A 144,179-nucleotide genomic window follows, 5' to 3' on the forward strand; every position below is an offset into this window, starting at 1 on the left:
TCATCGTTGTTTCGGTAGTGACAATTTTAGATACTTTAGAGCCTAGCTCAAATATGATAATCAGCACATGGTTACCTAGCACAGTTCTGAACAGTTATACACACATAAAAACTAAATTTTATGGAATAACATAGGTGTTATTGTATACACTGCGTTCCAAATTATTATGCAATTGACATATCAGTAAGATTTCAGTACAATAAACATTCAGATTTTAGTTTTTCTAAGAAAATGTTTGTTTGTTTATTTATCCATGTCTTTTTAGATAACTGGTATCAATCTTAGACAAAATAATTTGCCAGATCTATGGAAACCCTACTTAGAGGTTGTTCCACATTATTAAGCAAGTCACAGTTCTCATGCAATATGGGGAGGAAGAAAGATCTTTCTGAAGATGAAAAGCATGAAATGGTGCAATGTTGTGCAAAAGGCATGAAAACAACTAATATTGTGTGAAACTGAATGGAGATTATCAAATTATCATAAGATTTGTGAGTGATTTAGAGCACAGCAGAACTCGGTCAGATAAAGGCTTATTAATGAAAGTTCCTATTAGAAAAATTAATTGTATTAAAAGGGCAGCTTTAAAAAAAGCCAGTGTCGAGCAGCAAACAGGTATTTGAAGCTGCTGGTGTCTCTGGAGTCTTGAGAACCTCACCATGCAGGCTGGCAGTTGTGCGTAAAGATGCATTTTAGACACCACTAACCAAACCTCACAAAGAGAAACATTTACAGTGGGTGTGGAAATACATTTTTAAACAGTTTTATTGCTGTGGTGTTTTTTTGCAGCATGGGTTAGTGCATAGTGCATTGTACAATAGTGCATTGTACTATGCACTATCCTCCTTTTTATACCATAGCTGAAAATGGCCAGTTATGAGCTCCACATATCTTGCAAAAGTCATTTTAATACCCTCCATCTCACTTCCCAGTATTCCAGCCCAAATCATTACCCACCAGCTCCTTGCTGACATCGCAGTCTTGTTGGAACATGGTGGCCATTCACCAACCATCCAGAAATCCATCCATTTAGACCATCCGTTGTAGTACGGCATTAGTCAGTGAATAAAACTATTTAAAAATGAGTCTTCATGTATTTCTAAACCCACTGTAAATGTTTCTCTTTGTGAGGTTTGGTTTGGAGTGGCTGAAATGCATCTTTACACACAACTCCCAGCCTGCATGCAGAGCTTCTTGAGATTCCAGAGACACCAGGAGCTTCAAATACCTGTTTTCTGCTCAACACTGGCTTTTTTATAGCTGCCCTTTTAATACAATTAATTTTTTTGACAGGAACTTTACTCAATAAGCCTTTATCTGACCGAGTTCTGCTGTGCTCTAAATCACTCACAAATCTTATGATAATTCGATAATCTCCATTCCGTTTCACACAATATTAGTTGTTTTCATGCCTTTTGCACAACATTGCATTTCATGCTTTTCATCTTCAGAAAGATCTTTCTTCCTCCCCATATAGCATGAGAACTGTGACTTGCTTAATAATGTGGAACAACCTCTAAGTAGGGTTTCCATAGATCTGGCAAATAATTTTGTCTGAGATTGATACCAGTTATCTAAAAAGACATGGATAAATAAACGAACAAACATTTTCTTAGAAAAACTAAAATCTGAATGTTTATTGTACTGAAATCTTACTGATTTGTCTCTTGCATAATAATTTGGAACGCAGTGTAAAGGTGAGATGCATAAAATAGGTGTTTGGTAGTGATGTTCCTTAAAGTTACACACAGATATTCAGACTTTTGAACACATTTAGCTCAAAAAGATGTTACTATGAAAGAGAGGCTATGAGAGGGAGGGACACAGGAATATTTCCTGATCAAAATAGATCAACAGATAATAGAATAGATTCAATAGATAAGATATATAAAATTTGAATACTTTAATGCTTTATAAATGTGTTTTTTGGTTGTGGACAGTAGTAGTAATTCTGTGGAATGGCCCATATAACATGTAGTTCATCTGAATAGTTTAATACTTCAATATGTGAAGGGGGTTTCTGCCTCAAAAATATCTTACAGTTGTCTTTTTAGAATAATAAATTATGTCATGCCTCAAAACATCACTTCAGATACTTTTTGTTATTAATTTTGTTCTATAACAATCATTTACTACATTTGTTTTGCATTCAGGCTGTTACTGGACATATAAGAATTAAAAAAAAACAAATAGAATACAAATGGATTAAACTACTTAATTTAGTGAGTATACCATGATTGACAACATGAAGTTTGATACCTTGCAGCAGCCATTTTGTAAAATGCATTTTTCATGAAAATTGTCACTGGTGTCACTGGTGTTACTTTCACTGGTGTCTCCCATTTATAGATACACTTTATTCAAAGCTATTCATTTAGTTCTTTTGCATAAAATAGCACTAAGATTATGTGATTCTAACTTTTCTTTATCCTCCTTTGGTCAGGTATGGCTAAATTGAGGGTATATGGCTAAATTGAGTTCAACTGAGAAGTAGCGACTTTACAGACAGCGTATTTTACAGACATTTTTAAAATGTTGTTTATGATCTTTTACTGACTGTTTTCACTAAGTGTCAATGATAAGTCTTTGATTGTATACCAAATGTAAAAATTTAGTCCCATCTACTTAATTATAGTTGAAGAATAAGGAACTTTGGTCTTATGTATGTGACTGGTAGTTCATTGTATCACTGGTGTTACTGTTTTTTTGTCTTTCACATTAAATAAAATGTGTCATATGTGACAATTTTACATCCATTGAATTCTGCTACACTCAAGAATTAAGATTTAAAGGATTGCATCATTACTTGTTTATAACTGTTCTCTAATATTTTCATTGTTATAGAAAATACATGGTTGTGCAAATGAACTAAGCTCATTCAATCACACTTTTAACTAACCTAATTAAAATAAAAATTAAAAAAAAAAACACAATCTTCTTATTTTTTGCATTATCATTATTTTTCTGTAATTCTGACTGCATGTGCTGGAAAAAAAGAGAAATAATATTTCATAAAAACCTTCAAAATTACCAGAGAAGTAAGGTAACACCAGTGACAAAAAAAAGGTACATGCGGTCTTTAAATAAATGTGCACACACACACACACACACACAAAAATTGTTAAGCTGTAATTTATGTGCATTCATAAAGTCAAAGGGTAATCTAATAATGTGGTCTAAGTTTAAATGTTAGAAAAAGAAATACATTTTAAGACATCTTGCCATACCAAAAGTGGACATTTCTGTAGAATGACCCTTTTATTAGTATAGATTTATAGAAATTCATAATATTAATATTTATAATACCTTCACAGTTAACAGTTTGGAGCTGGGAAATAAGAAATTTACATAAGGTGATGATATGAACAACAAAGCTGTTGAGATATGCTAACATGCAGCCTAGGCTATATCACTTTGAGTGCACTTTGCAGGTAGGCCTACATAGCCTATTTTAGCGTTATGGAGGACAATTAAACAAGACTGTAAGGTTTTGTTATAGCTTGTGATGATTTCGGGATGAACTGCACAGGTTTTAATGATTAGAAATGCAAGAGCCAATAGGGAGAAAGACAAAAAACTGACATAGTGGAAAAAAAGTGAATAAAAGAGGAAGTGGAAAGAGCAGCGAGAGGTAACAGTGACATATTAGTGAGAAGGGCTGAATCCCAAATGGCACACTTCTATGCACTTTCGGTCTTGTGGGCTTAAGGCTGATTTATACTTCTGCATTGTGTTTGTACCACACGTAGCCTACGACGCAGAGATGATCACGAGTCTTTTATCTAGAGTCCAAGTCAAGTCTGAAGTCTTTAAGCTGGAGTCCGAGTCAAGTCTGGAATCTTTATCACTGGAGTCTGAGTCAAGTCTGGAGTCTTTTGTCACAAGTCCAAGTCGAGTCTCGAGTCATTACAAAAAAAATCTCATACTCAAATCCTATTTTTTATCCTAGTTGTAATATATAGACAAAATAATATGATCTTTCTATTTTGTTTGTAATAAAGGTACTATGATGTAAGGGATAATGTACATCTTGTTACTTTATAATCCATTACAATGTACAAACCATTCATCCTGGCAACACAAGTAGTCATTTTCAGTCGCCAAGTGGACACAAGATGGCGACAATGAGTCATGGTTTGTTATACAGCAGTTTGTTTGTTTGTTAAATTACAGCAACTTTGTTATTGACGACAGTCATTTTCAGAAAATATCAAACCTCGGAATGTTTAAGTCAAAAGAAAACTGTACGCATGCTGATTGCAATACATTAAAATATGAGCTTTAAGTAATAAATGGATTAACATATCTTTCTCTCTCGAAGCACTAAGTTTAAAGGTGCCCTAGAACTGAAAATTGAATTTACCTCGGCAGTCGGCATAGTTAAATAATTAGAGTTCTGTACATGGAAATGACATACACTGAGTCTCAAACACCATTGTTTCCTCATTCTTATGTAAATTCAGGGGTGTGATTCTTCCGGAAAAATCCGGAAATCCGGCTTTTCCGACCTGAAAATGATGCTCTCGTAAATCATGCAAAAAAAAAAAAAAAACACAAAGGGGGGGGGGAGGGGGGAGGCGGTTGCGATGGGTCGAGTATTGGTAAACATAATGACCGCTCACTATAAGGTGTCGTTTTGCTATTTACCTTGATAACTAAGCAATCAGTCGTGTCGATCGTCGCGTACCTTGCCGTGAGCAGAAGCCGTAACCAATGACGCGTGATAAGAAGCGTGACACTTTCGTCGCCCCCCTACTCGCCTGAGAAGCCGTGTGAGAAGCTACGTGACGTCTGCGCCGTGACGTCTAAAGTAACTTTTGCCAGTTGTTATTTTGTATATTGTCTGAAGTTCTGTAAATTAGTGTTTTTGCTTTGTTTTGAGCAAAAAGAAAAAAACACATTTAACATTTTAACACCTCAAAATCGCTGAATATTTCTCCATTCCTAATTTTGTTTAAATATGTTGACGAAAACATGGCCTATTAGCCAATCAATTGACATTAAAAGATGTGCTATTGCTTAACTTGAAAATGCTTGGGTTTAATGTCCTACAATGACAACCATAGACAACTAATCAACACATTTCTCCTGTCATAAACACTACAATGATATTTACATTTACATTTACATTTATTCATTTGGCAGACGCTTTTATCCAAAGCGACTTACAAGTGAGGAATACAACAAGCGAGTCGTCATGACGAGGCAAATAGACAAGAAGTGCTCATAATACAAGTTATAGGCAGTGCTCAGATTATCCTAAGATACAATAGAGAGGGATTAGAGGAAGTGAAAGGATAGGAATAAGAAGTTTTTTTTTTTTTTTTTTTTTTAAGATGAGGTTAAGTGCTCACGAAAGAGATGGGTTTTCAGCTGTCTTTTGAATATTGCCAGGGATTCCGCATTCCGGATGGAGGCAGGAATATCATTCCACCAGCAAGGAACAGTGAACGAGAACGTTCTGGAGAGTGATTTTGTGCCTCTCTGTGATGGTACCACAAGCCTTCGCTCCTTTAATGAGCGTAGGTTTCTGGTAGGAGTGTAGACTCGTAAGAGTGAGTGGAAGTAGGAGGGTGCTGAGCCTGTGGCAGATCTGTAAGCAAGCGTCAACGCCTTGAATTTGATGCGAGCAGCAAGTGGTAGCCAGTGAAGAGAGATGAAGAGAGGCGTGACGTGGGCTCTTTTGGGCTCGTTGAAGACGAGACGTGCTGCTGCGTTCTGAATCATTTGTAGAGGCTTGATTGTGCATGATGGCAGTCCAGCCAGAAGAGCATTGCAGTAATCAAGCCTAGAAATGACCAGGGCCTGGACCAGAAGTTGTGTTGCATGTTCTGTTAGAAAGGGCCTGATTTTCCTGATGTTGTATAGTGCAAATCTGCATGACCGAGCTGTCTTTGCAATGTGGTCTTTGAAGGAGAGTTGGTCATCAAGGATTACTCCAAGATTTCTGGCCGAATTTGACGGGGTAATTGAGGATGTACCTAGCTGGATGCTGAAATCGTGATTTAGAGTCGGATTGGCAGGGAAGACGAGAAGCTCAGTCTTAGTCAGGTTGAGCTGTAGATGATGTTCTTTCATCCATGCCGAGATGCCCGCCAGACAGCTTGCGATTCGTGCAGCTACTGTGGGATCATCTGGTTGGAATGAAAGGAAGAGTTGTGTGTCATCAGCATAGCAATGGTAGGAGAAACCATGTGCCTGAATGATGGGACCAAGTGATGTAGTGTAAATACTTGGATAATGCATATTACTGCATTATCCAAGTAAAACATGTTGTTTCAGAGTTTTGTCCCCCATAGAAATCCTTTAGCCTATATATATAAATAAAATGCATGATGCATTAAAGACAGTTAAATTAAAAGACCAAATTCGAAATTAAAAGATTAATCCAGAGAGCAAGCTATGGCCTATTATCAAACACTGTAATCTGTAATATTTTAATAGAAATTTTAATTTAAGCTATAGCCTATAATACTGGAAAAAATAAATATACATGCGGAACAAACTTTCATAGCCTATTAGTTAAGGCAGCATATTAGAATATATTAAAATAATTATTCTTGGGATAAGCATTTCACATATGTCAATGTACAGTAAAACTATATTGTCAGAACATGGTTAAAGAAATTTAATGGTTACATTCAAAAGTATGGAAACAAATAAGCTTAAAAATAAAGAATATAAGCTTAAAATATTCCTTATCCTGTGGCTCCCTCTATTGGACAACATTTTCAGGCGAACCTCTTTCAGATAAAATGCTGATCGTTAAGAAATTGCTGTTAGCTTCCCGAGCATCAATAACTGTATTTGGCTTCGATGAGTCTGAGACTCCCGGCCTGAGATTGTGTCCCAGACGGCAATAAATAGTTCGTGAATATTTGTAAATATTCATGGCTTAAACAGCTGGAAAATTGACTGCAGTTCTGTGGATGTTTTTCCCAGGCAGGGTTATTATACTTAACTAACAAAAACTAAAACTATTAAAACATTTATGCTAATCGAAATAAACCTGAATATAAGAAAAAAAAAATGTTAAAAAACTTAAACTAAATGAAAACTAGAAATGTCGCCTTGTCGATGTCATTTCGTTTTTCCCCCCTGACTTTCAACCGACGAGATCTTTATCTTTTCATTAACCGACAAAGTAAAATAAAATTAGAATTCAACGAAATTACAATGGATACGTGTCTGTGACCCATTAATAAAATCCCAGGGGTTTAATTCGTTTTAGCCTACATGAAGAAATAGCATAATAAACAACAGAACATGAGGATTCATCATCATCATCATCATCATCATCATCATCATCACCGGGCAGCAGCGCTTCTGAATGGAGAAAAACAGGATTAAATCCTAAAGGAATAAATAACCTATGCGCAAATTTATTTGACCTAATAAACATATTAACAAAATGAAATGAACAAAATGCGACAAGTAATAGACTAAGCTATATATGCTGAGTTTCGGTTCATTTTTGAGAAGTCCAGAGAAAGGAAATTCTTTTTGTTTTCTTTATTTTACAGGCAAATTTTTCTTTTTATTGTGAGTGTACAAAAATAATAGGCCTATTTAACCCTTCACAGATTCGAAATGTGTTACATAAATGTGACCATAAATGTCTGAGTATTTTAATTTTTTCCCCGCTTTTATAAGAAAATATAAGTGATCGCGCCGGCGCCTCACACTCACACACATTTTTTTTTATTTATTTTTTTTATGACTGAGCACTGTTCTTAATTCACTTGCCCAGAAACATCACCTAAAATATAACTAAAGCTTAAATATAATAATTCAATTTATTAGAAAAATCGAATGCAAGCACATGAGAACAAATAAATAGTCTTCCAATAATAATTAATGCAACACATCTCAAACGAGCGTGTATAACCATGCAATATATTTGTTTATTTTGTTGTTCTAACCTTAAGGTTGTTTATGCCATTGCGGCACTTTTCCATTATTTTTCCAAGTAGCCTAAACATGCTTAAAAAATAAATAAATAAATAAACACGTTTTGACCGTCGAGCTCGACTCTGTTGTGTTTTATTTGTTTAGCTGCTTCAAGCTAAGCGCGCACTTGCAGTGTTACCATGGCCACTTATATGCATTTTTGGGCTTGTTATTATTATTTTCCATATTAAGAGGTGGAGGCCTTAGTTCAGCTGGAATTCCCCTGTGCCGGTGTGTCCTTTGAACGGAGAAAAGTCAGCCGTTAATTCGGTGCTTGCTCAACAGAGGTGGCCGGAGGAATGGCCAAGCTTCAATCAGGGAGACAGATTTGTAATGCTTCCTCCAACTTATGAACATTTACACCTTAAAGCTTCCTTTGGGCAAAATAGGAATAAAGCTAATATCATTAGTGTTATCCACTATGGAACGCGAACGGGGCCAAATGTCTTTAAACGAAACGCGTGACTTTTGACCGTGTCAACACGCACTGTTTGTTCGCGTTAACGCGGCAATTTTTTTCGTGTTTCTTTTGTGTGTGTAGACATGCACATTCTGGTCGTGTTAAGGCGTCAGTTGTCGTCGCGTTACTTTAGTATATGTAAAGACGCACAGTTTTACCATGTTAAGACGACAAATTTGAACGTGTTTCTTAACGCGCACATTCTGTACATGTCGAAGTGTATATATATATATATATATATATATATATATATATATATATATATATATATATATATATATATATATATATATATACAGTCCAAAAGTTTGGAACCACTAAGATTTTTAATGTTTTGAAAAGAAGTTTCGTCTGCTCACCAAGGCTACATTTATTTAATTAAAAATACAGTAAAAAACAGTAATATTGTGAAATATTATTACAATTTAAAATAACTGTCTTCTATTTGAATATATTTCACAAAGTAATTTATTCCTGTGATGGCAAAGCGGAATTTGTGTGTCACATGATCCTTCAGAAATCAGTGTCACATGATCCTTCAGAAATCATTCTAATATGCTGATCTGCTGCTCAAGAAACATTTAATGTGTACAATTGTACAAAATATTTGTGTACAATATTTTTTTTCAGGATTATTTGATCAATAGAAAGTTCAAAAGAACAGTGTTTATCTGAAATCTAATCTTTTGTAACATTATAAATGTCTTTACTGCCACTTTTGTTTGATTTAATGCATCCTTGCTGAATAAAAGTATTCATTTCTTTAATTTCTTTTCGAAAAAATAAAAATAAAAATTCTTACTGACCCCAAACTTTTGAATGGTAGTGTATAATGCTACAGAAGCTTTGTATTTCAGATAAATGCTGTTCTTTTGAACTTTCTATTCATCAAGGAATCCTGAAAAAAAAAGTACACAACTGTTTTCAACATTGAAAATAATCATAAATGTTTATTGAGCAGCAAATCAGCATATTAGAATGATTTCTGAAGGATCATGTGACACTGAAGACTGGAGTAACGATGCTGAAAATTCAGCTTTGCATCACAGGAATAAATTACTTTGTCAAATATATTTAAATAGTACACAGTTATTTAAAATTGTAATAATATTTCACAATATTACTGTTTTTACTGTATTTTTAATTAAATAAATGTAGCCTTGGTGAGCAGAAAAGCATAGAAACATTAAAAATCTTAGTGGTTCCAAACTTTTGGACTGTACTGTATATTTTTTTTTAAAAAAAGCAGACTTACCTTTAGATGTAGCCTAGGCTACATACATATTAATATAAAATATTAATTAATTGCTTAACTGACTACTGTGCTAGCGTAAAGTAGCCTTATGTTACAATGTATATTAAGTAGGCTAAATTCTCAATATTATACAATTATTATAATTTTTCTATGGGTTATTGTTTGTTTTTTAAAGTTAGGCTATATATAATTTCTAAGTGTATGAAGGCTAATTTACACAGCACATATTTATAACTGAACACACACACACACAGTGAACAAAGTGAACTTTATTCACTTTCACATAGCCTAATAATGTTTTTGTAATTTGGTGTTTAGTTGGTTGTAGTTTGTTTATACTGTTCTGTCTCTGTTTTGTTTCCAGGAACATCATATTGGCAGCTGCAGGCTGATGAGTTCTATAATAAAATGACTTCATTATATTTAAAATATGTTTTGATATTCATTTTATTTGTATTATTAATATTTTATTTACCCATAAACATGTCTTTAGGAATCCATAAGTTATAGAGACAAGAATAACTTTGTGAAGCCTTTGGGGGCAGTTTCCCAGACAGGGTTTAAATTAAGACAGGAGTAGGCCTTAATCTAAGAGCCATGATGGTTTTAGCTGTTGACTTTTGTATCAGAGGACAACTTAAAAGGGCATGACAAATCATGACATAAGGCTGACATCACACACAAAACGTACCAATGTTCCCTCGATGTTTGTATACGTGCATACCAGCATACCATTACGACATCCTTCATGAATAAACATGACATCTGATGTTTGTACAACCAGGCCATACCAGAGCCACAGAGAGAGAGAGTTGCGACAACTCCATAGACTCCAATGGAACGGTTTTTTACAGCAATGGCGGCTCGTGGAGCCTCTCAATAGTTCCCGGAAGTAGCAGCCGCGCCGTAGAGTTACAGCAGAACAGACCGTTTGTGATGTACTTTTAAAAGGTAAGCCGTTTAAATTATAAGATTTTATAGTATCAGTACATCTGAATCAAATTAACTTGTGTATTAAAGCATGCTAGCTGATACTGCTCACTAAATAAATAGTTCCAGGGGATAGTAGATTAGATAATAGATTAAAACAATTTATTCATCGTTGTGTAATTAGAGAAAAAGGATTCTAAACGGGGTTAAATATAACTTTGGGGCTTGTGGTGGGTGAAAGTGGTAAAATGAGAATATCCTTATTCCATATTAAATGTACAACCCAGGTGAAAAAATACTATAGTAAATAGTATAGTGTTTTTGAACCATACTATAGTAAATTGTAGTATACTATATTATAGTATTTACAACACGTTGTTAATGAATGCTACAGCATACTGCAATATAGTGAACTGATAAACTGTAATAAATACTGTAGTATACTTTAGTTTTTTACTGCAGTACTGTTTTACTGTAGTTTTTTATTGTAGTATAATATACCCTAAAGTTGTAGAAAACTTAGTACAGTATTGGGTAACTTAAATTGTTTATATTACTATAGTTGTTCTATTATCACAGCAACTATAGAATTACCACAACAAATTAATTCAAGTACTTTACTATAGTATGGTTCAAAAACACTATGGTATTTACTATAAATTACTATAGTATTTTTTTCACCTGGTAATAAAGAAAAAAAATCCTTATTTTAGAATTTATATTCGAGAATGTATTGTGATTCTGTTGTCTGTCTATTATGTGTCTATTTTTGGATTGATGGGGAGAGGGAAGTTTATAAGTGAGATTAAAAAAAACAATGCTTAAAAGCAGCTAAATAAATAAATAAATAAATATAATAAATAAATAAATATATATATATATATATTACACTAGGCTAAATGGGAAATCATACTAAATACCAAAACTGTATATTATATACTACTACTGTATTTAATTTCTCCCATTTTGTTTCCTTTTATCTTGCTTTCAGTACAAGCACAAAGGGGATTCAGATCCTGAAGACTCCATGCAATGATGCTGTCACCGCCAGTCTCTGCTCCTTGGATTTTGCAAGCTTTTCCTTGCTCCTTATTTTTAATAAACCTTTAATAAACATAAAAGTTCCCAGTGTTGGTTTTTATGAAAAAAGGCAGATACACCTGTATATGATTAACACACAACTTGGCGCACAATCTTTAGTTCTATTTAGATTGTTCCTGCTGACTAGAACATAACTTTCTCCTTTCCGTGTCAGTGGGGAAACCATGCATTCATACTGCTTTCTCTGAGTGACTGGATCATCCTCATGCAACACTGCAAACCATAGCGGGGAGACTACAAGAACATGTAGGAAAGGACAGACGAAATGCTTGACATGCAGTTTATTATAAATGTATAAATCCATTGCACTAAATCAGTGCAAAAGTCAATGTGTGTATAATGTTTTATTTTAGAATTGAATATATTGTGTATGAATGTATATATAATAAGTGAATGGGGTGCATAAGAATTGTTAACATTAAGATTAATTAAATTTCACTTAATTAAATTTTACATTTCACTTATTTGCAATGGGTTTTTTAAGACAACCTGTCACCTGCAGGTCCCCTTTCCCTGTAAAACCATAGTGAACATGACATGATTGCCCTTAACTAACATACAAGTTTAAAAACATAAAAATACTTCAAAACAACTGCAACGCGATCTTTAAACAAGGTAATGTTAGCCAGAAATATGTTAACAAGGCAGGCAACGCTGGTCGACAACACTAATCCTCAAATATTAGCAGGTTTTTATCTTTTAAAAACAACATTGCTGTAACTACAAACCCATGCTACATTCACATGTCGGTGTATTACATAAATATTGTAAACCGATGCATTTATTGACTACAAATTACCAAAAATCACGGTTCTGTCTCTCTAACCCTATCATTTGAATTGCCGCCGAAGCACTTCCTGGAACTATCTGAAGGCTACACGAATCACGTGACGATCAAGCGTTTTGAACTTCCGTTGTCGCAACTCTGTCTCTCTATGGCTCTGGGCCATACGTACCATCGCGTCACATATGCAAATATAGTCTCAAATACAACAATTTCATTGGCTGCTGTGTGTGTTGCCGCGTTAAGGCGAACAAACAGTGCGTGTTGACACGGTCAAAAGTCACGCGTTTCGTTTAAAGACATTTGGCCCCGTTCGCGTTCCATAATCCACACGTACGTTATCCAGACGCAAAGTAAAAAAATATACTTTCTCAACTACGTCGCCGCCATCGCCGCCGCACACTTTGAGCGCAGCTCCAACACGTGACCGTGACGTCTAACGTCTCATATCTTACGTCTGACGCCTGAATACTATGGGATTTTGGCCAGACGGCTGGCGTGCGTATACACGTTAGTTCTCCTCTCAGTTTGCTTAGCAATCATCAAATTTTGTTGAATTCACCCCTCATAGGCTCACCGCTGTCAACGTTTTTTGTGCCTCTGATTCATGTCGTCATGTCACTCCGCAAGTAGTCCAATCATTTGTCACGATTGAAGTTCAAAGTGTACGTGCACCGTTATGAATGCGCATACAGTGAGGAAAAAAAAATCGCGCCGCATGATCTCGCAAAGCAACGCGCAGAGAGACCAGACAGACAGTGTACAGACTAGTGAGTTTTTGTGACAATTGTGAGGGAAATACACAATTTATACCCATAAACTGTGTAGTCAGCCGTTCTCCCTCCCATCTGCACCGTGTGAATTGTGAACGCAGGCAGGTCAGTGAGTTACAGGGCGCTCCGTGACTCCGTCCAGTTTAGGCTAGTAACTAATAGGCCTATGCTGTTATTTAGTTTATAGGGGTGTGACGAGCGAGACTAAATTGTGACGAGACTTCTCGTCGAGGCGAAAAGTAGTCTCATGATGTTGCCATGACAGAGTGTTAGGATGATTAGGAAAGAATATGCCACCGCTACGTTTACATTACGCCTCCACTGTCGTTTTGCTTTGTATTTAAATAAAAAACATTTAATTCAGTTGGATAACGGTCGCCGCCGCTCCACATTCACAGAATACGCGCGATCACGAAAGTGAAAGTAAACGCGAGCGCGCATTCAAACGCGATTTCAATACCCCGCATTTGAAAGCGGCTCCCTGACGAATACAGATATCTCTCAATATGAAAGCTATTTTAGGCTGGGCAGTGTAGTTGTAACCATGTCTTAGCTCTGTATCAAAGAAAAATTTGGTCTTATTTGCACTTTGAATATTGAGAGAGTGCGATTATGGTTGTATTTATTGTAAAGTGTTACCATAAAAATGAATAACAGTTTTCTCTTAATCTTATTAAGCACAAACAGTAAGGTTTCATTTGTTAACATTAGTTAATGCACTGTGAACTATCATGAACTAACAATGAATGACTATTTTTATTAACTAACATAAACAAAGATTAATAAATACTGCAGCAAAGATATTGCTCATTGTTAGTTGATGTTGGTTAATACATTAATGTTAATAAATGAGATCTTATTGTAAAGTGTTACCATTTTTATTTATACAGTTTTTATTTCTATGATCAGTTTGTGGAAAGGAGTTCAGTTAGGAGGTCAAAAGTTGTAGAAGCTCATAACCCTGCTGAAAAAACCAGCTAAAACCAGCTTAAGCTGGTCAAGCTGGTTTTAGCTGGTCTCCCAGCCTGGTCATAGCTGGTTTCTCATGCTGGTTTAAGAGGGGTTTTGACCACTTTTTTAGCTGGTCAGGCTGGTTTTAGCTGGTCAGGCTGGTCTTAGCTGGTTTTAGCTGGTCAGTATGGCTGGTTTTAGCTGGTCAGGCTGGTCTTAGCTGGTTTTAGCTGGTCAGGATGGCTGGTCTTAGCTGGTTTTAGCTGGTCAGGCTGGTCTTAGCTGGTTTTAGCTGGTCAGGCTGGGAGACCAGCTTGACCAGCCTGGCCAGGCTGGTAGACCATTTTGACCAGCTTGGCCAGGCTGGGAGACCAGCTAAAACCAGCTATTTCCAGCTTAAACCAGCTAAAACCAGCCAACCAGCTTAGGCTGGTTTAAGCTGGTTTTTTCAGCAGGGAAATCATGTACAGTAAGGTCTGAAGAGACTGAAATCATACAGAAGAGAAGTCAGTCAGTTGAGTTTGTGGCAAAACCTTTTACAGTATTGTTGTCTTTTACCGCATATGATAATTCATACTCAGAAAGTAGAACTGAAATGACATTCATTACAAGATGATTAGTTAAAACATTTCAAATACACCTGCAGAATATTTTTTCTAGTCGTGTATTTCGCTATCTTGTCTCGTCTCGTGAACTCAATCTCGAGTCTCGTCTCGTGAGATACCTGTCTCGTCACACCCCTAATAGTTTATATAGAATTAAGTTAGCATTAGCAGAGTTGTCTGTTTTGCAGCACTGAGCAGTTATTTTACATAACTTTATCATAAAAAAAACAGTACAAAAACAAGCCTGTCTGTGTCCAAAGTTGGCCTGACACACCAAACCAACGCTAGACAGCTGACGGCCAAGTAACACGTCAGTTCTGCGCCTACGTGACATGAAATGCCTTTCCAAATCAGCAGGTGGCAGTATCTGAACAGCCAATCAGAATGATCAGATGGCCCGACGGACCGACGAGCTCCAACGCCGATTTGAAATGTTGACAAAAAGAGGACCAACTTCAGCCGACGGTGTGTTCCTGCCTTAACACCGACTGTGACGCAACAGTCGGGATCATTAATATGTACGCCCCCAACTTTTGCATATGCCAGCCCATGTTCAAGGCAGTATTAAAGGTGCCCTAGAACTTCTTTTTAAAAGATGTAATATAAGTCTAAGGTGTCCCCTGAATGTGTCTGTGAAGTTTCAGCTCAAAATACCCCATCTATTTTTTTTTTATTCATTTTTTTAACTGCCTATTTTGGGGCATCATTAACTATGCACCATTATATAGGTTGCGGCCCCTTTAATTCTAGTGCTCCCCCGCCCCCGGAGCTTGCGCTTGCCTTGAACAGCATAAACACAGTTCACACAGCTAATATAACCCTCAAAATGGATCTTTACAAGATGTTCGTCATGCATGCTGCATGCATACATCGGATCATGTGAGTATTGTATTTATTTGGATGTTTACATTTGATTCTGAATGAGTTTGATAGTATGCTCCGTGGCTAAAGCTAACATTACACACTGTTGGAGAGATTTATAAAGAATGAAGTTGTGTTTATGAATTATACAGACTGCAAGTGTTTAAAAATGAAAATAGCGGCGGCTCTTGCCTCCGTGAATACAGTAATAAACGATGGTAACTTTAACCACATTTAACAGTACATTAGCAAATGCTAAGTTCTTATACATGTCTTTCTAAATGTTTAAACATTTAGAAAGACAATGCACAAATATCACTAAAAATATCATGATATCATGGATCATGTCAGTTATTATTGCTCCATCTGCCATTTTTCACTATTGTTCTTGCTTGCTTACCTAGTCTGATGATTCAGCTGTGCACATCCAGACGTTCTGCCCTTGTCTAATGCCTTGAACATGAGCTGGCATATGCAAATATTGGGAGCGTACATATTAATGATCCCGACTGTTACGTAACAGTCAGTGTTATGTTGAGATTCGTCTGTTCTTCGGAGGTCTTTTAAACAAATGAGATTTATATAAGAAGGAGGAAACAATGGAGTTTGAGACTCACTGTATGTCATTTCCATGTACTGAACTCTTGTTATTTAACTATGCCAATATAAATTCAATATTTAATTCTAGGGCACCTTTAACATCTCGAGCCGAATCAACAGACTTTATGCAGGTAAGCAAGCAAGGACAATAGCAAAAAATGGCAGATGGAGCAATAATAACTGACATGATCCATGATATCATGATATTTTTAGTGGTATTTGTAAATTGTCTTTCTAAATGTTTCATTAGCATGTTGCTAATGTACTGTTAAATGTGGTTAAAGTTTCTTACTGTATTCACGGAGACCAAAGCCATGTCGTTATTTTTATTATTAAACACTTGCAGTCTGTATAATTCATGAACACAACTTCATTCTTTATAAATCTCTCAAACAGTGTATGTTAGCTTTAGCCCCATTGCCACGGAACACTATCAAACTCATTCAGAATCAAATTTAAACATCCAAATAAATACTATTCTTACATGATCTGATATGCTGCATGACGAACACTTTGTAAAGATCCATTTTGTGGGTTATATTAGCTGTGTGAACTTTGTTTATGCAATGTATTATAGAGTTGCGAGCTTGGGGGCGGGGAGCGCGAGCATTTAAAGGGGACACGCACAGAATCAGCGCATTTCTAATTCTGTTAATCCACGTAATTTCTGTTAAGCCACGTTAAGCGTTTTCTTATAACGGTTTTCTATGGGAGGAAAAGGCTTAATGTGTTATTAACCACTTTTTTTCATAGTATACTTTATTATGATGATGTTTAGTGAGTTTTGTCTGTTAATATCACTGTCTTACTACATTAAGCCACGTTAAGCGTTTTTCACGTTAAGCGTTTTAGAATGTCCCTAAAAGGGGAGACGCGACGTGACAAAATGTTCTACTGTAACCGATGCCTCATTCTATTTTGGATCTTTGAAATATGCGTAGTCTTTTAAGCGTTTGTCACATGTTTTCCATGTAAAAGTAGGAAATATGAATGTGAAGTGAATTTGTGGTCTCGTTTCAAACGCATTGATCAATATGCTTGTGTCGACTTCACTGTAGCCTATATGTGCGCTGCTTCAATCTTTACTGTGTTCTGACCTATGTCCGAATCTCAATCAAACGCAAGCCCATTCATTTAAATGATTAATAATGGGAAATAACAAGCGCTTCCATTTCAGAGTCCCTGTTATCAGATATGTTGAACAGTACAGTTAGGGTGATGTTATATGACTTAACCCGTGATATAAGATTTTGGCCATAATACCCATTCAAATCATTCATCCCAGTATCAACGTCAGTAGGCTACACTTCTTGTATTTCGGGCACACCACAAGGTGTCACTGTGGCCTCAAGGCTTCGCTCTCACCTACTCTGAGCTCGATTGCTATGTCGGAGGTATACCACGCCCTCCTCATTACCCTACGGACAAAGAAATGTAAAAATACATAAATGTAAAAATAAAGAAATGTAGAAATGAATAAATGAGGAAATTAACAAATATGGAAATAAATAAATAAATAAATGTGGAAATAAATAAAAATCGAAATCAATAAATGTATAAATAAATAAAAGAAAAAATAAATAAATGCAGAAAAAAATAAATATATACATAAATAAGGAAATAAATGTATAAATAATTATCTTTTTTTTTTTTTTGCTTTTCTATGTATATTTATTTATATATTTATTTATTTTTAATTTTGGCAGACTTTGGATTCCATATCCTATGTGGTAGGTTTAGAAGTAGGGGGATAGAATGTACAGTTTGTACAGTATAAAAACCATAACGCATATGGAATGTCCTCACAATTCACAAAAACAAACCTGTGTGTGTGTGTGTGTGTGTGTGTGTGTGTGTGTGTGTGTGTGTGTGTGTGTGTGTGTGTGCGCGTTTTTGTGACATATCAGGACACAAATGTGTATAATGACATGGGTATGACATAGGTATTACAAGAAGAGGTGACTTATGAAGACATTACCCCATGTCCCCACTTTTCAAAAGGCTTATAAATCATACAGAATGACTTTTTGTGAGAAAGTAAATATCTGCACAGTTTCCTGTTATGGTTAGGTTTAGGGGTAGTGTAGGGGGATAGAAAAAACGGTTTGTACAGTATAAAAACCATTACGCCTATGGAATGTCCCCACAATTCACAAAAACAAACGTGTGTGTGTATGTGTGTGTGTGTGTGTGTGTGTGTGTGTGTGTGTGTGTTGTTGTTGCTGTTGAGCCTACACTATCATGATGTTGATCTGGAACTGTGTCACAGGAAACTAAGGAAAAGGCCAATTGTTCTACAAGATAAAAAGTGATGACATCACACGAGGTGATTTCTGAACAACATTTTGAAATGAAGATAATATGGAACAAACATCAAAGTTGGTTGATAAAATTTTCTTTAATTTTGAGTCAAAAATTTCTGGATTTAGTCCAGCTTTGTTGTCCTCTGTCTGTTTGTATAAAAGGGAATTTAACTTTCTTTCTTTTTTTCCAGCTCATTCACAAAAGAATGTAGTCTTGCATTTGGATTTAACAACCAAATAATAATAATTAGAATTAATAATAACAATAAAAAAAATAAATAAATAAAAAATAAAGGAGGGTTGACAAATCCAGGATGTGCTTTGTGACAGAAATGGATAGCAGGAAAGCTGCCTGCTCATGCACAGGAAGCGGGCTTAATGTGAGGCATTTGGAGAACGTGTTATAGCCTTTATCTTCTTTAAGTAGAAACAGTTGAAGAAAAGATGATGCCAATAAAAAGCTTTTAAATGTATCATATGTATGTTCGATGTGTATACAGTTTAGGCAGTAACATGTTTTAGCTGATGAAATGGCTATTGCGGCAGTATCATGTTGACAAACTGGAGTGTACTGACTCACAAGGGGAAAGAAAAACCCAATTGTCTTTCCTTCACAATGGTGCAGCACAGACAGAAGGGAAAGAGTGTACGGAGCAGATATTTACATGCTGTCAGCCAGGCTTCCTGTCTTTGTCAAACTTAAAGAATTTTTTTCACTCAGATCCACTCTTTCCTGTGTAGAGCAGGAAAATACCATGTGATTACAGTAGTACCAAAACAGGACAAAAAGGAAGTGTTTAAAATAGGCCCTCAAACTTTGACCCTACGTTTTTATGTATTGTATCGCATTTACTATGACCATTACAACGCTCACCACTGCATTGACGAACATATTCAAAACTACTGTGGCAATGAATTACATTAAAAATGATTTCAAATTAACATTTCACTACAAATGTAAAAAGGACTGACCCAGCCAAATAGTGTGTTCCATTTAGAGCGGTCTTTGTAGTTGCAGTGCAAGAGTGGCAAAAATAACTGGATCATGACTTCAAACTTAATGAGAGGAACTGGGCGTGTGTGTATGTGGCGTCTGTTCGGTCTCTGTGGGGCATCGGGCTGAGAAAAACCCTAGACCATTTCTGAAGAATGCTGTGGATTAGCAGTCGTCCAAATTATTATTTTGAAAAAAACATTTTTGATGTTAAAGGATTCACACAGAATGTTTTTTGTTCCTTTATGAGACAAACACTCTGATTCAAACGGAGAGGTCTAATTTGGTAAGTTTTTCCAAATACGTTTTCTTATCAAAGAACATGAATTTCCTGATGTGTTGGTTCATAACATTGTCTTAATTTAAAAAAAAAATGTTTACATTTTTGAATAAGTGGACTATGAAAATTCTTACAGGATTAGAATTTGGAATCTTCATGTTGTACGTTATTTCTTGTATTTTGGTATACAGTTTAAACATTTGAAGTCAGTAGTATTTTTTCTAAAGAAGATTTTTATGCTCGCTAAGGCTCAATACAGGAAAAAAACAGTAATACTGTGAAAACTTTTTTTATATTTACATATATTTCTAATTTGATTTATACATATTTGTATAAAGAGTGAGTATATAAAGAGAGAGAAAGTAAAGATGATTTATAGTAGACAGGCTGCTACATTTAAGTTCATTGTAGACATGGATTTGGAACAAGTGGAAAAGTATTCTTGTTTGTCTTTGATGTTTATTTATTAGGCATTTGGGGTTTTTACACTACTGGGGACATATAGAATGTTATTTGTAGGTAGAATGTTAAATTGGTCATTTGCATTTCGTTGTATTATTAATCTTGGTTTTCTTTACATTAGAAACAAATCTCCCATATTGTGTGATTTTTTGCTTTATCACAGATTATCTCAAGGATGACAAAAATGATTCTTCCAAAATTGGACACTTGACATTTTGTCTTAAAATGAGAGAGGATGGATAGCACAACCAGCCCCATGTCAGAATCTAGTCTTACCAACGGATTTGTCAATAGTGTATTCAATGTCTCAGTTGACGAAGACACCAAAACTGACATCTCATGGATTCCAGAGTCCAGTTCCTCAGACTCCATTATTCCCTGTCAGACCCTCAGAAGAGAAAAACAGGAACCTAACCGGCGCTCCAGGACCGCGGCCATCTGGAGGATCCTGAACCGCCGCAAGGCCACCTCTGACCTGGACAGGCGACCTCACTCAGTGATCCTCCCAGGTGAAGCGTCCTTTCTCAAACTGTCAATCACAAACAAAGTAAGGTCCTTCAAGAAATTAAAGTCCCCATCTGTTTTTAGAGGGAAAGCTGGTAAGATTTCTGATGCCAATTTCGACATTGACCTGAAAGATGAGGTAGATAATGTTTATATGTGCAAGGACTCTCCTTCTTCAGAGTTCAAGCATGTGTTTAAGAATAAAGTCAAGAGACATTCATTTGCAGGACACACTGCAGATTTCTACTGTTCATTTGAGGACATAGACGCAGCTGCAACCCCAGAGAATGTCCACCAGGAGACCAAGGACACCGCTAGCAACCAAAATGGGTGTAAGTTGTCAGAAAGAGTCATGTATACAAAGAAATCTCATCCCAACTTCTCAAACTGCAACAATTCATCTCTGATGGAACAAGAAGCCTGCTTTGTGAAGCAAAGCCTCAAGATACCTCAAAGAAAACGATGGTCAAAGGGGGGTGATGTTTTGAATTACTTAAGAAGAATTTCCCTCAAAGGAAAAGGAAGTCAGACATTGGCAGAGAGTAGTTTTGAGTCAATGAATACCCTGGACAAAACCATTGATTCCGATTATGGCTCTGTCAGCTTTGAGCTGGTCAAAGATTTGAACTCTGCACCTGAACAAACAGGCCTTGATGGCAAAAGCAGCCATTTTCGAGGCCTCCTCCGATTTTTCAACACTGTGGCCGAGACAGCAATGAAATGGAGAAACTCATCTCGTTCATTCTCCCCCCCTGAAGGACAGCAGTCGCCTCTTAATTTGAGAAAGACAGATGAGTCAGAAGAGCTCATCCACAATATGCCAATCAGGAATGAGCACAAAGCCGATACCTCAGTTCACGGTAAATCTATGTTATCTACTGACATGTGCAAGGTGGTCTCAACTGTCAGTGACAAGGTGGATTGCTCTCCTCCTGTGGTGCTGAAGGCCTGGAGAACATGCCCAGACTCTCCAAGAGATAGCAATTCCCTGTGTAATAACTCGGATGAATCCCAGTCTCAGCTCAGCTCGACTCACATCTCTCTTGCCACCATTGAGAGCCACCCAAAATATGAAGAACCAGAAACACCAAAAGAAAACTCTTTGATCCCACATCAATTATCTAGCAAACCTGTTGATGAAAACCAAGATATTTGCACAGATAGGAAAGAAATAAGAAACTGCCCGGAGGACATATTCAAGGTAATGTAAGCTGGCTTAAACTGTGACTTTTTTGAATAGCCGAAATGACATTCACAACCAATATTATTTTCAGGTGAAAGGGATATTCAACATGAAAATATAGTGCAGCATTTTGTCCATTGATTGCTGACTGGATTGTGAAAGGTGGTCTCTATGACAGGTAGATAGAAGGGAGGGTTTGATAAAACAAGAAGCAATGATGTTGTCAGCTAAAAAGTTATAGAAATCATTACTTTTTAATGAGATATTATGAAAACAAACTTCCATGAATGTTTATTAAGGAAGTAAACAGAAGGTTTCTTTTTGATTTCATAAAAAGAATATTTTAATACTGCTCAATCATGTTGTCATGCCAGACATTCATTTATTACCTTGTGTTCTAGCATGCTGACATTGCTATCAATGCACTACTAACTTGTCTGCACAACTAATTAATTTTGCTGTCAATGAAAAATGTATTTTCAAATGCTGTCATAACAATGGTATGAATCTGGCTATTGAAGCAGTTTCATTTAGAGCAGAAATGGGCAACTTTGGTCCTGGTGGGCCTCTGTCCTGCAGAATTTAGTTCCTTCCTTAATCAAACACCTGCCTGTATACCAAGAAATCCTGTCCTCCAGCGGTTGCATTTGTCAGCCGCTGCTTCATTTCAGTAAAGTGACCACTACATTCCAAACAACAATTTATGCTTCACTAGGAATAATGGTCATTTTTATAATGGTTACTTCTCTGAAATAAAATAAGACATCTTTTATGACATATATGGCTGATAAATGCAACCTCCAGAGGACATGAGACACAATTTTTGATTAGATTTTTCAGTCCTGTCTGATTAATGAAGGAGCTAAACTCTGCAGGACAGTTGCCCATCCTTGATATAGAGTATGTGCGTTAAATTGTAATCCTAATCTAAGTAAAAAATAAAATAAAAAAAAAACTCATGCACGTTGCAACCTGGTCTCATAGGAGAGACGTACCCGTGGGCACGTTTTCGCGAGACACAAAATTACGTACCGACAAGTACATCTCGCTGCAGTTTCCGACAGAAACGAATGCTAGAGGCCGGTAAAACATCGATAAGCGCTTTTGCTCGTTTTCACACATGGTTTCGATGACGGCCGGGGGCGGATTATCGATTCGTAAAGACTCGTTTTGGCGTCTCCTCGTGCAATATCATGTTACGACTTCAAAACGCATCTGACCAGAGTGCCCGATTTGTAAACGACCGTACTTTGGACTTTCCGGCTCTATGCGTTTCGCTTTTTTTGGCCGTAACCAAGCTTGCTCGGTAGCTCAGCCGGATACGGAGTTGGACTTACGGCGAGGAGTCGAGTTTTCGCGAGTCGCAACATATGTACCAACGAGTACATATCGCTGCAGTTTCGCTCTCCACTGAGTGGCGCTAAAAGCGTGTTATTTATTTATTTTTTTTTTTTTTTCCCGGAGCAGATAATAGGGTGAATGCGGTACGTTTTTATGACGTTGCTTTTTAGACGAATTGCCGCGGTTCTCGATTTGACATTTGCGCTCCGTTGCGTTTTAAAATAACTTCCCACCGACACTACGCCTAAACCTACCCAATAGTGTTAACAAAAGCAAACATGACGTAAGAAGCATCCGTTTTTCAGCTCGTTTAAATCTCTCTTTGAGCTCGCTCTTTTTTTCTTTGCCGTCAGTCGCCTTTCACGGGATTCGTAACCAGGCAGGGGGAGTCGACTCCTCGCCGTAAGTCCAACTCCGTATCGGCTGAGCTACCGAACAAGCTTGATTACAGCTAAAAAAAGCGAAACGCATAGATCCGGAAAGTCCAAAGTACGTTCGTTTACAAATTGGGCACTCTGGTCAGATGCGTTTTGAAGTCGTAACATGATATTGCACGAGGAGACGCCAAAACGAGTCTTTACAAATCGATAATCCGACCCCGGCCGTCATCGAAACTGTGTGTGAAAACGAGAAAAAGCGCTTATCGACGTTTTACCAGCCTCTAGCATTCGTTTCTGTCGGAAACTGCAGCGAGACGTACTTGTCGGTACGTAATTTTGTGTCTCGCGAAAACGTGTTACGTGCCCACAGGTACGTCTCTCCTATGAGACCAGGTTGTTTTCGTCATATGTTGGCAAAATCACCTACTTTGTCTTTGTACTCCAAAAGAGAGAGGTAAAAAATGTTTTTTGTTTGTTTGTTTGTTTGTAAGCTGTAACTTTAGATTACTAACTGACTAATGTAAAAGACCTTTAATTTCCAGTCCTGTGTCAATACAGCAGTGTCAGCCTTGTAATGTGTCATCACAGGTCTAATTTGTTCTAGTTGAGTGTTGCATTGCCTTTGGTCACAATTTTGGGGGGGAATCCTTTTTTTTTTCTCTCTCTTAAAATTGACCAACTTTTCAGACCAACTGTTTAAACTGCAAATTACAATTAGACAGATATTTTCCTGTTCAGATTGCAGTCACTTGCTAGCATTTGAACAGTGGTTGTCACAGTAACAAGCTTGAGTAGGTTCATCATGCATGCAACTTTAACAATGGATGTTTATTTTCTCATAAGGGCAGGATGGTTCATGTACATTTTAATAGATTGTTTCTCAATCTGAAATGAGAAAATGATGGTGATTTTTCACATGTGGTTGGACCTTAAATGAAATTTCAGCTTATTTGTCAAAAAAATCTACCAGTGCCATCATCAGTTCTTCAACTGGGTGCAACAGAATAATAGAAAATGTGTGTTTCAATATTACAAAGAGATAGTATCCTGTTATCAGTCAGAGGTGACTGTTTCAAAGACTAAGATGTCATTAGTTAAAGATGTATTCAGTTTAACAGACAACACGATTCTATCCTTAACATTATGTTAAGGCAATGATTACAGCTTGTGATTGTAATGGTTACAATTTATGGATAACATTTGGCTGTTGTGTATGTCCATCAAAAAATGGCATCATCTGAAGTGTGTCTGGATCCAAACTGGAGCTGGCACAATCTCCAGTTACCTTGGGATGGGCCGCCTGAGATAGAAACAGGAAAGCAAAAGGAGAAGGATTAATGTTGCATATTAATTTGTGTAATTCATATATTTTCTTCAACAGCCCAAGCATACCTATAGGCATATGGAATTGTGTATCAAACAAATTCATAAAGAAAAAAGGTAACACATTACAATAAGGTTGTATTAGTTAACATTAGTTAATGCATTAGTTAACGTTAACTAACCATGAACAACACCTCTGTTCAGCATTTGTTAATGTTTGTTAACGTTAACTCACGCATGTATTAATGCATCTATTCATGTTAACAGCGCAAGTATTTAACATTAGTTAATGCATTAGTTAATCATTGTTAACATTAAATCATGCATATATTAATGAATCTATTCATATTAACAGCGCAAGTAGTTAACATTAGTTAATGCATTAGATAACATGAACTAATCATGAACAATGCCTCTTATTTAGCCTTAATGTTTTAAGGTTAACTTACTGTACTGACATTAGTTTATGCAGTTGACACATTTCTAACTCTCCACTCACTTACACTAAAATAAGGTAAAAAATACCATTGTGTACCTTATCAGCATTATTTATTAACAAAGCATTGATTTGGACTGTAAATATAATTACGAAGTGCAAACCATCTGAACATTAACAGATATGTTGTTCATGTTTATATGCATTTTACTATCATTACTTACATTCAACAAAGCATTTATTAATGGAATTTATGAACCTTATTGTAAAGTGTACACTATTTCATCATTAACTGATGTGTTACTGACATTTGTAGATCCTTTATTAACATGACTTACCCTTAACAAAGCATTCATTAATGAAATTAAACGATACTTTGAGCCAATAATCCACACCTACCCATAAACCTACCCATAACCATTTCTTAAATCTCCGTACAGTTATAAATAAAAGAATAAGAGACAAGCGTAATCACAATAATTTATTTTTTTGCAAAAATGTCAAAAGTTGTACCGAAAGTACGTTAGTTCAAATGATGATGAGTTGCAGTCGCATGGCGGTAATAGTTTTAATAGGGTACAGAGCAGAATTTAAGATAATAATCCATGAAAATATGATGAATCCGGCTTCTCTCCGTGAAGGCGCGCACTCAAATGTCAATCCACTGAAACACGGCATGTCGCAATCTGTGACGAAGCAGGTGAGAACCCATTAACCTTTTTATATTAGTGTCGTAAACCATGCCGTAACGGATCTCGTGGGCGCGCGCGACTTTTTAAAATTTGAATCATAGCGAGCGCGGGCTTTGACTATGACGGTCGCTGCTGAGAATGAAGATGAAGAACGACGGAAAAAACGCAGAATTTGGATATGTTCCTTACAAACATATGGATTATAAAGATTTGGAGTACAGCGAACAAATAAAGTTGATGTGATTTGTGAATTTATGTTGTGCTTTGGTGTGTCTTATGCATTGTCAGTCACTGCATAGGAGAAAACGCCTCACAGCAAACAAACTAAATATTACAAAATGGGTAAATAATTACAGACATTTTATTTTTCATTTAAATGCTTTGTTAATGGTAAGTCATGTTAATAAAGGATCTACAAATGTTAGTAACACATCAGTTAATGATGAAATAGTGTACACTTTACAATAAGGTTCACAAATTCCATTAATAAATGCTTTGTTAATGGTAAGTCATGTTAATAAAGAGTCAACAAATGTTAGTAACTCATCAGTTAATGATGAAATAGTGTACACTTTACAATAAGGTTCACAAATTCCATTAATAAATGCTTTGTTAATGGTAAGTCATGTTAATAAAGGGTCAACAAATGTTAGTAACACATCAGTTAATGTTGAAATAGTGTACACTTTACAATAAGGTTCACAAATTCCATTAATAAATGCTTTGTTGAATGTAAGTAATGATAATAAAATGCATATAAACATGAACAACATATCTGTTAATGTTCAGATGGTTTGCACTTCAGAATTATATTTACAGCCCAAATCAATGCCTTGTTAATAAATAATGCTGATAAGGTACACAATGGTATTTTTTAACTTAATTTAGTGTGAGTGAGTGGAGAGTTAGAAATGTGTCAACTGCTACATAAACTAATGTAAGTACAGTAAGTTAACCTTAAAACATTAAGGCTAAATAAGAGGCATTGTTCATGATTAGTTCATGTTATCTAATGCATTAACTAATGTTAACTACTTGTGCTGTTAATATGAATAGACACAATGGCATTTTTACCTTTAGCGTAGATGAGTTAAAAATGATCACTCTTAGTGTGTCAACCGCTACATAAACTAATGTAAATATGCACAGTAAGTTAACCTTAAAACATTAAGGCTATTTACAGGCATTGCCTATTATTTCATATTATCTAATGCATTACCTAATGTTAACTACTTAACACTGTTAACATGAATAGATGCATTAATATATGTGTGAGTTAACGTTAACAATGATTAACTAATGTTGAACAGCTAGGTGTTGTTGGTTAGGTAATGTTAACTAATTGAATTAACTAATACATGCATTAATATATCCGTGAGTTAACGTTAATAAACATTAACTAATGCTGAACAGAGGTGTTGTTAATGTTAATTAATGCATTAACTAATGTTAACGACTTGCACTGTCAACGTGAATACATGCGTTAATATATGCGTGAGTTAACGTTAACAAAGTTTAACTAATGCTGAACAGAGGTGTTGTTCATGGTTAGTTAATGTTAACTAATGTTAACTAATTGCACTGTTAACATGAATAGATGCATTAATACATGCGTGAGTTAACGTTAACAAACATTAACTAATGCTGAACAGAGGTGTTGTTCATGGTTAGTTAACGTTAACTAATGCATTAACTAATGTTAACTAATACAACCTTATTGTAAAGTGTTAACGTAATAACTAATAATGAACTGCTATTATACAGCATTTATTAATCTTTGTTAATTTCAACATTTACTAATACATGCTTAAAATCTTGTTAACATTAATTAATGCACTGTGAACTAACATGAACAAACAATGAACAACTGTATTTTCATTAACTAACGTTAACAAAGATTAGTAAATACAGTAACAGATGTATTGCTCATGGTTAGTTCATGTTAGATAATACATTAACTAATGTTTAACTATGAACCTTATTATAAAGTGTTACCGTTATTACTAATATTAACTAATGAAACTTATTGTAAAGTGTTACCAATGTAAATAATAAATCAGTTCTGTAGTGCCAGTAGTGAGCACTCATGCAACGTAAGCAATGATGTACATCCGAGCCAAAGAGACGGAGGAAGTTAGCAAGGGAAGGGCATAAATAAGTGTAACGCAGCCCAGAAATACAAGGGTCAGACAAGGGAGGTTGGTGTGCCTCCAGGAACAGGGTTGGGAAATGCTGCCCAAATGAAAAGTAAAATTGTGACTGTATTTTTAATAAGTATTATTATAAATTCTAATTATTAAATATTATATTCATAGCAGAGTGACTATTTACATTAACTCCATCCACCATTGTCTGGTCGAATAAAACAAAATTACAAAAGAAATCAAGCCAGTAACTGGGACAGTGGTGTGGAGAGTAAGGACATTTGGTTTAGATTTTGACCCAACGACCCGAGTTCGAATCAGCCTTTCTCCAATCTCACACTTCTTATATCAGCACTGAGAGGCGTTTGTTTTAAATGAAGAAAACATTTGAAACATGGAAATAAACTTCCCAATGTGAATTTAATAGGCATATCATTTAAACTAGAAGCAGTGTCCTCACGTTAATTGGATGGGCTGCACCTTCAAAGAAACCTAAACTGATAAGCAGGTTCAGTATGTTTAAGAATAGGAGTAGGTGTAGGGGTGGGACAAGTAAGGTCCCAATAAGACAGAATCCATTTATGATGGTAAGGTGGCATTAATCCTGCCACCACAGTTAAGAGGAGATATAGAACAGCAACGTAACGTTGAGTGGTGGGAACATGTCGCCCTCTGAATTTTTGGAGAGGATAGTTGGTTTGCAAACCTCAAATTGTTTGCTAAAGGAAACATACTGTGTAGCCTTTTACACACTAACCTTTCCCATGTAGACATGTATTTAATACCTGTATGTGCTGTTCTTGTTGCAGCGTCTGATGTATTAACAACACTTTGCATGATGAATAATGAGAAAAACACATCAAATCCAGTCTTACTGTTCAAACTAAGATGCACTAGGAAACAATCTTATTTTAATCAGATTTCAAACCACCTCCAGAGGGCTAGTACAAAAGGATCTCATGTTTTCCTGTTCAGACTAAACTCAAAAAGACCAAAACACAACAGATTTGAACAGGCCCAAACTTTAGCTATTGTTCTGCCTTTATGAACAAAAGCTAAAAGTAATTCTATTATCGATTTACTGTTGACTGTATTCTCAGTTAGATGTTTTCACATACTGTTCTTCTCTTGATTAACCCCACTCCACCACTTGACATGAAACATTGTATTTGCCAGTTGGTAACTGAGACACTTTGTATGCAGTAGAATGTAATATGTTGCTGTTTAAGGGTTACCTGACTTAATGCAGTGATTTTCAGACCCTCTCACGCCCTCCTGGCCAGTCACCTGCAGATCCTCCACTTAAAGCTCTGCTTCAGCGGTGTTGCTCACTGCCGCTGCCAACCACTCTCTCTGCACTAGAGCCCATTGCCCTGACACATGTGCTTACTCCTCCAGGTACAGTGCATGTCAAAACACATATACAAACATGAGCAGAAATAGATTGTGTTCTACAAGTGAATTAATTTCAAAATGTTTGAGACTATATATATATATATATATATATATATATATATAGCAATATTAATAATATGGAAGCATAAAATTGCATAGGAATACCACCCTTCTCTTAGGTCAGTGTGATGACATTTTTCACAGCAGTTTCATGTGTGGCATGAATTTTAATATCATTTTATAAGGAGCACTTGCACTCATTCTAGTAATCTGTTCTGCAGTTAAGACAGTGGCTAAGTTAGGCATTCTCCGTGTGAGGAACAGCAGCACAGGATCCAACAGACGGAGGCTGTTTAGACCCGGATCTGGACCACTGCATGTCAACATGGTAAGTAAGGTGGGAATGTTCCACCCTCTTTGGCATCATCTAGTGTTTGCTTTATGTTTTTTGGGAATAATGTTTCTGTTTGAGGAAATAATGCAGGACAAATTACTGGTAATACATGAACACTTCAGTTATTACTGTTAAAGGGATGGTTCACCCAAAAATGAAATCACGGAATCATTTACTGAACCTCATGTCATTCCAAACCCATAAGACTTTTGTTCATATTCAAAACAAATATGACAATATTTTTAATCACACCTGAGAGATTTCTGTCTCTTCATTGAAATCCCATGCAACCAAAACTTAGGTGCTTCAAAAAGTTCATAAAGACATTCTAAATGTAATCAGTATGAATCGAGCAGTTTAATCCATGTGTTCTGAAAGAAACATATTCAATTTATACAATGGACTGATTAAATATAAGCTTTTATTCACCTATAAACATACAATCCATTCTATAATTCTTTGTGAAACCCATAATAAGCTTCACCTAATTTCTCAAGTTTTACCTTGTCACTCTACAGCTTTGCGTAAGTTACAACGTAGCCTAGTTTTGACATAAATGGGCAAAAAGTTACAACTTACGTACTAATAAGGATTTTTTGTGTTGCATCATTAAACTTAGTTGAAGCATAACTCTACGTATACACTAAATATTTACAGAAGCCTCCTATCAGGAGTAACAGTTGGAATACAATAGCAGACTGACTGAACTGCATCAATAACTGCTCTTGTTTTACCTGACAGACTTCATTCTTTACACATATATGATGCTGCTGACATCTACACTTTCTTACATTTTTAAGAAAGAGAACATTATGTGAAAAGATTACTTTGTTAGCCACTCTTCAACACAAACCCGTTAAATAGCATGCCGCTGTGTGCATCGGTCCCATCACTCCGTGTTGTGCATGTCAAATGAAATCAGTCATAATCAATAAATGTCATTTCTTTGTATCAGTATTTATTTATTGATCCTTGTTAATTTAATTTCAAATACAGTTTCTGAATGTTATTTACATATAAAAACATTCATGATTAAGTAGTAGGCTATTATATTTAATGGAAACTTATTTTTACTGTTAGCTACATGAGGCAAAATCAGTCAGAATGAAGGATAAACTGAAATTCACGGAATTTCAACTTCTGCTCATGTATTTGAAGGATCACTGAGGGTAAACATCATATTATGCGACTACGCATTACTTTATGGAGACTTTACGAGCTACTAGCTATGTTCTGCCTTAAGAACAAATGGTGCAGCCAAATAAAGTACAGAGTTAGTTACAAACTAGCTAGTAGTTACTAAGCCACTAGTGTGAACTTTACATTCCTGTTTAAGAAAGAACTTACGAACGGCTGGTGCAACCCTACCCTGGACCACAATTTTAAAAGTGAAAGCCCTTGAACACTTTTTTCACATTAAAATAATGGTCAAGATCACTAGTAGTCACTGCAGAGTAATGCCTTGGTTTCTGTTGTAACCCTCATTTCCTGATGAAGGGAACTGAGATATTATGTCAACTGACAAATGGGGTGTCCCTTGGGAGCCCCATCACCTCTGAGTTTTAGAAAAATGGCCAATGGAATTGTCGAGTGGAATTTGCCTGCCGAGACACTCCCCGTACATACGGGTATATAAGATGGCAGCGCACATCTACTCATTCAGGTGTCCATGCCATTCAGCGGGGTGGTTCAAGGTTGTGGCAGGAGGGACATAACATCTATGTTTCCTCCATCAGGGAATGAGGGTTACATCAGTAACCATGATGTTCCCTATTTATCAGTCACTACAATGTTTAGTCGACTGACAAATGGCCACCCTGTGGAAAAAGCCACAACGTAAGCCTAAAATGATAGTCCTCCATGCCGACGGGGTGGAAGGGGCAGGGCTTACTACTGAGATGGTTGTAGCGGGTGTTCCTTTTGTATTTTTACTTCATGGGAAGAGTGCTTCGGTTCTCTATTCCCATTGATTTGTTTTGTTTTATTTTGGGGGTTTTTCAGCCATGACCAGTGTTGTTAACACTGGGGAAGTGTACCTAGTCCAATAAAGCGGGACCTTACGGAGGCCACATCCTACCCGCAGGGAGGAGCATGTGGAAATACACATATGGACTGACCCGTGGGGCAGTGCTACATATGGAAAGATCTCTGCAGTAGGTCCTGCCTAGACAGTGATGGAACTACTACAGTTGGAGAGATGGGGCAGAACAGAATCTGCCCAGGGAAAGACACACGATTACAGACAGGAAAACTGTACCATGGAAAAATACGCATATGGGATTACCAAGGGGGAATCACAACATATGTGGCAGCTAGACCAGTACCAACTAGGCATGCATCTCGAGTGCTGGACCTGGCATCGGACGCCTCTGCCAGGTCTGACTGCCGAAGGATGCTCGGAGAAAACTCAATCCATGTTACATCAAGTTGGGAAGCAAGCAATCAAGCAAATTTTATTTATATAGCACTTTTCTATACAAATTAATGCAATTCAAAGTGCTTTACAGACAAGAAGGAACCAAATAGCTCTCACCTGGAGAGCAAAGAAGGCACTAGTATTAGGTGTCATCCAGTCTGCAGCTCTGCAAATGGCTGCCAAAGAGGTACCGTCCACCAAGGAGGATACAATTCTGAGATGAGTGAGCCCTCACTCCAAGGGGGTACAGCACACCTTGGAAATGGTACGCCAATGTGATGGCATCCTCTATCCACAGCGACGCAAGGGCTGGGTCTGCCTCCTCCGGGAGCAGCACTTGCAAGTTCACCACCTGGTCCCAGAAGGGAGTGTTGGGAACTTTGGGCATGAACTCAAGGCATGATTCATTGACTGAAAATGCTTGAAAGTCCTCCACCCTCTTGATGTAACAACAATGTGCCTGGACACTTGTTCTAAGGGCAATCCAGCCGATAGAAAAGCAAAGTCACAGTGGACCAATCATCCAACCGCGAGTGCTCAGGACAAGGTGGACACTCGAGTCTGATGCCCACGACAGCCCAGGCAAGCATGGCTGTCAACTCTGCATCCAAATCGGCATGAGCGACCATTCCCAAAGGGGGAAGCTCATCCTCATCTTCCTCTCCAAAGGACAATATCCGCTCTCTGATGCAGCTATTGACATCTGATACTCACTCGGAGTGCCAAATGAAATGCTGGGTCCCCTGTGAGAAGGACCCATGCCATCACCCAGCAGCTCTATGGCACACAACACACTAGAGGAGTGGGAGATCCATGAAGACTGACCTGGGGAAAGCGCTCCTACAGTAACCCTCAGGTCTCCCAGAGTGTTAACCATAGTTGTGGATCTGCTTTGTGCAGAGGCAGCGGGCTGGTTAACATCAGAGGGGACTCTAAATACCAAACTGCAAACAAAAAAAAACTATCAGAAAAATCTGACAAAATGTGTGCAGAAATAAATGCATGCAAACCGACCAAAAAAACTGTTCAATTTGTTGCAAAGATCCACAACACAAGTGGAATCAAGGAAAATGTCCAGCAAAAGGCTCTGTCTGCCCATACTGTCACAAACCAAACCACTGGGTGGCAGTATGCCGCAAAAGATCATTAAACACTGTCAGTGTGCAGCTGCAGAAACAGAAGATGAGGAGATGCTGAGCATAAATCTCACACAAACAGACAAGCACAGTGATGATAAGTGGACAGCAGACATTGAAATTCTGTCTCAGAAGGTGCCATTCAGAATTGATACTGGTGCAAAATATAACAAATTGACTTTAAGCAATTATCAAGCACTTCTGCACAATGCTGAGCTAAAAAATGCTCTAATCGAGTCTTACTCTAATCACAAGCTGAAGCCTATACCTGTGGTTGACCTTCTGACTAAATACAAGGATGCTGAGATATCAGCAAAATTTGAGATTGTAGACATTTCTTAAGAAAATGTGCTCAGTAGTGCAACAGCGGAAGCATTAGGCTTAGTTATGCGGCTTGATGCATCAACTTCGACAAATGCCACATCAAGCCATCTTCTGTGCCCTGCGTAGAACACCTGATAACATCAGATGGTCTGAAGGAAGACCAAGTGAAAATAGAGGCTGTCAAGTCCGTGCCAACACCAACAGATAAGGATGGTGTTCGTTGTTTCCTAGGTTTCATCACCTATCTGTCAAAATTCCTGTCAAACCTCAGTGAAGTCAATGCACCTCTAAGACAGCTCCTGAAAACTGATGTTGAATTTGCATGACAACCAACTCAACAGCAAGCCTTTGACAAACTCAAGGACCTATGCACGAAATCCCCTGAGCTACAATTTTTTGATCCGTCCAAGCCTGTCGAGATATTCTGTGATGCCAGCAGCAACGGCCTTGGTGCTGCCTTACTACAGGACAGTCACCCAGTTGCTTTCTCATCCAGGTCACTGACAGATACAGAAATGTGCTATGCGCAAATTGAGAAAGAGATAGTTCATGCATGTGTCAAGTTCCACAATTACATATTTAGAAACCACGTCACAGTGTACAATGACCATAAGCTTTTGGAAGATATTTTCAGAAAGCCACTGCTCTCTACCCCCATGTGCATACAAAGAATGTGCCTCCGTCTGCAGTGGTATGATGGAAAGCATTGGAAAGCACATGGAACTGCCTGACACACTGTCCAGAGTTCAGTTACCCAGAAACAAGCCAGAGAGAGAAGGATTCGAGTGTGTCTCTATGCTCAACTTTGTTTCAGAACTCCAGGACCACACAAAGGAGCTCAGCTGTCTTCAACAAACAATCCAACAAGGCTGGCCAGACCACAGGCATGATGTGCCTAATGCAGTACAGCCATTTTGGGACTCACAAAGCCAACTTACCATTGCCGATGGAGTTGTCTTTAAAGGCCTGCGTATAGTTGTACCACCTTCCATGCGAGAACATGCTAAAGATTATACATCAGTCTCACTTAGAATAGTGAAGAGCAAATAGAGACCTCATGAGGTCCTATACTGTCCAGGTATGAGTTCTGTGAGTTGGTATGAGTATGAGTTCGAGCAAATGGTGAAGAACTGTGGCAAGTGTGCAGACTTTCCGAACCGGTTGCCTAGACAACCATGTAAACCAAAGGAAACACCTGAGCTTCCATTCAAAGAAGTGGCTTCTGACCTGTTTGAGTTTGAAGGAAACCACTATGTTCTGCTAGTGGATTACTACTCAAAATTAATTGAAGTGGATAAGTTGAAAGACTTACATTGTCATGCTGTCATAGAAAAGCTCAAGGCTCAGTTCAGCAGACATCGCATCCCCACCATCCTTCGAACAGACAATGGTCCACAAAATGCAGCAGATGAGTTTAAGGATTCATTTTATGGAATCATTCATAAAACATCATCCCCACACACGCCACACCCCAACAGTGAGGCAGAGCACACAGTCCAGACTGTTAAGAAACTTTGGTGCAAGGCACCAGACAAACACCTTGCACTGATTGACTACAGAATGACACCAATAGTGGCAGTAGACCTTTTACCAGCTCAGCTGCTGATGGGTAGGCGGCCCCACAACAACCTGCTTGCTGCCCGTCTGCTGCTTATGCCAGCAGCGTATGACCCCCTAAAGTTTAACGGCAACTAGACGAAAGCAAAAGCATTCAGAAGTTTTACTACGACCGCAAGAGGGCAAGTGGCCCTCGTGCTGCGCTGAAGCCTGGAGATGAAGTAAGGATGCATCCTCATCCTGGCAGTAACTAATGGTCTCCTGGAGTTGTTTTGAAATCACGCTGTGCCCCAAGATCCTATGTTGTTGACTGTGGAAGTAGAAAGTACCATCACAACATTCAGTATCTTCGCAAAAGCACAGCAGCTGCCAACGAGTCCCGTCACAGGCATAACAATGATCAATGGACAGAGATATCAGAGCCAATGAGTGTCGAGCATCCAAAGTCTGTGGATCATCCTAGTTCATCCCAAGCATCACCTACAGAACTTGGGACTGCTAAGCAGACGTTGTCAACTGGGCAGTACACTACCAGATGAGGCAGAGTTGTGAAGCCTCCTGACAGGCTTTACTTGTAGTCAGGGAAAGGCGTGGTAAAGACGCCTTGTGAAAGCAATGTGCTAGTAACCTCTACTTCCTAGTTAGACATGTTAATGTTCAACAGTTCATTGTTGTGATAGATTGTGTCATTGACTAAGTTGCATAAAAGATGTGCTAACATTTCTTTATTATTTAGATATGCAAGTTGTATGCAAATTCCAGAGCTAAAGAAAAAACAGCAATGTTTAATATTTGTAGTATCTGTATATGTATACAAAGTGATTATGTTAGCATGTTTTTTGTTTCATGCTTAGGAGGGGAGATGTAATGTATTGCCATTTTGACAATGTTTCTTTAAGTGGCGCTCCGGCCTCTGTAGTCGCTGCTATGACTCCTCCTACTTTGTACATGCACTGCAGTACCTAGTAAAACTGAGCATGGCTTGTTACAGAAGCTCTGTGTCAGTCGCATTACTTTACACTGTAGTTAGTTAATAGTTCTTAATGAGGCAAATTTCATTCAATAATTACTGATTACCTATTAAGGAATTATAGCAGTCCTAAATTCAATATCCCTTAATTATTAGTTAATCTTGTTTCCATATTAGTTAATAGTTGTAAATGCAGTGTTACTGTAGCACTACTCAGTTGTCCTGCATTACTTCCTAGTTGCATTTTAAAGGGAAACTTCTGTGATTTTCAGCTAGCTTGTTGCAATGTCAGTAGTATATGTAAATGAACAATGTGTACCTGCACCAAGATCTCCACATTTATTTGTCATCAAAAGTCTGCCCGCATGATGTGTTTTGTTTTTACTTTTGGCAGCTGCTGGGATTTTGTTAAAACTACAGATTAGACTTCTGCATTTTTGTATTTCTATACATGGATTGAGCTCAGTTTATTATGTCCTATATTTTTGGCAAAAGGGAATGCCACAGCCCTTTTTCTTTGTTTTCTCTAGTCATGCAGCACACATTTTTGTTTTAAATATCCTTTCAGAAAGACAGTCCAATTAAATTAAAAGCAAATCTTGCCAGCATTGAATTACCTCTTTAATTATGGACTATTATTCTAAAGTGCTACTGGTTCTCCTTGTGAAATCCTTCAACCCCACTCAAAGACACCTGTGAAAGCTAATCAAGGTCTTTATAGTTACAGGTAGGTCAGTTGCATAATGAAGCAGCCTGAAAACACTGTTCCTGTAATTGTGATTATTATCCATAAAATAAAATAAAATCTCATATCTGTCATATCTAGGATATGTCAATCATCTGTCAATATGTCATATCAAGGATGTAATATAGAGGATTTAGTGGTTTTGTTGTGAAGATATCCCATTGAACATTTTTCACCTAATTTCACCAAGTACAACATGTTCCTGGATCAACATCTTTTTTGATCCTGCAACAACATTCCAATCAACCAATCAAATTTGATGGACGGTTTACAATTTATGTCAAGTTTAGGCTTACAACCTTGCTTTCCCTCTGATTCTAGGGATAATTTATGGGTAAAGTTAGGTTTAGGGCTAGGGATATGGTTAGGATTAAATTTTTGCACAGGAATGTTGTTCCAGGATCAATAAAATATGTTGACCCAGAAACATGTCTAACATGGCAAAATCAGGACGTGCATATCTACTCTTCATGTATTTGAAAGTAAGTCTGAAAGCATCGGAATGGTAAATGAGATTATACAGAGTAAATGAGTAAAGCTCTCTTCCTGAACAGTGGATTAATGTCTAGTGCTGGCTTACTCTCATTTTTAGTAGTTGATGTGTAAATGAGTTACGCACTCAACTTCTAATTAAACTGTTGATGAAGCTACTTTGAGTTTTAGTCTAGTGAAGAGCTCAGATGGTAGAGCTCAGGTCAGCTTAAGCTCATGCTCACAAAGGATATAAATTAGGGAGTGAAATCTCAGCCTCACAGCTAATTTGGGGTTATGATTAAAACTGTTCCCTCGCTTGCATTATGTAATGGTTTTTATTTAAAGAATTGAGTCATCAAGTCAAGCAAAGCATGCTGGGAATCAGAGATTAACTGTGGTGTCGAGTGGCCTCTTTCCTCATCATTCTGGTAAAAGCCCAGTTTCCATTCCACATTCATATTCTATACTCCTTTTTTACACTTATCACACAATATTTGGTTCTTCACTTGCTTTCAAAAAAAAAAAAAAAAAAATTAAATAATGGAATTAGTACTTTGTGCATCACTCTTATTTTGATACATGATAGCTTGTTTATTAACATTTTTTACAAATTTGACTCTAATTTGATTAATTAGTACCACATAGAATGTACACTAGATCCTAAATTTGTCGCTATTTGACAACATTAATGTAAATAAATTTAGAGTTCTGTACCTTCTGTGTTGATCTGTTTTGTTGTTTAATTGTTTCACATCATTTTGTGTCATTTTGTCTTTGCTTAAGAAGTTTCAGAAACTCACAGGCTCAGTAAGACCCATTTTAAAATTTTGTGCCAAGTCAAGGCAATGATGTTATTAAAATGTTTGATACAGAAAAACAGTTAATGGTGACTTAATTGCAATGGCAGGTGCATAACGCATCACCATTGGCTTTCAAAATGATGAAAATATGCATAATTCATGTTCAGTTGTAATTGCAGTGCAATTAGCACAGATTATGTTTACAAGACCACACACTAGCAGGCTTTCTACGACAAGGATTTGTGGCTCCATTTGTGGACTTGGAATTACTCCTTGACCTGCTGTTGTTGAAGAATGTATTCATGCTGTAATGGTGATGGGTTGTTAAAAAGGCAAAATATATTCCTAGTTTCAAGGCTGTGGGAGATGATGGGTCAATTCCTCTGTTTAAACAGGCAGTTTGTCATCCACTAGTGCTGCAATTGCATGAATCTTCCTGTTCGATAGGAACAGAAAGGGTTTATTTATATTCTCATATTGATTTTTTTATAGCCTTTATGAAAAAGAAGTTAATTTTATGTAGTATACTTAAGTAAAGTATATGTTTTTAAGTATACTTTGTCCTGGTTTCACAGACAGGGCTTAGCCTAAGCCAGGATTAGGCCTTAGTTCAATTAGGATATTTAAGTAACTTTTATAAACAAACATTAGAAAAAGTCCCGTTTTCAGTTAAAACAGCTCAAACATGCATTTTAGTCTAGGACTAGCTTAAGTCTTGTCTGTGAAACCAGGGGTTTATGTAGTAAGTATACTAATAACAGAAAACATATGTTTTTGTTTATAAATCAATATTTTCAAACATTGTAAGTTTATAAGACTGTATGTCAAACTATGTGAAAAAAAGCATTTAATAGGCTTCAATCAATAGAGTAAACACAATTACTTTTACAAGCCAAGTATACTTAGGATACTTAATTATACTTTTAAGTATATCTTGATCAAAAGATTGAGTACATGCATAGTCCAAATATACTTAGACCTTTCTGTCAGTATAAGTCAAGTATACTTAAGTGCAATTTTTAGTATATTTAAAAAAAATACATAACATATTTCTGAGAAGTACATAAAAAGTAGATGGTATACTTAATTTTAGTTTAAAAGAAGTATACTATAGCACACTTGAATAAACTTATTTTTCTTAAGGAAGGGCTGATGCTCACTGAGCTCAGTATGACCTTAAACAAAATTCATCAAGGCCAAATGATCTGAGTATCCAAATGTTATCCACATTTCTTTTATAGCTCCATTCTCTCGCTGTGTGTCAACAATTGATGTATTGTGTCTATTTTTATTTCTCCCAAGACATTGTGAGAAACATTGTCTTGGGAGACAAGGATACTTAATGCAACATAACTGAGAACTCCTTTCCTTGGTAGTATCTTTTACTATAGGGCAATGGTGTTGTTGCATATTTATTGGTAAGGTCCACCTCCTTTTCAAAAGTGGATTTGAAGAACTGAGAAGCTTGTGCTGTTACGCACGAGCTCTCAGACAGGAAGTATCATTGTTTTCCTATGTTCATCAACATTTTATCCTGTCTATTGTTGTTTCCTCAGCCAGACTTCTCAAAATGTATGCCTGCATGACTTATGGCGTGTTCACCCCAAGTACAATAAAGATAACTATAATGACTATAATGGTGTTTTGTGTATTATAAGCACGCACTGTCGTCTGCCACTTTAAATGCTCATGGTCTTTAAAGTTGGGTGGGTTCATCATTGTTGTTGATGGTGTGGTAAGAACTTCCATATTCTCATAGAATTAGAATGGATTTCAAAACTTAAGATTAACAAAAGTATAGTCATCATCCATGGTGTGAACTGGCCTTAACAGTACTGTTCCCTTAAGGCTATAGTTTTCAGTGTTTTGTCCAAAAGAACATGAGCTCACAAGTTACAGTACTTCTTCCAGAACATGCAACCACAATACCACAAATACTACTATATCCAACTTCATGGCTAACGTGTTCAGTGCAATATAGTGTTGGTTTTCTCCTTTTGCTGGAATACAGTGAATTAAAGGAAACACTGTACAGAGTTATGTTAAGGAGGCATTAGAAGATAACGTTTTCATTTGTTAATTTTAATCGTTGGAGAAAACTGGTTATTGTTTTGCTTTTTTTTTTCATTTTCATCCTCGGTTTAAATCATGTCAGTGTTACAGGATGTGATGTTTTCTTGCACCTACACTGATGACTCACTGGTGTCTTTTAATTACTTATGAGAGTGCATGTCTTTATCCTATGAAAAGATGCTTCTTTGAATTATTATTCACAACAGCATGTATTATTGCTTTCCAATGACAGATTCTAGAAAGTGAGAGTAGTTGAGAGATGTTTCATTTTCCAGGGACATTCCATTTATTGGTGTCCTGTTGTCGACTAGAAATGTCCCCATTTTACCCTACATATCCACAGCAAAAAAGCCCAACCAACATGCCTGCTAAATTGTGTAGTGATTATTTTCACCAACAGAGGGGGCTGCATACTACACTGATTACTTGATCACACATAGTGATGTCATTTGTGAAAGAATCTGTGCTTTTGTATGAATCTTTTAAGTGAACAAATCACTCTTGCTCACTTTCATACACTGATTTATATTTCTCCTTCACTGAAGAAGTCCATTTTGAAGCCTGTGACCTCTGGCGTCTCCTCCCTGTAAAGACCAGCTATGGCACGATTTTTTAGTGCGGACTGTGAAGGAGCACTTCATTTGGTTTGACCTACTGAACCAATGACGTCCTGTTTCGCTGAATCATTCATCTCATTCTGCTGCTGATCGATATGCCAATAAAACTTTTAGTGAAGGCAGTCTTTTTTTTGAGAGGGCAATCATTCATCCATTCAATATGTAAGTCAGTTTAATTTAACAAGGCAGGAAAGCAGGTGAAATTCAAAGATAGTATAGTACTGCATAAAACATAATTCTAAATATAGGTAAATATAATATAGGAAATATAGGGAAGTAATTTCTGCAAAAACATTTGTATTGTACATTGTACATTTATAAACAAGCAAATTGTGAATCATCATCATTATACTGTAGTTGTTATCTTGGCGTTTTAATGTGAGTGATGACATTGTCACATTTTGTCATTGTTTTGGTTTCATTCTCAAGGACTTTTAGTTTGCTACCAGAATTTCTGGTGTTTTCTTCCTGGTTTCGTTACCTCTGATCCCACGTACAGCTCTACCACAGCCCATCAACCAGTCGTCTCCACTTTGGCGCCTTGCTCCTTTGGCTCCACCTGGCACCATCATCCTTTCAGCTCCACCGGCTCCCTCGTCCTTCTGGCTTCATCTTGGTCAGTCGTCACTCTACATCCACCATGGACTTTTGGGTCTTTGGCTGCGCCTTGTACCTCCGCCCTTACGGCTCCATCAAGTCAAGTCACCTTTATTTATATAGCGTTTTTTACAATGCAAATTGTGTCAAAGCAGCTTTACAGTGATAATTGGTATATAATTTTGGCTGCACAGCAGCTCTAAAAGAATAATGTCAATGCAGGCACTGAAGACTGTGCTGAGCAGTTCTCAGCTGTCATAAGCGGTCAAGAGCTTGCCCCGATGTGCTACCAGAGTCCCTTGTGGGCTTACTCTCAGCCTGCTCATCGCCAAGGACGTCGGCCCCATGTGAAAAAAAAGCACTCTGACACAGTCTGCTCTACTGTGACCACTGCAGGAAGACGACGCTACCCGTCTCAGACGCTGTTTAAGCGGTCAGTGAAACATCACCCCTGAGAAGGGCGACCCGGAGACAGGCTGGGCAGCTCTGTCCCCAGGAAAAGGGCCAGGTGGACAATTTTTTGAGTCAATTTCCATTCTGCCACTGGCATCACAGCCAGCGGTACAGAAATTCTCAGTAAAAGAGGAGCTTCCTCTATCTCTGGGTCCCAAGAGTGTACAGAGAGCAGTGGGTGGCGAAAATCCTCAGCACTCACATCCTCCTCTTCTGTCACCAGTGGGTATCAGTGGGCGGTTCGAGGATGGAACCAAGCATTCTCATGCACCCTCTGCCCAACTGAGGAACCAGGTAAGTGTTGCACCACACACACTTAGACCCCGCTTCGGGCTGCCACGGGCCCTTGTTACGGTTTCTGGGGGCCTGGCTAGCGCTTCCTAACACATCCCACTGGCTCATTCGAACCATCAGACTCAGCTATGCGATTCAGTTCACCTGCTGTCCCCCCAAGATCAGGGGCATCCAGTTCATGTCTCATGTCTTGTGGGCAGAGATCGCAGTCCTACCGGCGAAGGACATAATAGAGTCGGTCCCTCCAGCCAATATTAAGATGGTGTTCTACAGCCCCTACTTCACTGTACCCAAGAAAGGCGGTGGGTTACGGACAATCTCAGGCCAGTTTGGACTCTCTTTGAACCGAGCCCTTCACAAGCTACTGTTCAAATTGTTAACGCAGGGACTAATTCTCGAATGCGTCCGTTCCCCGAGATTGGTTTGCAATGATCAACCAAAAGGATGCGTACTTTCATGTCCCGATTCTCCCTTGACACAGGCCGTTCCTGCACTCAGGGCTGAGCATATCAGTACAAAGTCCTTCTCTTCGGGCTGTCCCTGTCTTTCCGCATCTTCATGAAAGTCATGGAGACGGCCCTTGTTCCCATAAAAGAACACAGCGTTCGCATTCTCAACTATCTTGCCAACTGGCTGATAATAACACAGTCACAAGACGCACAAGTTGTGCGAACACAGGGACTTGGTGCTCAGTCACCTCAGCCAGTTGGCTCTTTGGGTCAACTGGGAAAAGAGCAAACTCTCCCCTGTGCAGAGGATCACTTTTCTCGGGATGGAGCTGGATTCGGTTGAACAGACAGCATGCCTCACAGAGGAATGAGCTCGGTCAATGTTGAACTGAATTTGCTTGAATTTGTTCAAAGGCAGAACAGCAGCCCCACTGAAATTATTTCAGAGGCTCTTGGGGCATATGGCTGCTGCAGCGGCAGTAACACCGCTCGGTTTGCTTCATATGAGGCCGCTTCAGCACTGGCTTTACAGCTGAGTCTTGAGATGGATGTGGCAACCTTCAGCCCATGGGCAGACCCTTCGTTTCTACTGGCAGGAGTGCCCCTAGAACAGGTGGGTGTCTGGGCATGGTGTTGTATCCACAGATGCCTCTGCCACCGGCTAGGGGCCATGTACAACAGGCATGCAGTATCAGGGATTTGGACGGGTCCCCAACTGCACTGGCACATCAACTGCCTTGAGTTCCTAGCAGTATGTTTTGCACTGAGCCGCCTAAAAATGCCATTACAGGGCAAACACGTATTGGTCCATATGTGGTCTACACTCCCGTCATATGTCTCAACTCGCCTGCCATCTCCTCCTCTGTAGTCAGAAGCATCTGAGGTTGCTTCGTGCCATTCACATCCCGGGTATGCTCAATCATGCAGCCAACGAGCTCTCATGAGCTGCACTTCCGGGAAAATGGAGACTCCATCCCCAGGCAGTCCAGTTGATTTGGAGACGCTTCGGAGCCACACAGGTAGACCAGTTTGAATCTTCAGAAACCTCTCACTGCCAGCTGTTTTACTCCCTGACCGAGGGAACACTCTGCACTGATGCACTGGCACACAGCTGGCCTCGGGGCCTGCAGACAAATGCAAATCCCCCAGTGAGCCTACTTGAACAGACACTGTGCAACGTCAGGGTGGACGAGGAGCAGGTCTTGCTAGTTGCACCCTATTGGCCCAACCGGACCTGGTTCCCAGAACTGATGCTCAACTGCTTTGCTCCTGGTTGCATTGGCCTCCATCAAGAGGGTAGGGGACCTGCAGGCATTTTCGGTCAACGAATTGTGCCTAGAGTTCGGGCCAGCTCACTCCCATTTGATCTTGAGACCTTGGTCTGGCTTATGTGCCCAAGGTTTCCACAACTCCCTTCAGTGACCAGGTGGTGAAAGTGCTGCCCCTGGAGGAGGCAGACCCAGCCCTAGCTTTGCTCTGTCCCGTCCGTGATTTGCGACTGTACGTGGACCGAACACAAAGCTTCAGGACCTCAGAGCAGCTCTTTGTCTGTTACGGAGGCCAGCAGAAGGGAAAGGCTGTCTCCAAGCAGAGGATGGCCCACTGGATAGTGGATGCCATCACCTTGGCATACCATGCACAAGGCGTGCACTGCTCATTCTACCAGAAGTTTTGCATTATCCTGGGTGCTGGCATGTTTAATAAATGTATGCTGTAAATAGATCCACTGCACATAGATCCTTGTCATCTTCATCATCAACGTGACAGTCATGCACTTTTTAATTTGTACTCGATTCTCTGTTGCAATGTCTTTATCTTAGCATGAGCCAATAGCACTCTTAAGAGCACATCGATAGTTTGATTCACTGAACAAGTAGGCTTAATCCAATTCACTAAACTAGTCAGTGTTTATTTCCTTCATAATTAAAATAACCCATCCTAAATCAGGCACCTGGACAAGGATCAGCTACTGACTGACTGCACGACAATAGCCATGTCAAAACTAATTCAATCATAAAATCTTCAAACTTCAAGCTTTTCAAACTACTTCAAACCTTTGGCCAGGCTTTCTCATCAACATTAAAGTCTGTCTTGACTCTTGACCAACTTTTTAATCTAGTTCACTTTACACGCTCACATTTGAGTTTTTAATTTTACATGTTAATCTAAAATATTGTGCTGTCAATCAAACCCACCTCAAAATCTTTGGCCATTTATAATGGGAAAATTGTGAAGCCAACTCTAGTATCATGGCAGTGGGTTTTGCAAACAGACAAACACCTAAAATGTACATACAGAAGTCCTTAATTTGCTATCTTTGTTTCCATATTGGATGTCTTTCATCTTATGTAATGTACATGTAATGCACTTTTGTCTTGATGTGACAAAATGTGATGTGTTTCCTTTGTTTCCATTGCCATCTTGTTAGTTTCCATAGATACCTTTGTTTGTTACCTTGTCAACTAATCACCTGCACCCGTCTATCATTGGTCCCTTGTCATCTAGTGTATTTAAACCCTCAGTCATCCTCTGTTCATTGTCTTATGTAGACGTTGGGTGCTGGTGTTCCTCCTAGTGATATTAAGTAAAGATCATGTTCCATGAAGATATTTTGTAAATTTCCTACCGTAAATATATTACAGTTTTATTTTTGTGAGAGGATATGCATTGCTAAGGACTTCATTTGGACAACTTTAAAGATGATTTTCTCAATATTTTTATTTTTTTGCACCCTCAGATTCCAGATTTTCAAATAGTTGTATCTCGACCAAATATCTATCATATCCTAACAAACCATACATCAATGGAAAGCTTATTTATTCAGCATGATGTATAAATATCAATTTTAAAAAATGACCCTTATGACTGGTTTTGTGGTCTAGGCTCACATTTACATTTCAAGTCAAGCCATTATGTGACACTTTTGTTGGTCACAGTTTGATGCCATGTAATTGGAAATTTAAAATGGATGATGGTTGAATCCTGTTTAAAAAAAAATTGTCATCATCAATCACACTGGTGCCGTGTAAAGGAAAGCCCCTTAGCAGTCTCCCTCTTCACTTTATCTTTCTGCTTCTTTTTTGTGAAGCCATGCTACTACAAAAATATTAGGGGAAAAAACACAGACAATTTGAAACATATACAATCTGCACATCATAGTGTGATGCTTGAAATACAGAGCTTTTTTTTTTCTTCTTTTTCTTACTGTTATTTAAATAAAGGGCTAACCGAGGCTTTATATGTGTACATATAAGGGAAGTCATAACCAGTTTTGTGACAGGTTGGTTTCATTGTACACTACACGCTGATTTTGTCCACAAACAGTGACTGATTGTGGTGAAACTCTGAGCGATTCAGTAACGTCAAAGCCAGTTCACACTCTGCTCACATGCTCCCCAAGCTTGCAGTGCGAAATAGTCGTATGTAGATAAAGCACAAGACACATTATCCCCCTTCCCCAAAATATAACAAAATTAATGATTTTGAGTTCAACATCACATTGGTTTGAAGTAAAATCTATTTCTTTGAATTGCGAGTCTCATTGAGAAGATGTTTTATGTGTCATTGTGGAGTAATGTGTTTAACTGCAAACTTGAATGTGTGTAGCTCCTTAAATCATACATGACCAACTTCTACATGATTCTGACCAACTTTGGCTTTGTATGCATGAAATTTCTTTTGTGTCTGTTTGAATTTCAGATGTGACCTTTGTTGTGTAAATGTCAGAATCAAGCCGTATGGGAATCTCTGTGTCAGCGTTATGTAACTGACTGTTTTGCATCAGAAGAGAAAATCTGTTTCAATACATTATACTTCTGATATTTTATAAGAATAATCTAAAGACATAAATAATTGTTTTTCTTCTGCTATACTGCATGAAAAAAAAAATACATTCAGTTGGATGACATTTTGTATAAAGAAGATCATCTATTAGCAGCTTACAACTCATGATAAACAGCAACTGATACAGTTTTCATTTATTTATTTATTTTGAGGACTATGAATATCAGTTATATGTAAAAAACAAACAAACAAAAAAAACATTATTAAAGTGGAGAGGCTAGAAATCATTTGTTGTGAATCATTTGTGGGATGAAGTTTAATGGATTTAGAGTATTACATTTAAATTTCTAAAAATATTATAAAAAGTAATAAAACGAATATTTTTCGGAGCATTTCACTACTAGCATGATGTCAAAGCATCATATTATTTAATTGATCATTAGGGCTAATTAATGTTATTTTTCTTTTTTTAATTTAAACTTTACCATGCAAAGGACATTTGTTTATATATAAGTTGGTTTGGACTTTGTTTTCATAGCTCTTTATACAATAGAAATTGTTTCCAAGCTGGTTCACAATAATAAACAGGAAAGTAACAGAATTATGACTCAAACTTCATCAAATAAGAGATTCAAATTTTGCTGTAAAGCAGCTATAGCAAGGTAATAATGTCATTATTCAGCTCATTTCTGTTCTCATCTGATAGTGCAGTTAAATCAGTAATATTGCTTGATATTGAGTGTCAACAATAAGCAAGCAAAAGGCAGCAGTGACAAGGAACCCAAACTCCATCAGGTGACAGAAATGGAGAAAAATAAGAGATGGAGACTGGCTTATAAGTGGCCTTAAGCATGAACATGCTTCTTATTAAAACTGTGTTTAGGTCCCATCTGGTCCTGGCATGACGCATTCATAGCTGGCCATAGGGATCTGTGCTGAGGTCATCGGTGAGGATCTGTCCCAAGAGATTGTCTACTCACTAGTCACTTTCACAGCCTTGTTATGTTTAAAACCACACTCTTGCATACTATTGTACCTCAAAATTTCAGGGATTTTTTATTTTTTTTTTAAATTAAGACTAAAAGAGCTGTCAGAAGCTTAATGGTGGTGGTGAAGTCATGTGACCATGGTGTTCATTTAGCTTTTTCTTCTGGCTATTTTATTTAGGCTTCAGATTATTCTGATGATCAAAACATGTGAATGGTACACAGGCCGGTGTGGTGCAAAAAATGACTGCCTTACAGATTATTAATCCCCTCATTCACCAATATGGTTATGTTTAGGTCTAGGTGTGGGGTTAAGGCCCTGACACACGTATTGGGGGTACGTGAGGTGACAGAAGGGGGTACGCGAACAAAATGGTTTGTCTTGCCGTTCATTTAATTCTACCCTATATTAAAATAACATTAAAACTGAGCGTGTATTCCTAACTGGCAAAATGCCGTAAAAGCATGACATCCAATCAAATGACCTCATCTTTTGAGTACTGCTGCCTTAGCAAATCACACTACATTACTATCGTTCTCGACAGTGCACCTTTGTAAAAGTGGGGATTTAGCACTTACTCACATGAAGAACAAATATAGACACATAGAGTGGATTGAGATTGGTTTAAGTCTCAAACTTTCTTCGATACAAAAACATACACCTGCGTGAGTTCTTGTATTTCAATTTGATAATGAGCGAGAATGCAACTGTTCCCAAATATCCAGATGATTGCAAAGGTGACATTGGCTACGTTTACATGTGCACCAATAATGCAATTATTTCTTGTAATCAGAGTATGGTCTTAATCACAGTAAGTTGTTTAGATGACACAAGCAAAAATACTCAGTCCAGTTATTTGCTTATAGCTAAGTATGGCTATACACACTCAGATAGGCATACAGTGCATGTTACTATTGTTTTAATCTACACACATCAAAGTAAAAATACATTTTTATAGATGTACTGGATATTATTATATGAACATCACAATGCCGGGTTTGCCTACAATGCCGTAGCGTTCTTCGCAGAGACTGCACAGTGACTTGTGTTGACAGAGTTAGGTACTTTGGAGAAGAGAAAACTTCAAAATAATATCACGGAGTTCATTCATAAAGTTGTATGAACAACACACAGCATCCGTGTACATCTTAGCACATGTGCACTTTGGCCAGAGTGGTAATAATGCGATTAAGGTGCTTACATTCCAGTTTATTGCGATTACAATTGGCATTCACCACCTAGTTTAATGTGATTATGGTTACTATGATTATGAACTTGCATTCATTTGATCAAAGTATTGTGTTTAAATGAGGTAAATTTTAATCACAATATTGCCAAAATCCCATTATAAATCGCATTATGAAGGTGCATGTAAATGCACTCATTGATTATTATACAACAGGTCAACAAACAAAATGTGCATTTTAAAGGGATACTCCACCGTTTTTTCATATTAAACTATGTTATTCCCTTAACTAAGACGAGTTGATACATACCTCTCTCGTCTCAGTGCGTGCACTAAATCGCTCTGTCTTGCGGCGAAACTTTGTTAGCACTTAGCTTAGCCCAGTTCATTCAATAGGGGCCAAGCAGAGAAGCTACCAAACACCTCCACGTTTTCCCTATTTAAATACAGTTACTCGAGTAGTGTAACTCGACCTAGGACGGTGACACAAAACAAAACGTTGCGCTTTTCTAAGCGTGTAAAATGGATAACTATATTGTATGGCGGAATACCATAGCAAGTGCTCGGGAGCACTTTGACTTGGCGCAGTAATATCTTCACTCGTGAAAAGTCCTCTCACCGGCCCCCGCTCCCTCTCATTTCCGTCAATAGAACCAACGTGACCTGCACCAGTAGTAATAGTTTGAGCAGAGTTGACGAAGTATCAGGTTGTAGGAAGATAGTTTGTGGACAATCATGGTTATAACGTGCATCGTAAAGGGTTGTGATAACAAGGAGAAGGTATATAGTGCCGTCATGTTTCACAGAATTCCAACTCACCACATACAGCGGAGAGCTTGGTTAGCTGCTTTGAACAAGAATCCAAAAACACCGTTGCTGTTCACAACAGTCACACTTGCACCACCAATTGCTGTTTGCCCGTGTTCTTTCGTCTGTTCTGGTTCGTATCTTTTTTCCCTCTCACGGTCCATAAGAGCTAATTCCTCCTCCGTGTACTCGGGTTCAAACAGATATGGCTCTGGGTCCGCTACAAACAAGTCATAATCATCTACAAAGTCCGCCATTGCAAATGATATCTTGCAGTTTGCTAATAGCACAGGTGGTAAAAGTCACGTTGGTTCTATTGACGGAAATGAGTGGGAGGAGGAGAGGAAGCGGGGGCCGGTGAGAGGACTTTTCACGAGTGAAGATATTACTGCAAAGTGCTCCCGAGCAATTGCTATGGTATTCCGCCATACAATATAGTTATCCATTTTACACGCTTAGAAAAGCGCAACGTTTTGTTTTGTGTCACCGTCCTAGGTCGAGTTACACTACTCGAGTAACTGTATTTAAATAGGGAAAACGTGGAGGTGTTTGGTAGCTTCTCTGCTTGGCCCCTATTGAATGAACTGGGCTAAGCTAAGTGCTAACAAAGTTTCGCCGCAAGACAGAGCGATTTAGTGCACGCACTGAGACGAGAGAGGTATGTATCAACTCGTCTTAGTTAAGGGAATAACATAGTTTAATATGAAAAAACGGTGGAGTATCCCTTTAAACATAGCTCCTCAGGAAGCTTCCTCACTCTTCGTTCCTCGCCTCCTCACAATGCAATTAGAGAATTGAGATGTCCTTCAAGATGGCTGAGTTCGATTGGTTTCTGGGTCACAAGCTGCAGGATGGAGGAGCGAGGAAGCATCAATTTGAGTATTGAGAATCACCCTTAGTTGCTTCGTTACTGAATGAATGAATGACTCGATGACTCTCTCATTAAGACAGTGACTTGCTGCCACCTACTGGTGGTTTTAGTTTAATATTTAAAAGTATTGTTTTGTTTTTACCATCATTGCATATTTCTCTAATAAACTTTTTTTTTTAATTACTTATTTTATAAAGTTATTCATAAAGGTAAAAAATGCACTGGAAAATAAATTTAGGGGGCAAATATTGTCCTTTATTGGAAAATGTATGACTGCAATCTAAGTGGAAGGTACGCAGAAGAATGGTAACTCTAAATGGTACGCCACTCTAAAAAATTTGGGAACCACTGGTATAGCGATATGTAGCACATCTCACACCAAAGTCACTTTCAAACCAACCAGCTTTTGTCACGTGGATTTGCCATCTTGCAGATGACAAAACTTGAACCTTGTGTGCACATGGAAATCGCGTGGAATTGACTATGGATTTAATAAATAAATAAATACCAGAAGGTTTCTCAATGTTACAAGATAGGCTATTATGTTACTGTAAGTTAATAAATTATCAGAAGATTTCTCTTTTTTATGAGATACTAAAGTATAGCTATGAAAGTAGAGAAAATAAAAGACATAGGATGGTAGTCTTAGGAAGACTAATAATACGTGGGATCTTGTATTAGACGTCTTACACGTGGACGATTTTCAACTGCTTATTTCTTTTTTGTCTTCATTAATAAGTTAGTAATGTTCTTAACTGTATGCACATTGACTAACGGTGTGTGTTAGGCCTTATGTAATAGAGTCTGAATGTTTGTTAATGTTAATGACAGTGTTTCCATAGTGAGGTTGTATCATCACGCAGGCAGTATCTGGTTGGTTGAACGCATATGCGCGTCATTTGTGCTGTAGAATAAGCATTGTGAATAGTGACTCCTCGCGCTGATTTCCGCTGATGTTTTGACGACAAAAGATGCCGATAAAGATGATGGTGAGGATGAGGCATATTTATGCGTGTACTGGCATGTAAGGCACAGAGAGAAACACAGAGGTGTATCTTAAAACCTAGCGAGCTGCCTAGCAACACAGCATTGAAAGACATTACAGGTGCGCGCAGCTGTTCATCCCAAATGTGCTGTCTAGGTAGGCAGCTCACTAGGGTTTGAGACATACCCGGAGTGTCGTGTTTTTAACCTCTTACATACATATCTATTTAGGTGGATACATTTATAATTGTAGGCTACTGAACGCAGGTTTGACATCAGCATCGCAAATCTCGCAGCACTGCAGCATGACCTTGGACGTGCAAACGGTGGCGGTGTTCACTGTTATCGCCATTCTGCTGCTGGTTAACGTGATTCTCATATTCTTCATGGGTTCCAGCTAAAGGATCTTCAGCATGACTGACACACAGTCGTAAAGACACAAAGATCTGTGATTGTTTCTTGTGCTGGAAACATCTGAGGCTGTTTCAAGACTCTCCACCTGTGATTCTACTCCATACAGCGGTGGATATGGTAAAATATATTTTACGTTACAATTTGAAGTGTGTGCGTGTGTGTACTTCGCCCTAATTATTCAGTCCTATGGCATTATATAAGATGATCTGTATAATTATTCCACGACATTGTCAATGCATCATGACGTTCTATGAACATAGAAGATATGTGTGTGTATTGTGTGAATGATTTATGAACATGAGTCTGGTAACGTTTGTTCAAAATGCTCTTGAATTAATATTCATGACCAATGCCCTGAAACCATAAAAGATCAAATGTCGTTTAATTATATTTGTACTAAAATCGTAATAATTGCAATCAGTTATTTCTTTAGATATTTATGAAACATTTTTTAATGATATATAAAATACTGTGCAGTCTTGTTTCAGGGGAGTTTAGACAATATGCATTTAGCTTATTTGGCCCAGAGTCCTCCCAAAATATAATGGGGCAAAATTACAATTAAAGGGTTATAATATAGGCTATGGCCAGATGCCATTCTGTATTTAGAGAAAGGTACATTCTGAAAATCTGCTATCATGTTTGATCAGAGCTGAGATCACATGCCAGCACATGTGGTGACACATTTTGGCAAGTTGTGAAGTGTCAGTTTTTTACAGCATTACTGTGAAAAGCTTGACAGCAGCTAGGAGCTGTTTTCTAACCTGTGCTTTGGTTTATTTAGAGGCTAGATGGTTGATGGTTTACCGTCTTATGCTTCAAAAGGCACATCATATGTTTCAAATGTTGCAGTTGTGTTTGTATGTGTAAACCTGTCTAGCAACTTTGATTGGCCCTCACTCTCAGGACACAAGTCTGTTACATAATATTATATTTCACTGTATAGTGACTGGCTCTTCAGTGAGGATGTTAGTATTTAGACAAATGGAATTCTCATAGCAAATTTCTACCCATTAAAACAAATGTTCACGTTGCTCATACAGACATGGTAAGTTCCTTATTTTAATTCTAATTTGATTTTAATGAAATGCTTTTTCACTTTTGTCAGCTTTAGTATTACTGACAAGGAATATTTCTTCCTAAAATATAAGAAAGTCCCCACAAATCTGACAGTAAAAATAGCACATTGATGTGAGATGACAGAGGACGTGTTTCTTCATTCTTATTTTGAGTTCTGACATCTTTGTGTTTTTATATGCGCTTGGTGCAACGTCAAATAGCATTCGTCTCAGCATAATGTATGCAGAAACATGAAGGGAACAGAGGTTATGTAACAATAATTCTATTATATTCACTGGAATCCTGGGGCTCCGTAATGAGAGGCGACTTTGAATGTCTTAATATTATGATAATATATTGACGTAGTTGTTCTGTATTTATAATGATTTACATTCACAGAACAGTCCAAAATTGGTTACTGAATATTTGAGAGGATATTTATCATCTGGATAATTATGTTTAATGTGATATGTAGCCTTCTCAAGTTTGAAGCAAATGGATCACACAAATTGCAGAGTGTGTGTCTGATCTTCTTGGAATGTACATCGGGTCTGGCATTTGATGTTTGCAGTCTTGTCCCAGAGAAGGGTTTGGGCATTTGTGGCTGGAGTCTAAATGTGCTGTACCTGTGGCTGCTGTACGCAGCAGGGGAGTTCAGAGACAACCATTGACAAATGCACTGACAGCACTCATTTATGCATACTCAGAGTGACACTGTCAGAGGAGACATATACTGTACAAATAGCCAATCAAGAATCCTCCTGCTGTGTGTTTTACTGTTTATATTACAAGTTGCTCAATTTAAGAAAGAAAGCTGAGCAATCGGTGTTAAATATATCAGATTTCATCTGTAGAGACCTTAAATATACTGTATCAGATTTCACCTGTAGTGGTCTATACAGATTGGGAAGGGTGGATGGCTAGTTAGTTAATGTGCCAGTCTGAAAAGCAGCTTGATTTAATCACTACACTATACAAATTAAAAAAAGACTCGGAAATGGTTTGATGAGGTGGTGAGAATAGTAAGTCGATATGCAATACGATATTGCTTTAAGTGTGTAAAATCAATTTAAATTATTGAAAATTATATAACCAATATATATGTTTCACATTCTTTCTGGGAAAAGAAATCATCACTACAACTTCAGAAAGTGACCAGAAGTGTTTTAGCATTATTTAAAAAGTCACAAATCTGACATTGTAATTTTAACATCAATGTAAACAAACAAACAAATAAACAAAAAAGCCAATATTTAAATACCAAAAATTCTTTGCCCGATAATATAGTTATATCAACTTAAATCTTAACATCAAAAACATCCAGGTAAACAAACACACCTGAAACTAATGGTGGAAGATTAGTTATTTTTTGTTATTATAATTTATCTTTGTTTTTAAAAAAAAAAAAAAAAAAAGAACTACAAACAATAGGACAAATACAATGACAAATTAAAATAGCATGCAAGTAACAAACAATACATAAACTGAATGATCAAATGTAAATCTAAAACACTGCATAGTCTTCACATGAATTAATTAATTAATAATTATACATTGATTCATAATAAAGCTACAAAAGTTATCCAGTTCAGTCAAGAGCAGTGAGTGACTTTCTCTTTATCTTTTGTTGTTTGACAGACAGCAGCAGGTTTACTGTATTAGGCTGCTGTCTCTTTAAGACCTAATGCACGGCCAAGGATCCTACTGAAATGCATCCAATTTCTTTCCCAACTCATAACGTTTACTTAAGACATACCGACTGTGTTTACATGAATACTCACCAAGACAGACATTTTGACATAACAGTGTGTGTATTTGACGATTCGAGTGCAATAAGGCAGGAAAGAGAACTGAAGGGATTACACTGTGTAGCAAGGAGTTGTTTTCCGCAACTTATTGCAGTTAATATCTCTTTTTAACGTCAAGCAAGCCATGTACAGTAAGTAAAGGTCGTAAACTTAAGTAAACTTAAATGCTGGACCAGAATTGAGAACAACTGGGTGATTGACCTTTTTGGAAATACTTTCGTTTTTCATAGACATGTGCCGATATTCGGTAATATGATACATCACGATAATGAATATGCACAATATTGTTATCGTGGGCACTTCAAAATACTGTGTATAATTATTTATTATGAATTATTCAATTTTTTATAAAACATTTTAAGAATACTTTCCCCATCAAACCCTATAAAATGCACAACACCGCTGTATGCTGCGTCAAAGGGACACACGCACTCAGATGTAAACATGCCCAATGTGCATGAGAAGCACATGGCGGAACGAGGAAAGGAGATGCGCTGAATGAAAGTACACGTTCACTCTCTGACAGCAGATGGCGCTAATGGAACAGCAGAAATGCAGAGGTTACCCCGGAAACCCAGTGACCAAAGCAGCTGCGCTAGTGAACAGTTTTTAATATGCTTCAAACACCAAATACGTAATACTTAAAGACTTAATAGGCTATTTATTTTTTAAACTTAAACATTTTTATATTTTAATCTGGACTGCAACATGGCCTATAATGACTGAAAATGTTCTGATTATTTGTTATTGTTCAGTAACACTAAGTGACATAAGTTTTCATTAATTAACATGTTAATTCATTATTACCAAACTGACAATGAAAAATACTTATAAAGCATTTATTTAAGTTAATGTTTAATAACATTACTAAATCAAAGGTTGTAATTATTATTTAATGGACCTGAGCTAAAACTAACAATGATCAGTTGTATTTTTTAACTAATGTCAACAAAAATAATACCTTCTGTAACAAATGTAGCTATTGTTAATTCTTAATCTTAGTTAATGCATTAAATTTAACATTATTGTGAAGTGTTACCTGTTGTTCTTTATAATTCTTTTGGACTTTCATCTCTTTGAAACATTTGACTTTATTTATTTTTTATTTTTTTGTATTGCATTATTATATTTAAATGTTCAGAGTTGTTTTTGTTATTTTTGCAACTTATTTCAATACCGTGATAAAAGCTTCAGCAATTATCGCAACATGAAAATTTGATTCTGTCACATGCCTAGTCATAGATTAATGTGCAGACACAATTGTGATGCATTCAAAGCATTGGGCTGTGATGGTTAGAGCATACTGAACAGCCCAACATAGCAACACTGGCCCCACCGGTGGCATGAATTTGAGACAGGACTACCTTTTTTCTGATGAATGGCATACAGGGGAGTGTGTTTCGAAACAGTCATGTGTGTGAAAGAATGAACGTTCCTCCATCAGCATCATTGTATTTTTCTACAGTTGATCAGCGGAGGTTCAGTGGTCAGCGCAGAGGCAGTATGGGATCACGTAACCATGGCCGAGAGGGAGTTGGCGTTTAAGGCGGGAGATGTCATCAAAGTCCTGGATGCCTCCAATAAAGACTGGTGGTGGGGTCAAATCGATGACGAGGAGGGCTGGTTCCCCGCCAGCTTTGTGAGGGTAGGTTTCAGCCACATCTTGGATTAACTCTCTCATCTCATCTTATAAGGTCATTGATCTTATTATTTAATTGTGATGCGGCTCAAGGTCTCAAGTGAAGAAATGAGGTCTTGGGACACTGATCCCGATTAGATGCATCTGTCTGGACTTTGAAAAGAATGCAGTCAGTGTTGAATCAGTGTTGCCAAGCCACTTCCATCTGACTGTTCCATTTCTATTCTTCCACAACAAGAGTAAATTAAAACAAAGTGTATTTTTTTATTCTTTCCAAAGGTTGATCCCCACCCTCCTCAACCTTACACAAAACCAGTTTTCTATATCAACCCTATAGCAACTCCAAGGTTCCATAACACAACAGCAAAGGTGCGTTCCCAGCTCCTCAAATCTCATCAAGTGCTGCTGATTTTGTCAACACAGCCGTCTCTCATAAAGCATTTTAACTAGCCATCCAACTGAAATCACGCTCCTAGTGTGCTTCATAGCTTTTCAAGTAGATTTAGAACATAAGCATCCTTTCTCCATTACATGTGCTGCTTTGGATGCGTTTTATAGTATCCTCCAAATCACAGGCCTCATGTTAAAATAAATGTTAGTTATAGTAAGCTGCTTTGCATTCAGAAGCATCTTCTCTTTTTTGCCAAGAAGCATCCCATTTTATGTTTGCATCTTTTTTTAGCGCAATACGTTTGTACGATTTAAAATACTCTAATAATTCCAATGGAGTTTCATAGGCATTGGTACATATAAAGTTATAGACACTCAAGCAAATGTTCCTGATGGGAATGGGTTTCTTAGCCATTAGTAGGCCATGCAAGGGTGACTTGTGAAATGGAGAGTTACTAAGACAACTATTATGCCCTCACATGACCCTTTGGTCTTTCTTAAGCAGTGCTGGAGTTAGGACAAGACCCTTTGAAACCCAGACCAAAACAAGACCCCTCAAGACCCAGACACACACACACAAACATTCCTTTGGCATTTATTTAAAACAATTAAGTTTTAATCTTATTTTCTGTTTACAGTTTTTTCTTAAAAAATCTTTCTGCATTGTCAAATGTTTTATTTTAAATGTTTTTTTTTTTTTGTTAATTTACACCAAGAACATGTTTTCTTAATGAACATAAAATAAAAGCAGTAAAATATAAAATAAAATAAAAACATCCAGTGTTTGCTATAGTGTGTTACAAGTGATGCACGATCATCAGATTACTTCTTTGAACTAATAAAGTACCACACTACGTTTTGAATTTACTCCATAATACCAGTTTTATATACCATTTATAATGCCATTTTTTTTTCTATTTATTGAGTGTATTTTAAAAACAAAATTGAAAACCTCACCTATTTCCATAACATTCTAGGCCTTCTCAGTGCATGTGAAACTACAAAATATACTGGCGTTGACCCACCATGGAAACAATCCAGGACATAATATAATAATCAAAAGTGTGATTCATATTTTCCCAGGATTGTGATTCCTATGTAAAAATGATTTATGCCACCATTAGATTTCTGAGCCCCATTAAAACATAAAAGTCTATGTAAACTGCATATATGCCACTTCAGAAACAGTTTCTGTGACACCTTGCAACACAATGCGGTCTTGTTTGAAACCATAATCTGAGACCCAGACCAAAGGCACATATTTGGTCTTATTACCAAGGCCATGAGAGCAAGACTCCAAGTCATCATACATTTGGATTAAGAAGTGCCCAGTCGAAATGGTTAAAGAACAACCATTTTCAGTGGAACTCTGCAGAGAAATTAATTTGTAGTTTTGTAACCATTGTACTATGGAACCTTTAATTGCCCAAGCTTCTCAGTCCAAACAACTGTCTGTCAGTCAGCAAATCCTATCTTTATCCCAGTGAGAATTAGGGGTCAAACCTGTTCCCCTTTGCAAAACTCACAGTTTGGAGATACTGTATAATGTATAACTATGCCTTTGTTTCTTTCCTGCCAGCTATGGGTTAACCAGGAAAATGCAGCCACAGAATCAACTGAGGGTGCCAGTGAGGTGCAGAATGGACACACTGACCCGAGCAATGGCTGTCTGTGCATTGGCCAGCCACTTCAGAACCGAGATCAGATGAGGGCCAACGTTATCAACGAGATCATGAGCACTGAGCGTCACTATATCAAACACCTGAAGGACATATGTGAGGTACTGCTGCCATTATCAGATGACTATGACCGTTGGCCTCTTGGTATCATGGAGAGATTAAAGAGATAGTTCACCCAAAAATGAAAGTTGCCCTCATTTATTCACCTTCATTATGTTTTTTTATGTCTTCATTTTATTTTATTAATCTTCTAAACATAAATTAAGATGTTTTAATGAAACCTGAGACATTTCAGTCCCTTCATTGAAGTTTATTCCACCAAAATATTGATGCTTCAAAACATTCTTTGTAACATTGTAAAAACATTCCATAGGAGTCAAACGGATTCTGAAGAGACATAATCGCTTTATATGATGAACAGCTTTAATTTAGGCTTTATATTCACATATAAACATTGATCATTTTCTTTTGCTGTGTCTTTATGAACTTACTTTATGAAGGTTACAGGTTTAGCGGAATTGACTTTAAGTGGAGGGACAGAATTTCCTTTGTTAATCAAAGATTGGAATAAGAATTATTAATGTAGATGATTCTGTCTTTTGACACGTTTGCAATCATGCAGTGCACATTGTCCAAAAAATGAGTTTCCTAACACTTTTGCTGTTGTTCTGTGGTGTACATCACTTGATTTACTCATCTGGGGCTTACAGAATGCTAAACTGAAGGTGTTTCTCTCTCTAGGGCTACTTGAGGCAGTGCAGAAAGAGGATTGACATGTTCAATGATGACCAACTGAAAGTGATTTTTGGAAACATTGAGGATATCTACAGATTTCAAATGGGATTTGTGCGAGACTTGGAGAAACAGTACAACATTGAGGAACCCCATCTTAGTGAAATTGGACCGTGTTTTCTGGAACATGTAAGTAAATTGCCTTATTGCTTATTATTAACATCATCTACTTCTTATTTCAAATTATAGCCATTTTTAGCTGAAGTACCTACAAGCTCCTTCATAATGAATCTAAAAAATTTCAAGCATGTATATAATGGTTGGGTATTGACATGTATCAGGGAACCATTCTCAGGGAATCGGGTTATATAAATAACCCTAAGATGTTCCCTTTCGAGGGAACATCGATGCCGTGTCATGGTGTTGATGCAGTGGGAATGACAATACCCACGTCGCCATACTGATAGGATGCCTGCAAACAGGCTGTGAAAGTGAAAGTTGCACAAGCACTGTAATACAGGAAGCACTCACCCCGAAAGGACCTGAGACCCTGGGGCTTAGTTCTCATCCACACTATAAAACCTGATGAATGTGCGTGGAGAGGACCAGCCTGCCGCAGCACAAACATACCTCAAAGATGCACCTCTTGCTAGTGCCTAGCAACACTTCAGGTAGAATGGGCCCTGACTCCTAGAGGCGAAGCCACCCCACATGCCTCATAGGCCAGATTGACCACACTTGAAAACCAATGAGATATCATCTGTCTCGAGGCAGCGGAACCTTGCGCCCTCCAAAGTAGACAAGAAGTTGATCAGATTTACACAAATAGCCTGAGCGGTGGACGTAAATATTTAGAGCCCTGAATGGACATAACTTGTTCAACCTCTCTTGCTCCTGAGTTTCAAATGGTGGAGGAGTGAAGTCCTGAAGAACAACAGAATGAAATGCGAAAAAGGCACCTTAGGGACGTAATCTGGCCTAGAGGGTCTCATACCCTTTCGAGAGAAGTAATAGCAAAAAGAAAATCAACCTTAAGTGTCAGAAGCTTCACAAAGGGAGCAGTAGACAACCCTTCAAGTACCACAGAAAGATCTCAAGATGGAACCCGCGGTCTGCAGTTCGGCCTCAACCATCTGACATCGTGCATAAAACAGGACACCAATGCTTACCCACTGACATTCCCTTAATCTGATTGTGGCAAGCCTAAATAGTGGCCACATAAACCTTAAATACCCCATATTTACTTAATTAGCCTATGTATTGTTATTTTCTTCTTATAATAAAAAAAATATATAAATGTGAATTGTATAGGCTACAAATAATACATTTTTGGGTATTAGCATATTTTCCTAATAGGCTACATAAAATGAGTAGGCTTTGCATGTTTTAGTTTTATCAGCAGTGAAAATAGGCTAGTGGATAATGGTACACATGGCGCAACTGTGCTTTAAGAGACCCGAGTTCGAGAACTGGCTTGAGATAGCCTTCTCAAGCCAACACAGTTCCTTTAAAATGTACATTTATTGATCTGAAAATGGTCTTTGTTATTAATTTTCTGTCATTTTTATTAGTATTAGGCTGTGTTTATTTTTAATTGATACTTAATGATAACAACATTGTAAATATTTGCTCTTAACCAATGTTGGGTGACAGTCTTTGTTTAACCATTCTTGATGCTTAAGAAACAGCAGATTGGTCAAGTGTTTGGTTTTGTGAATCACTCATGAAACTGAGATGACTGACAATGATAAATGGATAAATGATAAAGCAACAAAAGAAAAACAACAAATTTCAAAACAGATCCGTACGCCATCAAACAAATCAGTGTTGGCTGAATGTTTATTACAGCTTTAAAAAGACATGAAACATTTTTGTTGACTAAATGACCAAAAAATTTTAAATAATAATAGCCTACTAACTAGGCTAAATAGTATTGCTTTATTTTCAAGGTACAATCTCGGGACAGTAGCCTATTTATTTATTACAGGTTTTTATTCCTTGTGAGATTTTATGTAAAATGAGGAATACAGAATTTTATTTTTGCAATGTTTTACATTTGTATTGCCAAATAAGTTGCTGTGTACAATTAAAAGAGTGCAAAATGAAAACAGTAGGCGACAAGCAACAAGTTAAGAACAGTTTTTCTTTTCGTCTCTCTCGCCGACGCGCTGGATCTCTTTCAGGAACTTTCTTTGTTTCCCTCGCTGACGCTCAATTTACACCTTTAGCTAGTATTGTCCTGCACCCCCATCGTGAAGCTACTAAACTGTCCTATTCCCACCCCCAGATCTGAGCAGTATTAGGCTGACTATAAACGAGAGAAGTCGCAAAAGAGCAATTCAGACTTCAATTGCTATTCTATTAGCCTAATATTTTAAAGTGTATGGATATGAAGGAATTAGCCTAAATCATTTACATGTCATAATATTTTTGTCATAAAAGTTTATTATTGTTAAATATTGGTTAAATATGGTCTTGTGGTGTATTTTTTTGTTTATTAAGTGCCATGTTCAAATCTTGATCAAGGATCAAGATTTGAACATTTTGAACATTTGAACATTTTGTGGAAAACAGCAGATTTTCTGCTAATAACAGTTTGTTTAAAAGGAAAAACCTAACACAATATTAAATAATTATTTATAATAAAACTTAACTGAAATACAAACACTGATTTCTGTATTTAAACCTGCAATAATTAATAAGTCTAACTGTCCCAGGACTTTATGTAGGCCCATGCTGAAAATGTTTAGGCCAATTTATGGAGACCCACACTGACATGCAGGGGAAAAAATAAACTTGCATGTTTTATTCATCATTCGAAACATGAGGACATTTTATTGGGATATTTCGTCTCTGCATTTTAATTCCACTAAAAACACGTTAAACTGTGGCTACCTTTTAGCCTATTTTTTTGTTTCTTCATTTTTGAAATCATTAGAACAAATTAATAGCCTAGCAATGTTATCACATTTTTAGTAGGCTACAAAGAAACATTTTAATAAAAAGTGATCAACAGGTTCTTATTTAATTTACAAAGGAACGATTTAATAAAAAGTGATCAACAATTTCTTAATTAATTTACAACGAAATTGTTTAATAAACAAATATGATCAAAAATTTTATAATTCATGGACACTTTATTTTTCTGCATGTTATGTGCAGTGCTCTCTGTTGTACGGGAATAAATGTTTCATTGTGCATGCCTGACCTGTTGAAATACTTCAGTGAATTATTAAATATAGTTTCAAGCTTTTTGTCTGCCACCACTGTAATATTTCACTGTAACAGTAGTCAAATAGCTGGAACATTAAGCACTTACATGAAAAATAATTAGCCAAGATTAAATGTTATATTATTATTATTATTATTACCAGTAATTTATTTCGTTATTTTAATATTCATTTAAAAGTACAAATGTCACAGCTGCCTTATGCAATGTTGCAAACCGTCCCTTTGCACCACCTGGTGGTGATTTCTCGTCAAGTGTCACGTGTCACTGGGTTGCATTTAACGCTGTGTCCTTGCTACCAACCTTTGACGACCTACCTACTTTGATCGCTACTATGGTATGTTCCATCAACATTTGGAATATATTTGTTGAAACAAAATTTTCACTTTCAAAAATATATCTTAACAAACGCCACTGTTTACAACATATATTTACCATATATTTAAAATATATTTTGGCCAATTTTTTTTCGTATGGGTCTCTAGACAGTTGATGTGACAAGATGAGGGCCCCCCCAAAGACCCTGAGCTAGAGAGGGACCCAAGGTGAGAAACCGGGGACTCCTCCAGATAGAAAGGGCACAAAGTGCTCGGCGAGTGATCTTTACCATATACATGGGTTTTAATAAGGGATGAAACCCTCTGCTTTTGAGCCAGGCGGCAAGATCAGGGCATCCAGCAGAAAAGATTTTTCTTTTTTCCTGATCCCCGAAAGGTTGGGCCACAGATGCGTCTCTGTAGCCACCAGAGCAGCCGTTGAATTGCCAATGGCATTGTGTCAACATTGCATCAACACCATGACGCTGCGTCAATGTTTCCTTGAAAGGAAACCTTAAAACATTTTAATTTGATTCAGTTCTGACCTTAATGACTGTTTGCCATACAGCAAGATGGTTTCTGGATCTATTCAGAGTATTGCAACAACCACCTTGATGCCTGCATGGAGCTCTCCAAGCTGATGAAGGATGGGCGCTATCAGCACTTTTTTGAAGCCTGTCGCCTCCTCCAGCAGATGATCGACATCGCCATTGATGGCTTCCTCCTCACCCCTGTGCAGAAGATCTGCAAGTACCCACTACAACTTGCAGAGTTACTCAAGTACACAGCACAGGAACATAGGTAAGACACAACTCATGCAAAAACCATTGCCTAGAGACCCAAGGCTAAATTAAATAAAGGCTATATTAAAAAAAGAAAATAAATAAAATTGGACACAATGTGCACAATGGCACCTGCCCACCCCCCAATTTTTTTACAAATTTTCAATAGTGATCAGAGTACGCCTAGAGCGCCACACTAGAGGGCTTTAAACTGAGGCCCGAAACCGGCCCTTACTCGAGAACGTTTGACCGGACCCGAACCCAACCGGTACTGTTATAGTTTAACCCGAACCCGACCTGTAGAGATGTATTCTAGCTATTAAAAGCCAAGACCGCTCTGTAAGACTTAAACTGCACGTAACCGCAGAGCTATTTATTTGGTTGAAATGACAAGATCATATCGTACAACGTTTAAATAGACAGAAAGTAGTAGAAGAGACTATTTGACATGCTATCGTGGTTCATTTCATTCATGTGGTTTGCACTCAGTCATGTATCATATCTTACAATGCTTTAAACATTTAAAGGTGCCCTAGATTATGTTTTTAAAAGATGTAATATAAGTCTAAGGTGTCCCCTGAATGTGTCTGTGAAGTTTCAGCTCAAAATACCCCATAGATTTTTTTTTTTATTAACTTTTTTAATGGCCTATTTTGGGGCATCATTATAAACGCCCCGATTTTATTGCTGCGGCCCCTTTAAATCCCGTGCTCTCCGCCCACAGAGCTCGCGCTTGCCTTGAACAGTGCCTTAACAAAGTTTACACAGCTAATATAACCCTCAAAATGGATCTTTACAAAGTGTTCGTCATGCATGCGACATGCATGCGTCGGATTATGTGAGTATTGTATACTGCTATATTGTTTACTTCTGATTTTGAATGAGTTTGATAGTGCTCCGTGGCTAACGGGTAATGCTACACTGTTGGAGAGATTTATAAAGAATGAAGTTGTGTTTATGCATTATACAGACTGCAAGTGTTTAAAAATTAAAATAGCGACAGCTCTATTGTCTCCGTGAATACAGTAATAACCGATGGTAACTTTAACCACATTTAACTGTACATTAGCAACATGCTAACGAAACATTTAGAAAGACAGTTTACAAATATCACTAAAAATATCATGTTATCATGGATCATGTCAGTTATTATTGCTCCATCTGCCATTTTTCGCTATTGTTCTTGCTTGCTTACCTAGTCTGATGATTTGGTTGTGCACATCCAGACGTTAATACTGGCTGCCCTTGTCTAATGCCTTTTATAATGTTGGAAACGTGGGCTGGCATATGCAAATATTGGGGGCGTACACCCCGACTGTTACGTAACAGTCGGTGTTATGTTGAGATTCGCCTGTTCTTCGGAGGTCTTTTAAACAAATATGATTTATATAAGAAGGAGGAAACAATGGAGTTTGAGACTCACTGTATGTCATTTCCATGTACTGAACTCTTGTTATTTAACTATGCCAAGATAAATTCAATTTTTCATTCGAGGGCACCTTTAAATAATACAAAACATTTGTAAGACAGTGTTGTCCTTTCATGAACATAACCAGTGGCGGAACTAGAGTTTCATACATGGGGTGGCCAAGGATACTTCAGGGGGTCCAGAGGCCATGAAAGAAAATTAAGGCCAGTTTTATTAACAGCTTGCACCAGCGCAAACCTTCTTTTGGCATTAAAAAACTACTGCCAGGATTTACTAAAGACACGCAGTGAGAAATTAGTGATGAAAAGGCATGGACACAGTTATTTTTGCCATTGACCTTATTTCATATGCATATCTAAGATTTTCACTTTCAGACACAAAATTTATGGGAGGATAGTATTTAAAATGAATCATGCAGTAAGGTTTGCAGTAGTCAATTTATTATTTAACGCTGAAAAAATGCCTTAACCCATTTAGTGCTTGACATGGCTGCAATAGTTGCTGCTAGGAGGAACCACAGAGAATGTGGTAGAGGGGAGAGAACTTTCTCTGCTTGTGTTAATTTATTTGGAATACCAGAGGAAGACTGAAAATATTGATTATCAAGCCACATTATTTTTAATTTGCTGTGACCCTATGCTAAATTTCTCTGCTCTTGGTAATTTGCGTTGGTCATTATGGAAATGAGCTGGTCATTATGGAAATTTGCACATTGTCAGAAGATCGCCTGCAGAACTTTCCACGCCCATCTGCGCTTTTATGGGTTTGCACTCTCATGCTAATTTGCCCTGTTTAGTAAAATCTGGCCTTTAGTGTCTAACCCTAACCTGGCATTAAAAAAGCATGAATGAATCCTATGATTGCTGATTAGGTAGAAATGATAACCATGAGTTCTTCAATGTGGCAGATAGTGTGGTCCAAAAGGTTTATTTCACATTATCCTGCATTAGCTAAACATTCCTATACTGTAACTACACTGTGTATAACTAGCATAGATATAAGCATAATATGTTAGAATAAATTTGAAACACTTATTTTTCTTATCTGATTACTGTCTGTCAAAAGATCTAACTTTAACTTACACAGTGACTTTCTTAAAAGCTGTTCAGGAAAGCTAAACCCCATGGTAAACCTTATACCAGGGGGTGTCCAACCCTGTACCTGGAGGGCTACCGTCCTGCAGATTTCAGTTCCAACCCTGCTCCAACACACCTGTCTGTAATTATCAAGCAGCCCTGAACAACATGATTAGCTGGTTCAGGTGTATTTGATTCAGGTTGGAGCTAAATCTGCATGGCGGTAGCCCTCCAGGACCAGGGTTGGACACACCTGCCTTATACTTACTTCAAATATAGGCTATGCGAGAAGCGACATGCCGCTCACCAGATTCTCAAGTTCAAGTTCCAAAACAGTGAATCCAATCACCATACAGGCAAAAACTTCACTATAAGAATGAAGAAATGTGGATGAAGCTCAGCCCTTTTCTGGAAAGGGGGCCAGGAGCAGCAGCTCATTTGCATTTAAAGGGACACGCACAAAAGTGGTGTTTTTGTTCACACCCAAATAGAAGCAAATTTGACAAGGTATAATAAATGATCTATGGGGTATTTTGAGCTGAAACTTCAGACACATTCTGGGGACACCAGAGACTTTTTACAAGACTTTCATCTTGTGAAAAGGGGCATAATAGGTCCCCTTTAAAAAGACCATAGAGGTGTTACTCCTGTAAATTAAGTACTTCAATCATCCAGCTGGCAATAGCACACATACACCGTGTGCAGAATTATAAGGCAAATAGATTTTCTGATCATTTTTTTTTCAAGCACATTTTACCAATTCCAAACCACATCAATCTAAATAATTACTATTAATTTTGTATTTAATCATGTATAAGTGATATATATTTGTTCATGAAGGCTGGGAATGAAAAACGCCTCTAATTCAGGTGTGCATAATTATTAGGCGTGTTTTCTTTTACAGGCAAAATGAGCCAAAAAAAAGAGATTTAACTCAGAAAAAAATTATGAAATTCTCATGAGAAGGATGCAATGCTAATGCAATACTAGAAATTGCAAAGTTAAAGCATGACCAATGGACAGAAAACCCTTGAAGGACCAGCACATCCTCTTGTGCCACTGTTTGAAGAATTTACTTTCCAGAATCTGGCAGTAAGGTTTAGAAGATCATTTTTATTCCATATCTGCAAGACAGACTTTTCAGGGTAGGAGATGGGCTAAAAATGAAATCCCACACCTTACTGCCAGATTCTCGAAGATAAATTGTTCAAACAGTGGCACAAGAGGATGTGGTGCTGGTCCTTCAAGACTCGCTCTCAATCTGTCTGTCTATAAAGCCTATAAAAAAATAAAAAATAAAACTAAACAGTATTCATGTATTTTACACTTCAGCTTGTGATTCTTATTAAGTGGGGGTCATATTTTTAGGATTCTTTACCCAACCTGAGTCTCTGCGATCCTGACACCTTGCACTCCTGGAGACTCCAGGTAGGTTGCCATTCTGGAAAATGATGGCGCTGAAGACTAAAGGGTTCCTGATGGTTTCACACTTAATTCTTTACCTTAATTCTTTATTCTTTTGCAGTTAACGTGTCTTTTCTTCTCCACCTGTTTTTGTTTGACCCTGCCAGCCCAATTAGTGTTTTGCTGTCCATTGGTCATGCCTTAACTTTGCAATTTCTATTATTGCACATTAGTATTGAGAGCTTGAAAAGTCCATGAGCCGGAACTCGAACTCGGGTCACCCGAGCTGGCCACAAGGCTATTAGCACCAACAATAGGACATTATATTCAACTTGACCGCAATGTTTTATTCTCCATCATTCAATACATTTTGCCTGTACGTAAATGAGCCTTTATGTTATGACCCTGATTAATATATATAAATCAAAATATTTTGCGTATTTTTGAAGAAAAGGCTCAGCACCCAATGCTCTGTTGCCTCAATAGTGTACAGTCTTTGGACGGATTGCTGAGGCGTATTGCCGGCAACAGCTACATTAGGATTGTTTGTGATTTGGTTTTAGTGACATAGAAGTCCTCTTGACTACTCCTAACTTTTCACAGATTTAGGAGCTAGTTTTAGCGATAAAATGCTTTGTGAAATACTCCAAAATTTAGGACTGACGCACACATTACTTTTAAAAGTTTCTCCTAATTCAGCAAGTTACTTTTAGCTTTAAGATGATTTGTGAAAATGACCCCAGATGTAACTCATTCAGTTTAAGTTCTGTCTAATATAATCAATTTATCTTAACTAAAGTTTTGTAAGTAACAAAGGCATAGTACGCAAATAGTATAGTCCTATATTTTTACAATTAAAATAAATTATTTTACATTAAAGTCAAATAGAAAGTGTTAGGACATTTGTTAGGTTTTACAGTGTACAACAGTGTATTGTTTGTGTGTTATTATTTTATTCAGATTGTGTACGTCTTTAATTGACTCATAACCAAACCATGTTGTATTCGTTATATAGTTATAAATATGTATTCAATATATAATATATCAATAGTCTGTGGTTCTTTATGCCCCCAACAGTGATTACCGCTATGTGGCAGCAGCACTTGCAGTCATGAGGAACGTCACCCAGCAAATTAATGAGCGAAAAAGAAGACTGGAGAACATTGACAAGATCGCCCAATGGCAAGCCTCAGTGTTGGACTGGGAGGTGTGTTTAGTGGTGTGGAATTCAACTTTAAAATAAAGCTTCTTTAGGGTATCCACTGCCAATCCTAGTTTGTCTGCCTTGAATGTTAAGTTTTGTTTTGTTTTTCCTTAGGGTGATGACATTCTGGACAGAAGTTCAGAGCTGATCTACACGGGTGAGATGTCATGGATCTATCAGCCTTATGGCAGGAGTCAGCAGCGAGTCTTCTTCCTTTTTGATCATCAGCTGGTCTTGTGCAAAAAGGTACATGGGATTTACAAAGGGTTTAACAATGTGAGAAATAAATAAATGTGTAAAGACTGATAAAAAAAAGGCTCATAGACAAAATTAAATTAAATTTATTTCTTAATTTATATTGCCAGATTTGAATCAAGGGGAGGTATAGTTTCTCACCCTCTGCTCATTATCTTTACTGTGTGAATAAAAATAAACTAAAACAGAGCATAAATTAGAAATGCATCCAACATCTAAAGTTTTTCAGAGCTGTAATTTTGTATACATGATTTATCCTCATTGAAATAACTGAAATAACACAAAGTAGCAGTTGCAGATCTTTTACAAGTGAATTAATTTGGACATAATTAGAGATGCCAACTCTCAAGCATTTGAGACACACTTTACATGATCTGTATCACGCTTTAATGTCACTATGTTAAATCTGCCAAATAATAAGATAAATATGTTACAACAAATCTGCTCATTGCATCTTTTCCATTGTTTTTTTGCCGTAAGTAAGACATAATTTATGACAATCAATAGTCTTTGTTTTGCCCATATTTATGCTTTCCAACATGCTTTCCATCAATGTAAATGCATGTCATGATGCTCAGGCACTACTGTAGATGTAAATCATATATCCTTTTCCATTTAAACATAGTCTTTTTGCAGAGATGGTTTAGATTCTGTTTGGGTTTGATTCTGTTGTGGTCATTGAAAGCCACCTTCAGTGAGCACTGTATCTCTTCTTAGGACCTGATACGACGGGACATACTTTACTACAAAGGACGTATTGACATGGATAGATATACAGTGAGAGATGCTATTGATGGACGGGACGATGACTTTAACGTCAGTGTGAAAAATGCTTTCAAGCTGCACAACAGAGACAGCGAAGAGATTCACATCTTTCTGGCCAAGAAACCAGAAGAGAAGATTCGCTGGCTAAGGGCTTTCCATGAGGAGCGCAAGATGGTCCAAGAGGATGAAAAAATTGGTAAATTGGCATAAATTCTCATGTATTTTACATTTACAAATGAGAATAGTAGAAGCAATCAAATCAACGAGAGTACAACAGTATGTCAGTGCCGTGTCAGGTCACAGTTTCATCAGTAAAGTGCTCGTATTTATTTTATGTATCATTGCTGCTTCAAAAGGATTTCCGTATGTTATTAATGGCACAAAAATACATTTGCTTTTCCTGTGATCCTCACTCATATCTTCTGCTGCTGTTCTTGTTGGTTTTGTTTAGGTTTTGAAATTTCTGAATATCAGAAACGACAAGCTGCCATGACAGTGCGTAAAGTGACCAAACAGAAAGGTGAGACAACCAAGCGATACCAGGTGAATTCAACATTTTTCTATTTTTAACACCTGTCTTATCATTGTTGCTTTACTCTAGTAAGCTAGTGTAGACAAGAATACACATAATTTTTTCTCCTTGGACTCATTGTCAGCGTTTGGACAGTATCTAAGAAAAGTAGTGACGCAACTATCAGAGCTACAGCATTCCATATTGTCACAGTAGCTCTACTCAACACTTTCAGTAATAGTAATGAGCCTTTTTTTCTAAAATACATAGCGCATTCATGTTTCATTGTTTGTGTACAAGGCTTTACAGCTGAATGAACTAAGGTTATAATCAAATGCACTCTCAGAGAATGTATTATCACTCATATGTAGCCCTGCAAGTCCAATTAATTTTACCAAATTTGGATGGGCCATGCCATTGAAAAGATTCAAGAAAAAAAAAATGTTTAGTTATTTTTGGACTTTTTTGCTCTTACTAGATAGGACAGAATTGAAGAGACAAGAAGCAATGGGAGAGGAGAGAGAGAAACAGGACTGGGAAAGAATCTCGAGTCGGGACTCAAACTAACAGAAAACTAACATAGATTTCAATAACAATTTCACAATCTATAGCTTTGTTTATTTACCATTAGGCACTGGACGGACCAATTATTATTAACCCTTAACTAATCTACTCCCATTGCATCAAAGCAGTGGTAAGGCTACATAAATTGGTAAGGGCCAGGGTGGCACTGGCCCACTCAGATTGATGGATGGTCCACCCAGTCAAATGAGACACAAAATAATTTTTTGTGGAAAAGATGAAACATTCTGCATGCATGACAATAATAGCTCAAATACATGAACTTAGATCCTGGTGGATGAGTGCTGATCTTCTAGTCGCATGCTTCTATTCTTCAATCCAAGCACAATTCTCCTGTAATACAGTCTCCAATTGGTCTTTACTCATTGTCCCTACCCTCTGTACCCACCAACCATACCTGAGATCCAATTTCTATTGGTTGAACTTCCCAATGTTTTCAAATGACTTTGGAAAGCATTGCATCATCATTATCGTGAAGCAATCTGATCCCAGATATCCTTTAGCTTTAGCAAAGCAGCATGTAACGCCACTCTATGAGGATTATCTCAAGACATACTTGTCATGTTATGTTGTGTTTGGATTTGAATTGAGAACATCTGGGGCCTATACCATGAATCCGGTTTAGGTGACTAGCCAGGTATGTTTCAGTTTAGTTAGCGCCAACCCTGGGTTTTAGGTTTTGTGAAAGTGCTATCAGCTTTTGGCTGCGTTCATTGCCATAGTAACTGTGGTGCTCTGGTGCAGGTTATGCTCTGGGTAGGAGATCTCAAACTGAAACTGGATCTGCTTTTGTCAAAGACTACATCTGGATCAGATTCAGAACAATGATCAAAACATAGATGGAGTAGATTGAGTCCATCAACACCCCCAAAGCTTGCACAGTCCTATAGCTCATCTTGGGTCGACATTTTATTCAGTAACGTTAGGCAGTTTTGATTTATATGCTGTTTAATGTTGGTAATTGCATTATTTTAACTGCTTACATATGCTATCAATTGTTTCTGCATCTTCTTCACCTGTGTTTTGATCAGGAGTTTGTACTCTTTCAAAAGATGCGTAATAGCGCCCCCTACCCAACAGTGAAAACATGGAAAGCATTAAAATTTCGTCTTTGGCGAAAAATTTTGAAAAATTACTGCATGTGAGCTTACCACACATGTTTGAGTCTCTGTGTACCTATATACTGTATACTATCAACTATTTAACTAACTTTACAACTTTCACTTGCACTGATATAGCAAGATATTTTCTTCTTGCTGTGCAAATACATTTATCTTTGGCAGAAGAGTGAACTGAATCGCGCTGACTCTCTCATTTGAAGTTTCTCTATTTTTGACCTTTTTCTCTTTCAGCCAAAAAACTGATAATGCCATTTTTAGCTGTCAAGATATCTTCCCTATGTTTATCTCATGTATTGTAAGATGATGTACTTTAGTTTGAGAGTAGGCTAGGCACTGAGGTCGACCCTATTTCACCCAGGTCCACACACCTAAATTCTGGCCTCACCACTGCATTAAAGGTTTCTATGTTAAATGTTTGCATACATGTGAGCACATGAGTGCAACTGGAGTTTTGTTCTCTTTTGTTCTGTACTCATGTAAATGCCCACATCATAACCAGCAAAGTGCTGACACAATGTAAATAACATTTATTGAGCGATGTAGATAGTATTGATTATAACAGAGCTTTGGTGGGAGTGCAGAACTCATTCACTGATAAACTTGGCTGAACTGAATTGATTGACAGCTTTGGGAAAAGTAAAGGGCACAATCTGTCTTAATCACAATTTAATTTAACATTTGTTGTCTTAATCACAACAATTGAATATTTCTTGTTCTTTAATGGCTCAGTTCAATTTAATCACAATTCAAATACCAGTTGTTTTTCATACTACTAAAATGAACAAATGTATGTTTTTATAATACTGTCCAAATACCTCATATATGTCCAAATATAAAGGAAATTTGATTCCACATCTTATAACCACTTTAACTACTGCTGTTCATCATGTATCATTCAATTGTATAGATTAGGGTCATATATTTAAAAAGATGTTACTTCATAACTTGTCTGCTAGCTATAGTTTCAATACCGAACAAGTAGCATCTTTATTATTTAGGAATCTCCTTCAAGGGGACATGAAGGAGAAATCACAGAATAGTTTTGACATAAAATTAAACATTATAGCATTTATAGCAATAATTAGAATAAAGAATAGTTCTTCAGTTTTTGTTCTAACAAATTTCTCACCATTTAACTGATAATTAAGGTGTTGTTTGCCAGATGTCCAAATATATATGTTCAAGCAACAATGAAAAGATATAAAATTGGATTCAAATTGATTTCTAATTTATGTTCTGTAAAAATATGTAAACACTGTTTTATATATGTAAACAGATTTATATTCAAATGATTGCAGTATTTTATAGGGGCCAAGCACTGAAGGTGTATAGGCACCTACTGTATAGTATTTTTTTCTTCTTCTTCTTCTTCTTCTCAGGTAGTGGAAGCCTACAGCAGTCAATAGAACCATGGGGGTTCTTATAATAACTGTAATGAAAGTAGTGAAATCGGGCACATTTATTATTATTTATAATTATTGGTGGTCTTAAAGGTCCCTAGACTAAGGTTTGTCACTCAAACTCTATAACACCAACAGCTCAAAATGGGACAGTTATTTTGCTTATAACTTTTGACACATGTGGTCTAGAACCATAATGTGATTTTTGCTAATAACAAGTCATAAGTGTACCATGGTTGTGCTATTTAAATGTTTTTTTTTTTTTTTACCCCCTCCAAGTGTGTTCATCGTCAGACCATGCTGATGGACAGTTGTTAAAAGCTTTTCCTAAGCCAAACCATTCTCACATATGCACATATGCATATCTTTAAGGAAGTCAATCATCATTCTACACTCATTCTGCCTTTGGCACTGATAAAGTCCCTTCCAGCAGATATTCAAATCTTGAACAAAAGCTATCTACATTGTGAGAGCAGATTCATTTTTAGTTGAAACAAAACAACTTATTGGACTTAGTGAATCTTTAAACCTGTCTTGCTTTTTATATGTGTTATTCCTGTCCACCTATTGTTGCCCTGGTGTATTTGTCTGTTTCAGTCATGTCACTTTTTCCACTAATCTGCCATATTTATGACCATTAGCGAGGCAAAGTAATGGCAGTCAATACAAAAACAGATGAACAGAGATACCCTTTGATCATTTTGATCCATACCCAGAACAAATTTTTACAAATCTTGATCATGATCCAGTGAATCTACCTATTGTTTGTAATCAAAGCATTCTTTGAACATATACATTGGTTGGATCAAATGTACAGAGACTGAGGACACAGTCAATCAAAATGCAGATTACCACCACATGTATAATAAATGTAAAATCTTGAATAATTATTTATCATAGAAAGATGTATGATTCCACATTTATTATTTGACCATTGATACAGTGAAATGTTCCAGTGACAGTAATGCTTGAAGTGATCTGGTATGCACTTCTGCCTTATGCTGTTCACAGAATGATTATTATGTTCCAGCAGCTCTCATAAACTGCCAGAACTCTCGTCTCGTTCCCTCTCCGTTTATCCTCCTCCGTTTCCCTCAAATAAGCAAAGAGCACCTTTGGCGATAGAAATGATTGTAAATGAGCATAAGCCCCGTATGGTCCACCATGCTGGTTTGTTTATATCTAGTTACCACAATTCCTTGCGCTCAGGCAGTTTGGCGTGACTTGCCTGGAATGCTACAAAGTCGTGAGTCGTGGTTTGAAGTTGTGAATTACGGGCTCAAAAACCTGCCTGGAACGCAGCATTATTTAAGGGGGATGATGTACCAAATACAATTACCCCAGTCTTTGTTAAATTTCAGAAATATGTACTGCGATATGGAGCTCAGATGCCTGGAGTGCTTTTTCCACTTTTACAACAAATGACTTCATAGTTGCGTGGTTGAATGTTAGTGTCACGGACACACCAGGCTCTCCCGTCACACCCACACAGCGCTCACTCTTTCCCGAGTTCTAATCACCATGACCTGTTCCTCATCACTGTAGCACTCAGCATTAGTTCAAAAGTGCACACCTCTCAGTCACTCACTGTCTGGCCTCAAACATGGAAACAGACTCTACCTGCTCTACTTATCTTGGTGGTTCAGCTCGTAAGCCTTGTTTATCTCCTGTGTTGATTACCCTTGTGTACCCTGTTCTCCTTCGTCTCTTCAATGATCTCCTCTTCTTGTCTGAGACCTGTGGATAAATATTACCTGTATACTTACCGTGTTTCTCAAGAGGTGTGTGCTTCATCCAGTTCCTCCATCATCATCATCACCACCATTCACAACCTACAACAAAAAACAACTGTTTGGATTACTTATATCTGTCTTTGAGTCTGGTTTATCCTGACAGAAGTCCAGACCAACAACTTAACGGCAATGAACCCAACCACAGACCCTTTTCAAGAGCTTGTGGATAACTTTTGCAAGAGTCCTCTTTGCACAGGACCAGCTTATAATCAGCTCAGGACCAACTTAAACCAGCTCAAACCAGCTGCCATGCTTCAAAACATACCTAACCAGCATATACTGCTTTTTTGAACAGGGACTTACCACCTACCGGCAAGGTCTCGACCCAGCACTGCGACTGCATCCCTTGGCCTACGATGACACAGTGTGACTTAAGCGTTTAATTCGGTTGTCACAGCAAGTCGCTCAACACATTAGAAATTGTATAGTAGACGAATCTGCCATGCAGTCCTTCCATAACATCCATAACCAGCCAGTACAATCTGGCACTCCAGACCCAGAAATTATGTTTATATTGTGGTGACAGTGGACACATTATTGCTTCATGTCCAGTCTGACCTCTGCACCCCTGAGTTACATTACTTGTCCGACAGCTATTTCATCACCACTTTTCCACCAATGTAAATCAAGCGTAGCTTTAGTTCTGGCAGGTCATGTCAGTCAAGCTCGCATCAGCTTACTCTCAGGTGACTCACGTCTAAACATAGGAATAAGACGCCTATCACAGCATCCATATATAAGGTCCTTCAGCATTATCAGCAGTTATCGTGTTTCTCAGGAGCTAATTACCCTCCTCCATTCCCAGCTCCTCCTCCTCCTCAGGATTTGGCCTTCTGATTCCCCTTTAAATCAGACTAATTTCTCGAATTATGTTGTACATTAAAATATTGATATTAATGATATCTGCAATACATTTATGTTGGTTCTGTCCTGTTCACCTTAAGGGGGGTTATCACTGCTCTCCCTGCTCTTATCCATGCTAGGCTGCATGGATACGCAGGGAGTTATTGCCCAGAACAGAACCATACCGCCAATCTAAACTCTATGCAATTGTCAATCATCTTTGACGATAGTGGTCCTGACAGAACTCTTACTGGTTCTGATGTATCTGTTTCAATCACAGCTCTCATCGACTCAGCTGGCAACTTTATCTCTGGGGAACTCTGCCGCAAACTCAAACTTGAGAAGAGTATAAGTCAAGCCACCTACCAAGTCCAGTCAATAACTGGTAAACCTCTCAGCTGAAAAGGCATCCGTCATTGTGGTCCTGTCAAGCTGCAAGTTGGTTGCCTCCACATAGAGAACTCCTAGTTCTGGAGAAATCCACCTGCAGCATTCTGCTAGGACACCCATGGCTCAAGAAGCCTGATCCCATCCACTCCTGGAAGAATGGAGCCATCTTGAAGTGGGGTGACCATTGCTTCCCTGACTGTTTTCGCAGCCATCCCATTTCACGCCTCCAGTGGCCCAAGACCATTTCTATTAATTCCATTTCTGTCGAAAGCCCCATGGACAAACAGTCAGTCGACATTCCAGCCTGCTTCTCTCACGTCAAAGATGTCTTTTGCTCACAAAGAGCCTCTCAACTACCACCCCACAGATCATGGGACTGTGCCATCAACCTTTTCTGGGTGAACCAGTGCCCTGTGGGAAAGTATACTCACATTCTCCCCCTGAAAAAAGGGGAATTACAAGGAAGAGGCTTTACAACAACTTCCCCTGCTGCTTTCAGTTTTTTCTTTGTAGCTAAAAAGAACAATGGCTTGCAGCCTTATATGGACTACCGGGCACTCAACGGCATCACAGAAAAATCATGTGTATTTGTGACTTATATTGTGAGCTCAGAAGAAATATATTTTAACGCATACATCTGAGGGAGATTTTAACACATATGTAACTAATACATGCATTTTCTGGAAGTTTTGAAGTTTTGTTTTATTATTGCTGTATATACCCAACTGGCCCTCTATCTCTACACTTCATATATGCACTGTTTGCTGAGAGATGCTATTACTCCCTCTGCACCCATGCATTTTCTGTACCCTTTTTTGACTTGCACCTGGCACTGAGGTACAGTTGGTATGCCTCATACCAACTGACTTTTGTTGTGTTGGGTTCGTAAAGAGATGGTTCTTCCTCTAAATTGTGGTACTGCTGCTTCTGCTCTGAGACAAAAAATAAATAGAGGTTCACACTCTTTAACCGAGATCCACTTTTCCAATTTCTGCCATGAGGTTTTTGCCGTGGCATGTACATTTTTTTCTGGAGCACAGACAGAAGAGAGCACCTGCAGTTTATGAGGGCTACATAAGAATTATTCCCAGTACTGTGAACAGCACAATACACTATCAGATCAATGTCATACGTCAAGACACATAACAGAGGCAGATTTTTTAGTTGTTTGTCTCATTCACTTACAAAAAAAAGTTGTTTTGTTCTCTGTTGTTTTGCTTTATTTCCAGATGTTTGATTTAGTTGCGGGTTCTCTCTAATGTCATACCTCCCTACTCCTTTCTTGTATTATCTTGTATTTGCAGCCATCAAATCTAGCCTATAGACATGGTGAGGTTGACTGCTACCCGTGAAAATGCATTTGCCTCCTAACTTGTGAAAGTATACGGTTATAGTGCCACTTAGCGCTTAAAAGCAGCAAATGCATGTTGCAATGGAAACCGCTGTGGCAAAAAATTCCGTACGAGTATCATCTGTAGTCCGTAAGTCATTTGTCCTTTTTTTGTGCGCATATTCACTTATGTCTTGTGCACTTTTGTACACATTTTTTCAGCATATTGACATTTTGTAACAGCACCACCTTTTGGTCAAAGGTTATAAGCAATGTTATGTTCTTCTTTAGTTCTTCTATTCATGCCTGTTAAACCAGTTTCCCCTAATATTATCACAGGGAATGCTACATGCTATTAAATTTTGTTGTAATGGACCTTCTGCATTTTTGCTTGGCCCCTTAAAATCTGCTTTCATCTATTCGCATTTGTCTTTTTTCATGATACTATGTAACAGTGAATGTAAGTTTGTTTTATAGTGAATACATTTTATATTTTATAGCTTAGTATTTTCTTGTCATATTTACATTCTGTTGTGAATCCTCAATGCTTCACTGACAAACGGTGAAGTATGTTCTTGAATTTGCAGATTCATTGATAGATATCATCTTGAGAAAGAGGGCCATTTTTTATGGACATGGTATGAAAATGATAAAGGTATTTTTATGAGCGTTTAAAGTAGAATTCGTTTTTATACAAAATGCCATGGCAACGACTTTGAAATGCAACTATTGCGATTACAACTAAAGCAATTATTGCACTCTAAAAAAAATTAAACCTAAGAATAATGTTAAAAAATAAGTAAAACAGGACTATAGCTATTAAAAAATAAAATAGATATTAAAGGGTTAGTTCACCCAAAAACGTCTGTCATTAATTACTCATGTCGTTCCACTCCCGTAAGACCGTCGTTATCTTCGGAATACAAATCAAGATATTTTTGATAAAATTCAATGACTCAGTGAGGCCATATAAGACATATTTAAAACAGTTCATGTGACTACAGTGGTTGAACCTTAATGTTATGAAGCGACAAGAATACTTTTTGTGCGCCAAAAAAATGAAAATAATGACTTCAACAATATCTAGTGATGGACGATTTCAAAACACTGCTTCATGAAGCTTTGAAGCTTTACGAATCTTTTGTTTCAAATCAGTGGTTCGGAGCATGTATCAAACTGCCAAAGTCACATGAACCATTGAAATTTCGAAATGTTTTGAAACACTTATGATATAACGAAGCCTCTTTTACTGAAATCATGTGACTTTGGCAGTTTGATACACGTTCCGAACCACTGACTTTAAAAAAAATATTCATAAAGCTTCGAAGCTTCATGAAGCAGTGTTTTGAAATCTCCTATTACTATATATTGTTGAATAAAGTTGTTTTGTTTTGTTTTTTGCCACACAAAAAGTATTCTCCTCGCTTCATAACATTAAGGTTGAACCACTGAAGTCAAATGAACTGTTTTAAATATGTCTTTAGTACCATTCTGGCCATTTGAAAGTGTAAATTATCTTGCTGTCAATGGAGGCCTTGGATTTTATGAAAAATATCTTAATTTGTGTTCCGAAGATGAAGGTTATTAATGACAAAATGTTCATTTTTGGGTGAACTAACCCTTTAAAAGGGATAGCTCAACCAAAAATTAGATTTCATCATTCACTTACCCTGGTTTAGCCGTTCTTTTTTTTCTGAAGATAAAAGGAGAAATTAAAAAATATGTCATGCTTGTATTTGTCCATATAATGGCAGTGAATAGTGACCTTCTTCAAGAATGCAAAAGTATCAGAAAGTAATTCCATGTGACTTGTGCCGTATACTCCAAGATACACATTTACTAACAGATTGCACCCACTTTTGGCTTAAAGTGTCCCTATTATGCTATTTTAAAGGTTCTTAATTTTGTTTTGTAGGTGTCCTACAACACATAACCCATCAAAGGTCAAAAAACACTTTAATTTTCTCATAATATACATTGCACATCACCACAGTTTTCAATGATTCTCAAACGACTTGTCCGATGCTACAATCTCTCTGAACCAGTGTTGTCAAGTGTGCCATGGGAAATTACCAAATGCCAAAAAATACACTACCGGTCAAAAGTTTTTTAAACTGTAAGGTTTTTTTATGTTTTTAAAAGAAGGCTCAAATAGAAAGCTTTTGTAACATTATCACTACTGTTCAAAAGTTTGGGGTCAGTTTTTTTATTTTTTATTTTTTGGAAAGAAATTAAAGAAATTAATACTTTTATTCAGCAAGGATGCATTAAATTGATCAAATTGTTGCAAAAGCTTTATTTTTCAGATAAATGCTAACTTCTATTCATCAAATGATCCTGAAAAAAATGTACACAACTGTTTTCAACTGATAATAATAATAAATGTTTCTTGAGCAGCAAATTGGCACATTAGAATGATTTCTGAAGGATCATGTGACATTGAAGACTGGAGTAGGCTAATGATGCTGAAAATTCAGCTTTGCCAACATAGAAATAAACTGCATTTTAAAATATATTCAAATAGAAAACAGTTATTTTAAATTGTAAAAATATTTCAAAATATTATGGTTTTTGCTGTATTTTGGATCAAATAAATGAAGCCTTGGTGAGCAGAAGAGACTTCTTTTAAAAACATTAAAAATCTTACTGTTCAAAAACTTTTGACTGGTAGTGTACATAAATAAACTAAAATAAATGCTATAAAGTTAACATCACTGTCAGGCGGAAACCTCATATATTCTCTATATTTTGTCTTTTTTTTTTTTTTAATCAATGCTATTGGTCACCCTTTACGCCTGTATGTGGGTTTTAAAAATATTTAACCAATGAAAAGTATTTAAAAGAGCTTGTGACAAAAACCTTATAACTCCATTAGATCCTCAAACTGTCAGTCAAACCAGATACCTCCGCCCTGCCTCTATCTCCAAACAGTGTCGCACACAGTTTGGAGATAGATCTCTGCTTGTTTGCAATGCAAAGATAAATAAAGAACTGATGTTTGAAAATAAGTGCAATATTTTCTTTGCTCAATAAACACTATGTCTATAAATGATAATGTTTAATATATTTAAAGAGTGGAAAAGAGTCTTAGTCTGATATTTCCTGTCTATCTGTAGCCAATATGCTACTGTTTTAAATATCCCACTTCGATTAAACACCACATCTCTCTGTCACGAGCTGGTCAAAAACCTTGCAACTCTGTCTAAGGTTGATTTTCATAAATTGTTAATATTATAATGACATATGTTTGACATATATAAAGCCACAACATCAACTTTGATGACACAGTGTTTATTTTTTTTTTTTTTTAAATGCGAGGTTTCCGAGACGACATGTAAATTTGTTGTTTTTCATCATCACCAACAACAAATAGCTACCTATATATGATCTTATTGCGTTCCTACCTGACTTAAGCTCAACAATAAACGTGAATATTACTTTTAATATAATATCCATTTTTAATATGCCATTTGAAGCAATGCATGTTATGCAATTTTGTTGTTTTAGTGCATAGTTGTGTTTAGTGCATCAAAACTGTGCTGTGGCAAGAAAAAGGTTGGGAAACACTGCTCTAAACCCCTCCTTTCCGCGAGCCTGCTCTGCAATGATTGCCCAGGTGGCACATTCGGTTGTGATTGGTCTGCTGCTTACAGAGCCTGTTGGAAGCAAAACTCCCATTACTATAACATAACTTAAGTTCTGGTCCGGAGGCTTCAATCATCCAATCAAATCAAAGATTGTACACACTGTAAAGATAGTAACGATGGCGTCGATTTTACCATATCAATCCAACCGCGAGTCCGATGAAATATCAGAAGTTATTCAACCCGAACCACCATCGCAAGGACGACTTGAGCAGAAAGTTTATCAGTGATACACTACTTAGTTTGACGTTCATCATGAGATTTTGCAACTGTAATTCATCAGCATTAACAAGAGTATGTCCATCAACAAACCGATATGTGTTTATATTTCTAATTTATTGTGGTGCACATGTGGGAACTATCATTTAACTGTATCAATAATAGTGCTAACATTAGTTGAGCACTAACATGAATGACTGATGTAACATTAAAGTTTCAGGTAGGCCTAATAATGAGCCACAGATAATGATAATAATGTGAGTTAGCCGATTAGCCAGAGATCTACACAATATAATGCTGCCTTCACGTGCTATTGGAATTATCGTGTAGTAAAAGAACAAAGTTCGTAGGGAAGGAAGACGACAAGGGTCGGCCTTGACTGCTGACTGAGAGTTTTTATTTTCTCCAAAATAAATAACAGTGCACAAGCACAACAGATCTCAACAATAACATAAAGTTCACTCCAAAAAGTTCCTCTCCAAGGACAAGTGTTCCCAGTCAGCAGTCCCTCTCTCTCTCACACACACTCCTGCTTCTCCTGGCATTTTATTCTTTCTCCACGCCAATCACTGTAATCAGAAACAGGTGTTCGTTATTTACATTTAACCCGCTCATTCACCAAGCGTCTCCTGACGCTCTCCCCCGCTGCAGCGTTCGCTGAACCACGCCCCCCTCGCCACATATCGTAAATACGATTTTCCTAGATAAATTTTGCACATGAACAGTAGATCTCCACATGGTGGAGGAGAGATCTACTGTTGTGACAGGTATGATTCATTAGACAACAGCTAGATCGTCTTGTCTTGTCATTAATGTAGTGCATATTACATATCTGAATAATCATTTAAAGCATATTGTATGTTTTATACACAGCAATCTAGATCGCCATGAATATTTATATGGTTGTCAGTGCATGGGACACTAATTAAAATTATACAATTTTGGCTTTAATAAGATTTTCCCAATAAACAGGCAAGAATAAATCTGGTGTACTCCATGATTCCTGTTCATTCCTACAACAAAGCACTTGAATGCAAAAAGCTCGTAATCATGACTTCTGAAGTGGGAATTAGAAAATTTCTGATAGCATGTGAAGGTAGCATTAAACACAAACGTCTCGGGTTACGGATGTACGGATTCACGCTGCGTGAAACGCATTGGGAACCTTCTGCGTGATATCGTCATTGAAGCACTCCTGTATCCAACCAATCGTGTAATGAGACGTCAGAGACGGGTGACGTCACGGACCAGGAAACTATAAAGCATGCCTGGATGCAGAGAACACTAGCTTCTGTGGAAAATCTGAAGCAAGCACTCGCAAGCATGCAGGGGTACGGCAAGAGACGCAGCGTCTCGTTCCCTTACTCAGGGAACCAGGGTTACATCCGTAACCCGAGACGTTCCCTTTCGTGGGAACTATCGACGCTGCGTGAAACGCATTGGGAACGCAATCCCAACTGTGCCGTACTTCAAATGCTTGTTCATGTTAGCTCGAAAGTACGGAGGACCCCGGAGTGGAGCCCACATCAAGGTTATAATATCTGATAAATGTATGCTGGCTTGACCATCTAGCTGCATCACAGACGTCACTCATAGGGACGCCAGACATCAAAGCTCTTGATGCCGCCATACCCCTTGTGGAATGAGCACGGACGTTAAATGGAGAAGACTGTCCGGCCGCTTTGTATGCAAGTGAGATGGCCTCGACCACCCACTTACTCATCCTCTGCTTGGACGTCGGTCCGCCTTTATTAGGGGAACCATAACAGACAAACAGTTGCTCTGTTTTACGCCACAGGGCAGCTCTGTGGACATATGCATCCAAAGCCCTTACTGGGCAGAGCAGATTCAGTTTTTCCTGATCCGAGGATATAAATGGAGGAGGATGGAAGGCTTGAAGCACAATAGGACCCGGGACATTGGTGGGGACCTTCGGCACATAGCCAGGTCTAGCATGAAGAAATGCTCTCACCATACCAGGAGCGAACTCCAGATACGAGGGGGCCACTGAAAGGGCCTGAAGATCTCCAATTCTTCTTAGAGAAGTAATAGCAAGCAAAATTACAGTCTTTAAAGTCAGAAACTTTATAGACACCTCCTCCAGTGGTTCAAAGGGAGCCTCGGCTAACCCTCGTAGAACCACTGATAAGTCCCAAGCCGGGGTCCTTGTGCGCACTGGAGGCCTCAACCTCAGTGTACCATGGAGGAAGCGTGACACGAGGGGGTCTCGACCCACCGAGGAATCCCCCCCAACATGATAGGCTGATATAGCTGCAACATAAACCTTTAAGGTTGAATACGATAGGCCTTCCGAGAATTTTTCTTGGAGAAAGCATAGCACAGAGCTAATAGGAGCATGGACAGGGTCCGTTTCATGTTGTCTACACCAAGTAGAGAATAGATTCCATTTATAGGAGTAAATCTTCCTCGTGGAGGGAGCCCTGGAGCTAAGTATGGTCTCAACAACCTCAGTTGAGAGACCAGCCTCTATGAACCTGGCCCCCTCAGAGGCCAGGCCCACAGTTTCCATAGTTCCGGACAGGGATGTATTATCGCGCCGCCCGCCTGAGATAGAAGATCCGGCCTTAGGGGAAGCTCCATTGGAGAGCCGTCTATCATGGACACCAAGTCCGAGAACCATATTCGGGTCGGCCAGTACGGGGCCACCAGTATTAGGCTCACCCTTTCCTGGCGTACTTTCTCCAGGACTCGTGGGAGCAGAGCGAGCGGGGGAAATGCATACAGACGTAGCCTCGGCCACGTCTGTACCATGGCATCCAGACCCAGAGGTGCTGGATGCGTGAGGGAGTACCAGAGAGGACACTGGGTTGACTCTCCCGAAGCAAACAGGTCTACTTGTGCCTGACCAAAGTTCTTCCAAATGAGATCCACCACTTCCGGATGGAGTCTCCACTCCCCGGGCCTCGGCCCCTGCCTCGACAGGGCGTCTGCCCCCACATTCTGACTCCCGGGGATATAAGCTGCCTTCAGTGAGAGCAGCTTCCCCTGAGACCACAGGAGGATCTGACGGGCCAAGTAATTTAGTTGGTGAGACCGTAGACCCCCCTGATGGTTTATATAGGAGACCACTGACATGTTGTCTGTGCGGACCAGCACATGGTGGTCTCTCAGGTCCGGGAGAAAGTGTTTTAGTGCTAGAAACTCCGCCATCAACTCCAGCCGATTTATGTGCCAAGAGAGTTGATGGTCCTCCCAAAGACCTTGGGCTGAGCGACCACTCATGATCGCTCCCCAGCCCGTGAGGGAAGCATCTGTCGTAAGCATTGCGCGACGACCAGAGGCCCCCAACACAGGTCCCTGGGACAGGAACCAGGGGTCTTTCCACACGGTTAGAGCACGAAGGCATCGCCGTGTGACTTTGATCGTATGGAAAGGACTTCCCCTCGGGGAAAACCCCCTGGTCCTGAGCCACCACTGTAGGGGTCTCATGTGCAGGAGGCCAAAAGGAATTATGTTGGACGCAGCTGCCATTAGACCCAACAGTTTCTGAAACTGTTTCACAGTGAGTGCCTGGCCTAACCTCACCCCTTTTACGGCTGATAGAACAGAGCTCACACGGGCAGGAGTCAGACGTGCCCGCATTATTGTGGAATCCCACATAACACCTAGATAATTGGTGGTCTGAGCCGGAATCAGCACACTCTTCTTGGCATTGAGCCTCAGCCCAAGCCTTTTCATGTGAGACAGAACAACATCTCGATGTTGAACTGCCTGTTGCTCTGAGTGAGCTAGAATCAACCAATCGTCGATATAATTCAGTATGCGGATGCCCTGGAGTCTCAAGGGAGCCAGGGCTGCATCCACGCACTTCATGAGTGTGCGGGGTGATAATGATAGGCCAAACGGAAGAACCTTGTACTAAGCTTTGCCCCCGAAAGCAAACCTGAGGAACTTCCAGTGAGAAGGATGGATGGACACATGAAAGTATGCATCTTTCAAGTCTATTGTCACAAACCAGTCCTCGGACCTGATTTGGGGAATGATCTGTTTGAGTGTAAGCATCTTGAATTTCAGTTTCTGTACAGACAGATTTAGCACACGTAGATCTATGATAGGACGAAGTCCTCCATCCTTCTTTGGAACTATGAAGTAGCGGCTGTAAAAACCTGACAGCTTGCTGGGAGGAGGAACCCTTTCTATAGCTCCTTTTTGCAAAAGTGTCATAACTTCCTGTTCCATAACCAGAGACTGCTCGGGGGTCACCACTGTGGGAAGGACCCCGTTGAATCTGGGCGGGCGAGACCCGAACTGTATTCTGTAACCCTTTTCTATCATGAGCAGCACCCAATTTGATATATTCGGTAGAGTTTACCATTCTTCTAGAAAATCTACTAAGGGAACCAGTCTCTCGAGACTGGTCTCTGGTGTTTTTTGAGCACTTGGCTCGGCGCTCTGAAACGGCACGCCGGCAGAAGTCAGCCGAATCAAGTGACAACCGTCCTTCCTCGGAAGGTCGGTGGGGACCTGACGCACACTGGATGACGGATATGGCGTGGTCCCCGGAGGGCGCTGGAGGGAAGCGGGTGTCAGATGTATTAACGCCAGGCTTCCTCCAGACGGGGGCCGCCCTCCTGGGTCCTGACCCACAGATATCAGGACCGCTTCTTAGAAGCCTTCCGCGCTACAGTGATGGCCCGCAGGTCCGTCTTGCCCTGGGAAGGCTTCTGTTGTGCGGCTCGCCCCTGTCCCCAGAATCTACGTGGGGGAGCACGGGCGGCCACACTTATTTTCTGTTGCGCTCTGTGGTGCGCTGAGGAGCTCGTTGCGGACCGAGACTGCTCCCGTTCAACATTCTCGGCGGGGACTTTAGACCGGCGGGGGAGGAACCTTTGAAACGCCGCAGATTGTTTCTTGGTCTCCTGGAACCTCTCGACGACAGTTGTAACTGCGTCGCCGAAGAGGCCCACAGGAGACAGCGGCGCATCCATAAGGGCAGCTTTGTCTCTGTCCCTTATGTCAGAGAGGTTCAGCCACAAGTGCCTCTCCGTGGCCACCAGGGCTGCCATAGAACGGCCCACTTCTTTAGCCGTCTCCTTGGTGGCACGGAGAGCCAGGTCTGTCGCCATGCGCAGTTCCTGGATGCACTCGAATGTGGCCTCCCCGCTGGTATCAATTTCCCCCAGCAGGTCGGCTTGGTAAGCCTGCAGCAGCGCCATGGTATGGAGACACGCTGCTGCCTGACCTGGTGCCGCATAAGCCTTGCCCACCAGCTTAGATGTAGTTTTAAGGGGCTTGGTGGGCAGCGTCGGTGCTTTTAAGGACAATGCCGACGCAGGCGAGAGATAGCCCGCGAGCGTCTCTTCAACCCGGGGCATCGCCGCATAACCATACTGTTTCAGCCCCACGATGTTACTATAGACCGAAGTCTGGGGGCTGAAAACTTGATGTTGAACTGGTCTGTTCCAAGATCTAGACACCTCAGTGTGTAGATCTGGAAAGAATGGTAAGCACCGACGTTGGGGTAGTGACCGCGCGGGGAGAAAGCGTTCATCAAGCTTGCTTTTTGGTTTTACATCTCCCCGCTCTGCTTCTGGCCAGCTGATATTCAATTTGGCTACAGCTCTGGTCACTACCTCCAAGAGCTCCTCATGTGCAGGGGAAGAGGATGGCGGTTCCTCTTCCCCTGCTTCGACGCTCATCACATCAACATCCTCAGATGAAGATAGATGAAGCCGCGGGGAAGAAACCGCTGGGCGTGCTTCCGCCACGGCAGGAGAGACACTCGGTCTGGCGGCTAAAGGGAGATATAGGTCGGGGCCCGTCTCAACCCCCGCCGCCAGATCCATCTGTGAACCCCATGAATGGAGTCTCCGCTCTGCCTCGGCAGCAGCGGGACCCGATCCGCGGGGAACACCAACCGAGGCACGAGGATCTCAACACTCTGAGGGTGAGCTTCTCACAGTGCACGCAGACAGCCCCCTCAAGAGCTGCCTGCGCGTGCTCAACCCCCAGGCAAACGACACACATATCGTGTGTATCCCCATCAGGAATATAGCGAGTGCAGGGAAAAGCACACTTCCTGAATCGCTTGCCTTCATCCGCCATTTTATATATTGTGTCTAGTGTGTGTATATATGTATATAGTGTTGTGAAACTCTTGTCCTCAGACAAAGAGAAGCTCAGACAAACAAACACTAAATAAGACGCACAAACAGCGATCACAGATATACACACAAGTGTTGCTGGAACTCTTGTCCTCAGACGAAGAGTGAAACCAAAATAATGGAAAGACAGACAAACACTAAATAAGACACGCGGGATAACATGGAGTGCTTGCTGAAGATAGCAGAAGCTAGTGTTCTCTGCATCCGGGCATGCTTTATAGTTTCCTGGTCCGTGACGTCACCCGTCTCTGACGTCTCGCTACACGATTGGTTGGATACAGGAGTGCTTCAATGACGATATCACGCAGAAGGTTCCCAATGCGTTTTCCACGAAAGGGAACTATGTATTTTGAACACCCAGTCACCCAGTAGAAAATATATACATCAATAATTGATCGTTCTTACAGGCTGTTATTCTGAGGAGCAAGTTGGCCCAAATAAAGTTGGTATGGTCCTCACATCCTCATCCTTTGGAAGTGTTTACATAGACAATTTGCTTTTGCAGAGCAGAAAACAGCTACAGCATTTGAGGGTGGGTCAAAGTAGACGTTCATGGGCAGCCAATGAAGATCATAGGCGGGCATACAGTAAATGTGTTACCCAGTGATGTGTAGTCGTCACGGAAGTGGGATCCGAATTCCTAACGATTTGTTTAAGCGGTTCAGAGTTGATTCTTTCTTTTGATAGACAATAACTTTATTTATTATGCACTTTCGACTTTGACAACTTTGCAGATCATTTACATTCACATACAGCTACATTACACATTGCATGAAAGGTAATATTCGAAAAAGCATAATAGGGGCACTTAAAAAAAAAAAAAAAACTACTGCCAGAATTTATTTAAGACACGAAGTGAAGAATTAGAGATGAAAAGGCATGGAAAGGCATATTTGCCTTATGCATTGGTAGGAGTTTCCCATTCAGATGCAAAATTTATGGGAGGAGAGTATTTAAATAAATCATGCAATGTGATTTACTAAGGTTTGTGATAGTCAATTTACTGGTATTTGTGCCATTATTAAGCAATTTTTGAGAAACACTGTTGATATTTGAAATCAACCCAAACAAACTAACGAATATAATAAAGCGTGGATATCTCTTTGTCTTAGCTGAAATGAAGCAAAATAATTCTTCATGCAAAATAAAGCAAATTAAGATGATGAGGTTTGTGCTAAGGAGCCGAGATGGCTTCTCGACCACATCAGTGGCAGTTCAGATGGACACAATTTCTTTGTTCCCTTCATCATGGAACGGGGGTTACAATAGTAACCAGGACGTTCCCTGTCTGCCAGTCTCTTCAACGTTGTGTCGAAATACAGACACTAGGGGTCCATATACTAAACTCCACAACTAACTGAACTGCATTACGAGCCTTAGTGGTGTAGATGCCGGCAAGCTTCGCATGCCAAGTAACAAGTGCACTCCAAGTGACCTTGTTTCTCTCTTCACCCTAGGGGACTTACCATTACAATAAGAATAGGTCCCTTTAGCTGCAGAAAGCATTTTCTGCTAGGGGATAGACTACCAACCAGGGGTAGTCCAGGGGAAGACACAGGGTTCACCTTCAGGGAAACTGAACCATGGAGAAATATGCATATGAGACCGCAGTAGGGAGTCAACACATATGGAGCACTTAACCCAAATATGAGGGCTCACCAGAAAAGGGGCATACCACAAGTAATGGGTCTGGTCATGAGTACCTCTGCTGAACTCACCACTGAATATGTGCTTGCGTTACAACCTGCTAGTTGTCTGTTGGTACACAAAACAAAACTGGTTCCATACGTAGACTGTAGAATCTCACAAAGGTATTGGTTGTAGCCCAGTCTGCAGTTCTGCAGATGTCTGCTAATGAGGCACCATTTGCCAAAGCCAAAGAGGCTGTGACGCCCCTAGTGGAGTGAGCCCTCGCTCTCAAGAGACATTGTAAGCCTTGAGCCTGGTAAGCCAGGAGAATGGCATCCACAATCCAGTGGGCCATTTGTTTGGAGACAGCCTTCCCCTTCTGCTGACCCCTTCTGTTATTTATATTGTCTGAAACTGTGTGCAATCCAGATATATGCACAAAGTGTGCACTGGGCCCAACAGAGACAGGGTCGGGTCTCCCTCATCAGGAAGGGATTGTTTATATGTTCACCACTTGATCCCTGAAAGGGGTAGTGGAAACCTTAGCAAGTCCCTTTAAGACAAGTAATTTCACTGAAACACCTCTTGGGTATGCAAGTACAGCTCCTATCTCTTTGAAAGGGGAAACATCAAATTCTTCAAAGCTGTTTGCCAAGCTTTCGATTAAATTTCATATTTGAAATCACCAATGAAATCTGATAACAACTGTCTCATAAATTTTGTTTCTAAATGCTCAAATCATGACAGAAAACTGCATTTTTCAGGCTGGATCAAGCTAATGTACAGTACATGCGCAGTCCTAAGTGCACGCCTCTACAGGAAGCACGCGTCTGACTGTTTCTATAGGAAAATTGCGTCCATGCCGAGGAGAGCCTTGGTCAGGGAATACCACAGAGGACAGTCGAAGGATTCTTGGGAGGTGTACAGGTCTACTTACAAATTGATGGTATACAAATACAAACCATCAGGTGGACTGTGGAGTCTCCACTTTCCTCTGAGCGTAACCTGTTGTGAGAATGAGTTTGCTGTGCAATTGAGGTTGCCCAGGATGTGAGTGGCTTGCAGGGACTTAAGTTGCTGCTGACTCCATAGGAGGAGATGGCAGACGAGTTGTGACATGTAATGAGAGCAGAAACTGTTCTGGTGGTTTATATATGCTGCAGTGTTGCAGTGTAACACTGTTGCAGTGTTGTATGTCTGGACCAACACATGCTTGTCCTGGATCAAAGGTTGAAACCTCAACAAGGCTAACAACACAGTCAACAACTCAATGCAGTTGATGTGCCAGTGCAGTCAAGGGTCCGTCCAGGAACCCAGCACTAAATGCCCATTGCAGTGTTGTTGTTGTCCCTCGTCACAGCTTGTCACGCTTACCTGATCCCGTGTGCAGGTCCGATGCAGGAGAACGTGATTTGACAAGGTATCTGCATCCACCAAGACTCTGTTGCGAATGGAGAGAGGCTTGACCTTAATTGCACAGTTCAGAAGCCTCTCCTCCTTCCCTGGGTTGCCTGTCTCAGGTCTACTTTGAAGCCTTCCAAGCATTCTTAAGTAGCCTGTTGATGGGTGGGTGCTGCCACCTTCCTGCGTGAGGACTGTTGTGCTGGTCTGGCTGCACATCCAGGCGGTGCCGGGGCCAGAGCAGCTGGAGCTGTTGGGCTTGCGGCCTTAGGGGTTTAGAGGTGGAAGCTGACCCGCACTGAGGCAAGATGTTTTATCACCTCCATCTGTTTCTTGACTGCCGAGAACTGCTGTGCAAAGTCCTCAACAGTGTCACCAAATAGGCCACTTTGGGAAAGTGCAAGCGTGCTTTCTCTGCATCCTGCATCTCCATCAGGTTAAGCCATAGATGATGCTCCTGGACCATGAATGTGGTTATCACCAGACCCAGAACCTGCACTGTGACCTTCTTAGCCCGTAGAGCATAGTCATTTATAGAACGCAGTTCCTGCATCATCTCTGGATTGGGACCACCCTTGTGCAGATCTCTTAACACTGTGGCTTGGTAGACTTGCAGGATCGCCATAGCATGCAGGGCAGAGGCAGCCTGGCCAGTTGCATTGTAAGCCCTCACCGTGAGAAACTTAAACTTACGTGCCCTGGACAGGAACCTTGGACTGTATACCATGTTCTGGCAGAACCAAACTGATGGAACAGTTTGAGAACAAAGAACAAAGCTGAATGAGTGAAGCACGCCAGCCCTCTTTTATACATGGATGTCAGGGGAGTGGCTAAGCATGCAAATTTCTGAAAATGTGTTTGGTGCTCCCAATAGCGACCCCTAGTGTCAGTATTTTGATGCAACGTCAAAGAGACCACCAGATAGGGAACATGCAGTTAATGGATCACACTATCAGAGAATGACATTAATTCTGTTCAAGTTATAATGCAATAATCTATAACAATAGGCATATTTAAAGATCGATCCAAGACTCTTCATTGCCATGAGTGGCAAAGAGCAGTCTGATCTGGCCTGTAGCTGCTGTGTGTTTAGCTACAGTATGTTGTTCCATGCGCCAACTGGTGGATATTGTGTGAAGCACAACACATGTATTTAAATTCTAAGTAGCATTCCTGCAAGATGCTGTGGTCACATGTAAAAATTGAAGGCCCCATATCTCTCTTCAGCAAGCAGATGCACAAACTGGCGCAAATGAAATTTGAACATTCATCACTAATGTTCATCAGTCATATTCATTAAAACTACCAATGCTGGCTCTCTCTCCCATTGTGATCTTTAATTTTGAAAATGTTATGCTGATGATAAATAAAATGCAGAATATAACCTCTATTGCTTTCAGCCTTTGTGAAGTGACCTTTATGAATTTGTGTGTATAGCACAGCATTTGAAGATTCATTTTGCATAAACTGATTTAAGTGTAAATGAAATCAGACAGCAATCAGATCTCTCAAAACACATGAAACCACCACATGTCAAAACTTGTGTAAACACTTGCACTACATAGCAATGACGTGTACATCCAAGTGCATCAGACAGAGGGAAGTTAAGGGGATAGGGAGGCCTTGCACTGCTATTATATGGACAAGCATGAACAGAAGATTTGTGTTCCAGAAAAGAAATGTGATACAGCTTTAGAACAGGGTGAGTAAATAATGATTGAATTTATTTTGGGGTGAACTATCCCTTTAAGATGCTCTGAGTACTCAACACAAATTAACTAAAGCAAAAAGATTGTGTTTCAAAATGCCATGGAAACCTTTTTTTTTTTTTTTTACTAGAAAACCAACTGCCTATTTATGTTTATATATATTTATATTTATTGTTTCTGCTTATACTGTACAGTTAGAAAAATGTAATTGCTTAGAATGACATATGACTGTAGTTCGTACTTATTGATTTTGTCATGACTAAAGTAAATTCTGCCAAAATACCATAGTTAATACATAGTACTAATATTTGGACACATGATGACCTAGAGACCAGTTGGTTACAAAAAGGTGGCTCAGAAAAGTGAAACAGAATAACAGAAGTTAGTTCTGAAAAAAGCTTCAGCATCATTTGTTTGCAGATTCCACTTGGTTTGAAATTTTGTATCCAGTGCAGTTCAGACATAATTATATCCACTTTGTCATCAAAACACAAGTGACATTTTCTTAAAACAGTAACTGTATTAACTATGTATTAACTATGGTATTTATTTAGAACCTGTGGTACATTTTAAGGGCTGTACTGTATGCGAAGCATGATTCATCATAGCTGTGCATTGATTATTTTGCTTTGAGCATTGACACTCTCTTCCCATTGGCTACATTTTTGTCATTTCTCAAACATCTTCTGTCTCTGTCTTTTGACTTTGTGTTGAGCAGGTTTGAGCCAGAGCAGGCGTGTCTCCCTGTCGGACCCCTCGTCTCATGGACCCTTCCTGCTCTCTGATGACATTCAACAGTCAGATGTAGTCGAATTCCATGTTTCCAAATCAGGACAATCTCCATTCTGGCAAAACTTTAATAAGTTCACATCGTTAAAAAATGGGAAAAAATAGTTAACTCTGTGTCTTAATGCTCCCAGCAATGAAGTTCAATTTCAAATGTATTTATTGACAGTAAAAAGACCATGAACCTTCATCTGAAGATAACTGACTGACTGACAATCATGACCCTGTTATAATGAAACCTGTCAAGCGCCCAAACTAAGATGTATGCTGTATCATTCACCATTACTGTATCTTCACCAACTTCGCATTGTGGTATTTTGAATACAAAATTCAGCAGAAATGATCAGCATACGGTGCTCTGTGTCCTGCTCTGTCAGTGACGGCCATCAAATTGATATTTGTTTTAAAGCTTGTTGATCAAAGACATTTGCACCAGTTTAACATTGGCATGAGGATACTCACGTGTACTATACAGTCCCATTCATAAGCAGGATGTAAGATTGTAAGATTTACACAGAATTAACAACCAAATCACCTAAACAGGGTATTGCTTTCTAATTTACAACAGTGATTTTGTCAATCTGAGGAACGCAGAGATTGACAATAAGATTATTCTTAGTATTAGTTAACAAGCATTATTCCAGATTTGTGAAAGAGTCACAATCTTGTATCATGCTCTCCTCAATGAATCTCACATGTTGTATGATACTGACTGAACTCATTTCATATGATATAGATGTTTTTGTATGTCTATGAAAGGTAAAGTAGATTTTTGAATTTGCCTCCAAAGGGGGTTATTTTTGATTGTATTATATATTTACTCTGTAGTAAGCACACTGAAACCATTCATATGTATTGTATTTGAGTTTTTTTTTATTATTATTATTATTTGTTGTTGTTAATTTGTAATAGCTACTCTGAATACTATTTATTATCGTAGTTAATGGCAAATATTAAGCAAGTTGTTTTTATGCATACAGTAATGTGCAGAAGTCTTGGGCCATATATATATATATATATATATATATATATATATATATATATATATATATTACCATTCAAAAATAAAGGTCATTTATTAACTTTATGGATATGTTATGTTTTCTTTGTCTAATGCCATGTCATAAACCTAGCCAAATGGCCTAAGAGTTGTGTACAGTGCTGTGCATAGAGTGCACTACACATTATGTATGCTTATGAGAGGAATGACTGTTTATAGACTTCGACTGAAATCCTTTGGCTCTCTGGCAAATTTACAGTAAATGAATGTAAATAATGAGACAACAAAATTCAGCAAAATAACTGAACAGTTGTCTTGTAGTGCCACAGAACAGGAGTGTATTAGCATAGGAGTATATTGTCTCATGGACAACCAGTACACACAAACCTTCAATACTGAGGAGACACGGTAGACTGGCTTAATTAATATGTCTGTGAATTTTCGCATATGATTTAGCAGTCAAGAAAAGTGTGACTGGCCTCTCCATTTCTGATAACATTCAATGCAATGAGTTCAGTTTTCTTGCTTTGAATTAAAGCTTTTTTAAAAGTGATCTGATCAGGCAATGGCCCATTTAATGTTGTTTGTTGAGAATGTGTCAAACAACCTTTTGTGTGATTGATTGCAATGCCTTTACTTCACATTTCTGTCTATTACTGTAAATGAAGACAACTGACAACATGAAATGAAATATTTGTTCAGCATCTTTTCTGGATTTTCATCAGGTTTAAAGTCTAATGTTCTAGAAGAAACCCTACTGAAATTGAAAAATAGCTTGTAACCACATTAATTTATTGGTGATTGGTGAATTAACAGGCTACATTTGGCACAATGTAAAGCAGCCAATATAAGCAGAAATTGTGAAAATAGGTTTGTATGATATGTGCTCATATCTATAGATACACCTGCACAGTTATGTGATTAAATAATAACTATATAACCTATTGGTGTTCAGTAATAATGCACTTCCTTATTTACTTTCTTATGAATGTTTAGTATGAATTTACATATTGTCAGCCGTAATGATGTGCTATGTTTTAAAGTAAAGAATGAGAAATAAGTACATTCTGTTCTGTTTTAATTTTAATGGCTTAACAAATGTAAACAACTACTGTCATGTTCAGTTCTAGTTTAGTTTTGTTTGCTTCTGTTTGTTTTGTTTGCTTCTGTCAGTTTATCCTTTGTTCCATGTTCCTGTTTGTCATTAGTTACTATGGTTATTCATTATACTTATGGTTATTCATTATTATTAGATCACACCTGTTTGCATTTGAGTTAATTATCTTGTGTATATAAGCCCTTCAGTTAATTTAGTTCTTTGTTTGGTGATGGTTGTCTTTTAGTACACACTTTTGCGATGTATACTCTCGTTGGATTACTGCTTTTGTTTTGTTTTATTAAAGAAAACTATATTGTTTGAACTAAATCTTCTTTGTAATCCTTTGGGGGCATAGCCATGACAGAAAACCCGATCTATGAGAATGAATTTGGAGATTGCAGCAATTAATGTAGTTTCAGAAGGAACTTTTCATGGACCAAAGGGGACTATAGTTTTTATTTTTTCAAAACAGCTGAGATCTGGAAGGATATATTATGGAAGGTTTCAGGTACGGGCTGGATGATGAGATCGGATTCCTGCTGCCAAAGGGGGATACCAGCTGGACCTTAGAAGAGTACATCAGCTTTGCTCTGTGGGTGGATGGGTTCTCAGTTACAGTAGGTGAAACTGTAAAGATACCATCTCCATCGTCCAGTCCCACCTCGCACCCATCACCACAGCAAATCCCGAGTCCACCCAGCCACGTCCCACACCGCGCACAGAAAGGATGCCACAGCCCACCACATATGGAGAGCCTGAGCCTGCCGCAATGAAAGAGCCAAAGCAAGGAACTGAATCCACTATCGCCCCTCTTCTATATCGTTGCTGCTTCCACCCAGCACAAGGTCTGTCATTGACGAAACTCCCAGCCACCTGCTCCTTCCTCCTCTACCCAAGACAGCCAGTCTTCTGGCCCCACCTCTGCTGGCTCTCTCCAGTCCCTCGTATTCTCCACTGTTTACTCTACCCTGCAACTCATATCCGTCTTGGGTCTTATGGTCACCAGCTCTGAATTTTAAAGTGGAGTTCCTGGCTTAGCTCGGGTCGCCGATCCCTTAACTCTACCTCAGCCCATCGGCTCCTGTTACAACCTCTTATAAAAATAATAGCTCAAAGGGAAGAGAGGTTATGTAACAAACAAGAATGACTAAATGGCGTAATTATTCAAATCTATTTATTCACTCACCACAATGTATAATAACAAACATATTAACCAAGTAAAGAATGTAACAGAATGGACAACAACTAACAAAGACACTTGTTTGTGTTACAATATGTACCAGTCGGAGACAGAAGATCACAGTTCAGGTTGTTTATTGGACACAAGCAGAGGTAACAGAGATAACAGGTGAGTTGGCAGTGGTTGTAGAAGTGAATGGTGATCGAATGAATGGTAATGGTGATGAGGTGCTGGTGTTCGTGATCAGTACTCAGGGGAAGGCGTGCGCTGTGATTGGTGGGTGCTGGAGCCTGGCGTGTCTGTGACAGTTTGCTGGCAAGCCCACAAAATCCGTTGTCTCTTTCTCTTTCTCCTCCTCGTTGGCGTCTTTGCCAGCCCAGTGAATCAGCCACTCTCAAACAATGAACAGATGCGTCCACCTGAGAGAGAGAGAGAGAGAGCGAGCATACACACGCAAAAGGACAGAGCGACACCAAGAAAAACAAGGGAGGGGCAAAACAAAAAGACAAGACACAGGGCACAGGGTAGTTTTTGAGTCGAGTACATATGTGAAACCAAACCAACAATTACATAAATTATCCTTGTGAAAGAGACCATGTATTTCCACGTACGTTACAGGAAGACCAACGGATTGTGGTCAGTAAAAACCACCACAGGCACAGATGCAGACCCTAGATGAACGTCAAAATGTAAAGCAAGTAACATCGCAAGTGTCTCCTCTTCTATGGTTGAATAGTTCAGCTGAGGCCGACTAAGCTTATAGGGTTAGTTCACCCAAAAATGAAAATTCTGTCATTAATTACTCACCCTCATGTAGTTCCACACCGCAAGACCTTCATTCATCTTCAGAACACAAATTAAGATATTTCTTATCAAATCTGATGGCTCAGAGAGGCCTCCATTGCCAGCAATGTCACTGAACCTCTCAAGATCCAGAAAGGTACTAAAGACGTCGTTAAAATAAAATTTTATGAAGCGACAAGAAAACTTTTTGTGTTCAACAAGTTCTTCTCTTCTGTCTGAGCCTATGATGTCACTCATAAAAGCACCACGACGCATGCGCGGGAAGATGCCGTAGAAGCTGGCGTTCTGACATATGACCCAGAAGTGCGGCACTGTGTTTGCATGCAGAGGAAGACGCGCTGTATGTAAGCTATTGAATTCTAGGTTGATTGTGCTTTAGGTCTTGGTGTAGTGTTTAATATGGTGCTAAAGTGTGCATTTCCTGGATGCACACTTTTCTCCGTTTCTCACGGTTTCTCATGAACCATAAGAAACGAATAGGAGTACGTAAAGTGCCTTATCAAAGCCGCAAAATGAATGGCTTACCTTTAGTGTTGTTTTTGGCGGCCTGTTTTAATTTTAGTTTTAGTCTAGTCTTTGTGTCAAGCTGTCATTTTAGTTTTTATTAGTTTTAGTCACATTCATACTCTTTTTAGTCTAGTCAAGTTTCAGTCGACGAAAACTGATGACATTTTAGTCTAATTTTAGTCAATTAAAATTTTCACTCAGGAAGGCAATAAGATCAGAGAAATTATTTTTTGTTGATGCTCTCCTACATGTGAGCTGCATCTTTTTCAAATTTTGTGGTGATAAAGTGTTATTAATTTTTTCGCAGCTAGATGGCGCCCACGGGTGGTAAACTCCGGTTTAGAGGCACTTCTCAGCACTCGTTAGGAGTTGGTGCGAAATGGTGCATTAAAAAGCTGAGTATCTAAGTTTTAAAGGTCCCGTTTTTCGTGGTTTTTTGAAGCTTTGATTGTTTATAGTGTGCAATATAACATGTGTTCATGTTTCGCGTGTAAAAAAAACAGTATTTTTCACATAATTTACTTATCTGTATACCGCTGTTTCCACTGTCATAAAAACGGGCTGATGACTTCCTTGTTCTATGAAGTCCCTCCTTCAGAAATACGTAACGAGTTCTGATTGTGCCAGCGGTTCCTGTGTTGTGATTTGACAGCTCTGAGCGCACCCAGAGCCATAGAGAGAGTGCATCTTGCCCGGAAAAGTCACGCCTCTTACCATAACGTGGAGATGCATGCTCTCAGTGTTATTGTAAACATGTCTTTAATTTTACCCTATCAATTTGAGCCGGAATCAGACCCGGTGATTGGACTGCGGGATGAAAATAACAGCATTTCGACGACATGGCGACAAACACACTCTACAAACGCAACTCTTGTGTATTCCTGTGGGCGGAGGTTAGTCAAAAAACTGTTTTAGTGATGTCATTAAAGAAGGAAGTAGAGGGATGTAGTCCAAACTGGCTGTTCGATGTAGGCTACTTCTGTTAAATAAAATATCTCGCTTGGCACTGAACTTTGAGCTTTAAAATTTTACTGATTTTATTTATACTCTAACAACAACATTGCACACTAAAGTTTGAAACATGGGATCACGAAGAACGGGACCTTTAAGATGATACCTATTTTGTGTTATTCCACGTTGGAAAACGAACATGGATAGTTCAGGGAACATTGGATACATTGGATACACACTGCATCCCGGAAAGATGAGAGACATGTTTTTAGCCAAGTATGTTGAATCATTCCATGAGTAATATCTCGTGATCAACGCAATATATTATGTTAATTTGGATTCATTTTAATCGTAAGAATCTGCTTTAAATAATGATGTGCATTTTCTATGATCTGTGCATTTTTCATGAACTTATGAGCACGTGAAATCTACATATTTACCTACATATCGGTCCCTTTCTCTATGTCACAGGAAGTGACATGAAGTGACCTGATGCAGCCCCTGAAGTGAGACACAGGAAACAGAAATACTGCAAAATAATAATAATAACGCGACTAAACGAGACGAAATGACGTTATAACGTTTCGTCTCGTCTCATTTTGGTCAACGAAAATGAAGAGACATTTTAGCATAGTTTTTATTTTGTAAACCACATTTAGTCTCGTTTTTATTCGACAACAATATTACATTATACATTTAATTAATCATCTCGTTTTCGTCACGTGATAAAGGTTCGTTGACGACGATATTTAGTCATAATTTTCGTTGACGAAAGCAACACTACTTACCTTTCACCATTTCCTATCGAATGATTCTGAGCGACTGAAGCTATGGCTGCTGGCTGTTCATCAGGATGTTGATTTATCACTTCGATACATCAAGCAAATGAACTTGTGCAGTGATCATTTTTCACCAGATGACTTCAAACCAGGTCAAGGAAACATTCAACGACTTCTGAAATCAACAGCTGTGCCCAGTCGAAGACTGTTTATGTACAGAGTGCATATCTGTGTATCTTCCTCTGCTTGCAAACACAGTGCCACGCTTCCGGGTCATATGTCAGAATACCAGCTTCTACGTCATCTTCCCACACATGCGTTGTGGTGCTTTCATGAGTGCACGTCACAGGCCCAGATGGAAGAGAAGAACTTGTTGAACAAAGTTGTTTTTGTTTTTTGTTTTTTTGCACACAAAAAGTATTCTTGTCATTCATAAAATTATTGTAGAACCACTGTAGTCACCTTGACTGTTTTAACAATGTCTTTAGTAACTTTCTGGATCTTGAGAGGTTCAGTAACATTGCTGGCAATGGGGGTCTCTCTGAGCCATCTGATTTTATCAAAAATATCTTAATTTGTGTTCTGAAAATGAACAAAGGTCTTAGGGGTGTGGAACGACATGAGGGTGAGTAATGAGTAATTAATGACAGAATTTTCATTTTTGGGTGAATTAACCCTTTAATAGAGAAGAAAGACACAGGATGAAAAAGCCCGTCAGCACCATCTTGCAAAATGACAGCTCCCGCACCTGTTGTGCTCGCATCCACCTCAAGCGTGAACGGTCTTGACAGTTCAGGTGTTGACAGGACTGGGGCGCTACAAAGAAGAGACTTAGTACACATAAAAGCATGTTGACACTTGTCAGACCAACAGAAAGGTATTTTAGGATTGAATAAAGCTGTCAAAAGTGCCAAGATCGTGAAGAAATTTTTACAAAAGCACCTATAATACCCGGCCATTCCTAAAAATCACAGCAGTTCCTTTCCCCAGCCAACTTGCTTACCAAGATAAGTGACAGTTGCCTTTGCGAATTCACACTTTTTCAAATTAAGTGTGAGAGAAACATTAAAAAGACTAAAAACAGTCCTCAGCACCATCAACCGGAATGGGAAGATTGAAAAGAGACGGTTTTAAGCAAAACCACTCCCCGAGACTGACCTATCACATCGTGTTGCGTTTGTTTTGTTTTTTTAGACTATAACAGTCAGCAATAGAATGCCCCACTTTATGACAGTAACTACACTTATTCCTAAACTTCACTCCTGAAGACTTTACTTTAGAGTCAGTTTGGCAAACTTTGTTTTCTTTTTGAGAACTAGGTCCCAATTCTGACTGATGTCTAACAAAGGTAGTTTTATGCATCAAAGCATATTCATCAGCCAGAATAGCTGCCTGTTGCACAGTAGTCACTTTTGTTCATTCAAATAAAGAGCTGTACATTCTGGGACACAGTTTTTAAACACTTCAGTAAGTAAAAGTTCACGCAGATAATCATAATCAGTAGCTGGCTACTTAATCCATCTGTCAAATAATGTACTCTTTTCCAAAGCAAATTCAACGAATTTGGGAAGCAGATTTTTAGTCATTTGAAAACGCTGTCTCTGGTACTAACTCATATGCTCGAATATGGCATTCTTCACTGCATCATACTGAATGTTCTCCTCCAAAGATAGTGACACTCCTGTGCTTTCCCCGTGAGCTTACACTGCAGCATTAATGACCAAGCCTCACTTGGCCATTTTACGGTGAGAAGATGTACAAGAAGCTGATCTTGTGACACGTCTAAAGAGCTCACTGATTATACACTGCGAAAAAAAAAATTACTGGAACACTTTTTAATCAGAAAATAGCACCAAGTCAGTTAAACTCCTGGGATATTGATCTGGTCAGTTAAATAGCAGAGGGGGTTGTTAATCAGTTTCAGCTGCTTTTTCAGGTGCACTAGATGGGCAACAATGAGACAACCCCCAAAACAGGAATGGTTTTACAGGTGAAGGCCACTGACATTTTTTTCCCTACTCATCTTTTCTGACTGTTTTTCACTAGTTTTGCATTTGGCTAGGGTCAGTGTCACTACGGGTAGCATGAGGCGATACCTGGACCCTACAGAGGTTACACAGGCAGTCCAACTCCTCTAGGATGGCATATCAATACATGCCATTGCCAGAAGGTTTGCTGTGTCTCCCAGCACAGTCTCAAGAGCATGGAGGAGATTCTAGGAGACAGGCAGTTACTCTAGGAGAGCTGGACTGGGCCGTAGAAGGTCCTTAACCCATCAGCAGGACCGGTATCTGCTCCTTTGTGCATGAACGAACAGGATGAACACTGCCAGAGCCCTATAAAATGACCTCCAGCAGGCCACTGGTGTGAATGTCTCTGACCAAACAATCAGAAACAGACTTCATGAGGGTGGCCTGAGGGACAGACATCCTCTAGTGGGCCCTGTGCTCACTGCCCAGCACTGTGGAGCTCGTTTGGCATTTGCCACTGAACACCAGAATGGGCAGGTCCATTACAGGTTTTTATTACAAGTGTTCTTGTAATTCTTGTGATCTTACCTCTATGTCACACCACAGAAGAGAAGACTCAATATTCAGTCAATATAACAGGCAGGGGTTTATTTCCAAATATGCAGAACAAACAACAGGTAAGGCACTTAGCTTGAATTAAAACTGGTACGGATAGTCTGTAGGTTAAGTTAGCCACTGAGGAAGATGATGGTGATGATAATGACGGAAAAACATAATCCAGGGACAAGACTTCCTGTGACGTCATGGTCGTGGCGGCAGCCTGATTCTTAAGCTCCCAGAGGAGAATTTGTTAAAACTAGCCAAACCTTAATTATAAATCTTACTTTCTGCAAAAAACACTCACAATAATCAATTGAAATGGCCAGTAATCGAAAAGACACGGATAAGAAGAGCAAAGCACCAAAAAAAGATGAACAACAGAACCTAAAGGACGAGGGAGGAGAAGAGCACATGGCGGCAGTGCTAGCCGAACTGCGCATATTAAGAAAGGAGCACGCTGAAGCCTCTAAAGACACTAAAGACTCATTAGCAAGAGTAGAATCCGCACTGGCCGAAGTAGACGAAAGGATGACGAAATTAGAACAGCGTGTGATAGAATACGAACAGAGGCCAAGTGACGCAGAAGATAAAACTTAAAGAAACGAGCGAGCCCTTTATTACTTGCTGCAAAGAGATGCTAATTTGTCAGCAAAATGTGAAGACCTAGAGTCCAGAGCAAGTCGGAATAACGTCCGCATATACGGCGTGAAAGAAGACGAGGAAACCAACAAAGACATGCTGAGTTTCGTAAATGATCTCATCTGAACCTCACTGACATTACCAGAAGAGCTCAACTTAAATGTAGTGAGAGCACACCGCTCACTGACTATGAGACCGAAAGACCCAGCGAGCCCTCCGAGATCCATTATCATCAGATTTCTAGACTACAGAATCAAAGAAACGGTAATCCAGGAAGCATGGAAACATCGCGGAGGAGTGCCATATAACGGACAGAGGATCTTCTTTGACCAGGACTACACGTCAGACATCCAGAAGAAACGCAAGCAAGTAAGAGACGTGATGAAATTGCTTAAAGATAAGAACATCAAAGTTCAATCACCATTTCCTGCCAAGCTGAAAATTCACCTGACATCTGGAACGAAGACCTTCACGACCCTTGCAGATGCGGCCGCAACGCTCGGAGAGTTGGGTATCCATGTCCATTTGAACGAACGTGAGACGCTACAGGTGGAACTCTTGAAAAACAAATGGACTGAGGCTTCAATGTCAAACAGAGCGAATTCAATGACCAACGCGGATTTGAAGAGCATTCTCCATGGTGGCCATCGATGAACAAATGAAACTTTATTGAACTGTGAGGAGTGATATATAGAAAAACAAAAAGAAGAAGAAACAAAAATCACTTATCCTGTAACACTTGTTTGGCTAGTTTTATTATTTAAAGTTAATTAAAAAGAAAGGACGGGTTCTCCTCAGTCGAGCGGTTTTTATTTTCTCTCTTTTTTATTTTATTTTTTTTATTATCTAGTTTCCGTTGACGTTTACAATAGGCCATACTACAGGCAACATATCACGCTAAGGCTATAGTTGCGATAGCACTGTGTGCACATCCCCAGAGAGACTGGTCACAACTCTGTCCTTGTTGAGACTGAGCTTATGCTTGTTAGAACAGTAGGGTTTTTGGAAGTTTGTTTTTTTCTTGTTCTATTTGTGAGTTCTTGTTCTCCACAATGGTGGAAGTTATACGTTATTCTTACAATTACTTACTTACTTACGCCTACAACCCCTCTTGGGGCATAGGCCGCCGACCAGGGATCTCCAGTCATCTCTGTCCTGGGCTTTTCTTTCCAGCTGGTTCCATGTCACTCCCATGGTCTTGATGTCTGCCTCTAGATCTCGGCGCCAGGTGTTTCTTGGCCTTCCCCTTTTCCTTTTGCCTTGCGGGTTCCACTGCAGTGCTTGCTTGGTGGTGTTGTTTGCTGGCTTTCGTAGAGTGTGCCCAATCCATCTCCATCTTCGTTTCTTGATTTCTTCCTCTGCTGGGATCTGATTTGTTCTCTGCCATAGTTCTTCATTGCTAATGGTATCAGGCCAATGGATGCGTAATATCTTGCGTAGGCAGCTGTTTATGAAAACCTGTACTTTCTTGATGGTGGTGACGGTGGTTCTCCAGGTTTCTGCTCCATAAAAGAGAACTGCCTTGACATTAGTATTGAAAATTCTTACTTTGGTTTTCGCTTTTTTTGTTTTCCAGATGTTTCGTAGTTGAATAAATGCTGCCCTCGCCTTTCCTATCCGTGCCTTGACGTCTGCATCGGTGCCTCCTTGCTTGTCGATGACACTGCCTAGGTAGGTAAACGCTTCCACCTCCTCTAGTTCTTCGCTCTCCAGTGTGATTGGGTTGTTGTTAGTTGCGTTAATCTTGAGGACCTTGGTTTTATCTTTGTGGATGTTGAGGCCTATTTGTGCAGAGGTGGATGCCACATGGTTCGTCTTCTCTTGCATCTGTTGTTGGGTATGCGAGAGTAGAGCCAGATCATCAGCAAAATCCAAGTCATCCAATTGTTTCCATGGCGTCCACTGGATCCCGTGGTTTCTTTGGGCTGTTGAAGAAGTCATAATCCAGTCGATTGCCAACAGGAAGAGAAACGGTGAGAGTAAACAGCCTTGTCTTACGCCGGTTCTCACTTGGAAGGCTTCTGTTGATTGTCCTCCATGGATGACTTTGCAGCTCAGTCCTTCATACGAGTTCTTGATGATGCTGACGATCTTGGTGGGCACCCCGTAGTGACGGAGAAGCTTCCAGAGGGTTTTCCTATCCACACTGTCGAATGCCTTCTCATAGTCAATAAAGTTGATATACAGGGGAGAGTTCCATTCTAGTGATTGTTCAACAATTATACGCAGCGTTGCGATCTGGTCCACACATGAACGATCTTTGCGAAAGCCAGCCTGCTGGTCTCGGAGTTGGGCGTCGACTTGGTCTTTCATTCTGTTTAGCAAAACTCGGTTGAAGACTTTACCTGGTACTGACAGCAGTGTGATGCCTCTGCAGTTTGTGCATTTACTAAGGTCTCCTTTCTTAGGAATCTTGATAAGGTACCCCTCTTTCCATTGTGCTGGCACTTGTTCTTCCTCCAAGATATTTTTGAAGAGTGGGTAAAGCATCTCAACTGATGTACTGATGTCTGACTTCAGGGCTTCTGCTGGGATGTTGTCCGGCCCTGCTGCTTTACCATTCCTAAGTTGCATAATGGCCTTCTTTATTTCCTCTCTGGTTGGGATGTTACAATCTATGGGCAGGTCTGTATCTGCAGGTTTGATATCAGGTGGGTTCTGTGGCGCTGGCCTATTCAGAAGTTCCTCGAAATGCTCCACCCATCTGGTCCTTTGTTGCTCATCTCCTATGATTGGCTTTCCTTCCCTGTCCTTTACTGGTCTTTCTGGCCTGCTGTATTTTCCTGCCAGTTTCTTGGTGGTGTCATACAGTTCTTTCATGTTGTTCTCTCTTGCTGCTGCCTCTGCTGCTGTAGCCAGGTCATCTATGTGCTTCCTCTTGTCTTTCCTAATGCTCTTTTTTGTCTGCTTGTTGGTTTCTGTGTATTCTACTTGTGCCTTTGCTTTCTCTGCTCGTGTGCGACTGTTACTGATGGCCATCTTCTTTTCCTTCCTCTTCTTGATCTTACTCAGGCTGTCTGCCGAGATCCACTCCTTGTGCTGGTGTTTCTTGGGGCCAAGCACTTCCTGGCATGTTTCTATCACCGCTCCCTTGATCCCTTCCCACTTACTCTCCAGGGTACCGCCTTCCTCTTCCAGCAGGGCCTGAAGGACTTGAAACCTATTGCTAAGGGATACCTTGAACTCCTGCTGCTTGCTATCATCTCTCAGTAGTGCTGTGTTGTACTTCTGGCATGCTGAGTGTGCCATCTCCCAGTTCTTCTTTAACTTCAGCTTCAGTCTAGCCACCAGCAAATGGTGGTCTGAAGCTACATCCGCCCCTCTCCTCACTCTTACGTCTTGCATGGACCGCCTAAACTTCTTGTTGATGCAGATGTGGTCGATCTGGTTTTCTGTTGTGTGGTTTGGGGAGACCCAGGTGGCTTTGTGGATGTTCTTGTGGGGGTAGACGCTGCCACCAATAACCAGGTTGTTCAAGGCACATAAGTCTGCTAATCTTTCTCCATTTCCATTCATCTGTCCCAGTCCATGGCACCCCATGATGTCTTCATACCCAGTGTTGTCTGCTCCAACCTTGGCATTTAGGTCCCCCATCAAAATGGTGATGTCACGCTCTGGGTATTTCTCCACTATGGACTGTAGCCTACTGTAAAACTGATCCTTGTCGCTGTCATCGCTATCGTTGATTGGTGCGTAGCACTGTATGACGTTCATTTTGATCTTCCTTTTCTTGGTTCTAAATGATGCTGAGATGATTCTTGGTCCATGGGCTTCCCATCCTATCAGTGCTCTCTGCACTACTTTTGATAGCATCAGTGCAACTCCTTGGGTGTGAGGTGCATTTTCTTCTTCGTGTCCGGAGTACAGCAACATCTCTCCTGAGGCTAGGCGCTTCTGCCCTGACTGTGTCCATCTGGTCTCGCTGACACCTAGCAGGGTAAGGTTGTAGTTTTTCATTTCTGTTGCTACTTGATATGTCTTTCCTGTCTCGTACATAGTTCTTACATTCCATGTACCAATGTTTGTTGCCCTGGTGTTCAGGAGGGTGTTCGGCCTTGTGGCTTCCGGAGACTTCCGGCTTTCACCCCCTGGCTTCATACTTCTTCTTGTCGAAGATCCCTCTTCTCCCAAGGCTGAGATGTCTTTTGTCCCTTTTGGCGTTTCTGTAGCTATAGCTTTTTTTTTACGGGGTGGGGTAGCTAACCCCACGCCCAACCCTCCTCCTTTTTCAGCACGGGCTTGGGACCGGCCTAGGCGGAGTTGATGCTTTGTAAACACAGGTATGGGTCTACATTTGGAAAATTAATGTTAACTCTAAAGGTCAAAATCATGGGATCTTGTTATCCACATGGATAAACTGACTGTAGTAAGCTATAATGTCCATGGATTAAACCATCCTATCAAAAGGAAGAAAATATTCAGTCAGTTAAAAAAAATGCAATGTTCAATTGCATTACTACAAGAAACCCACTTATCAGAGAGTGCGCATATAAAATTAAGAAGGGAATGGGTGAATTTAGTATATAGTGCCTCAAATGGGAAAAAAGAGGGGTGGCTATTTTAATCAACAGAAACTTGGCCTTTAATGCAGAGAAGGTGATACAGGATAAATCAGGTCGTTATGTCATGGTGATTGGGAGTGCTGGAGGAACCGAGATATCCATATTGAATGTATATGCCCCAAACGAGTATGACCCAGTGTTCTTTAGAGAGATCGCCAACATCATTGCAGGCAATTCAAAGGGGGTATTAATAATAGGAGGGGACTTTAATGCAGTGCAGGATGGGAAGCTGGATAGGATACCCACTGAGAAGGGATCTCAGTGCTCGAAAAACGAAAATCTTAAATAACTTTATGTCCGAACTGGGTCTTATAGACCCATGGAGAGCTAAAAACCCAAAAGGGAAAGATTTCAGTTTCTTCTCTAATGTGCACAATAGTTACTCAAGGATTAATTTTTTCTGTCTCCCCCAACAATACATGCATAAAGTAACAGACTGTTTCATTGAACCTATAACCTTGAGTGATCATGCACCTATTGTGCTGAAAGTTGACCTAGGCATGCACTCTTTTTTTAGATATTGGAGGTTAAACGTATCACTGCTGAATAAGTCTGAAATAGTAGAAGAGTTAAGTAAAACCTTAAAAGAATATTTTGAGATCAATGATAATGGTGAAGTTAATCCTTCAGTTCTGTGTGAGGGAGCAAAAGCAGTTATAAGAGGAAAAATAAAACAGATATCATCAAAGATAAAGAAACAGCGACTCAAGGAACAACTAAACCTGGAAAATAAAATAAAGCTTTTAGAGACACAACACAAATCCACAAGAACGAGTAACATTGATACAGAACTTAAGGAGACAAGAAAAACCTTGGACAAACTCTTGTCATATAAAGCGGAAGGGGCTTTAAGATTTTCCAAACAGAGATATTACGAGATGGGAAATAAAGCTAGCCGCCCTCTAGCATTTCAACTTCGTAAAGCTCAAGCTAATCGTACTGTGTCCAAGGTTTGTCATCCTTCACTGAGTAGAACAGTATCTCAACCCAAAGAGATAGCAGATGCTTTTGCATCATTCTACCAAAACTTATACAAAGAACCAAGATTACAAACATCAGGAAAGGATACTGATACTTTCCTCACTGCTCTGAATCTCCCCACATTATCAGAAGAAACATCTAAACAGATGATAACACCAATTACAGAAACAGAAATAAGAGAAGCTATAAAAAGATTGAAAAGCAACAAATCTCCAGGGGTCAATGGGCTTCCTGGAGAATTTTACAAATGCTTCATAAATGACCTCGCGCCCATATTAACTAAGGTGTTTAGATATTCCCTCTCTGTCACAAGCCATTATCTCTGTGATTCATAAAGAAGGGAAGGACCCAACACTCTGCGAAGGATATAGACCCATCAGCCTGATATGCAACGATCAGAAAATACTGACAAGTATTTTAGCACATAGAGTTCAAAGACATATTACTACTCTGATTAAGCCAGCTCAAACAGGATTCATTCCTAATAGACAGGGTGCTAATAATATAAGAAGAACCCTAAACATAATTACTTGCGCTAAAAGAGACAAACAAACATCAATGTTAATACGTTTTGATGCACAGAAAGCATTCGACACTGTAAATTGGGATTTTTTTGTACAAAACGCTATCAGTAATGGGATTCCACCCAAAATTTGTAGACTGGGTCAGAGTTATTTACAGAAATCCAAAATCTCGTGTCAGAGTAAACGGATGCTGTTCTGAGTTCTTTAACCTACAGAGGGGGGTGAGGCAAGGAGACTGTCTTAGCCCTTTGCTCTTTGCTATTAATATTGAACCCTTGGCAGCATCTATAAGACAGAATGAGGAAATAAAAGGTATTAAAGACATGGGAAATAAGGAGCACAAGATATCTCTTTATGCAGATGATATCCTGACCTATATAAGGGATCCAGTCCTTTCTGTCCCTGCACTGCTAGACACCTTAAAAAAATATGGAGAACTCTCAGGTTATCAAATCAACCAATCAAAGACTGAGGCAATGATGCTAGTTGGACATTGGTCAATCCAATTATCAGAAAGGCTTGATTTCCACTGGTCGCAAGGATTTAGATATCTGGGAATTATCATAACGACAGACCTATCAAAACTGTTTAAAGCCAACTACAGGAAATTGATGGACCACATAAAAGCAGACCTTACAAGATGGGAAATTCTGCCACTCTCCCTGATAGGAAGAATAGAAACTATAAGAATGAACATTTTACCAAGGTTGCTCTTTCTCTTCCAATCACTACCTATCTATGTTCCTACTTCCACCTTTACCACATTAGATAAATGGTTATCCAAGTTTATTTGGCAAGGAAAGCGACCCAGACTTCAATTTAAAAGACTACTTTGCCCAAAGGAAAATGGAGGCCTGGACCTGTCTAGCCTTAAAACATACTATTGGACAGCCCAATTAAGATCAATGGTTGCATGGATGTCCCAAGATATTGACACTATATGGGTTGGAATGGAGCAGAGTGAATGCCCAAATTTGCCATTGGATTCAATCCAATTCCTAAACCGAGACATATGGGGGGAAAAGAAGATTACTAATGTATGGAGTAAAAACACCTTAAAAATATGGTCAATTGTGAGGAAAAAACTTGAACTTCCCATGACTATTTCCAGAGCTATAAGGATAGCAAATAACTGTGAGTTCTCCCCAGCTAGGCTGGACAAGGGATTCCTGAAATGGACAGAAAGGGGTCTAGTGGTTTTGGACCAGCTGTTTGACGGAGCAGCCTTGAAATCATTTGAACAGCTCAAAGAGAAATATGATTTACCAAATCAAGACTTCTTTTGGTACTTACAAATTAGACATTACCTCCAAAATCATCAAGAATGGGAAAAGGTGGAGTGATGGGATCTAGTGTTGTGGTGTTGGCTGTTTCTGTGACACTGTAAAATTAGTTGAAGAAGATGTCCCATGCAGGATGCATGCAGTGTTCGGGGTGACAACGAATTGAGGACATAAAAAAAAGAGCAATGTGCTGATAAATGGCTGTGGGGGAAACAGAGAAGCTAAAGGATATAGAGAAGAAGAGGAACCATGGCTACAGCAACTATTAGCTTACAAGCAGCATTTGATGCAAAAGCTCAAACATGGAAAGAGTATTTTGAAATACTGGAGCAATTTCTTATGGCTAATGGAATCAAAGATGAGGGTGGGCAAAGAGCTATACTCATAAGTATTGTGGGAGCACAAACTTACAGTGTGATGCGAAATCTTCTTGAGGCTGGTTCACACTGTGAGATTTTGGCCACAATTTGGTCATCTGAGACAAATTTTGTAAATCCTAAAAGATTCCTATAATCCTAGTCAAAAATCTATAGTCTTTGATCACTAGTTTGACATGTTCACAGACAGCCGGTTAATGACTGTTGGGATCAGATTTTACCTCCGACGAAATTCTGGCAGCGTCAGAAGGTTTGGTGCACAATCCTGCAGTGAGACTTCTCCTACGACAAACGTCAAATTGTCTTCGTTTTTCAAGACAAGCCGTGATCAAAATTAACAATAGATATGTCTTTGTTAGCCACCTTTTTAGTCTCGCGTGTAACGCAGCTCACAGTCACCGAACGCGTGTGATTTGATGATGTAAAACTCCGGACAAGTTTTCATGCGCGTCTTGACTGCCGTACAGTCTGACATAAATGACAGCTAAGATCCCACAGTATGACATAAGGATCATGTTCGTACAGTCTGACAAGCAACCATCGTAAATGACTATTATAAATCGCACAGTGTGAACCCGGCTTTAGCCTTACAAAACCAAGTGAAAGGACTTGTCAGCAGCTGGTAACTGTGCTCAAAAATAATTTAAATCCCCAGCCGAGTGAGATTGTACTGAGATTTAAATTTGAGAATGAAGAAGCCAACAGAGACTGTGACAGAGTATGTAGCGGAGTTGCGTCGCTTAGTGCAAGACTAATTACGGAACAACTTTAGACCAAATGCTGAGGGATCGACTTTGTTTGTGGCATTGATCATGATCAGATTCAGAGACGTTTGCTTTCAGAAACAAATCTGACATTTGAGACTACTTTTAAAATTGCAGTAGACACTGAAGCTGCAAGCAAAAATGTGCTCAACTTGCAAAATAAATCCCGCGTACAGGCATGTAACAGCGTCATGTTTAAACCAAGGAAACCTGATTAAGGGAAAAAGGGAGAAACAGGTGAACAAAAAGACACCAGAGAATGCTACAGATGTGGTGGGGGAAAAACACAAAGCCAACGAATGCAGATTAAGAAGTGTTATGTGTGTGGGAAAATAGGCCATATCACCAGGGCCTGTCACAAAAAAAAAAAAAATAATGAAAATAGTGAGATGATGAATCTGAAGAAACATTCACTTTGATGTGTAAAAACTGATGCACTGAAGAAAGTGAAACCCCTCACTGTTGAGTTACATGTTGATGACAGATTTGTAAACTTTGAAACTGATACAGGATGTAGTGTCAGCCTTATGAATGTGGGAATATTCAGTGATATCTGGAAAGACACAGAAGACTCCAAACTGAGACCCTCAAAAATCAAGTTGAGAACTTACACTGGAGAGCCGTTAGAGATAGTGGGTGTGGCAGATGTTTATGTAAAATACCAACAGCAGAAAAAGAAAATGCCACTTGTCATAGTAAAAGGAGAAGGACCATGCTTACTGGGCAGAGCCTGGCTTGAAGAAATCTAACTGCAATGGAGTGAGATAAAGCTGGTACAGTCTGAGATGGCTCTAAAAGGCACTACTGCTACTCTTCATGTGCCGACTGATGCCTCACCAAGGTTTTGCAGACCTAGATCCGTGCCTTACACCCTGAAAACAAAGTTGGAGGAAGAGATTAATCGTCTGCTATAGGATAAAATCATCTCATCTGTTAAGTATTCAGAATAGGCAGCTTCCTTTGTTCCTATCTTGAAACCAGATGGCAGTATAAGATTATGCGGTAACTACAAACTCACAGTTAACAGTGAGTTTGTCAACATGTGTCAACATTGGAACAGTATCCAATACCAAGAGTGGAAGATCGTTTTGCTCTACTGGATGGAGAAAGCAGTTCACAAAACTGGACATGAGTCACACATACCAACAAATCATCATGAATGAGAACTCCAAGAAATATTTGACAGTGAATACACACAAAGGGTTATTCACATATAATCGTCTACCCTTCGGAGTTGCTTCAGCTCCTGCTATCTTCCAGAGAACAATAGAGGGATTGTTGCAAGATATTCCTGGAGTAGTTGTTTATCTGGATGATATATTAATCACTGGAATAAATCAAGAAAGTCACTTGAAGACACTGGATGAAGTATTATGGAGGCTGAAAGAAGCTGGCTTGGAAAATGCATGTTCCTGGCAGATGAGGTGGAATATTTAGGCCACAGAGTAGATGCACAGGTTCTACATCCTATGGGAACTAAAGTGAAAGCCACTGAAGAAGCACCAGAACCAATGAACCAAGGAGAACAGAGCATAAAGCGTACCTGGGTTTGCTGAAGTATTATAAGTTCCTTCCAAATCTAGCAATGTTGCTAGCCCCTCTCCATCTGTTGCTGAGAAAAGATGTTTAGTGGATGTGTAAAAAGCCACAACAAGAAGCTTTTAAAGAATCCAAAGCCCTATTGAGATCAGCAGATGTGTTAGTTGTAGCATCTGGAGCGATTGGCAAATGATAGAGTCAACTCTATTGTTTTGTTGAAGCTGTGACGTTTGACCCCCTTCCTGTAACTCACCACACGGCTCCGACCATTCTGGGCCACGTAGCTTTTTGTCACATTTTATTATCCCCCAAAGAGACTAACCACAAACATACTAAAATTTCTTATGGCACCATATGGGAGCTTCCAAGGTGCTAGATTGACCTCCTGTTGGGCTAGAGACAGACTCCTCACCAGGAGACAACCCAATATATACGCACATACCTATATAGAGAAAAACTCTTATAATCCAACTTACAAGTTAACCATTCTTTCAAGAAAAGTATATGGTGTATCTCTTTATGTATGCATGTCCCCATGTGTAATTAGCCTAGTTGTGATTTTTAGTTATTCAAGAATAAGTTTAAATGCTTGTAATCATATGTGTGTTTTCTTAATGTCTTCCTCATCCTATCATGTTTAGTCTTGTTCTAAACCTATACAAATTCTTTAATCAACTGTGTCTGTTCTGTTACTATAAAATGTTTTATTCTACTTTTAAAGTACTTTTGAGAAAAACGTACCCAGATCTGACATTTCATAAACTATGCAAATTACCCCATAAAACCAGACAAAGAAGATATTTCCTGCTACAGAATTCACGCTGGCGATTGGCCAGTCAAAACTTGAGAGGAGTGGAGATGTTTTGCTATATAACGAACCAAAGCGTCTTCACCAGGCGCTTGCTTGTTTTTCCAGTTTGCTTGTTTCTTCTTTTGACCAGTCTTCATTTGTCCGTCCTCACTGTCTTCCTTGGACCTACGAGACGGACTTCTTCTTTCTTATTTTCCGGCCATCTTCCTTTTGAGTTAAACCTTGTTTGAACATCCCGATGAAGACCCTCCCGGGAGAAAGGACCAATCGCTCCAGCTGGAATGCACTTAAACCTGTGCAGAACGACATGCATCTTTTGAACTACAGCATCCAAATTTGCCTATGCAAGTATGTTGAACTGTTTCCGTGCTGGCTTTCAAAGGTTTTAACTGTCTGTAATTTGCCATTCGTTGATCACCTCTGTTTTCTTGACTTTACTTTCATTTTATTCTATGTATGTTCCTTTGTTATATTTTAGTCATATATTCGTAGTTCTTATCTATTAAATCCATTATAGTTATACTTTTATTGTCTCTGTTGCTGCTCATTTATGAATCCAAGTCCCTTCAACGTTTGATTTTGCTTATGCTTTTATAAGTGCTTAGATCAGAGTTTTTTCGTGGCCAGAAGAAAATTCGTTTTTTGAGCTGATAAGAATAACCAGACCGATAATTTGGCTGGACAAAATATATCAGTTTTTCTAAAGTAATTCTAAAACTAGAACTAATTATAATATATATTTATATATACACACACATACATAATTGGTTATAATCTGTTGTAATTGATTATCTATACACAATTCCCTTTTTGGTCGATTTATATGAGGATTATATATATATATATATATATATATATATATATATATATATATATATATATATATATATATATATATATATATATATATATATATTTCACCCATAATTTTAGTTAATTCGTTAAATCATTACATAGTGCAATATCCATCAGATACAGAACTGGTTCTGGCTTTTGACGCCTCACCCTACAGAGTTGGTGCAGTGCTCTCATAGCGCAGAAAAGGAGAGAGTGTGGAGAAACCCCTTGGGTTCATGTCAAGAACACTAATGCCTGCAGAAAAGCATTATTCACAGTTAGACAAAGAAGGCTTAGCTGTGATTTTTGGCATCCAAAGATTTCACAAGTACTTGTATGGTTTTGCAACCAGGAAAGTACCACCAAAATGCTGATGCGCTGAGTAGACTCCCAGTTCCAGGTGAAGGAGAACCTGATGACACTAATGATCAAGTGCTAATGTTGGAGTTAATGCATGACTCGCCTGTAACTACAGCAAAAATTCAAAAGTGGACATCACATGACATAACACTCTCCAAGGAACATGAGTACATATTAAAGGGTTGGCTTGAGAAAGTAGAGCCACAACTGTTGCCGTACATAGGAGAGATGCTCTGAGTGTCAAGGATGGATGTGTGACTTGGTGAGCGAGAATCATTATACCATCACAAAGTCGAGCTGCTGTATTGGAACCTTTACATCAGACCCATTCTGGCATGTCAAGAATGAAGGAATTGGCCGGATCATACATGTGGTGACCTGGTATGGATCAGGATGTAGAGAGAGTGGTGCAGAAATGTAAGGTGTGTCAAAGTTTCAAAAAGGCACCTGCTCAAGCTCCTTTGCAACTGTGGGAGTGGCCGAGTTCACCCTTGGAAAGACTTCATGTAGACTACACAGGGCCTTTCTTAGGAAAGATGTTCCTAATTCTGGAAGATTCTCAATCCAAGTTGATGGAAGTTTTTTCCTGTCACACATGCCACTTCCCAAATAACCATTGAGAATGTGTTTCAGTACACATGGATTGCCTAAAATGTTAGTGTCAGACAATGGAACATGTTTTACAAGTGAAGAGTTTCATGAAGTAACGTCAGCTCCTTACCATTCTTCCTAGCTGAACATGCTGTTCAAACTTTCAAGGAGGGGATGAAAAAGATGAAAGGTGACACTTTGGAGACAAGAGTAGCAAGATTCTTGTTTAATTATAGAATCACTCCTCATGCAACAACTGGGTAGAGTTGTCAAAATTACTGACCTCGGTTCCTAGCCAGTACTGAAATGTGAAAAATGTGACGCTTTGAGCGCTGTTGAGCGGAATTGTAAACACCTCTGATTGGTCATTGTGTTGACGCGCTCATCAGATATGTCTGTGTTTGGCTTCAATGATCAACGCTTCAAAAACTTTGTAAATGTCATCAGTGACGCACTTCACCATGCTTACACAGATACACATGGGAGCATTTTTAAAATTTCAGTACTGATTGGTACCACAGTCAGTTCTTTTGACAACTCTATAACTGGGCTGTCACCTGCTCAGATGTTAATGTCATGGAAGCTGAGATCCACATTTGACTTACTCCTTCCTGATTTGAAGACCAAAGTTCTGAAGAAACAACTGAAACAAAAAGAAGGCCATGACAAAAGTTACAAACTCAGAAGCTTTGAAGTTGGAGATTCAGTGTATGTGAGGAACTACAATGGTGGACCCAAATGGATTCCTGCTGTTGTGGAAAGTTGTACATGACCTCTTTCATGTAAGACCACTCTAGGGCATGGACAGACTGTGAAAAGGCATGTGGACCAAATAAGAACTTGCAGTACAGACAAGAAGCTCGAGACAGTATTACACACAAAGAATGAATGGGATGGTGACACTTCTGCATTACAGAGTGTGGATGTTGTCAATGCACCTGCAGAGAAAGAAATGTCTGCCCTTGAGAATGGACAATTGCTAGAATTGACTGTTGTTGAAAAAGATTTTAACCAACCTACAAATCTGAGAAGGTCTGCAAGAGAGAGATGTTCTCCAGCTCACTTGACTGTGTTGCATGAGTCAAGTCAGTAAGAGACAGTCAATTCAATATGATTGATACAGATGTTGAAGAGTTCTTTCTAAAACAAAAAAACACGTGCTAATCAATAAGATATTGTGTTGTTGGTATACAGTGTTATAATACCTTAAGTAATTTTATTGGTATTTAGTTTGGTGATTTTGGTTATGTAATAATAACAACAACAAAAACAACAAGAAAGAGACACCTAAGTAAAGAAAAAGACAAACCAATTGATAGCTTAAAGGATTAGTTCACTTCAGGATAAAAATTTCCTGATAATTTACTCACCCCCATGTCATCCAAGATGTTTATGTCATTCTTTCTTCAGTCGAAAATAAATTAAGGTTTTTGAGGAAAACATTCCAGGATTTTTCTCCATATAGAAGGATGGATATTCCATGATATTTCTCTTATATACTATATGCTGGTGCAAGTATATAAGAATTAGTTCAAACTTTGACCTGTGAAGGGCAATACACTTAGCAGCATCTACACTGCCTGAATTCTACAAGAAGAAGAAGAGAGCTGTTTTCCTCAAAAACTTTAATTTCTTTTCGATGGAAGAAAGAAGGAAAAAAAAAATGAAAAAAAACATAAACATCTTTGATGACATGGTGGCGAGTAAATTATCAAAGAAATTTTAATTCTGAAGTGAACTAATCCTTTAAGAAGGAGGGGATGTAGTATCTTGGAGTGACCACAAGGTGTCGTTTCTGCATTAGAAGTATAGTGTTCTTACCTGTGAAGTTAGATGAAGAAGATGTCCCATGCGGGATGCATGCAGTGTTTATGTCTGTTGCTAACTGCTGCATGTAGTGTTTATGTCTGTTGCTAACTGCTGCAAACAAAAAGTAAACTGTCAACTTTAACTCAGTTCATGTAGTAGTCTGATTGATATTGAAGATACTACAGTTTTACACAGCAGAGTCATAAATCATTACAACACACATCTAACCTGGCAGCGATAGAAATAATACTTTTTATGTTCATTAAACATACAATAACACAATAATTAAATTATTAATTTTCTCTTTATTCATTAAAATGCATAACATTAGCGTCATGTGCATGCATGCAGTTATAATAGTAATTACCTTTCAAGTCTTATAACTGGTAAAACCTGGGGACTGTTTTAATAAGGAGGTTCAATTAACTCTAAGTGACAACTTGAACTCTGAGTTGACTTACTCTGAATCAGGAAACTCTGAGTATTCAGTTTCAGAACAGCTGAATTGAGGTTCAATCAAAAAATAGGTTGATTCTGAGTTAAGTGCATGCACCATGACTATGAAAAGCCATGATCAATGGAGCTCCGATATTATGATTCACCGTGGCAACAGCACCCAACAAAAAGACGTCTGGATACTTCCGAGTCATTACAAGTTTAATTCTTATCACTGTTATAATATCAGAGGTGAAATCTGGCAGAATGGTAAGTTATTGAACTAATATTAATTTTCATGGTATCCCATGGGCAAAAAAAAAGGAGATTGAAAGAAACACTGGGTTTACCAAAGAAAACCTGTTCCTCACCAGGTTAGGTTTACAGAGTAAGTTACCGTAGTAACTGACTCTGAGTGAGTATAGGTTACCTCCCTTTCAGAAATGGGCTTGACTTACCCTGCTTTCCCTGGTTTGATATACTTCCCATTCTGAAACTGAAAACCCAGAGTTTCCCTCATTTCCGGGTTGACATACTCAGAGTTTTCACGTAACCTCCTTTCAGACAATATATAGTACACAATATCACTTAATATTACTAATAAATACTATATGGTAATGCCGAAATAAATACTATATGGTAATGCAGAAAATGTCATCTAGTGGCTTTGTTCTACCTACAAAGTAGAACTATAACTTGGTTCTATAAGGTTTCTTTCTGTGAGCCAATCAGCATTTCGATAGCACACAATCAGTACCAATCAGTATCACCTTTCTTTGTCATGTCGGCGGACTGCTCCGTGACTGCTCCTAAAAGAGGGAACGGAGGCGTACATCAAAACTGAACCAACGAATTGGGATATCGCATGAGAGTCCAATCACCATCGAGTGTCTACTAAACGAGCAAATGGAAATTGGCGTGCAAGATTTGCATCTCGCTCCCCGCCCCGCTGCGCAGGTATAAATGTAGAAGCGGGTGCACTCGCACTCTATTTTGAGCTCGTTGGCCCACGCTCAGCGGCGGCACAGGAACTGTGGAGACGGGACGCACGTCTCTGTTCCCTCCTTCAGGGAATGAGGATTACATGCGTAACCGAGATGTTCCCTTTCAGTCGGCCACGTTCAACGTACGTCAGAACTGAACCGATGAATTGGGATCCCTAATAAAACGCCACAGTTGCTCGCCCTTGCAGCGGCCCGCGTGAGCCTCTGAATCCCACCATACCTTGGGGCGGAGGATGGGACCAGGCAAACGTGGAGAAGTCTAGCACTGCTATTCCGCATGACCCATACAGCGTGCCCTTCCAGAGGAAAGAGATGCTGCGGAGACCACATCCTGCCTGAAGGGAGGAATCATGTGAAGAACACACATATTGACTGACGAATTAAGGGCAGTGCAACATGTGGAATGTCCCGGAGATGGCTCTGGCCAACACAGGAGGGAGACAACACTGGCAAGGACAGCAAAGCAGACTCTGCCAAGGGAAAGGCACGGGCTCACTATAGAGAGACTTACTGTGAAAATTCATAAATGGGACCACCGTAGGTTTCACAACATATGGCACCCAGCCTAACACAGGTTCCACCAACGCATACGAGTTCTAGGCTTAGCGACAGGCACTCCGCAATGTCTGAGGTCGCAAGGGGTTATGGACGAACTCTACAGGGTTCGCCAACTGGGGAGCTCTACTGGAGCAATAAGCGCACTTATCCAGTCCGAAGGGGGGGGGATGGCACAGCAAGTCGACACTAAAATGGGGGCTCCAAGCGTTTACTAGCCACTGGAGGCGAGTACGTGGGAGGCTACTGGTTCCACACGAAGGCTATAGAATCTAGTGAATGTGTTAGGTGTCGCCCAGCCCGCAGCTCTACATACTGTATATCTGTCAGTGAGATGCCATGCGCCAGCACTCAAGAAGAAGCAACACCCCTGGTGGAGCGAGCTGTCAACACTAGCGGGCAAGGCACGCCTTGGGTCTGATACACCAAGGCGATGACTTCCACTATCCAGTGAGCCATCCTCTGCTTGGAGAAAGACTTTCCCTTCTGCTGGCCTCTGTAAAAAAAAAGAAGAGCTGGGCCGATGTCCTGAAGCTTTGCGTTCTGTCCACGTAAATGTGCAAGGCACGGACAGGACAGAGCAAAGCCAGGGCTAAGTCTGCCTCCTCCGAGGGCAGCGCTTGCAGGTTCACCACCTGATCCCTGAAGGGAGTGGTAGGATCCTTTGGCACAAATCCAGGCCGGGGCCAAATTCGAGGCACGCATTGTCATCAGAAAATACATGCAGGTCCCCTACCCTCTTGATAGAAGCCAACGCAACCAGGAGCACTGTCTTAAGGGACAGGACTTTTAACTCAGCAGTTTGCAAAGGCTCAAAGGTCGGTCTCCGCAGTGCTGTAAGCACTAAGGACAAGTCCCAAGAGGGTATAGAGTGCGGATGAGGAGGATTCCTCGCCCCCCTCAGGAACCTGATGATCAGGCCGTGCTTCCCAAAAGACGTAACTTCAACTGCATCATGTTGCATAGCAATAGTGGCGACATACACTTTGAGGGTAGAGGGAGACAGCCTTCGCTCCAACCCCTCCTGCAAGAAAGAAAGCACTGTCCTGACTGAGCAAGTTCGAGGGTTCTCCCCGGAGAGAAGAACACCATTCGACGAACAGGTTCCACTTCAACGCATAGAAGTGGCTTGTAGAGGGAGCTCTAGCAGAAGTGATGGTGTCTACGACCGACTGGGGTAGTCCACCTAGAACTTCCGCGTCCCGTCCAGGGACCAGACATGGAGTTACCAGTGGTACAGATGCAGGTGCCAGAGGGTGCCCTGTCTCTGTGAAAGCAGGTCCTTCCTCAGGGGAATGGGCCAAGGAGGGGATGTCACGAGGAGCATGATTTCTGGTAACCAGGTCTGGTTGGTCCAGTACGGAGCAACTAACATGAACTGCTCCTCGTCCTCCCTGACTTTGCACAGGGTCTGTGCAAGTAGGCTCACTGGGGGAAACACATACTTGCAAAAGCACTGGGGCCAGCTGTGTGCCAGCGCATCGTGCCGAGGGTCCCCTCGGTCAGGGAGTAAAGCAACTAACAATGACACGTGTCCGGGGCGGCAAACAGGTCCACCTGTGCGGTCCTGAAGTGTCTCCAGATCAGCTGGACTACCTGGGGATGGAATCTCCATTCTCCCGGAAGCAGAGGCTACTGTGAGAGTTTGTCAGCTGCACGGCTGTGCAGGCCTGGGATGTGAATGGCATGAAGCGACCTCAGATTCTTCTGACTCCATAGGAGAAGATGGCAGGCATGTTGTGATGTGAACCAGCACGGGCCACCCCAAGAAACCAATCATCCAGCCTCAAGGGTTCAGGACACAGTGGAGGGTTCCACTCAAGCCCGACCCTCTTGACGGCCCGGGAAAGCATAGTCGTCAATTCTGGATTGGGCTCAGGCAACGCCACTCTCCCAGAAGGAGGCAACGCAGCTGAGTTTTCATCTCCATATGACTGAAGCTTGTGGCCACCGCAGTAGCGTGTGTCTGTTTTCTTGCCATTTTTTTAGTCTTAAAATGTCTTAAATTTAACAATATTAAGACAGCTGTGATAATTAGGTCAGTGTCCATGGTGACTGAATGTGGTGGGAAAACAGAACAAAGGAGCACATGTGACTAATGAAAACAAACAAACTGATAGTTCATGTAGTGTGAGGGTGTAACAACAAGGTTTCATTTTGTTAGGATTAGTTAACATGAACAATGAATGAACAATACTTCTACAATACTTATCTTTTTATTAATCTTAGTTAATCTCAACATTTTCTAAGACATTTTTAAGATCCAGAGTTGTATCTGTTACCATTAGTTAATGCACTGTCAACTAACATGAACTCAAATATTTTATTCACTACATTCACAAAGGTTATTGCTCTATAGTTCATGCAACAAATAAGACCTTGTTAAGTGATACCCAAAAATAAAATAAAATGCCTAAATAATGCAAACAACATTACTTAGGCTACATATAAAGAAACAAAATACATGTGCCATGGATAAATAAAATGAAATAGCCTCCGCACAGACAATATTATTTGAATCAAACCATGTTGTTGATGAAAATAATAGGCTACGAGAACAATAAAAGTGCTAGTTAATAATAACTTTGAAATAAAAATATGAAACATTTTTAATATTACAGTAATAGTAAACATTTCAAATAACATCATTGATGTCATAGCTTTTAATGTTTTGCATTGCTGTCTGAGTGCACGCACTGAAGCAGAAGAGCTGAATGAGCACCTGAAAACTGAAGAGCTTTTCTAGCGGGTTATTTAACGCAATGAAACGCATCATATATTAGATTAACCAGATATTTATATTACATAAATTTAATGTTACGACTTATATCTGCACAAAATGACGCGAATGCACAAGCGAACTTGACGGTGCTGGTTAGAATGTGCTCAAGTTCTGGATGCGCTCCCTACAACAAGACGCTATCTCTTTTATTGGACCTGTGGATGCAGTTGTTTTGGTATCATATTTCAACTTAGGACTTCACTATTAGGATTTTCTTAGGTTGTAGGGCCTCCTATAGCATCAGAATTTAAATCTGCATGGTGTCTTCCGAACTCACCCATATATCGTTCCAAACATTCTGCTGAATCTCACTTCTTGCACAGTTGGTGAGTTGGTTGTCCTAGTAACATAGCGATCTTGTTCAATGTACCCTCTTCTTATTATAAAGACAGGAGGGGCCAGATCGATACAACATGCAGCATCACCCTGTGTATTAACCCTTTATGGACAACAGGCACCAATGGCAGTGGCATAAATTAGTCGTGACGTGAACTGCTTCTGAAGAACATTCTTGATAAACTTCCCCTTTTAGCCTAAATGCCTCTGTGATAATCAATACATTTCAATAACATCACAGTGTTTTTCTCTCAGTGTATGTTTCAGATTTATGTTTTCTCTGCTTTATTGACTTCACCTGTTAGCTCATTTCAAAAAACACGCACTTAAAAACACACACACTGCAAAAAAAAAAAGCATGCATAGACAGGATGTAGTGGTGACAGGGATGTTCTGTGACAGCAGTCGGTACTGGATAAATGTTTTTTCCACCTTGTTCAACGTGTACAACACTCTCAAACATGCTACAGGAAACTTCAACATTCATCATAGAATTGATCCAACCAAATCTTATGTATTATTTTTGTTGTTGTTTACAGAGCCCAAATTGTGACCTATTGTATTACTGAAACCACTCTTTAGATCTTTGTATAGAATCTGATGTGATTACAATATGAAAGTAGAAAATCAATATATCAGTGATTTATTGTGTGGGCCTACTGTGTGAAATGATTAGCTCTTTGATTTTTTTTCTCTGTAATAATGCCTTTGTCTGAAATAAAATGCTGTATATTAACAATTTCACACACAAAAAAAAAGAATGACACCGATGTGCAGCAATAATCTGTAATGTATCTTTTCAGTAGTATGTCCTGATATCTGCATGGCAGTTGAACTCTAGATGAACTGAAATTTCCATTCAAGAATGTTCAACTGGCATTTTGCGTGCATTTGCTATTGTTGCAGATATTCTGTCTTATTTTTTGAAGAGCTTATTTCCTGCCTGGTTTCATCATTTCCTGCTCAAGGAACAAATATTACTTGCTGGTAGTGATTGCCTGAGAAACAATGCATGCAGCACAATGGAATCGCTTTCTGTTTATCATGGGGCCATCAGTCGAGAAGTGTGTGAGATGCGTCTGTGTGAAGCGGGCAAAGATGGGAGCTATTTAATTCGAGACAGCGAGAGCGTTCCTGGTGCCTACTGCCTCTGTGTCCTGTAAGTCCTCAAGAAATTTTTCACATTTTCTGAATTAAGCTAATTTTATGTGTCACTCGAGTTAAGGCACAATTTTACAAATACAAATACAATTTCAATTTTGAACTGCACACATACAATTTAAAATGGGCAAATTCTATTTATTGGCTTCTGTTTGTTCTGATCTGTGATTTCGCTCAATGCCAGGTGTAAAGGTTTTGTCTACACGTACCGGCTCCAGAGAGACTCAGCGGGCTCCTGGGCGGCTGAGGTGAGGATTTTCAATGCAAGAACAAAATGATACATTTAAAGACACAACACAAAAGTAAACCTCATATACAGCATCAGATATTACAATTTAAATATTATTAGCTTTAAAATATTCTAGCTTTGTATTGTTCTAAAATTGCCAACTTTTGAAAATTTGATTTAGAGAAGATTTAGCCAGATAATTACAACCCCTTCATTGCTATTCATTCTTTATATGTATTTGTATTTGCATTTGCATTTGCATTTGAACTGCAGCTAAATTTAAGTAAAGGTTTTTCAGACAATTAATGATGATGACTGTCAGTAGTAATTCATGGGGATAACATAACAAAACTGTGCATTTCCAGAGAATGACTCAAATGTATAGAGGTATGAAACAGCTATGGAAAGGTATTGTTTGGGTGGGATGAGATTTAAACGATTTTACAGAGAGAATTCTCTCAGCTCTAACATCTATAAAGCCAACATCTCATCTATAAAGCCAACATCTCACATATACACATGTATATTTGGACTATTTCTAATTTACAAATTTTAGTGGATCTGCCCTAGTTCATTGGGTCCTTGCAAATAGATTATTATGATGATATTGTTATTGTTGTTTGTTTGTTTGTGTGTTTTTTCACAGACAGCACCAGGTCAGACTCAACGCTTGTTCCGAAAAGTCAAGAATTTGATAAGTGCCTTTGAGAAACCAGACCAGGGCATTGCTGTTCCCCTCCTCTATCCTGTAACTGTCCAGAAGTTCTGCTAGAATATTCCTAATCACCATCCTTAAAACAACAAAACAAACTACAAGCATGTGGACAATTTTATTGTATAATTATACATTTTATGCTGTTTCATAATAACATGTGGATTTGTATGTATAAAAGGATTTGTATAAAATTGTGATTGTGAATCTTAATTTGTAAAGAATGTTTTACTGTGGGAAATTGTAAAAGCTTAATCTAAAATATAATTTGAATGTGTGGTGCATTTTAACACACATTATGAGTTAATCATTCTATATCAAATGTTTAATAAAACATAAAGTGTTGAATAAAACAGACTTAACTAGACAAATATCATTACGCACACCAGATAATTCAGTCAGTAATATTATGCTTTGTGCCAAAACAATATTTTTCTGTAGAATGTGATCACTATAATTTGTGCATTAATTAAGCTTGATATTTTTGAATAATTATCAGAACAAATTTAGAAACAGGAAGTCTTGAGTGAAGTCTTTTTCGAGTACACTTTATTGTCCTTGCTACACATTGTTATTAATAACTTTGAATTATGTATAATTACATGCAACTAATCCTAAATCTAACCCTATAGTAGGCACATACAGTAGTTATTTATTATTACTCAGTACTTAATTGGTTACACTGTAACACAAATACCTTAAAATAAAGTGTAACCTCTTTTTCCAACTAACTACTGTTACCTTCAGCTAATCTCAATTTGTTTTATGAAGTGAATTTTGGAATGCTGTGTGTCTGCCAAATGCCTTAAATTCTTTCATCGCATTGCATGTTGCCGATAATGAATAAAAGGATGGTTCCCCCAAACAGCATCTGTGCCACGAGCGAGACCCAGTGGGGGATTCCAAGACTCAGTAAACGTAAATGACCAGACACATTGTGTGCTCGGTACTGACCCTCCTTTAGACATCTTAGGCACTATATTTAACAAAATAATTATGAAAATACAAATAAGTTGAAAGGAATCTTACCCTGATTAAACTTAATTGGTAATCTATATTTAAAAAGTAGAACATTTTCTACATGTTTTAATACTCTATAATAAAGGGCCATATGGTCTCTAAATTAATATGAATTCATGAACTGCATGCAGATTATATAATTCAACATTAGGTCCCACTTTATATCAGGTGTATTTATTATGTACTTACATCAAAATTATAATAATAATAATTGTTAGGTACAGTGGCTTTATTGTGTTGATGTTGTATTGCTACACTAGCTGATACTGAGGTGGATATGGGTAAGGATGGCAAAGGATTGGTGTAATTATAGATGCAATTACATAAATCAATTATAGCTGTAATTATATGCAGGTATTTTTAAATATAAGTACAATGTAAATAGAGGCATGTACGCATTAAATGCATTGTATCAAATGATTAATTTAAGTCTTAGTACAGTTAAGGACCCTTAATATAAAGTTGGACCCAATCAATATCCTAGAAAAATGGTGAAAGACTTAAAGATGTTTATACTTGTGGATATGGGACATATCATGATGCTGCATCTTAGACACGTGACATTGACTTAAGGATCTATAACAAAGTCACAAATGACCCTTTACTGCTGTTTTAGTGTTCAACCTTTCAGGACATGGAAGCCAATCGAACCTTAGTAGAAGTATAAGGATCCACTAAGACACCCAGCCACAATCGTGTAAAATGAAAACAAACCATCCCTTTTCTGGCTCATACCATAGTGTTTTGGCTTTTCTGTTGTCATTGTCTATTTCACGCCTCATATTTTCCTTTTAAAAATATTTAGTCACATTTTCCTGCTGAAAAGACAGAAATACTGCAACACCACCTGTCAGCCACCTACAACGCTGCCCTTTTATCTTCAACAGTTTCCCCATCAACAGCAATTTCCCCATTCAATGCAATCACCATCGAATGCGAGACAAAATGCTTCTGGCATGGAAACTCAACCATCCTACATCTAGCCTTTTGGATGAGTGGTGAAATATCTTCAATAAGTGTTCAAACACGTCCTAATACTGTCGAATAATTTTGGTATGACAGTCTCCTAAGTATAGTCATTTAGAGAAGTACTGACCGCATGTTTAATGGGGACTGTCCCCGCGATTAGTCACTTTGAAATGACAAGCCTTTTTCAAATGTCAGGCAATGAACTAGACTTTAAATATGCAAAGCAATTCCTAAGGACTAAATTAATTTTTTGTATGAAATTTTAACATCAAAACTAGCTTGTGCATTTATACAAACAATAATAAACTGCTAAACAAAGAAAACAACAGTCATAACTTCCTTGTAATTGGGTCATTCTCAGGAAATGGTGCTATTTATGTGGAATGGGTGCCCACATTTTTACTGATTAAGTCACATTATGTGACAGATTTAACATGTGCAGTTTATTTTTTATCTAAGGTTACACGACAACGATATCATAAAAACAGAAACGTTTCGCAAGAGAAGCATGAGGACATTTCTTTGCAGAATAATATATTCCCTCACTACCACTTTCTTATATGCATATGTCTATAGTGAATGAAAAAATAATTCCACATGCTCCCTTTTGTTTTACTACAAATATTTTTTTAAACAAAACACTGCATTGATTAATTAACAATTGCGTTTTCTTAACTCATCGAACTGAAAGTAAAAACTCAAGACAGCTTTGACAGCAGCATGCAGCCTATGTCACACGTGTGTGGTGGGGTGGTCTGCGGTTCACTGAGAGAAATGACAGGTGCTGGTGATGCAATCGTTTAGAGGTCTTAGGGTGTTTCGTGTTTCGTGCCCTCTGTTTGCCTGTAGCGAACAAGCGCAAAGACAGAAACAAAGTTACACTATATTAACTACCGCTCGCTCTCTCTCTCTCTCTCTCTCTCTCTCTCTCTCTCTCTCTCTACTCCACTCTCAAGGTTAGAACTATTATTATCACCATGCAGTGCAATTTCGCACTTGTGCTTCAGGGTTGATCACTCCAGATGACACATATGCTGTGTGGGCAGCATCACCTCCATGCCACTATAGCACTGGTCACGTGGAAAGAGTCATCAACGCTAACACGGTACGTGTTTTGTGTGTCTTCTGCAGAAAATGTGGTTAAACTGTAAAAATCTGTGGCTGCAGCTCCCTGGCTATCTGATGCGTGCAAAACCCAACCGTTAGGATTGTGTCAGCTCGCCATAATTTTGTGTTTTTTTTTTTTGTTTTTTTTTGTTTGTTTGTTTGTTTTGTTTTGTATTCAATTCTCCTTTACCTTCATGTGTACAAATCTGTTGCAATTCTCAAAAGAAACACTGGAAATATTGGGGCTCATGCCAGATTAAAATGGTTTCCTGTTTATGCACTCTGACTTTGAGAAGTTGAGCTCTTCGCACCTTTGCAAAATCTTCCCACCAGTTTGGGCTGTTGCTTTTTTTTTTCTCAGAAATATAGTACCATTTTAGTCATTGTCAAACTGATTTCTAAAATCTACATTTTGTTTTCACTGCACAGAAATGTCAACCAGTTAATCTGAATTGAATGCTGATACTATAATAATCAACAATACTGCTACTGTTACTAACTCTTTTGCCTGACACCACATTAAAGATCTGGGATTAAATTTAAAACTGAACATAACTGAATTCTCTCCTTACCAGTTGTTAAAGTTCATTACAGTACATGTTATCCTTAGTTAATAGTGGAACCAGGGCATCGCTGCTGGCCAAATGGGTGCTTTAAGATGCCACCCCCCCAGAATGTCAGTGGATAAAGGCTTATAGTTACATCATAACATCGTAATAGACTTGCTATATTGATAAATCTACACAATTTTTCATATCAACAGAAAATTTACCGGGATAACCTGGCTTCTCTCGAGACTTTCCTGCTTCAGAGCAGTCATAGTTAATGATATGCTAAAGCCTGCCGGCACTTTGTTGTGATTGGTTACAAGGTAGTCTGTGATGTCACAAACGCCACCGATTTCAAACCGCGTGTTTTAGACTGTCTTTGGTTTACTGCAGTTTCAAACATAAAATACTCAGCAATGGTGCTGACTTATGAATTTGCACATGGTTTGTCTTAAAGCATATTAAAAACACTACATAGACATATAGAGAATACGAATCTGACGTCACGCCGCATTGAGTTCTGAGTAACTTCTTTGTTTATCCGCCATCTTGACAGGATCGCGCAGCCTTTCCGTTAGTTAGTTTAGTGCAGTAATTTGTTTTCTGTCATGATTGTGAAAAATGTCACCATTGTATGTCATTAATGCTGCATCGATAATTGTGATAGTAACTCAGATCATCGTTCTGAGAGAAAACAAGACAGTGAAAAACGTTTTTTTGCCTTTTCTACGTGTAAAAACACCAAGGGAACCAGGTCGAGGAGATAACGAGAAGACGCCGGATGGCAAATCTCTTAATAATGGCACTGATTAAACCCACTGCTTATCACTCAATAAAAGAATGACATTGCTAAGTGTTTTTGAAAGTTTTGATTTCGTTTGGTTTAATAATTAACATTACCTTTGCAAGTCTGACTCTCACTGCGCTCGTTAATTAGCAGAACTTGACGGGGACATTCATATGCTTAACAAGAAAAACGCTTCATGTGACAAACAAACAATTCTGTACATGTTTATTAAAGCATACTGTGTGGAGATACGCAAATGAGCCCAAAATATGAACGCAACACATTTATATCTTAAACGGTTTCCTCTCATGTCCTCTCAAGAAAACGCTTAATGCACTTAGACTGATATTAAAGAGGCCAAATTCTATTTACAAATAAAGCACATGCAGAAAAACGGATGAGACCAAAATATAAACTTTCAGTATCACTTAAAATGCAAGCATTTTATACATTTTCTTCATAACAGTTTTATAAAGGTAGGAAATTGCTTAGTGTGGTTATCATTTGTTAAAATAAATATAAAAATACAGTGTGTTCGTGTCCGCTGAATTTGACCCATAATCTCTGATTCTCCTCATCTGTGATCATGGAAAAGGGGAATTACAATGACAAGTTGTAGGCCTACTCAATATGCTCGTTTAAGCACCATTTAAATGTTTCCAACAAATAAATGAATCGACTTTTCTCAGTGTGTTGATCACATAGATTTATTTGGATATTCATACGATGGCTGAAGCAGCAGTGAGCGTCCGGTAAACAGATCAACATTGTAAACGAAATTCTACAAAACTTCAGTGAAAATAAATAAAAAAATAAAATGATCATGCGATGCGATAAAATAGCTTCTATTCCCTGCAAACAATACCATTAAAATTGTTAACGTTCCACTTAATGGCAGAAACAAAACAAAAGGTAAGCAAGAATCCATATTAATTTCAATACGAGTAATAGAGGGCGATCCTGTCAAAATGGCGGCGCCGCCCCGGCATGCAACGAGGCATGACGTCGGTTCGTATTCTCTATAAACAACATTAAAAACTTTTTCACCACAGGGGTGTCTTTAATAGACTGTCTGCTTAATATCTGCTGACACTTTATTGAGATGGTCCCTTAACAGAGACATTATGCCTTAACCCACAAAACTTTCAAAAACACTCAGCTATGTGATTATTTTATTGAGTGATAGGCAGTGGGTTTAATAAGTGACATTATTAGATTTGCTATACGGTGTCTTCTCGTCACCACCTCAACCTGCTTCCTTTAGTGTTTTTATACTTAGAAAAGGTGAAAAATGTATTACCCCTAGTGAAAAAATAGTATACTTAAGCACAATTTATTTGTATGTACTTTAGTATAACTAAATGTATTTGTGGCATGCTATAAATTGGTATACTTAAAGCCTCTAAATTAGAACAACTAATTTTGTACTAAATGCATTTTAGTTGTACAAAAGCAGTGCTGAGGTTGTATTAAATATACTTGTTTGTGCTAAAGTGGAACTATTCCAAGTATACTTAAGTACACTTTAAATATACTCTTGTATTTAAGTTTTGAAATGCAGAATTCACTCAGCATAAACTTTAAATGTATTTTGGTGACATTAGAATTGCAATTCAATTACATTGCAAGTGTGTTGAACATACATTAATATTATACTGATAACAAATTTTTAGTGATTTTAAAACACATTGCAATGGCATTCCAAGTTAACTTGGTTACAGCTTTAGAATATGTTTTTTACAGAAAGCCCCAGTATACCAGTAACTTACTTATCCAGTGAACATCAGTGAGACAATGGGAACAGATTTATATGTATATTGAATGCAGGAACCAGTACGGGCTGGAATCGAACCCGGGTCACGCAGGCCGCTGTCGCACGAGAGCACTCGGCTTACCTGTTGCGCCACCACACATATATAGACTACGCTAAACTGGTGTTACTTTGTGTTCTCTCTATACTGTTAAAAGTACAGCTATAAGCGTGCAGACATTATAAATGACAGCTTAATAACAGCACAAATTATATGGATTAAAAGACTGTGAATCGCAGACAAAATTTGAGTTTCTGAGTTAAGTACATGACGGTGAGAAAACATGTCAGAGGCAATGGATGCAGAGTCTGCCCTAGTGAAAAAAACAAACCAAAATGTATTTAAAATAAGCCTACATTCATTTCACACTAACTAAAAACCCATTAATATACAGTAGTCAGCATCAGAAGTGGATCAAAAAAGTTAATCAAAGTTGTCCTTAGAAGGTTTTATGACAACTTTGATGAAGGGTTTTGATCTGCTTCAAATGGTGACTATTTACAGACATACTGACATTAATATTTTAATTAAACTTTATTTGCAGTTCTTCTTTATTGCACAATGCATATTTCTAAATATTAAGCCTAAAATGTTTAATATCACTATTAGTATAAGGAAAGTAAGATCACTGAATAATTTAAATGCAAGATATATATATATACTTGTACTAAAGTATACTTGCAATAGTTCCACTTTAGCATAATCAAATATATTTGAGTATATCTTTAGTTGGACCTCAACACAAAAATACTTGATCCAGTTTAGCAGACTTTAAGTATACCAATTTAGTATACTAAAAGTAAAATTGCAGGGTATTAATATTAAGTACATGCAAATGTAAATGCAATTGTAGTACACTTAGCATAAAATAAATGTATTTCAAATAGATTTTAGTATATTTATTTTTTCACTAGGGACACAATCCAGGTTTTTCCCTGAACGATGATGTGAGTTATTATTGCAATTCTCAATTCAGCATGAATGACCTACAATTTTTCACAATCATGACAGAAAATCAAAATATCGCCCCAAACTCACTAGCAGAAAGGCAGTGAGATATAAACAAACCAGACTAAAACTCAACACAGCGTGACGGCAGCTTTACATTCTCTATATCTACGGCCTCGGTAGGCAAGATGGAAGGCAATTCTTTCAAAGTAGAAAAATCACTCCTCTTCATAACATTAAGGATCACATCCAACATATGTTGTGATTTTCTTTTTATACCTTTCTAAACCATAACAGTACGGGTTACAGTTTCTCCATCTAGTCCATTCTATTTTTCACTTCCTGCTCTCCATCTGAATTCCGCCTGTCATCACGTGATTGCAAACAAGCTATTGCACTTACAGTTTAGAGCAGTTTCCCAACCTTTTTTACTCCAAGGCCCACTTCCTCTCTGTACCCCCTGTACCCGTTTTTGTGTACATACCCAAACGATTTTCACTGGTGATGCATAGAGTGGACATGCAAATTCACTCCCTGACAGTATGTGGCGCTTGTCAAGTCAAGTCACCTTATATATATATATATATATATATATATATATATATATGTATGTATGTATGTATGTAGTGCAAATAAACATATTTATGAAACAGACATTCTCAACTATAGTTCTTGAATGTAAAAGAAAAAAACAAACAGTAAAAATACAGAAATAATACACATCTATTGGTGTGGCCAAGAACTGGAAGAGCACCCATTTGCGTGCGTCTCAATCAGCTCTCCCTAGTTCACTAGTCAGGGCACTGATCAGGGAGTCAGCCACATTCATTTACACGGTATACTGATACGACCTAGGAAGCTAGGGAGCTGTTTGAGACGCAGGGATAGTTTGTAGGGGTCTTCCTCGACTACTTACTTTCTCTTCGTCGTCTTGGTATCAATGTGTGCTCGGCAAGACCTTTTTGTGCTTGAGCGGCACCAAGTCGAGTTTTACTGCAACTTGAACAAAAAGCGCCACTGTCATTGGTATGCCAGTTTAACGCGGCGCGTCAAACCAAAAAAAAAAAACCAACCCGAGACGTTTTTTTTTTTAAAAAACGACGCTTTTACGCCTCGCGTTTTTCGCGTCGGTGTGCACACTCACATTCGCCCTTTGTTTAGTCACGAGGCGTTAAAAATCGGCGATAATCGCGTGCGATATTCGTCCCGGTGTGTACAGGCCTTTTCAAATCATTTTAACAAATCATATTAAAAAATAATAATAATTTAGAATATAGCCAAATCTTATATTACTGTAGACTAATTGTCTATATATGTTTGGCAATATGTTTATTCTGTCTTAAACCATTCCTTTTTTGTTTTCCATTTAAAAAAATAGCAGAACATGAATCTATCAATTTGCCACTTCTATAATTCAAAGTGAAATCAAAAACCACAAATGCCTTTACTCTAAGGCTATACACTCTCGTGTAATGTGGTAGTCATGAAGCTCAAGAATACATTAAATGTACAGAATAATCTTTCGTAAGAACACACAAGAGATACTCAGGAAAAACACCATTGACATTAACAGTTACATTGATGATACACATAGACAAGATTGTACAAAGCATTTAAAGACATGGGGAGTATATGCTAAAACAAACAAATGAGCTTAATGAGTAAATGAACAGGGCACAGGTGAATGACTTAACTAATTAAAAAGACTGGGGAAAACTAGGTTACAGGGACTGAACCAAAAACACAGTGAAAGGGGAAACACAGAACACATACATGTTACATAAATGTCACAATCAGCAGCTGGGTCATTATTTAGTAGAAAGACATAACTACATGATTTTTCTCTGTCTCTGTCATTCAATCTGGTAAGCAGTTTAAATGAGTTATCTTCATGTTATATTACAACTTTTCACATATCTTTTGTCAAATCAGCTTAAAATTTAAAAATGTTGTTCAGATAACAAATAAACTAATCTCATTCTTTGTATCAACTCACATTTTTAGCTTAAATGAACTCAAACTTTTAAGGCAACCAAGTTAGGCTACTTTAAGTTAAAGCAACAAATAATTTTTACAGTGTGATTGTCTTTAATAATTTTTGTGCATTATGTTAATCTAATGCCACATCCACAATATGATGTTTTCATTTAAAAAAAAAAATCAATTTTCAAATGAAAATAACATTTTCTAAAATACCTTCACATTCCATTTTCACTGGAGGAAAACATTAGTGTAATGAGGGGTAAACGCAGAGAAAATTTTCTGTCTCGTATCACTCCTGAATTATGTAAACAGCACATTATGTAAACAGCATTTATGACAAAGAAAGACAGATGCAGATATCATAACCAATTGATAAACACACCTTGTCCTCTGCTTCTGACACTGGCGCTGCTCAGCTACAGGCTGAGGAACACACTGAATAGTGCTGACTTAAAGACAGGGAGGAGCCAAAGCCTGCCGACATTTTCATTTTAAACCTTTGGGGACTGAGGACTGGGGACTGAGGTGATCACAAATTTGTTTAGAGATTAGGCAGCTAATCTGTAAGTAGAAAAAGGGCCTAGTGACAACCCTGGTACCAGCAACATGTGAGAAGTGCTGGTATGCAAGAAAAAGTGAGGGTACGCTACAGCTTAAAATATATAAGGGCCAGTACCATGTAACGACTGAACTGATCAAACACACCATTCTTCTACTTAATCTTCACAACCCCTCACCTAGGCAGACTCTGTGATGTATGGTTTCCCCACTGAGAATTATCACCATTTTTGCTTCAGTCATAAACTTCAAAGACACTTGGGACATTGATTGTTCTCAATGAGAGAACAGTACAGACTACAAGAAACAGAAATGCAGTCCCATAGAAATGGAATTCTATCCACTAATTCATTGGCAAAACCATTTCCCCAGGACATTTTGTGTGTTATTGCTGTTTGTATACTGTCTTTTAATATTTTATAGTGTTATGCATGCCTGATGACAGAACGACTAGTTAAAGGTGGTACAGAGGACGTTTTCGTCGACTGAGTTTTTGAAATGAGCGCATGCGGAAGAACAACTCCCCTCCTTCACAGCTCATTTCAAGTGAACGCCTCCCAAAACCCGAATCTAAGTTTAAATAAAAACTATTGGATTTGTCAATGAAATATGTCTCTTCATTAGTGATGTTGTTACATTTTATTTATTTTAATGGCCTTGAAAACAAATGCATTCAACTTTGGGAAAATGTGTTAAACTGTATTTAAATAGTAGCACAACTGTATTGTGTGAGATTATGTAATTCAAAGTACAGTAGTCAACATTTGAAGTGGATCAAAAAAGTTATGACAACTTTGATTGAAGGTTTTGATCCGCTTCAAATGTTGACTATATTATACAAAGTATAAGTAATAACCAGAGGTGTAAAGTACTTGAGTAATATTACTTGATTACTGTACTTAAGTATTATTTTTGGGGATTTTTACTTTACTTGAGTACATTTAAAAATCAATACTTTTACTTTTACTTGATTTTTTTTTTTTTTTTTTTTTTTTTTTTTTCTCAAAAAATGTAGAGTACTTTTTACTCCTTACAATTTTATTTACAGTCAAAAAGTACTTATTTTTTGGAGATCACTTCATTCTATTTTCTTTTGCTATTAACAAAACCAATTGAATTGCGCTGATGACCAGTTTAATTTAAAGGTTATTTATTCAATGAGATTCATTTTCACATTCCATGAAATTGGTCAGACATGTTCATTGGTCCTTTGGAAGTGACGTCATGTTGCATCAATTACCACAATGCACAGCACCTTGACCTCAAAGAATATACACTAACAAGAAGCGACACTCAACAGAATGTTCCATTGCAACACCTGTGCCCAGCAGTGGCCTTGCATTTCCGCCATTTTGGGGTGAAGGCGACTTGGCAGTCCACTAGTTTCTATGGCAATATCAGCTGCTTGGTTAAAAAAAAAAAAAAAAAAAAAAAAACTTTTTCACAAAACCTTTTTGCTCTCAGTCAGTTTGGGTTAAAACTCTTTAAAAGATCTAGTATTAGTATTAGACTTATAAACACTGAATTAATACCAACATATGAAATTAAATTATGACATGCATCAGAAAAATTGGGAATGTTGGACAATAAATATATGAATATAACAGCTTGATTTTGCAGTGTTGTCTAATGTCCATTGAAGCAAAAGTGTCCAAAAGTGGGAATTATGCGATAATGGACACAGCAGATCATAAGATCATTATGTTTGTAGCGTGATCCATTAAAACGTACAATATAGCTTATTTCAATTCAGATCTAGATATTATTATTATTACTCCACTAGGTCTGAAATATATTGTTCGCTGCAAACATGATCTTAAATTAATTATTAATTTACTATTAATAAATGTGTAAAGTTTCATAAAATGGAAATGCTCAATAAAGTAGGCTAACTACGTTACCTCAGATGGATGAATGGTTGGATTCCACAACTGGTAAAATAAAACATAAGACAATACAACATTTACTGTAGGAGCCATACAATTTACTGATGACTTAATTTAAAAAAGCTGTTCTATTGCGCTTCTGATTTGGCAGTGAAATTCACTGATTTTGGGTGCGTAAGATGTGAAGGATTCAATGCTCCAGTTAGTATTTTCACCCCATAATGGCGGCCGCGCTACCGGAGCGCCATCTAGAGACTGTTGCCTAAAAAGTATCAGAGTGTTGCCTCTTGAGTTCTATACTCTTTGTTGACCTGGAAATTACAGTGGGTACGGAAAGTATTCAGACCCCCTTAAATTTTTCACTCTTTGTTATATTGCAGCCATTTGCTAAAATCATTTAAGTTCATTTTTTTCCTCATTAATGTACACACAGCACCCCATATTGACAGAAAAACACAGAATTGTTGACATTTTTGCAGATTTATTAAAAAAGAAAAACTGAAATATCACATGGCCCTGAGTATTCAGACCCTTTGCTGTGATACTCATATATTTAACTCAGGTGCTGTCCATTTCTTCTGATCATCCTTGAGATGGTTCTACACCTTCATTTGAGTCCAGCTGTGTTTGATTATACTGATTGGACTTGATTAGGAAAGCCACACACCTGTCTATATAAGACCTTACAGCTCACAGTGCATGTCAGAGCAAATGAGAATCATGAGGTCAAAGGAACTGCCTGAAGAGCTCAGAGACAGAATTGTGGCAAGGCACAGATCTGGCCAAGGTTACAAAAAAATTTCTGCTGCACTTAAGGTTCCTAAGAGCACAGTGGCCTCCATAATCCTTAAATAGAAGACGTTTGGGACGACCAGAACCCTTCCTAGAGCTGGCCGTCTGGCCAAACTGAGCTATCGGGGGAGAAGAGCCTTGGTGAGAAAGGTAAAAAAGAACCCAAAGATCACTGTGGCTGAGCTCCAGAGATGGAGTCGGGAGATGGGAGAAAGTTGTAGAAAGTCAACCATCACTGCAGCCCTCCACCAGTCGGGGCTTTATGGCAGAGTGGCCCGACGGAAGCCTCTCCTCAGTGCAAGACACATGAAAGCCCACCTGAAGGACTCCAAGATGGTGAGAAATAAGATTCTCTGGTCTGATGAGACCAAGATAGAACTTTTTGGCCTTAATTCTAAGCGGTATGTGTGGAGAAAACCAGGCACTGCTCATCACCTGTCCAATACAGTCCCAACAGTGAAGCATGGTGGTGGCAGCATCATGCTGTGGGGGTGTTTTTCAGCTGCAGGGACAGGACGACTGGTTGCAATTGAGGGAAAGATGAATGTGGCCAAGTACAGGGATATCCTGGACTAAAACCTTCTCCAGAGTGCTCAGGACCTCAGACTGGGCCGAAGGTTTACCTTCCAACAAGACAATGACCCTAAGCACACAGCTAAAATAATGAAGGAGTGGCTTCACAACAACTCCGTGACTGTTCTTGAATGGCCCATCCAGAGCCCTGACTTAAACCCAATTGAGCATCTTTGGAGAGACCTAAAAATGGCTGTCAACCAACGTTTACCATCCAACCTGACAGAACTGGAGAGGATCTGCAAGAAGGAATGGCAGAGGATCCCCAAATCCAGGTGTGAAAAAACTTGTTGCATCTTTCCCAAAAAGACTCATGGCTGTATTAGATCAAAAGGGTGCTTCTACTAAATACTGAGCAAAGGGTCTGAATACTTAGGACCATGTGATATTTCAGTTTTTCTTTTTTAATAAATCTGCAAAAATGTCAACAATTCTATGTTTTTCTGTCAATATGGGGTGCTGTGTGTACATTAATGAGGAAAAAAATGAACTTAAATAATTTTAGCAAATGGCTGCAATATAACAAAGAGTGAAAAATTTAAGGGGGTCTGAATACTTTCCGTACCCACTGTATAACAGTCAGTGGAAGAAAATGGAGGAAGTCATAAATCAGCCACAGAATCAAGAGCACCCATGGCCAACAGTTCATCTGATGATGAAGATTTTTTCGCTTCTTTGAAACAGACAACACATGAAGCCAGCAAAGAGTTGGATATCTGGCGTGTGTTTCAGACACCAGTGTTTCAGGCACTGCAGGATTGAGTTTTAGCCCCAAAAGAGCTAGGCTTGACACTCACAATTTTGAAAATCAGCTTCTGCTTAAGTTAAATCCGAGGTTTTGCAACTTGATAATTTTGCAATTTAATAATTTGATAATTAAATCCAATTAAACACAAACAGTTCTAAAGGAGGATAAAACTTTGTATGTGGTTAATTCACTTCATGTTTTTAGAGATTAAAAGCTTAAACAAGAATCTCTAGTTTTCATTCTTGTTGTTACTTTTTTAATACTCAAGTACAATTTTAATGTAGTACTTTTTACTTTTACTCAAGTATGATTCTGGCCAGATACTTTTACTTTTAATTGAGTAAAATTTTCACTCAGTACTTGTACTTTCACTAGAGTAACATTTTTGAGTACTTTTTACACCTCCGGTAATAACAAAGTGTATTGTTATTGACTGCAAAGTGTGTAATGTTTAATATTTGGAATAAGCCAAAGGTACTGAGCATACAGTATATACTATTACCTGTAAAATAATATATTCAGTGTATATTGCTTGTGTTTTCTGAAGACACTAGTAATTATTTTGTAATGTACTTAAATCACAAATAAAGTGTACTTATAACACAAAGTGTACTCATAACAGAAATAAAGTATACTTATAACACAAATAAAAGTATACTTAAAACAGAAATAAAGTATACTTATAATACAACGTATATTATAACAAAAAATATACTTTTAACACAAATAAAGTATACTTATAACACAAATTAAGTACACTTTAATATCACTAATCAAGCATGTAATTAGTCCCTACACAGACATATACTTAAAGTGTACTAAGTATACCTGAAGTTGTTCCAATTTAGCACACATAAGTATACTAAATATACTTAAAGTTGTATTTTAATACTACTTAATTTCAACTTAAATATAGGCTACTTAGTACAAAATTAGTTGTTTCAAAATAGCACACTTTAAATGAACTAATCATTAACACACTTGAAATATACTAATAAATAGTCTTGCTGCAAGTATTGTATTCTGCCAGTGTAAACTTAATAAACATTTACACATATTTGGAAATTGTATAGACTACACTGCATATACTAAATGGGCTTGTAATGCATTCATACTGAAATAAATAGCACAAGTAATATAATGAATTCCAAGGATGAAGAAGTAAACTTAAAAAATATACTCAAATTTAACATTAGATACACTACAACTTCAGGATATTAAATACTTTCAGTGCATTGTTACAATGATCATTTTCAGCGCACAGTTAAAATATACCTCAAATATATTTTTATAAAGTGCAAATAAATACACTTTTAAAAAATAAACTGAACTTACACTTCAAGTATATTTTTCTAAAATATATTTTTTAGAAAATATACTAAAGTACAATTATTTTAAAGTGTGTTAAAAGTTGCATTGTGAAAATATGATACTAATATACTTTTTATATATTTAACGATAGTACATTTTTTGTTAGTATATTTGCAGTGTACTATAGAAAAAGGGAATATATTTAAAATACAATAAAGTATACTTTTTTTTTCACTAGGGATGCCTTTTGTTTTAAGAGGGTGTTACAGTCTGCATTGACATAGGGGTAAATACAAGCATTTATCAGCAGCTACACGTTCAAATCTATAGCAGCAGCAAGCTTTACATAATATATAGTGACTAAACATAGTACATAAGGATGTTCAGAGTAATGGGCTTCTCGCATATACACCTTCAACCGAACTTATTATTTGCTCAACTTCCAACACACCCAAAGGCTGATTTCAGTCAACCTAGTGTATTCGGACTGGTTCAGCCGAAGCACGTTAGGATATTGCTCCATTATCTCTGTTCTAATGACATAAACTTTCAATGGGACTATACAATTTTCCAATGATAAAAGGTTGCTAAATCTTCATACTATTTGCTCAGGTGGTCCGGGAGATTTTTTTTTTCAATCTCTTAGCTTGCAATGCGTCCATCTTGTTAAAGCACTTATGCACGTTCTAATCGGACACATTCGTGCCTTTTGACTCATGCACACGTAATCTAGCCATTAGGTTTAGGCATTCGGTGTTAAGCATTTGGTGTGTAGCAGGCATACATAGTCTTAAAGGCATTAGAGCCAAGCTTAAGCAAGCTACCAGTTAAATATTTATAATAAAATATATATATATATATATATATAGCTGCTTCTTCAATTCACAGTTTCATCCCTGTTGCTGACTCTGACCCCAGCGCACCAAGCCTCTTCAAGTCCCCACAACCGTCTACTGAACAGCATAGTAAAGACATTCCCAACAACCAAAGCTATTCCTACACCTCTTCGCTACGTTTCACCACTCAGAAGGAAAGCTCTTGATCCACATTCCATACTTTTCTAGAGGCAGTTCTCACAGCTTGTATAATATAAATAAATAAAATGGTTTCTCTTACATTTAAGCACTCAAAAATGGCAGATTTAACAGGTCACACTTTATTATCTAGCATTAATTCTGTTTTTGCTCTTCTTTCATGTAACAATCCCTGCAAATTCGGAGATGCAGCTGCTCAGATCCACTGTTTCCTTACAGCTGATGGAAACTGATGACCAGGGCCTGGTTCATTAAAACACCCATGTCAATCACGTGGCTTAAACCTAGAAGTCTACACTTACCATTCATCCAGAATTGGCGCAGCAATGTCAGCATTCCAAGAGTACCATCCACTACCCTTAAAGAAATGGGCCGCTGGGATTCAGCAGCCCACAAATGCTACATCAGACCTTATTCCAAGACTTGAAATGACAAGAAACATCTCTGATTTAAATTATCAGGTGGCGCTGGGCATTCTGGTATATTAATTATTATTCAGATACAATTAATTCGATTCGATCATTTGTGGAGGTTAGCAACGACGTGTATGCAGCATTTTACAGTATCCGAATCCTCAGCTAGTGGAGGGGAGGATCTCGGCTGCAAGATTTAAATTTGAAGCAGGGGACCAGAGACAAATGTTCCGGAGCGGTCACCATCAAAAATCAACATACCATACACTGCATTAGATAAAACCAATCACATTCTATAGGCATGTTATTTATGCATACTGTATGAGCACTGGCTCAGTATCATTCTAGCTTAGGCCACTAGGTCAGATGCACATTTATAGGTAAGCTCAATAGCGTTAAGCCACTCTGCAAAGCAGGCCCAGGCACACATAGATAGTCATACACGCGCCTATAGCTCTACAGAGCAGCAGCAGTACACATATTTTGGCATTCAGATCTGCTGGGTGGGGGGTATCAGGCCGAAGCTACGCGGCCGCTTTCTTAACTTGGGTAGCACGGACCATGCGGTCCACTGCTTTGAGGGGGTTCTACCATTCTTGCAGCAGCCTTTTCCTTGTTGTTTTATTTGACTAAGCTGAACAAATTTGTATTTGCTCAACAGCAGCAGCAGTAACTGCAGCAGCAGTAGCAGCAGCAACAGCAGCAGCAGCGTAGCAGATCTCGTACGCCAAAATCAAGCCATGTATACTTCATGCCCCATGCCAATAAATGCTGGTTGAATTTAATCCACTCCGAGAGTTGTCATGATTGAAATACAAAGTTCAGTCATGAAACTCTAACCAAGCGCCGATTGGTTCTTTCTACGCCGTGGCATCAGCCAATCAGAAGTAATTCCAAATCCACGCAACCATATATATCGTACCCTAGCCTGCGATCGACAAGCTGCGTAATGTGAAGCGCTGTTATCCCTCCTCCTCCCCAGCGCCACCTGTAGAGATCTGCTACCGGGGTTCTACCATTCTTGCAGCAGCCTTTTCCTTGTTTTATTTGACTGAGCTGAACAAATTTGTATTTGCTCAGCAGCAGCAGCAGTAACTGCAGCAGAAGTAGCAGCAGCAACAGCAGCAGCGTAGCAGATCTCGTACCCCAAAATCAAGCCATGTATACTTCATGCCCCATGCCAATAAATGCTGGTTAATTTTAATCCACTCCGAGAGTTGACATGATTGAATTGCCTATTTTGGGGCATCATTAAATATGCACCGATTCAGGCTGCTGCTCCTTTAAATCCTCACACTCCCCGCCCCCGAGCTCGCGACTGCCTTAAACAGCATATACAAAGTTCACACAGTTAAGGCCCCGTCCACACGGAGATGCGTTTCTGTGAATACGCACAAATTTTTTATCGGATAGGCATTTCATCCACACGGATCCGGCGTTTTCGAAAGGTGAAACCGCTATTTTTTTTAAACCGGGTCCCAGAGTGGAAAAATTTGAAAACGCCGTCTTTGCGTTATCGTGTGGACGGGGCAATCCGTATATTTTCTGAAACGATGTCATCACCCCACGTGTCGACCCTAGTCAGACGCGCTAACACCACAAAACAGCAACAACAACAACAACAACAGCAGACTCTACATGCTTGCATTCATGCTGCAGAAGCTACTGAGCCAAAATAAAGCGTTATTTCTAAGTTTTGATATAGTTTGTATTCAGCGCGCAAGGTTTATGCGCATGCTCCAAGTCTTCTTCGCTGCTTTAAATGCATTTCTGTGACAGAATTACAGTGCCACATAATGGTCTGGCATGTATACTACATCATTTTGAGTCATTTCAGTGGTTTCATGTGGACGCAGATATTTTTTGAGACGAGGAAAAAAAAGATCGGTTTAGGGTAAGCTCCGGCTTCGTGTGGACGTAGCCTAATATAACCCTCAAAATGGATCTTTACAAAATGTTCATCATGCATGCTGCATGCATGCATCAGATCATGTGAGTATAGTATTTATTTGGATGTTTACATTTGATTCTGAACGAGTTTGATGGTGCTCCGTGGCTAAAGCTAACATTACACACTGTTGGAGAGATTTATAAAGAATGAAGTTGTGTTTATGAATTATACAGACTGCAAGTGTTTAAAAATGAAAATAGCGACGGCTCTTGTCTCCGTGAATACAGTAAGAAACAATGGTAACTTTAACCACATTTAACAGTACATTAGCAACATGCTAACGAAACATTTAGAAAGACAATTTACAAGTATCACTAAAAATATTATGTTCTCATGGATCATGTCAGTTATTATTTCTCCATCTGCCATTTTTCGCTATTGTTCTTGCTTGCTTACCTAGTCTGATGATTCAGCTGTGCACAGATCCAGACGTTAATACTGCATGCCCTTGTCTAATGCCTTGAACATGGGCTGGCATATGCAAATATTGGGGGTGTACATATTAATGATCCCTACTGTTACGTAACAGTCGGTGTAATGTTGAGATTCGCCTGTTCTTCGGAGGACTTTTAAACAAATGAGATTTACATAAGAAGGAGGAAACAATGGTGTTTTAGACTCACTGTATATTAGGGTTGTTCCGATTCCGATACTAGTATCGGAAATACCACCGATACCAGAAAAAATTCTAGCATCGGTATCGGCGAGTAATTAAACTCATGTACCGATCCGATACCATTTTCTTAAACAATATCTAGTTGTACGCACTATCATTGCTTAACGTAGCAAATCGGAAATCAATTCTTCTCAGAATGCAAACACAGGAAGCTGTGCTATGTTGCCATAAGCAACCACTGTTTAGAGCAGCGAAGAAGTGAAAAACAGGGTTATTTATTAGAAATAAAACTAAATAAGATGCTAAACGAATTACTTTAAAGTGAATCTGAAGCATACCTTTCTCATTCGGCACTGTTTCCATTTTCGAGACGAATGCTAAACTATTAGGCTATTTATTATGTAAGCTTTGTACTTCACTCGCATTATCGACATCATTCTTCACATAACAGCACAGTCAGGCGGTGGTCACAGGATGGCAGATTGTATTACAGAATTGAATTGAGCAGTGTAAAGTTTTATATGTTTGGTTGATTGTATTTTATTTTAATATTTAACAGATGCGATATCAAGTAAGCAATGCAAGAATTTGTATGCGCGCACATGAGGCGCCGTCACGACCACTGGAACGTTTTTTCCTAAACTGTACTTTGTA

General features: G+C 38.8%; 2 protein-coding genes and 1 long non-coding RNA gene across 4 annotated transcripts; all 3 read left to right on the plus strand.

The window, feature by feature from the left end:
* Positions 1-9,661: 9,661 nt before the first annotated feature.
* LOC125261094 lies at positions 9,662-11,716 on the plus strand. 2 transcript variants are annotated; one of them, XR_007183208.1, is made up of 2 exons: positions 9,662-10,616; positions 11,587-11,716. It is a non-coding gene; the product is annotated as an uncharacterized LOC125261094 (long non-coding RNA). The 2 variants fall into 2 exon arrangements; XR_007183209.1 differs by having other exon boundaries at positions 11,593-11,716.
* A 7,765-nt stretch (positions 11,717-19,481) lies between these two features.
* Positions 19,482-95,715, plus strand: arhgef9b (Cdc42 guanine nucleotide exchange factor (GEF) 9b). The gene is given in 15 exon segments (XM_048179663.1): positions 19,482-19,853; positions 20,473-22,014; positions 29,572-29,710; positions 29,989-30,095; positions 56,371-56,550; positions 56,824-56,913; positions 58,514-58,714; positions 59,355-59,534; positions 63,460-63,692; positions 68,660-68,789; positions 68,901-69,032; positions 69,759-70,002; positions 70,258-70,326; positions 93,222-93,376; positions 93,379-95,715. Coding segments are annotated over 14 exon segments (3,366 nt in total). The 5' UTR covers positions 19,482-19,853; positions 20,473-20,544; the 3' UTR covers positions 93,415-95,715.
* Positions 95,716-123,302: 27,587 nt separating this feature from the next.
* Positions 123,303-124,846, plus strand: sh2d1ab (SH2 domain containing 1A duplicate b). The gene is made up of 3 exons (XM_048179659.1): positions 123,303-123,527; positions 123,714-123,777; positions 124,405-124,846. Exons 1-3 carry the CDS (start codon positions 123,391-123,393, stop codon positions 124,528-124,530), a joined length of 327 nt encoding a protein of 108 aa, XP_048035616.1. The 5' UTR covers positions 123,303-123,390; the 3' UTR covers positions 124,531-124,846.
* The last annotated feature ends 19,333 nt before the right edge of the window (positions 124,847-144,179 follow it).

This window comes from Megalobrama amblycephala, unplaced genomic scaffold (assembly GCF_018812025.1).
Source record: "Megalobrama amblycephala isolate DHTTF-2021 unplaced genomic scaffold, ASM1881202v1 scaffold265, whole genome shotgun sequence".
Taxonomy (NCBI): domain Eukaryota; kingdom Metazoa; phylum Chordata; class Actinopteri; order Cypriniformes; family Xenocyprididae; genus Megalobrama; species Megalobrama amblycephala.

Excerpts from the sequence above, each read along its gene's own strand:
- sh2d1ab (XM_048179659.1), top strand. The coding sequence starts at position 123,391 with ATGGAATCGCTTTCTGTTTATCATGGGGCCATCAGTCGAGAAGTGTGT. Across the intron at positions 123,528-123,713 it reads GCCTACTGCCTCTGTGTCCT|GTGTAAAGGTTTTGTCTACA; the intron begins GTAAGTCCTCAA and ends GCTCAATGCCAG. Across the intron at positions 123,778-124,404 it reads CGGGCTCCTGGGCGGCTGAG|ACAGCACCAGGTCAGACTCA; the intron begins GTGAGGATTTTC and ends GTTTTTTCACAG.